General features: G+C 42.0%; 2 protein-coding genes across 4 annotated transcripts; one reads left to right on the forward strand and one right to left on the reverse strand.

Annotated features, from left to right (window-relative positions):
* The first annotated feature begins 18,936 nt into the window (after nucleotides 1-18,936).
* Nucleotides 18,937-88,836, forward strand: EFR3A (EFR3 homolog A). 3 transcript variants are annotated; one of them, XR_013997402.1, is made up of 24 exons: nucleotides 18,937-19,195; nucleotides 38,344-38,420; nucleotides 41,217-41,344; nucleotides 42,808-42,958; nucleotides 45,967-46,088; nucleotides 49,847-49,996; nucleotides 50,596-50,733; nucleotides 54,519-54,597; nucleotides 56,000-56,135; nucleotides 57,653-57,820; nucleotides 63,253-63,367; nucleotides 64,305-64,356; nucleotides 66,370-66,542; nucleotides 67,241-67,316; nucleotides 68,019-68,180; nucleotides 68,976-69,107; nucleotides 70,163-70,230; nucleotides 71,159-71,286; nucleotides 76,396-76,487; nucleotides 81,058-81,106; nucleotides 82,201-82,304; nucleotides 82,815-82,864; nucleotides 83,955-84,009; nucleotides 86,489-88,836. XR_013997402.1 is itself a non-coding variant. In XM_081116266.1 (23 exons), exons 1-23 carry the CDS (start codon nucleotides 19,186-19,188, stop codon nucleotides 86,592-86,594), a joined length of 2,466 nt encoding a protein of 821 aa, XP_080972392.1. In that variant the 5' UTR covers nucleotides 18,937-19,185; the 3' UTR covers nucleotides 86,595-88,836. The 3 variants fall into 3 exon arrangements, 2 of the variants coding, with proteins under 2 accessions (XP_080972392.1, XP_080972393.1); XM_081116266.1 differs by lacking the exon at nucleotides 83,955-84,009; XM_081116267.1 differs by lacking the exon at nucleotides 83,955-84,009 and having other exon boundaries at nucleotides 18,975-19,195; nucleotides 38,344-38,489.
* Nucleotides 88,837-91,682: 2,846 nt separating this feature from the next.
* OC90 (otoconin 90) lies at nucleotides 91,683-113,799 on the reverse strand (the record flags this gene model as incomplete). The annotated part of the gene is made up of 14 exons (XM_081116499.1): nucleotides 91,683-91,978; nucleotides 94,393-94,499; nucleotides 96,986-97,157; nucleotides 98,053-98,157; nucleotides 99,180-99,233; nucleotides 101,004-101,078; nucleotides 103,066-103,116; nucleotides 104,000-104,041; nucleotides 104,196-104,324; nucleotides 106,113-106,225; nucleotides 109,047-109,221; nucleotides 111,178-111,234; nucleotides 112,484-112,549; nucleotides 113,754-113,799. 14 exons carry the CDS (start codon nucleotides 113,797-113,799, stop codon nucleotides 91,683-91,685), a joined length of 1,488 nt encoding a protein of 495 aa, XP_080972625.1.
* Between the last annotated feature and the right edge of the window lie 5,174 nt (nucleotides 113,800-118,973).

Consider the following 118,973-nt stretch of genomic DNA (forward strand, 5'->3'; position numbering starts at 1 on the left):
ATGTCCAGGTTCTTTATATACATTACCTCACTGAAGTGGATAGTGAAATCCTTACTTTACAAATAAGAATACAGTATTACAGTGTTAGAGAGGCACCCCTTCTCTCTCTCTCTGCTATAGCACCCATCAGCATCTAAAAATGTCTTATTTATTTACATGGTTTATTTAATTTATCTTTATTGTTGAAAGTATCACACATGTCCCCTCTTTTCCCCCCATTGATCCCCTCCACCCAGGCCTTCACCACATTATTGCCTGTATCCATGGGTTATTCTTAGGTTAATTTCTCCCCACTCACCTCCCCACACCCCTGCCTTCCCTCTGAGATTCATCAGTCTGTTCCATGCTTCTATGTGTCTGGATCTATTTTGTTCATTGGTTTATTTTGTTCATGAGATTCCACATATGAGTGAGATCATGTGATACTTGTCTTCTGACTGGCTTATTTCGCTTAGCATAATACTCTCTAGGTTCCACCCTGCTGTCCCAAAGGGTAAGAGTTACAGCTGCATAGTATTCTGGGATGTAAATGTCCGAGAAGATGCTTGATATGATTTCACTCTTCTTGAACTTGTAGAGACTTGTTTTGTGTCCTAACATGTGTTCTATCTTTGAGAATGTCCCAGGTGCACTTGAGAAGAATGTATATTCTGCAGCTTTGGGGTGAAATGTTCTGTAAATGTCAGTGAAATTCTGCAAAGGAGCTCCCTATAACATCTGATATAGTGTGTTATTTAACAAAATCAGAGTCACTCTTTCCTTGTTGATTTTTTGTTTGGGAGAACTATCCAGTGAAGTCAGTGTGGTGTTAGTCCCCTACTATGACTGTATTGCTGCTGATCTCTTCCTTAAAGTCCTCCAGAAGCTTGTATATATATATGCTCCTATATTGGGTACATATATGTTTACCAGGGATACAGCCTCTTGCTGAATTGATTCCTTTAGTATTATATATAGTGACCTTTATTGTCTATTGTTATGGCCTTCATTTTGAAGTGTATTTTGTCAGATATGACTATTATTACCTAGCTTTTTTGTTTTTTTCCATTTGCATGAAAAAAAAATTTCCATCCCTTCACTCTCAGCCTGTGAGAGTCTATTGTTCTGAGGTGGGCATCTTGTAGGCAGCATATATTTGGGTCATGTTTTCTTTTCTTTTCTTTTCTTTTTAAATATATCTTTATTGATTTCAGAGAGAGAAAAGGAGAGGGGGAGAGAGAGAGAAACATCAATGATGAGTCATTGATCAAGCCAGCAACTGGGCATGTGCCCTGACCAGGAATCGAACCCCGATCGCCTGGATCCTAGGTCCATGCTCAACCACTGAGCCACGCCTGGCCGGGCTGGGTCATGTTTTCTTATCCATTCAGCTGTTTTATGTCTTTTGGTTGGAGCATTTAATCCATTTATATTTAATGTTATTATTGATAGGTACTTATCTATTGCTATTTTAATTCTTTATGCCTATGTCTCTCTCTCTATTTCTATTTCTTATTACAGCAGGCCCTTTAACATTTCTTGCAATGCTGGTTTGGTGCTGATAAACTCCTTTAGTCTTTTTTTTTGTCTGGGACACTCTTAATTTCACCATCTATTCTGAATGATAGCCTTGCTGGATAAAGTAGTCTTGGTTTCAGGTCCTTGCTTTTCATTACCTTGAACACTTCATGCCATTCCCTTCTGGCCTGTAGAGTTTCTGATGAGAGTTGGCTGACAGCCTTATTGGAGCTCCGTTGTAACTAACTGCTCTTCTCCTGCTGTCTTTAAGATTCTCTCTCTGTCTTCAATTCTTTGCATTTTAATTATGATGTGTCTGGGTGTGGGCCTCTTTGGGTTCTTCTTGCTTGGGACTCTCTGTGCCTCCTGAACTTGTGTGATTTTTTCCTTAACCAGGTTAGGCAAGTTTTCTGCCATTATTTCTTCAAACAGATTCTCTATCCCTTGGTCATTTTCTTCACCATCTGGTACTTCTATGATGTGAATCCTGTTCTGTTCCATGTTGTCCCACAGCTCCCTTAACCTGACCTCCTGTTTTTTAATTGTTTTTTCTTTTTGGTTCTCTGATTGAGTGATTTTTTTCTACTCTGTCATTTAATTCACTGATCTGATCCTCAGCTTCCTCTAATCTGCTGTTTATTCTTTCCAATTTTTTAAAATTATTTTTATTTCTGCTATGTCGTTCTTAATTTACTTCAGTTTCCATGTTTTTCTCATGCTGTTGAGCATCCTTACAATCAGTATTCTGAACTTTATAGCTGATATATTGCTTGTCTCCATTTCATTTAGCTCTTCCTCTGGAGACTTCTCTTATTCTTTCATTTGGGTCTTGTTTTTTGTCTTCCCCATTTTGGCTGCCTGTTTGGGTTTGTTTCTATGTATTAGGTAGATTTGCTATGACTCCTAGTCTTTTTGGATGGTCTCTGGTGCAGGCCAATGTCAAATGCAGTTTGTGGCTGGTTTTGAGTACCCTGTTTGAAGCTATCGGCGATCCACAGCTTGTGGCTCCCTCAGCTAGAGCTGGGTATGTTTAGAAAGGACCAAGATGTGCACTAAGTTCTGTTTTCCCAAGCCCTGGGTCAAGAAGCAAATCAGGCAAAGATTCAAAGCACCTAGAGATCCACCTTTGCCTACAGGCTGATTAATATCCTCAATCACTTAAAGAGCCTCAGGCTGTAGACCACAGCAAAGCATAAACTCCACAGGGTAAGGTGAGAGTTTTTCAACTGGTGGGGCAATTGTCCCCCCCCCCCCACCACCACCACCTCTCAGGCTAAAGCTGCTTAGATGATAAAAGTCTACCTGAGAAAGATGTCCTCTGTAGTCTGGGGGAATGACTCAACACAGGAATCCAGATGCCTGCCCTCTGAGCTCTATCTCAAGAGCCTACAACCTTGGATTCTCCTCACACTGCTCTAGCCCACTTTGCCCTCTTTCCATTGGAGCCCAAGGTGAGTGGCTGCTCACGAAACTTTGTGCTTTGGCCCTTTAAGAAGGTGCCTGCATTTGTAGCCATCTCTCCTTGGCAGACCAAAACGCTGCTGTTTTTCACAGCCAGATGTTACATAGGCACCTTTCTCAGTTCTGGTGCTCTGGGCTAGGAACCCAGCTTGGGGTTTAGATCCTAGAGTTCTCAGTAGGACCCCCCCACAGCTGAGATCTCACTCCAGACTTTCAGCTGCTGCCTGTGGGAGCCTGACCAGTCCTCTCACACCCCTACACTTCCTACCAGTCTCTATGTGGTCTCTACTTTAGGTACTTGGTTATAAGGGTTCTTTCCACTAGTCTTCAGTTGATTATTCAGGATGGTTTTTCTATATTTTAGTTGTAATTCCAGTTTGGTCCTAGGAGAGTGTCATGTAGCTTCCACTTACTCCACTGCCCATCTTTACATGTTTAATTAGTACCTTTCTCACACACTAAACTGATCTTCTTTAGAGCAAATAAGACATGTTTGTCTTTATTCTTGTATCTCTAGTACCTAGAACATTATCTAGAACATAACTGGTGTTTAATAAACACTTGTCAAGAGAGAAAGATAAAAAGAGATTATATATTTCTGAAAAAGTTTAACTAGTTTGATTCAAAGGGAGCCACCATGAGGCCTTGGTAATATGCTTTTCTAAAAAATTACTAGATTATTAGATATATATTAAAATCCTAAATATATGCTTTTCTGGAAAATTGTTTGACTACTAAGAATACACTAAATTGATGAGGACAATCTTCTTCTGTCAACTTCACCCCCATCACCAAGTCTCCTTCTAGAGAATGGAAGGAAACATTTTAATAGCATCCCTGAATCCCAACAGATGCAGCAAATTCTCTTTATTCTTGTACTGAATTATTGGAGATTTCCATTGTTGAACCATCGTCACATTTCATTTTTGTTGTACATAATACAATAACACTGTAGCAATATCTATGAATATGTAGGCAGTCTAAAAATATCTTTGTACGTGGTTTAGAGCAACATCGCCAAGAAAATCCTTTGGGATAGCCTTCAGAGTAAAAATGCTGTGGGGCTGTACTCACTATAGAAGTTTTATTCCTCATTCTTATTCACCCAAAGGTGAGAATATATTGATGACAAGATGTCCTTAGGCTTTTGTACTTCTACAAAGACGTTCCTATTGAGTTCAACAGCTCCTGGTGAATCATTATAAGACATTTTTGCTGTTTAACTTCCTGCAAGCACACTAGGCAATAAAGGATTTTCAACATCTTTTTAACATTCCAACTATCTCTCCTAACACATGCCAGCTGCCTTTTAAGAAATTCAGAAAACAATACCTATAATATACAAAAACTTTTAAGAAGAAAACCATAGTAAATGACAGGAGATACAAATTCCTAAAGACTCCCTATAAAGTTTTAATCAGACCCAATTTTGTTGAGAAGGGAATAATGAGCTTCTATTTTGAGGGTTATGATAATCAGAAATTCTGACACCACGGAATTAGTGCAAAGCACAAGAAAGGCATGGCCTCAGGTGGTGGGATGGGAGAGCAGCCAGTTCCAATGTAGGTGAAAACGGGATTAGTGCTTGACTAATACACTAAATCTTTGCATTCCAGAGCTCAGGATTGTCCAGTCTATGGAGACTCAGACACAGGTTACTATTCATTTTTCCCATATTCTTTGGTGTTTCAAAAAAAATCTGTTCATTGATGCAGTGGGAAAGGATCTCAGAGAACATGTCAACCATATCCTTCCTTCAACCACCAGGGATATTGTAGCAAAGAAAAGTTTTCCCAAGTTCAATAAACTGGATGGACCCACCAGATGGGAAGGAGTCTTTTTCATTTTTAATTGTTAAGACAATAGAATAAATTAATAAATTATAAAAAATAATTTAAAAATAAAATTTTACCACCCTACTCGGTAAACTAGTTTCATCCATATGGGCATAAAGATTTTTGCAATTAGCATGAGAAGGATGGTTATTTTCAATAGAATTGATATGACTTGATCATGAGATTAAATGTGAGGGCAGAGAAAGGTAGAAGTTGCAGATTTCCAGGAATCTGACTAGGTAAACACCCTATGAATTTCATCAACCCAAGAAGGAAGGCAAGATCTCATTGTCACAGCCTCCTTTTCAGCTAGTCTCAGTATGTGACCTGTGCTCCACCATCCAGATGCAGCAGCACAAGGTGTCTACTCAAAAGTGAGCAGTGGGAGGAGGACACCAGCACATGGGTTTTATTTTTCCAGAGAGATTTGGGAGTGAAGTAGAGGCGGTTCAAGCATATAGAGGCTAGCATCCTGCATCTGTGCTCAAACATGACATCCGTGGTTCTGCTATATAAGCTTTGCATTGTGGCTTGGCACTGTTCTGAATATATAGCTTCTGTCAATGTAAGAAATGCCCAAACCTGTAGAGTTTTTATGTGCTTATGTGAGTCAAACTGACAATTGCCAGAAAGCAAAAGATCAATAAATTGAGAAAATACTCTAGAGAATGGCAGTTTTGCAGCTTATTTTATACATTAGAACCAAAACAGGAGGAGGGTTACATGAAATCCATTGGTGGTAGATTAAGGAGGCTAGAGAAATCAAAGTGGGGGACTCTCTGGGATTGGCTAAAAAATAAAACAGAGAGACACATCCTTCTTTTACATAGGTAGGTACAGGAGAGTCAATAATTAACATTTTCAGGACAGAGAGATGGTATTTGGGGACCAAAGTAACAATGAGGGGTTGTGATCTTGTGATCCAGTGCAGTGGGTATGCTTTGAAGGGTCCGGAAAAGAAGATTACTCTGACATTCCAGGGGTGTGCTATCTTAGATACAAAAAGACAATAAACAAGCTCACTTGAAGTAAAGATTGACCCTTGTCAAGGAAGCTACAGGCCTAGGACGTGACTACCTGCCATGAGCTGCTTTTAGTTGGGAAGTTTTATGTTCAGACCTTCCTATGTGGTTACTTTTGGTCTTTGAGTTTACAAGGCCCACTATGCAGGCCTCCCCTGAGCTTGTCAGATTTAGTATACGGCCCATTTATTTGTCCACACTTCCAAGCCTGATTCTTTTTCTTTCCTGGGAGTCTAAATGTTATCTGTTCATTTAACACACCTTTCTCTTCAAACCTGCTCAAGGGGTACGGTAGGTGGTCTCCAAAGATGACCGCCCTGTGAACCCCACCTCCTGGTGTTGTCCCTCCCTTAAATCTGGGCTAGCTATGTGACTTGCTCATGACAGAATGTGATAGATTGATGCTGTGTGGCTTCCAAGGCTAAGCCATAAGAATCCTGGCAGCTTCTGTTTGTGCCTCTTGGAATGCTGGCTCTTGGGGAGCTTCCTGTTTGGAACCCAGCTGCCACCCTGTGAGAAGAGGCTATGTAAGGACAAATCAAATTAAAAAGAAGAGATTTTACATTGTGTGCCCACTACCCAAAGCCAAGTCTCTTTCCATCACCATACACTCAATCCCCTCTATTCTCCACAATCCGCCAAACCCCCTTTCCCTCCCTGGTCACCACCACACTGTGGCCTGTGTCTATGAATTTTTGTTTGTTTGTCTTGTTTGTTTATCTGTTGCTTTCAGTTTTATATCCCCCATACGAGTGAGGTCATATGGTACAGATGACTTTAGAAAACTTGTCATTACAAGTACCTCTCTTTGAAATGTATATAAACCCTTTTGAAAACTAGATAGGTCTCTCGCTAGCTTTATGATCCAGGAATCTCTTTCTCAAGGGGCCATCTGTTTGAAATGTAAAATCAAAATAAATTCCTCTCTCTCTCTCTCTCTCTCTCTCTCTCTCTCTCTCACACACACACACACACACACACACACACACACACACAGAATTTCTCTGAGAGGGTAAGAGCCTAACTTGAGGGGGTCCCTTGGCCCACATTGCAAAACAATCTCCTGTCAAAGGTAACAGAAGTTTGTTCTTCAGAGGAATAAAGCCAATTAGCTGGCACAGATGGTCACTATGTCAGAATGAACTCTTTGTGACAAATGGTGCCATCAAGTTTTCTTACCTGAGGACTAGTTATTGTTTATCTGGGGACCATGTATGTAATAGGTTGCATCTGCTTGGCTATAGAAAAGGGTAAGATTTCCTTCTATGCCATCTCTTAGCAGATTGCCACTGATGAGCATTATACGCTGATTTAATGTTCATGCAACAGTGAAACTTTTCTTTCTCCACGATCTTTGCAGACAGATTTTCTGGGTTGGGAGAAGATTTCATTTTTAATTATATTTTCCAAGAGTAGGCACTCTGGTTGTCAGCCCCAGCCTAGGTCACAGTTGACAGACAGCCCTGATTGCCAGCCACGGGAGTGAGCCATCCTGGACACCTAGCCCAGTAAGCCCTCAGATGACTGACTGCAGTCACGGCCAAAATCTGGCCACACCATATGAGAGGCTCCAAGCCAGAGCCTCCTGGCTGAGCCCAGGTAATCATAGAATCATGACAGCTAATGAATTATTGTTCTAAGCTACTAAGTTTTGGGGTAGTTGGTTGTGCCTCAACTACCTCAAGAGATAAACCAAGCAAATGACTTTTATTCTTGCAACTAAGAACTCTGACAGATACATAAAACCTCTCTCTCCTTCTGTATGGTGAGTGTCTTGGAAGATAGGGGTTCGTACCATCTCTGAAACTTGTGTTATTTTTTTTTGCACAAAGTAATTACTAATACATTTTCATGCTTAAATTGCTGTTAGGACAGATTGGAGTTTAAACAAAATAAAAACAACAAATTGGATACAAATTGGATGCAATTCACATCGGTCGAACTGAATTGGATATTTTTATCTAACAACTGCTTCCGAAAAGCATTTGCTTCTGTTTGTTTACACGCTCTACAGATAATTTCCCTACAGTTTAAAGCCAGTGCACACAAAATTATGTTTGGGGAGCACCAAAACGGTGTCATTATTCCAAAACCATTTCTAAGCTCTGCTCTCTGTTCATTGGGCATTTCGCTCTTACGTCCACTTCAGGTGACATCATTTTGAGTTCTGTGCCTGCTTTCTTTTGCATCTTAGTGGTGTAATTAAAACCTCTCTATTAGTTGACCATAGGGACATCTTTCAAAAACATCCACAGGATATTGTCAAGACTAAAATCGAATGATTAGGCACAAAAAATGCTGTCTGGAGGAATCCACCGTCCCATTTCTCCGGAGCATCAGCCTGCGCACGCAACAATGACTGGACTGTTTCTGCAGATACACTCTATCTCTTGCGATTTCACTTCCTCAAGCTCCTGACAGATTACCGACTCCCAGGTTTCAGGAGAAAAGCAATCCAGACATTGTCTTCATGCTTTTTCCAGGGTTAGTAAATGCCTTTTAGTTGCAATATAAATTGAACTTAGAAACTTAAAGCTGCCTCCCTTAGTTGACCTGGAGCTTTCCCGATGGGATTAGTTCTGGAAGGAGAAGCTCAAGACTCGTGGCCTGGCAGCATCAACTTGCTATTCCTCCCCCCCATTTTTAAAAGCCTCACATGGCAGGAATCAGCAGACCACCCATGTTCAGAAAAAAGAAAGAAAGAATTGTCTTAAAGATGTCACACGTGGAAACCAGACAACAAAGTCTGTCCCAGGCAATGTCTTCATGTCAGGACCTGGTGGGCTGAAGTCCATCTTCCCTCTGTTTTCCATAGATCCTGAGATAAAGAACTAAAGGCGGAGAGTAAGTACTTGAGTAATTTGGCAGAATACAGTGAGAGGGAGAGGCTGGGAGAATTCATTCAGTCTCAGCACCTTCAACTATAAAAAGACAAAATGCTGGTGTGCACCTCCCAGCTGCCTGGGAAGCCTACGAAGGTAAGTCAGCCTAAGAATGCACCTAATCCCCTACAGAGCACTGTGTCTGGCTCTTTGCAAAGGGCTCCGTCAATGTCCCCTTGGATCGTTGTCGCGTCCAGGGCAATACTGGGAGCAGCACATTCTGTTTGGGGCACCTGCTTTAAGAGGAACACAGCAAAATGTGGAACCACAAAGGGGAAGGAGAGAGAAGCAGCAGAAGAGATGGAAGGGGGAAGACAGAGGAGGGAGAGGAAGAGGCAGGATGATGGAGGGCAAAGGAGATTAGCGGCAAAGGAGATTCTGCAGGAAGCAAGATTTCAGGTCTGGAGAAAATAAAGCACAAAGGTCAGGAGAACCAAACTGCATCGTGGTTAAAAAACAGGCCTCGTTCAGTCAATAATTACACATGTGATGCTTATCTTGTCCTCAGCAGGCTGATTCCTGCCCTCAGAGATCTTACAGTATAGCAGAGGGGACAGCTAACTCCAAAGGTACTGTGGCAGCGGGTGTCCGGGGCACCGTGGTGGAACAGAGCAGGGACAGGTAAAGAGCTTTTGGTGGGGAAGAGGGAGGAAGGACTTAACCTTCCCCGTTGTTAAGCCTCAGGTGCTCGTCTGTCAAACGGGAATCAGAGCAGCGTGTGCCCCTGGGGCGCTGTGGGGCACGAACATGACAACCCTTTTCGCGGCCATCCCTTGGCCTCGCAAGGCACTCAGCCTGGTGGCCTGCGAGGCAAGTTAACCGCACAACATGTTTAGTCAGTGATTCAAGAGGAAGTAAGGTGGCCAATTTAAAAACTGAAAAATCTTACAGGAAATTTGTATTCCAGAGTCTCGCAAAAACAGGAAAATCTGGCAGCTCTGCTCTCACAGTTCCACATGGCAACAGTTGGCTGGAACCGAGGAACAGCCGCCTGTCTGCACGGGGCCTGCCCTTCCTTGGGCCAGGGCCCCAACAGCCCCCTTGCCTCAGGTGGGTTACCTGCCTGGCCTGCAGCTTTCAGAATTGGCCACTTTGGGGCTACTAGATCCATTTTGTTCCATTACCTTCCTTGTGCCCTTCCCTCCTCCGTCTTGATTGCAGCAATCCTGAAAAACTTACAATTCCCTGTTATCTCCATGCTTCTGCCTGGAAGTGAAGGAATGAAGCAAGTCTTCCTGAGGTAGATTTGAATCACCTCTTCAAGTGTGGAAGGATTTTGTACATCGCCCTCTGGGCAGTTTTAGTCGGTTCATTCACAAGAGAAGGAAGGGGCTTGGGGCTCTTGTTAAGGCGGGGGGACGACCTTTCTGCTCTACACCTATCGTTTCCTTCCAGGTGGAGGGAGCTCCATCATAGTCACACCCCTGGCTTCTCCCAGCTTCAGGCACTCTCCCCAAGGGAAGGGCACATTTCACATTTCGGTGAATTTAGGAAAAAGAGTTGGAAATGCACATCTTAGTCCTTTTGTCTACCCCTTTACTAGTTTGCCTATGGAAAGCATATATTTTGCTTTGCCTTTGTCATGGAGTGAAAGGAACCTGCCTCGGTAACCGAGAGTTGCAGGTTGCCAAATGCAACTGTGTCTAGATGGGTAAACCTGGTAGCTTATTTGCAAAATGGCCACGGTTGCTTCTCACCCTGAATCCAGCCATTAAGTAGTCCATACAGCTGCTTCTGGGGACAGAGAGGTGGGGGTTGGGGAGGGAGAGTAGGCTGAGGGAGCAGGCGAATCCTTCCTACGGTACCTGGGCATCACCTTTCAGTTCTAACCTCCTTCATTTCCCTGCTACTTTGCATGATTGAGGACAGTCTTTAGTCTTCGCCAATCTAGCATTTGACCTCTACACACAGGAGGCAGAATCCATCTCCCAGGCTGGAATCTAAAAGAAAGACCAGAAATTTGCTTCCCTCCCCTCCTCCACAGCAAGAGGGCCCTTCCCACTCCAGAAACGTTCCCTCTGAGGATTCACTACAGAATCTGAAAATGAGTTTTCCCTGACCACAAAGCTTCTGTCAGGAGATCCATGAAGTTTCTAAATGCCTTAGTCACCATCAGAGCATTACATTCAACTTTGCTCTGAACAAGAACCTAATTTTTCAGTGGAGAAAATTAAGAGCTTTAAGCCCGGGTACTCATTAATGTTGTCATGTACCCCATCACCAAGGACTCCTGGCCTTCTAGAACAATGGGGAGGCTTCTTGAAAACTTAGTTATGATGCCAGTTGGGCTGCTTTGCAAGGCTAAATTACAATTATGCATATAAGATGTAGTTTATTCTCCGAACCAGACAATAATATTTCTTCTATAGTCGAAATAGATTGCATTCCACCCCCACAACTCTAGACTTTAATGGGTTAGATAATTTAGTGTCCAAGAGAAGAATGCTTCCTTTGGGCTACATAGCACTCTTCAAATGGAGAGCTGAGCTCCCATTTGCCTCTTCAGTCTCCTCCATTGGAAGAACAGGCAAAATGAGAGCTAAGGTGTTGGTTGGGATGATGAATTCTGATCAGCTAGGAGATGTTGGGTTGCTTACCCCACAGTGGTGGGCTGGAAGGCTATGTCTGAATCCAGGAGATCTCCTGTGAGGGACTTTTAGTATTATTGCCTCGTCTAGTGGTAACAGTTAGTGGAAAATACCAGCAACCCCATGCAGGCAGAACACAAAGCACTTCTCCTCAGGAATGGAAATGTGGGTCACTCCACCAGGTAGACGACCTCAAACAGCTGAGAAGCTGGCTGAAGTCAAAGGCAAAGGGATAGGGTGGTAGAGAAGTCATAAATGCATAAATACCAACTGCAGCCTTAGCAACAATTACACAAATTAGTACTTGGCATCTATTGGCACTCTCTTCCTCATCTTGCATGCACACAAATGCATCGATTAATTTTCTTCTTTCTTCCCTGCCCTGCTATGTTTTATAAGGTATATTGGTGGCAGTCAACGTCACAATTTATTTCCATAGAGTACCGAATATTGAGATGGGATTGTGCTGGGACTAGAATAGAGTGGAAAACACCCAGACACCCCAGACCTGGAGCTGGATTTGGTAACTCAAATGGCTGTTTTGGATTCTTTGAGGGAAGAGATGAAAATATTTTTTATTTTATGAGGAATATTTGCATTTTATTTGGTGAAGTTTCCGTTGAGTGTGTGTTTTAATATTGTAAATGTGGGGAAAACAGTAAACATGTGGATGTTGAGCAGCCAAATAGTGAGCATTTGCCATGATTATTGTCTGCCCAACATCCAAACCTCCTTCCTGTGTGTGGAAAACCCCTGCTCCCCTCCCCGCACCCCTCAGTAAGGCAAAACCCTTCTTCCACTACAACCTGAAAATGCATGCCATCTATTTATTTTCCCACCCCTTCTTGGTACCTGACTCACTTTGCCTACCAGGCACCAAGCTCTGAATTGGAAGGTAGTGATGGAAAACGACAAGGGGCAGGACCTCACTGGATCTGTGTTTGGGATAGACGACAGCAACAGTGGCTGAGCTTCCAGAGGAAAATAGCAATGTCCAAAGCCAGTGAGTCATGCCAGGGACAATAGTGTATCAGTGTTGGGAGCAGTAGCCCAGTGACACTTTACTGGGCTGGTTTTGTGTGACTTGGGTGTTTTTCCTATCTGAAACCTCTGAGCTGAAACCTCAGGCTTTCTTGATTATCCTGTGAGTTACCCAATTATCTTTTGATGAGTTCATTTCTGCCTAAATCAGAGTTGGTTTCTGTTGGTTGACACTTTGAACACTGGCTGTTATATAGCATTAATTCGATGAATAATAATTGAACTCTTACTATGTAAAAGACAGTGAACTAATGCTATTAGATACCATGGATATAAGAGTGAAAAAATGGCCTGGTCAGGCATGGCTCAGGGGTTGAGCATCGACCTAGGATCCAGGAGATTGAGGTTTGATTCCTGGTCAGGGCTTGACCCCCAGCAGGGGGCGTGCAGGAGGCACTCGATCAATGACTCATCATTGATGTTTCTGTCTCTCTCTCTCTCTGAAATCAATAAAGATATATAAAAAAAAAAAAAAAAAGAGGGAGTAAATGCAGATATGGCTCCTGCCTATGTGGAGTTTACAGTCTACAGAGAGGGAGATATTAAATAATAATGGAAACATGCTTGATATCGATTCTGTTGTCCTTTCTACATTTATAATTCCTTGAAGTCCCTGATTTTCTCTAGATACTGAAGCAAAATATTATTTCTGAGTAAGAGTGAAGTGAATGAACCATAACTGATATTTTCTGCTTCAGGATTTTTAAGACTCTAATTGGTATGTATGTCTTTCAAAAATATATATTTTCCATTAGACAGATTATATTTTATTCTCCAACTGGAATCATTGGAGTCTGCAAAGATTTTTTTGTTAATGCAATAAAAATATTTTCCATTATTCTGCATCGTTATACCAGCATTCGGAAACTGTATTTTGTTTATGGGAGATTACGCCAAATTTATTAACATACTATGTTTTGATATGCGCTGGAAGATGTGCCTTGTTTTAGTCTCAGCATTTACAAAACAAGAAAAGCAAGGCAGGCTAAGAACAATTTCATTAAATATCAGAATAAATAACAATGGGTGGAAATTGTTCTTAAAGATTTTCAATTAAATTAGGCCATTTTACAATTCACTTATTAAATGTCTAACTCTGGCACTGCCTAATTATGTAAAATTGTATCACTTTACGTCGATGATGAATGAGCAGTCACATCAACAGAAAGCGATGACATTTTTCCCTCTCCTGTCTCCCCCGCAGCTCGTCCTCATGCTGTGTTTGTTTATCTGAGTCATCTGATGGTCCCTTATGTTCAGAATTCTATATCCCACCAAGCTTGCCTGTTCCAGTGCCATCTGAAAGGGGACAGACTTCACTGTGCTTCTGGACAATTAGTTTGAAACTAAGTTGAATGGCAAAATGGGGAACTCTATTTGCCATATTTCACGGATCATTGGGGTTTCCTCTGGCCAACCAGTCCCTTCTTTGGGAGACTAGATCCCTCCTCACTTTGCTGCTAAGTATCTTCTATTCCTGTAACCTTCTTTCCTGCCCAGTTGGTTTCTTCCACATTTATTTATAAACCACGTCTGGTCAAAGGCGCTCTCTTTGCTGTTCCTGCTTACCCTTTGCTACCAAACTGGGATCTGGCCCTTTCCCCACTGCAGACTTCTGTAAATTAGTAAGCTTGCCTTCTTCCTTAAAAAAGCAAATCCCAAATCCTCTGAGCTTGACAATTGGAGGGGAAAACTTCATAGGGAAAGGGAAGCTGGACCTGGAAGCCTCCACCTTTGTCCCCCTGAAGTTCACTATCCTCTGACAGATTCTTGTTCATGACTCCTTGTCGCAATCACCACAAAGCTTGCAGAATTGAGGGTGCGATAAAAGAGGGGGGGATGTAACTTGGCTCTAAGCTTTAATACACCATCTTTTCCTCACCTTCCCATAATACCTCACATAGCCTGTTAATTTCTGCTTCAAATTTTGGCTTTCTTTGTATCTCCAGCTCAAATTTTGGATGAAGATGTGCACTGATCTAGGACATGGTGTCCCTGGTGTCCCTTTCTAGAGGTGTTGGACTGCCCACACAGAGACCGGTGTGTGCTGACAATCCAGGCTGGTCTCAGCTAGGTTCTCTGCTGGTCTTGGCTAGACTCACTCTTGAATATTTGCAAAGCTGGTGGGTCGGCTGGGGCTGGGTGAGATCACTGGGGTGATTGAAGCTTCTCTCTAGGCTTTGTCACATTTCTATGTCTCTGCATGCATAGTGTTGTCACTGTCCCAGTAACCAAAGCAAGTTGCAATGCCAGCCCAAGTTAAGGAGTGGAGGGAGCTCCTTATATCTTTCGGGAGGCGTTCCAAAGTCAACTGCAAGTGTGTGCATATAGCCAGGAGGAGAGTTGAGGCCATTCTTCCAATACTCTGATTTACCTGTTTACTTCTAGTCTTTATGCCCTTTATTTTACCTCTCCCCTTCCTCTCTTCCTCCCTCCCTTCCTGTCTTCCTCTCTCCTTTAAATGTTTACTAAGTACCTTTTCCATGTACAAGGTATAAGCAATAAATACAATTTGATTCCATTCACCATGAAAGTCCTGTAGAGGCCCTCACTGCCTAGAATGCCACTATATTTAAAAGAGCTTCCCCCCCTCCTGTTAGCAGCTTTACTATATGCCCCGTGTTAAATGCTAAAGCTAGCTAGCATTTTAGTAAATAACAATGAGAGATAATACTTCCTTCTAACTGTTTAAAATGATAGTGTTTCTAAAGGAGAGTTTCCTGCTGTTTTGTCTGATTTAATCAAGAATGTATAACCTTATTATCTCAGGATTTGGGTCCCTACCCATTTGCAATTCTCTTTATAAAGCACAGATGCTTGTGGCATTTGGCTCCCGGGAAGACTAGGAATGTGTGCCTTGCACAGTGTCCTAGTTGGCACAGAAAGGGTTGGGCAATGGCCTTTTGGATTAAAGGTTTAGCCTTTTAATTTTTTTAAATGAGTGTTTGGCTAGCACGTGAGTGAAAGAAATTACTCTGTAATTCAGAGTCAGCGATGTTGAAACACATGAGCTTAACTGGCAACAGAAATGGTGTAATGGGGTGTGTGAGGCTGAACTAGAGTCTCCTCTCCCTTCGGTTCTTTCCTAAAGCAATGAAGCTTGACCTTGGCTGCACACAGACACACCTGAGGAGCTTTTAAATAAGTCCAAGTCCAGGCCGTGCTGCAGGCCAATTACATCAGAATCGGGGGTGGAATCCTGGTGGTTGTTTTTTTAAAGCTTCCCTGGTGATTCCAAAGGTCAGTCCAGTTTGAGAACTACTGCCTTGAACAGATCCCGAGAGCATCACAACACAAGGGATGTCTCTTGATTTTTAAATTGAGGAAAGTTAAGTTCAGAGAAGTCAAAGGCCAGGTATGGGGGAAAGCAGGATTCAAACTCAGGTTTTTTAAGTCCAAAGTGTGATTTTTATGCCTCATAAGAGCTGGAAAGCCCAGAGTCACTATTAAACAATGGCAGGAATAAAATGAAATATAATGAAACAAAAAAGGCATATTGCTGACATATTTAGTGAGAAGGGAAACTAAGCAATGAGAGCATCAAATTGCATCACTATTGCCTTTTGGGAATACACTTTTGGGAGAAGTAAATATTCTTACAGTTATTTCCTATCAACTGTTAATTTGCTGGCAATTATCTTTGAACAGTAAAATGTGTGCTAATTAAAAGTGAATCATCTCCGCGCCTGATTTAGAAATTGGAACAAATACTGGACTAAACTGGAAGCAGACCGATTTCAGACAATTTGGGCTAAAAGCTAATGCTGTAATAGGTTGTTGACAATGATCTAATGCCATTTTAATCGATATTTTCAGGCAGGCATCCTTTCTGGAAAAGGGATCTGGTGGCCCATCTCTGTGTAGCCACATACAATATGCAAGGATAAGGGCTGGGCAGTGTGAGGACTGACAGAGATGGATAAAGCCCAGCTCCTGCGTGGTCAAATTAAGCTTGACCAGAGGAGCACTGACACAGAAGGATGTGTTTGCAAGAGCAGACAGAAGTGGTCCAGGAGTGGTCTTCGATCACGTACTAACCAAGGTGCTGAACCAGTCCTCTCAGAAAGCAGAGGGGTGGGGGAGGCTCACAGACAGAACTTGATCCAGAGGTTTGGATCAAGGTGGTCTGTACAGTAACAGTGTTACCAACAGCCTGTGTGTCCAGACTAGGAAACCACTTAGGTGTGGTATGTATAATTCAGCAATTACGATGTTATTATTCCTGCCTTTCAGCTGTCCTTCCTCACAATCTCAGGCTGCTGATTTTATTTCTGGCAACAATGCAAAACCAAAAGACCAGGGGGATTTAAAAATAAGAAGAAGAAGAACCAAACCCATATGGGCTGGACTACCTCATGGCCTTTGGGATTCGTGTCTTTTTTGACTGATGTCCTATCCTCCCTTGGCTTCCAGGGCACTGTGCCCTCTGGATCTCCTCTATCTCTGTCTCTTTGGCTCTACACCCCCCCTCAGCTGGCTTTCTCTGACGTCTGGCTTCAGCTTCTGTCCCTGGGCCAAAGATTCCAAAATCTCCTACCTTGAGATTTTTCTGCCTGCCTTTAGCCTGGTATGCCCAGGTCTATTCACTCGGATGTCTAACCTTGGATGTCTAACCTTGGATGTCTCCTCAAGCTTAATATGTCAAGGAGAAACTCACGTCCTCTCCTCACGCCCCCTCCCTAAAACAGGGTTCCTTCCAAGTTGTCTGCTGTTCTCCCAGCACCCATGGATTTCCTTTTCCAACCTTGGAGTTACATAACCAACAGATGCCTTGCTTTTGCTCCCAAGTAGCAGCCAACAAATCTCAGGAATTCTTCTGCAGTAAGATTCAGCTCTTCCCTTTTCCACAGCCACCACCAAGAACAGACACCTAACTAACACTCCCCTTTGTGTCAGTATTGAGACCTTCCCTCCATGCTGTCCACTCTGTAGAGTCCTGCTTCTGATAATTTAATGCTGCTGTCCAGAAAAAGAACCTAGAATGGTTTCTTAAAGGACAAATTCCAAGCTTGCATGTAAAGTTGTTAACTATTTCTAGTTTACCTGTTTCGCTTTCCTATTCATGGAATAATTATGTACTATATTTATATCGTTATTAAATTACTATGCACTAGCCTGTTACTGTGGCCCAGGCAGAAATACATAAACAGAAAATGTTTTTTGCCACTTTCTGAAAAGTATTTAGTCCAATGGTGGAATATGAACACTTAGGACACACTAATTAGGATTCAAATGGAAAAGTGCTACAGTAGAGGCAAATCAGGACACTGCAACAGTCTTGAGGAGTGGTAAAGACTTCAGAGGTAATAAAAATATGCAACAGTATTTTTGCAGAGGATAAGTATTGGCCATGTACTTTGTAGTTTGGCCTTTACCTTTAGCAAGGCATTCCCCTCTGGCCAGCTTTTGTGACTCACTCTAACTTGCCCTCCACCCTCCCTCAGCCTCTTTAAGGCCTTCCCAGGTCTTTGCTAATTCAAATTCTGCTTTCTTCCCAAAAATTCAAGATGAATTTTGCCCAAGCCCCTCCCGGCTCTTTTCTTTTTTAAATTATTTATTTATTGATTTGAGGGGGGGGGGAGGAGTGACTGATTTGTTGTTCCACTCATTTGTACATTCATTGGTTGATTCTTGTATGTGCCCTGACCCAGGATCAACCCACAGCCTTGGCCTATGGGGAGGATGCTCTTACCAGCCGAGCGACCTGGCCAGGGCCTTCCTGGCTCTGTGTCTTCTTTCTCTTACCCTTTCAACACGGCACAGTATCATTTCTTAGCCAAAATGTGGGCACTGCCTTCTAGGGCAAAGGTTCTCAAATTTAAACATGTATTTGAATTATCCTCAAGTGTGATTCAGTAGGCTTAGCTCTGCACCTAGAAATGTGCTGTGGACAGGCTCCCAGGTGCCTCGGGCACAGGGGTGAAGCCGTTTGAGAAGCCCGGAGCCTGACCTCTGCGCTCCCTCCCTCCCACCCCCCGGGCAGGCCGCCGGGCCCACCGCGCCCAGCAAAGCGCTCGGGCATCGCCGCACGCGCCAGGCCCCCCGCGCCGCCCAGCTGGTGGCTGTTGGATACAGCGATTAGTCGAGACACTCGGAGAGGCAGGAAAAGGCTCGGCCGGGACGGCGGCCGTCTCTGGAGCAGACTAACCCCTGAGCCATAACGTCCCCCGAAAGGCGCCAGGGAGCAGGAGGAAATGACATTTTCAGTTCTCTCCAAAAACGCGCAGCCATCAGCCCGAATGACCTCAGCGCGTCTCAAAAGAAAAAAGAAGAAAACCATGCAGTCAGAGAGAGACGACGGACGCGGGCAAGTTCAAGGCTCAGAAGAGGGGCCCACAGGTAGCCGGGCTGCGAGCGCAGTCACGCCTGTCCTCACAGCATCCTGACGCGGCGCAGCCGTAAGACACAAACCCTGCGCATGCACCTCCGATAAGGATTCACGAAAACGAGTATTACTCAAAGCTCGAGGGCTCGACGATGAAACGAAGCGCGAGGTTGTTCCCTCCACCCCAAGCGCCCAGGCTGCAGCCTCTGAGCGCCGCCCGCCGCAGGCCCGGAGACTATCGCTGGTGGGCGGAGCTCGCCGACGGGAGGGGGCGGGGCCTGGGCCGGGGCGCCGGCGACGTGCTGACGTCAGGTCGTGCGGACGCCCTAGGCGTCGCCCGGCGCGGAGCGGGGCCGGCCCTGGCAGCCGTCGGCCGCTGAGTAGCGTGAGCCGCGGGGTCCGCGTCGGTTCCCGGCGCCCTTCGCCCTCTGCCTCGTCCCGGCGCCGGCGGTCATGGTGCGGTGGGCACGGCCTGCGCGGCCCCGCTGAGCCTCGGAGCGGCGGCGAGCGCGGCGAGCGCGCCTCGGGGTCACCATGCCTACCCGTGAGTGGCCCGCCGGGGTCGGGGGGCGGGCGGCCGGGCGGCCGGGGGCGCTGAGAGGCTGCGGCCCGCTGGGCGCGCCGTCGGGGGGCCCGGGAAGCGGGCGGGGCTGCGAGGGCGCGTGAGGCGACCGGGCCGGTTAGTTTCGCTTCGGCTTAGTCTCCCCGGGGAGGTGGCGGGGCGGGGCGGGGGAGGGCGAGGGCGGCGAGAGCCCGTTGCACAGACGGGAAACTGAGGCCGAGCGTTAGTCACCCAGCTAAGCTGGCTGCTAAGTGGCAGAACTCCTAGTGACCTAGACCTCGGGGACTTCGAAGCCCGAGCTCTTTCCCCGGCCCTCTCCGGAGCAAAGTGGGACTTTATGAAAAAGTGAAAGTTCCTGCGGCCCCGTCGCCTTCGCCTCCTCACTGCGTCGGGGGCCAGGCGTCGCCCGCCGGGGGCACCGGCCCGGGGCCCCGGTCCTTCCCCGCCGCGTCCCGAGCCCTCGCCACGGGTCCGGGTGGTCGAAGGAGGAGTTCTTTTGGGAACTTGTTGGGGTTGGATGCCCAGGGTGGCTGTTGGACCGCCGGCCTCAGACTCACCGGGCAGGTCATTAACAACGTCGGTTGAGGGCTCCTCCCTGGACAAGGTTCTGGAGCCTGGGTCCCGGAATCTGCGTGTGTAATATGTGCCCTGCCTGAGGGACCCTCAGGTTTGCAAATCACTGTTGGAGGCATTTTGGGCAACACTGCAAGTGACCCACTTCAAAGGGACTCAGAGAATCGCAGTGTGACTTGAAACTCACTGGCCCTTATGGATCCGCCCCGATCTTGAATGGAGAGAAAGAATGTAATTGATTTGATAATTTTTTTTCAAGAAGGGCTCCTTTAGGTCAGTGCTCTGTACTGTAGACCCTTTACATACCGCCAGTATGTGCCTAATTCGCGCTTGTTTCTTAGGATTCATAACTCCTAAATGCCCTTATTTTGGTAGACATGGGACGCTGGATTCCAGGTCAGCCTCAGATGTGTGATTTGTCTTGTGGTGGGTAAAGAGGAATTATTTCCTGATACTTGAAAGTTTTATGTAGTGTGGCAAATCTCTAAATACTCTTGACAAAGATTACTTTTAACTCTTCATGTATGTGTGGCTAAGGTGGATTTTGTTTTCTTAGTACAGTGTGTGTTCTTACCTCTTGTTCTTGGATTTTGTATCCAATAAATATGTCAGCAATTTATATTTTTATTCCTGTGGATTGGAGGATTATCATCATCGCGTCATCATTCTTGTCAGTTTATTTCTAAATTCACGTTGATCTTTTCCAGTGAACATTTGAGATTAGCACTGTTCTAACCTTTTTCTGAGAAAGCAAGCCTAAGAGGGTAAACACCTGCTCTTGAAAGTTAAGGCTTCAAGTGGAATTTATTGGTAAAATGGCAATATAAGAATCCTATGAAATTAAACGCACTGTCAGTTACGTTCTAAGGTTATGCAGCTTTATAGAGTGGATATAGAAAACTTGTTTCTTTTAAAATGTATGATTTGCCATGCAAAATGACATAAAGATGAGCCATGCTGTACTTCGTATAGTTAGGAATGCAGATTTCATGACATGACTGGAAGGCAAGAAAAATGTTTTTCATGTATCATTATTGTTAATACTTATTATGGTGTGGTTTCTGTAATTGCATAGAAGTGTGGTACCAATTGCTGTTACCCTGTGAAGTCAGTAATGTTCATTTTACCATTTTTCTTCTTTTTGTTGCTAGAGCTCCAAAATTTCTGGGATAGTGCAGTGGAAAGTAGTACTTGAAGAAATTCTGTGTGTAGACTAAATTTGCAGCATGTTAAGGCAAAGATAGCAAAATTATTACTTTCTTTAGGGATGTTTTTAGGAAGAAAACCCTCTCCAAAGCTAACCATTTTTTTTTTTTTTAATGTCAAATGAGTTAAGAGACTCACAAACCTAACCAGTTAATCCTTAAGGGTTTAGTGAAATAAAGGTAGTAAAGTGCAAGTGTTGGAGGTGATTACTAGGGTCTCTCACTTCTGAAAGTGACCCTTGCTCCAAGTGAGAGAATTATTCTACTATTGCTCTTTTGTTACTTATTTGGAATATTGATACTCCTAGTGATAAGTAGAATCCAAGGGAGCATGGAATACCCTTGATGGGTAAGCAGTTGCATATCTTATGAATGTTAACAGTAGCTTAATTGGAGGTAGTTTGGAGAGCTATAGACTCTTTTTCAGAAAGCAACTCCCTGGAACGATGTCTGACAGGAAGCTGCTGTGACACAAGAACAATTCTGTGGTCCTGTCGCTTATAGTCACACAGTGTTTTCAGTAATCCCTAAGCACAGATTTCAAGACTTTTACTAAATGACAGGTTTCTCAAACCTGTCATTTGACACATCATTTCTCTAAAACCCTTTATTTCATCTTCTTCCCTTCAAAGGATCATTAAGAAACATTTTGATCTTAAAGATTTTCAAAGTCTGAATCAGAATTTGGAAGAAATGTTAAAGCTTATTAATCCATTCATTTTATTTTATTTTGCATATCAGGGACTGAGCCTCAATAAGTTTCAGTAACTTGACTAAAGTCACATGTGCAGTAGAACCAGGACTTGAACACAAGCCTGGGTCCTGTAACCCCTAACCACAGGAGCACAGATTGCTGACAGTTGAGCCTTGTGTGTTTGTTCATCACCTCTCCCCTCCCGCCTTCTCTTCCCCTCCCACCTAGTCCCTATGTATGCTGCCAGTTATAGCTGAAGAATTTTCTTTCTCACAGTGACCTTTGGCTTGACACTGTTTTGGGTACTATCAGATCTCATTTTTTAATCTGTCCCCACTTAATGGGCACATAGGGCTGCATTTATGATGATGTAGTTGGTGGGAGATAAGGCTGGAGATGGAGATAGGAGCCAGAATATGAAGGAACTTATAGACTGTACGGTTAACTTGACTAGAGTTGTGTTTATGTTGTCACAATCACAGTGTGTCTATTTTATAGGCATACTAGCAGTTTCCTACTTACTCTGTATAAAAAACTTAAGATTTGCTATTGAATTAATTATTGAACACTGATTGTGTGCCAGGCAGTAAGTATGCTTTGTGCTTTACATGAATTATCCTTTTAAAATTATCTCTCACTTTGAGAGAGGCCCTATTTGACCTAGTATAGAAATGGAGAGATTGAATTTCAGGGAAGTAAAGTGATGTGTCTAATGACATTGGTAGAGCTGGGATTGGAACTAGATGGGTCTGACTTTAAAGTCTCACATCTTTTTTTCCATATTCACTGCTTTGAGCCAGGTAGGAGCTGCATCTGCAGTCGTCAGATACTATCAGTTTCTTTTAACACTGTCACTTTTGCTTAGCACTGTGCCTAATTATATAATAGGTGCTTGGTAAATGTTGAATAGATGATTGATTGAATCTTAACTAGAGTCAGAGAAGTTATTCTTTGGATACCAAAACTTGAAATAGCCTTTTTCCCCCCTGTAAAAACAGTGTTAGGAAATTTTTATAATTTAGGATTAGGTTCTTAGCAGATATGCCTGTTAACATTTGCAAGGCTGAGACAAGAATACACACGGAGGCCTGCAAATCATAATATAAATCAGGGTTTCTCAATCTTTGCCCTGTGGATGTCTTGAACCGGATCCTTTTTCGTTTAGGAGGTGGGGGCCTGTCCTCTGCATTGTAGGATGTTTAACAGCATCTCTGGCCTCTACCCCCTGGAAGGTAGTAGTAATCCTTCCTGTCCCCCAAAGTTGTGACAGTCAGACATATCTCCAGACATTGCCAGATGTTCCCTGGGGTGCAAAATTGTCCATCGATTGAGAACCGCTGGTCTGAATATTTAAATGTTATAGATGAAGCTGTACCCACAGCCTGGCCTGCTCTCCCACCCAGGGTCCCTGCAGCCTGCTCCCCAGAGATTGCTTTCTCAACCTGGAGGCCCAGGGAGCCTGCAGGCCTAATTCAGTCAGCAGTGATCTGTTGGGGGTGGGGGGGGAGGAGAGAGAGAGAAAGAAAGTAAGATCAATGTGAGAGAGACACATCGCTTGATTGCCTCTCCCACGTGGCCAACGGTGGACGGGAAGTGAACCCACAACCCAAGGACGTGCCCTTGACTGGGAATCCTGCCTGGGACCCTTTAGTGCTCTTAAGGCCAACACCAGCCAAGGCCATACTCCATTTTTATATGTCAGTTACCCACTCCTCTGGAAGAGCCCCGGTGCAGGAAGTGAGTACCTCTTTGTCCTGTAGGGACAGCAGAAAGGTTTTATTGATATCGAAGGAAACCAGTCCCTGACGTTCTCAGAAATGGAGAGGAGGCACAGGACCTCCCAGTGGGCCCCACCGCTCTGAGGAGGAAAGGGTTGTAGAGCAGTAGGTAAGTCCTGAGCTGCCTCTAAGTTACAGATTCCTACATATTTTTGCAGAATGAGCCCTGCTGAGAATCTGATGTAAGCCATGATTCTTCCCCAGAAAAATTCAGATTTCCACAGGAAGCTCTGCACAGAATTTCAAGAGATCCGAAGGCACACTGAAATGTATCCCCTGGAAAAATAGAGGTCACCTGGGTGACAGTTGTTCTTTGACCAAAGCATTGTGATTCAGGTTGTGGAAGAGTGTCACCCTTTGCCAAATATATCATGCCATTCTTAATATGTCTTGCTGCTGCTTTTAAATCCCCCCCTAATTTTTGACATGCCTTTCATTGTTGTTTTCTTCCGTCTCTGCTAGCCTATGAAATCTTGGAATTTTAATGTAGATGAGTATTCAGTAAGGCTTTTCTAAAATCATTGTCTATAAAGAGAGTTAATTTAAGAATCTTAGAGTCACCAGAGAAGGAACTTAGGAAAGGGAAAAATGAAATTGAATTTAATTTTGTAGCTAAAAAGAAATTTATATCAATCATTAAGAGGAAGGTGAAACCAAGTGGGTTCAGTGTGCCCTTCAGCAGGGTAATGGTGTAGTGCTTGAACCCAGTCATCTGTACACTGGGGCGGGGGTTCCCACCACTCCACACTCCATGCTGCCTCCAGGGGGAAGAGAAGAGAATAGGTTAGAACTATTATAAAAACTGTGGCTAAAGATTTGGAGGATTCAAAATTAATATCAAATACAAAAACTGTGTAGCGTTTATACAAATCAGAAAGCAAAACACCCATGCTGCATGGTTAAAATACCACCCACACCTTTAAAAGCCTAAGTACAAATGCTTGGTAAAGATTTAGGGGGGAAATGGTTCAGTTTTACTAACAATGAAACACTGATTAAAAGCTGAAATCATTTTTGGTTGTTAGATTCCTGAAAACATTTTTTAAACAACAACAGGCAAAGGCAGTGAGATGCTGTAGAAAAGGCAGAAGTTTAAATTGGTGCAGCTTGCCTGGCCGGGCGTGGCTCGGCGGTGGAGCATTGACCTGGGATCCAGACGATCAGGGTTCAATTCCTGGTCAGGGCACATGCCCCGGCTGCAGGCTCGATCAATGACTCTCTCATCATTGATGTTTCTATCTCTGTCTCTCCCTCTCCTTTCCTCTCTCTGAAATCAATAAGGATATATTAAAAAATAAAAATAAATAAATAAATTGGTGCAACTTTTTTGGAAAGTAATTTGGCAGTATTTTATCAGGTTCCCTGGGGATGATTCTACTCATTGACCCAGGAATTTCCCTTTGGGACTCTATCTTTTAGAAAACATAGACTACACCAAGATTTCTGCACTGAGTTGTGTAGCACAGTAATATTTATAAAGTTGTCTGAAACCCAGACAACTCAGTACCCAGTCATGGGGATGCACACGTTGAATATAGAGCACTGTGAAACAAAATACCATGGAGCCATTCAGAATTATACAGGTGAGGGTGCTGGGGCCGTGGGTTGTTCTTACTTCCTTTTCTGTCATTTGTGTTTTCCAGATTTTCTACAGTTAGCATGTATTCTACAACCACATGCTTAAGATTTCTTACAGCTTTAACATAATTTTTTTCAGAATTTTTATAATTCTTCCTGAAATGAGACATTAACCTATTACCCTTAACTGGTTCTTTGTTTATCCCATGGAAAAGAATTTTGAGTAACAGATCAAACAGCCTGGACCATATATGTGTGGCTTAGGAGAGCAGTGCATTTGCTGTCTGAGCTATGGCTGTCTTGCTGGCATGCCAGGAATTGCAAAATTCTGTGAATGACTGAGCGATGGATGGTGAATTATATTGTTCCTGAATAGGAAGTAAAATAATGGTTTTTTTCCCCGTATCACTGAACGGAGGAAGAAATAATTTCTGATTATTTCTGATTATTATTTCATGAAACCCTGAAAGGCTGAGATGAATCGTTATGTGTGGGGGCTGATGTTGGAAATTTCTTTTTCTTTTTCTCTCTTTTTTGGCGGAGGGGGGGAATCGTGTGCTGTAAGATGAACACAGTTCTGAAGAAGCATGATCACAAAGTGAATGTTAGCAGTTCCTCCTGTGATTAACATGTCAAACTTGTCACAATTCTTCTCATTTGTGGTTGCTGCTTCATTCAGTTCCTGAAATGAGCCAGCTCCCACTTAGGCTCGGAAGCAAACAGGAGCTGCTATTATCTTTATACGCTTTTTAGGTAGGCTGTCTTACCGTAACTTCCTTCTGCATTTTTATTAACTGCTCACTCACTTTTAAGTATTATTAAATAGCAGAATTCTAATTTTTATTAAAGAAGGAATCACTACTCAGGTTTTTTTTGTTGTACCTCTGAATCAAGAGTTTGCTGTACTCTAAAGTCAGGCATTAAACCTTCTGCTCTGTAGTCTTCAACAGGCCTTCTCCCCTCCTGAATGCCACTAATTTTTGTTGTTGTTTTCAGCTGGTGAGTTACTCACTGTGCCTTTTTCTTTTCATTACCTGAACTCTGGGGTGTTTCTGCTGCAGTAGTTTTCCTGGATAATGCTAAGTGTTCTTCACACCCCTGCTATTTAATTGGCTTTTTCAACACTGTCTTGGCAGTTTGCTACAAAGTTCTCTGTGCTGTGGTTACACTTAACTTTAAGTGGATCTCACTCCTGCTGGGCAGAGAAAATGAAATATAAAGTGTTCAAGTTTGCCATTGTCAATTCCTCGGGTCATGTAAGCTTTGCTAAAGGAGCTTTGCCAGCTGAAGGACTGGACTGGAGGTGGAAAGGAGTGGCTCATTTGTGACATCTGACTTCTGATTTATGAGCTTAGTTATAAGTAATTTTACTAGCTATTTGATTCATTAAATGAAAAATGATGATGTCTTTTAGGAATATTTAGGTGCAGTAGAGTTTATGTAATTGTGTTTTAGTGGAAGTTCTTTATGGACATGTTATTAGAATCAGCATATCAGGACAAGATAGTTGCTTCTTGGACTGTTGTGTCTGCTGCACCTGGTTCCAGAAGGGCATCTGCAGGGAGGAGGGCACTCCAAGTAAATGCAGAATAGCTGGGATTTGGGGTCTAAGTCCCTAAGGATTTCTCCCATTCTGTTAGCTGGCTGGACAGTGAACATCCAGAGGTCCACTTTCTTCTTCAGTTCACAGCCCAGATTAGAGAGAGGCTTAAGTGACTTGTCTGTCCAGGCTTATCTTACTGTACCAGCTTCATGAAATGGAACAGTTCAGGTCCACAAGTGATGGAGGAAACATGGATGTCTGCCTCAGGTCAGTTCTCTTACAAGAGCTCCATTTCCTGACATAGGCTTCTTGTTGTGGTTGCTGAGGATTCCATGTTGTTCTCAATCTACATCTCAGGATGACACAAGCGAATCTGGAATTACCTTTAGAGCCAGAGTTTTCAAAATGTCTTCCATGGAAGCACAGTTGGGATTTTGTGGGGAGAGGATGCTGAAGAGACCAAGAAGGTGGGCCTTTCTGACCCCTCTTCAGCTGGAAGCTCTGTTTTTATCTGTTTTATTGGTAGGATTCTGCATTCGATTTCAGTTGGGAAATAATGTTGGCTACTTATAAAAAGTCTGAAATTTATAGTCTTAGACACTAGAATATACCCTCTGACAACATAAGATGCTTTAGAATCAAAAGCTTAGGAACCTAGATGCAAAAACCAGAACCATTTAGCTGATGGTGTTTCACCTGCTTTGTTCTGTTGATCTCCAGGAATGGAGCTATATAATCTCTTTGTAGTCATTTCAGTCATAGGCACTGTCAATATGCTCTCGGAGCTACAAATGTTCTCGTTCAGCTTTTCCTGTTAGATTTCTCTTAGGGATTGACTCATTCAGCAAATATTTTAGTGCCTGCCTGTGCAAGGCACTGCTGGGTGGGGAATAAAGGTAAATAAAGCAGTCCCTAGCTTTGAAAAGTTTATTTAATTTATAGAACCTTGTATAGATGGCTACCACAAAGAGAAAGAAATGGCAGGCACCCTCAGAAGGATGTTGTGGAGTTCAGAGGAGAGACTGCAAGGGGAAGATGAGTGGAAGATGACATCATAAAGCTGAGTGATCTCAAATATATTAATTGATTGGAAATCATGATCATTGGAGAAGTGCGGATTTGGAGAAAATGTTGGAGGTGAGTCATGAGGTGGAAATAACCAGCAGCCAGTTGGTGCTGTGGAAGGTGAGACTTTTTACATATGGTAAATTTGTCTTTTAATCAACACATACTCATTCATACTGTGTCAGTTACTCCAGACACTGAGGACCCAGCAGTATCCTCATACTGGACGTAATAGGTATCATCATGGACATCGTACCTGTTCTCATGAAGCTTAGTCTGCTGGGGAGGACAGTTGCTGAGCTTATAATTACACTAACAAGACCGAGCTTTGTGAGCGCCTGTACCTGTTTTCTTTGCCACTGTATGTGTAGCTTTTGATACAGTACTTGGTCCATGGTACACAGTGAGTGTGCATTTGTAAAGTGACACATTACTAAAAGAGTGACACGGGTTGCTATGGAAAAATATGAGAGGTTAGAGGGAGAGCAGTTACAGTAGCCTGAGTGGTGGGCTTTGGACTTGGATGGTGGCAGTGGGATGGATTGTAGCTGAGACTGAATGCTGTTGAGGAAGTACAGCTGATGGGATTAATTGGATGAGTGGCTGAGGGAGAAGGCAGAGTCAGTACTCACTCCCAGGTTTCACGTTTGATCATTTGAGTGAACTGCTTTGGTTTGATACAGGAACTTCTGGAGGAAGAGCACTTTGGGGAAATTGAGATGGAAGGTGAGTCCATTCTAGGGTATGATAAGTGTGTAGTGCCTTAAGGACACTCAGGGTACATTTTTAAGAATAACAATGGGTGGAAGAAGTAAAAGGATAGCTTGCAAAGAGAGTAAAGAGGCTTAGGACAGATTCTAGAAGAACATATCCATTTAGGACTGAACAGGCAGAGGAACCAAAGAGGGAGCCGGCGGGGCATTATTGAAACCAACACCACTGCAATAGATGCTCGCATGGCAAGAACTTCGTGAGGTTCAAGTGGCAGTCCATTTATTACAGAAGTATTTGAAACATTCCAATACGAAAGTAAAAGAAAAAATAAGCTTGACAGTCTTAATATTTGATGCTATGTCAATGGTAATTTACAAAGTATTAGGAAAAAATTTTATTTTAAAACTTTGGCACTTTAAGATGATCATGTGTCTTAACCATGGTGTGTACTTACTGCCCTGTACTCATGTCCTTAACTATCTTGTCACTTCTCCCTAGCGGGAGGAAGAGATTGTCAAGTGATACTTGGTTGAGAGCATTCCTGTAGACTGTTCTATAACTCCCGGGTAACATGCTGAATCATGCAGTTTGCAGGTAAAAACTAGGATGGCTTCCCATATGTAATCTAAAATACAGAACTGAACTATTAGTAACTTGTCCCATTGCTGTCTTCTTTAAGTCTCATAATTATGTGTATCTCTGAAAGAACTCAATGATTTTCTGGTGCTAGATAAAATGCTTATGTAAACGTGCTGAGGAACTGCTTTATTTTAAACAAAGAAGTGAGGGATATTTGGGGACTTGACCTGTCATCTGAGAGCATCAGTTAGTTCTTTGAGTTTTCTTCCTTTACACAGCTCAGTGTCCCCCCCTCTCCACCCCCCAACCCATTGGTTTGTGTGTACTGACTCAGTGTAATGCAGTAAACAGGCTCTAGGTTGTCTTTTCAGCAACACAGAAATATTGCTGCTCTTTTTGTTGCCATCCTGATAGGTTCCAGTGACATGCTGGTTAAGGGTTGAACAACTTTAAAACTCTGTGTTCAGTGGTTCCAAGGACATTAGGGAAGGGTGAGTATGATGAAGTTGGGTTAAGCTGTTGAGTTTTTGCAGTTTTAGATTAACTTTTTAATCTAAAATTGCACTGCTAGCAATTTGAGTGTTTGCATAAGAGTGAGGTACTTTTTAAATCAATCCTTTAAAATTTTCAAGAGTAAGTAAGTTTTTTATAGTTGCTGTAATAAAATGAATGCTACAAATTTATACAGAGCTTCAGGTTGCTTGTGTGTAATCCTGCAGAAAGTTGCTGTGTTTGTTTTTTTTTCTTTTTCTTCCATGCGTTAGTAGTAAGTCTTAACTTTGAACTGGAGGAAAATTTAGTAATACATTGAAATCTTAGGGTAGCGTCACATTTTGGCTTATGATTAATTTAAGAATATTGATTAGAAAAGATTAGATTGCCTTTCTAGACTTTTGAGTAACATAAAAATCAGTTGTGCATATTGACTGTGATCAGTGTGTGTGAGTGTGTTTGTGTGTGTGTGTATTAAATTAAAAGAATACTTGAAAATTTCAAGAAGTTTTGGGCTCTTGGCTTTGTGTTACCAAAGTCTCGTGTGGAATGAGTACAAAATGTGTAGAGTTTCTCAGCTTTATTTGGAGGTTCCGTGAGACTGTATTCAACTTTGAACCTTGAAGGTTTAAATTAGAAGTTTAATATTTTTAAAATTAAGCCTTTTACTTAGCTAGGCTTATTCAACAAATGCTAGGTTATATTTTGCTATCTTCAGACTTTGAATAGAGAAGTAACTTAAAAATATGCATTCTGTTTAGATACATAATTAGAGTGCTACCTGCCTTTTCCTTTACTGTTTGATCAGGAAACTTAATCATCTCAATTCAAATGAAAATCGTTAACATATGGCATAGACACTGTGGGTGTTGTGAAATCTATAAGAAGAATCAGTGCTGTTGGTATATTAAATGTATTTGTTCTAAAAATAATTTTGGAAGTCACAAACACCCCCACAGACTTAACACTTTTGTTACTCTCTGACTAATGGGGAAATAAATTTTTTGAAACTTAAGTATTTGAGGAATTTTAAATATATTTTGAATTTTGCCTGAAATAACTCATATCCAACTTGTGAAATATTCAGAGGATTTTTTAAAAATTTTAATTTATTTATTTTTAATTTTGAAATCATTATCAGTTAACAGGAAGTTGCAAAAAAAAGTTTCAAGGTAGGCCCCATGTCTTCATTCTGTTTACCCCAGTAGTAATACCTTGTATAACTGTAGTGCAGTATCAGCAGACAGTTGACATTGTGACTATCCACAGAGCTTATTCAGATTTCATCAGCTTTATGTTGCTCACATACTTAAAAAAAAAATTATACATGGAAAGAATGTGATTCCTCTTATAATTCTTAATAGTGCTACTGACATCATAAAAGACATGGTTAATATTCTATATATTAAATTTAAAAAGGGAATCACATACTATTTCAGTTTTCATTTCTGCTTCATCTACTTACCTCTAGAGGTTGGGACACAGGCATACTCCCTCCAAGACTGCACCTGAGCACATCTGAAGAAGTCTGGGCACGCAGGGTCCGGGATGTGGTCCTCGAAGTAGGGGTGAACCACATGCTCCATCCTAATATTGGTGGGGACGAGGTAGGAGCACTTTTCTGTCCTGGTTGCAGCTCTGGTTTCTGCGTCATCCACTAGATCGTTTCTTTCTTGTTTTGCAAACTAAACCAACGGCAGATGAAATGAATAGAGAATTATTATTTTCTGATTTTAATATTTGTGGCAGTTGTTTTCATATGATGATTCCAAAAGGTTTTTCGCATGCAATCTCTCAGGAATATATTTTCTAAAGGATAGATTATTCTACATTTTATTGCTCTTGTCCTTGGGTAATTCTGAGTAATATTTACTTTTTTCAATTAAGTATGATATGTATAGTAAAGTCAAGTCTAGGTATAAAATCTATAAATAGACTTTGTAAGTAGGAGACTAATACACATTTTTGTATTAAAAATTGTAAGAGTGGGGAAAAAAACAGATTTTGAATACAGACCAAACACTAGGTGACTGAATAAAGCTGTTTTTTTCTACAGACAGTAACTCAGAGTAGTTTCAAAAAGTGTTAACAGTTTTCGTCTGTTTTATGCGTATTGTAGAGCCAGGTATTGCAATACAGTGGGAAGACCATCGTTTAAAACAGAACCGGAGCTTTTATTCCTTTTATTGCCTCTGTTGTCCTTCTCTTTTCCATGAGGTTATGTGCCTGGGAATAAAGAACAAGCAGTGAAATTGAGAATGAAAGGAGGGGAGGTATAGAATTCCGCGTGGAAAGAACTGGGTAATAAGACACTCCTCTAATGGATTAAAATCCTTTTAAAAGGAACACTTTCCTGAAGATAAGACTATTTTGTTCCTGTTTCTTTGACCCCCTCCCATCTAATTAGTTACCAGACACTTTTTAAAAAAAGATTTTTTTTTTTATCTTCACCTAAGGATATTTTTTCCATTGCTTTTCAGAGAGAGAGAGACAGAGAGAGAGAAAAAAACATCAATGTGAGAGAGACACTTCAATTGGACATCGATTGATTGCCTCCCTCACGTGCCCCTACTGAGCCAGGGATCGACCTTGCAACCAAGGTATATGCCCTTGACTGGGATCAAACCTGAGATCCTTCAGTCCCCTGGCTGATGCTCTAGCCACTGAGCCAGAACAACTAGGGCATCACAAAACCCTTTGGATGCTAAGTTTGTGCCACCTCCCCCTCCCTCCCTCCCTCCCTCCCTCCCTCCCTCCCTCCCTCCCTCCCTCCCTCCTTCCTTCCTTCCTTCCTTCCTTCCTTCCTTCCTTCCTTCCTTTTTCTAAGCTCTGGGTCATTAGAAAACGCATTTCGGCTTTTCCATGTGCCATCCTTTGTAGTGATTCCTGCGTTGTTCCCTCTGACTGTAATTGTCCTTCACTGTCCCCAGCTTATCCTTAGAGTTCACTCCACTCATTCCTCAGGGGAGCCCTCAGCTCAAGTCCCATTTCCCCCCTAAAACCTCTCTGCACTTGAGCCGGTGATGCTTTCTCTCCTCCCTGAACTGCTGTGGTCCTTGTGGCCATGTGGTCCATTTGACATTGGATATCCCTTGTCTTCAAACATTGTCCAAATATTATTTTAAAATTCAGTTTTTAAACCTTTGTCTTTTCAAATAGATAGCTCCTTTTTAATCCCCTATAGTTCTTAGCATAATGTATTAAAGTATATGTGTTAAAGTACAGAACTAACACCCATAGTACAGGCTTTATATATAACACGTGTATGTATGTGGTATGTATGCATATTGATATCTTCAGTATTTGGTACTTGGGAGGGCTGTGTGTGAGTGGGACTGTAATATTATTAAATCCTTTTAATTGTATGACAAGAATGTGTTGTTCTGGAACTAATTTTATGAGTAACTTGACTTTTAATTTTAACCTTAAAGGGAATATATGTGATGCAGACTCTTAAAGGGTTTTGGACCCCATAGAGCTAGAGTCTTGAAGTGATGAATTTTTAAAACCTAATAGAAAAAACAGTCTGTCTCTTTTTACCTTAATTACTGATGGCCTTCACCAGGCTTAAAAATAAGCCATTAATTGTTTAAAGCGACTCAGTTGACATTGTCATCTATACACCAGAGAAATCATATTGTTCTGGCATTTAGTGGATTATTTTGATTCTCATAGCACATATTAGAGCAGATTTTAAATTCATTTTATCAGTGAACTTTGGGTCTACATTCATTTAGTAAAGGAACGCTGTTTTTTGGAAGCATCTGCTATATGTCAGACGTGTACAACAGTGAATAAGATACAGGCCTTATGTGGAGTGACTTATGTTCTAGTGGTAGAAACAGGTATGTATATGAAAATGCAGCAAATTGTTACAGGTGCTGTGATAGAAATACATATATTTCTAAGGACTAAAACCCAGTAATCATAGCCATTCCTATTTAAAAGTATGAAATTTAGTGAGCCCTAAATATGCCAGCGAATTCCTAATACATTACAATTAAGAATTAATTGAGGTAATATAATTGGTATGTAGAAGGTATAGATACTATTATTTCAACTACAGTGACAGTGTTAGTAAGTTTCTTTTGTTTTAGAGGGTAGTTTTATCTCAAGTGCCCAGTGACATGGTGGTATTTAATAGAGACGTTAATAGATTAATAATAGTTTAATAATGGAGACAAAATTTCCAGTTAGATTTAAATTATCATTGAGTAATATAGTTAGTCAAAAGTATAAATAGCTTATTTTAAAAAGGGTCTTAATTCATTATCCAAACCCCCAGACTTACAGAGCCACATAGAAAAGCAAATGTCATCACAAACCAGAACTATGTGCTGGTGGACCAGCACTAAGAATTAAGCAGAATCCTTCCAGAACCCTTGTGTGCCCATGCACCTGATCCATACCGTGAGGATTTCTGTACTGCTCCTCAAGTGCTTCTATGAATAGGTTAGAATGGGTTAGAAATTAATTCTAAATCTCACCATCAAAAAGGGAGTACTAGAGGTAGATGCATCTCACTTCTGTGTGAGCTGAGGACTAGGGGAAATTGGTGAGTCCACATGAGAATGGTGTTAGGGGAGCTAGGAGAAGAACATGTCTTGGGTGTCTTTAAAGAAGAAATGGTTAACTTAGGAGTATGCAAATTTTACTAAAAAATATGTTACATATTTTTAAGTGACTTTACATTCCAGGCAATTTTTATATTAATTTAGAACTCTTAACCCTGAGTGGCAGATAGCAGGATTTTCCTGTTTATTGAACAGCTTGCCCCATGAGCCTAGCCCTTTTGGGGGGTCATAATTTTTCTCTTTCCAACCCTGCCCCAGTTCCATTTTCTCAGAGTTTAGTTATGCCACATGAGACTTTGTGTTTCTGCTCCTAAGTGTATCATTAGCGGGGTTCTGAATTCCACATGCTGCAGGAGAGTAGTAGATCATCTTCCTTATATGCTGGAACTAAATTGAAAGAAAAATATGAAGGAAAATTTTGACAAATTTGACTACTTTAAAATAAAACATCTTTCCAAAAATAAAGGACCATAAACACTGTAAGAATATAAGATATAGACATAGGTTGGGAGTGTAGAGGATTTACAACTTAATGTAAAAGTGAGGTCCGGACAATAAATGTTTTGGGGAATTGAGAAAAAATGAATGTTGATCAGCCTTGCCAGTTGCTTGAGGCTTTCAGTGATGTGCCTACTCCTTTTTCCTTTGGAAAAGAGAAAGTTGGGAAGAGGTCGCAAGGTGAGAAGTTTGTTGGAAAGGATCAGAAGCAGGCATGAGGAGGAATTAAAGGAATGCTTTAAAGAAAACAGGTCTAAGTGCGTTTATTTTCTTATTTGAACTTTGTGAAAATCTACTTTCATTAAACTAGCAGTACAAATACTTTAATGGTATCTTGTTGAAGCTATTTGGCCCTGCTAGCAGAATTTGATATGGATATTATCAAGTTCTTGGTAGCTTTATATTTGATGTCAACAAGTTGGATAAGTTACATTACATTAGTGCCCGCTGCTAATTAATTACAAGTAAAGTGAACTCAGCACTTCCTGAACAGTAGGTGAAAGGATCTGGAAGCAGGAAGATCGGCTGGTAAACAGTCTCTGACAACATGAGAGACTATGTCCAGGTGCCTGCGGCCGACCTCGAAAAGCCTTATGAACTGACTTCGACCAGGGAGTCGACCACATTTTTATGCCTGAGTAGGTCCAATGATTTCATTGTAGTTCTTGTGACTCTTTCTCTTATTTAAAATAGCTGGTTGTTATTTCTTTTGTGATTACTATTGCCACAGTCCTTTTATCCTTACGTTATCTTCAACATGGTTTCATTTTATAGAAACCTGAGTAAATTGAATGTTTTAAACCTGTTTTTATGTATTTTCTCTATAGTTGGTAGCTTTTCACTTACAGTAAATGATCAAGAAGGCGCTTTTATTTTGTTTGTTTGGGGCCTTGTAGAGGAACTCGATGTGATCATTTATTTTACTGCATGGAAGTACATTCCTCATCTTAGCCTCATTCCTGCGGTCATGCTCATGGGTCATGGCGTATGGAATGCTCAGATGTTTCAAGTAATTTAGAAATTGTTCAGTTTACCAGATATGGTTGGAATCTCAGCTCCTCTCCCTGCCAGCTGTGTGATGGGACAGTGGGGCCCCTCCCTTAGCCTCTGTTTCCTCATTTGTCAAACAGAGGATAGTGACCACCTCCATGTACGAGCAAATGAATAGCGCTGTCGGGTACGTAGTATAGCACCCACCGCACACCTCAGGTCCTGAAATGGCAGGTATCCCACTGGTGCTGACGTTGTTATTGAAAGATTTTGTGAACCACCTGTAAAATGTGTTGTGATTTTTAGATGATTAGTTTACAGCAAAGGTTTTCACATTGTTGGGAATGCTGTCTCAAGGGCCCTTGAACACCTGCTTGCCCCATTTCAGTACTCCTCTTACTGCATTACTAATAATAGCTCCCATTTTATTGAACGCTTTCTATATGTTACACCCTTAATAAGAACTTTGTATATAATTGTATTCAGTTTCCCAATAAATATGAAAAAAGCATGATTATACCTATTTAACTGTTGGGGAAACCTACGTGAAGTGAGAGAAAGTAGTATGCCCACCCAGCTGGACAGTGAGAGACCTTGGGTTCACACCAGGTCTGCCTGACTCCAGAGCCCATGCCCTTTAACCCCATGCTGCCTGTTTGGCATTTTGCCTCTTTACTCAGCTGTTTCCCCAGTAAGACCTAAGCTTTCTGAAAGTAGGAACTGGATATTCTGTGTATTCCAAGTTCTCATTTTTTAGGCCTCTTTAAACTAGAAGCAATATGTAGTATCAGAAACTGTCAATGTAAGTGAAACTTAATAGCTTATTAAGAATTCTTAACTACTGAAAATAGCATAATTTACCATCCTGATGGGAAACTGGAAGCACTGAGACTTGTGTTTTAGCCCTGTTACCAGCCTCTTTGCCATGACAGCAATTTGAACTTACTATTTGGCCTCGTATTAGTGTTAGCAAAGTATTCATTTCAGTCTTCTTAGCAGGTATAAGCGTCTGTCATCATAGCAGTACCTAGCTTAGTGCCCAGTATAAGTTAATCACTCAATATGAGTTTGGTCTTAACTTATTTCAGTGTATTAACATATATTTGTATTATGTACAGTGAATACAGAAATACGGCTTTTGCTTATTTGGCTATAACCCTTGTTTTTCTTTGTAATAATCAGATCTGTGTTTCAATTTGGAGCTCTAAAAATAGCTCAGGTATTTTAGTATTAGTTAATATGAAATAATCCCCTAATGGATTCTTTGGCATTTTTTTCTTCTATTAAAGTAAAAAACATCCTAAACAGTGGACAGCATTTTATATTATCAGCCTAAGTATAGACTGCTGAGTTGTTCACTGTTTTTTATAATAGTTTACAAACTCAGGGGCAAGGATCTTGTGTCTTTTATACTTTCTTGTATCTGTGGCATCTAGCATGATACCACATAGTAGGTGCAAATGAAATATTTGGCAGTTGATTTGACCACTAATATCTGTGATGTTGTGGAAAGACCATGGGGTTATAGAGTTAGACATTGGATTCTCACCTGCTGTTAAGTTACATGGTAAGTTGTGCTGCAATTATACCACCTCACTAGTTTGCTGGGAATGTTAAATAATGTGTCATTATTTATGTATGTTTATGTATAATATGGATGCATGTTTTAGGATCACTAAAGATACTGTATAAAACTTAACTGTCTCGTTTTCATCATTACTTTCATGGCTCTACTCTACTGCAAATCTGGATCAGTCTTACTTGCTTGGGCCTGTGCCGGGCACTCACTTGACATTTTTTATATGACTTCATGCGTGAATGATGCATACTTCATGAGCAAAGTGAGATCTGGAGAAGTCTCTTGCATAACGTTACTTGATAAGATAGTAGCAGATGTCTGCTTAGATCCAAGTTCTTTTAACTTCTAGCTAATGTGTTCTCTCATCCCATATTTTGGTTTTTAAATACATACCAGTGACACATATATATCCCAGTTTCATAAACCATGAGAATAATTTTATAATGGCTCAAGACCAATATTCCTAGTAAGTTACTGGTTTTCTGGACAAGAAAACTGATCCTTCCCACTTATACAGCTCTTTCCAGATAGCTGATGCGCCTTACCCAGGGTCATGTAGGAACTTAAGTTAAAGGCTTGGAATGAGCCCAGGTCTTCTGGATCCAAATCCATTGCTTTCCAAGACATCAACAACTGAAAATATGTAGAGCAGCGTTTGAGCATTTAGAAAATTGCTGGACTTTCCTTTGAGCTTGTTTGAGGTGATGTCCATCGCAGTTCTCGAAGTGATCATTATGTGGATACAAGTATTAACTGTTTTCACCATCACACTAGGAGTGAACTGTCATTTTAAGACCACGGTGGCTGGAGCTGAGTGGATTGGGTAGGCAGGGGAACTGGGAAGTGGGGAATGGGGGATTCAGAGGTGGAAGGGATGCAGATTAGAGGAGATCAGAAAGGAGATAAGGGGGGCCACTGATTATGTATTTGCTTTATAGGATGAACTTGGCAGGGGGGAGTGTGTGTGTGTGTTTGTGTGTGTGTGTGTGTACATTCACACACGTGCCCCAAAACAGTTTGGTCTGGAACTTTGGAATAACTCATTAGTATATTCATCTTGACCTGGTGTCCTTGGGGAGGGGAGGAGTAGTTTAACTTTTTCATTTCTTTATCAGTAATTGAATTTGCATGGCCTTTTCTGTTTGTGGCAGTTTGAATTTTCCCCATTTGTTTTAAATAACCCATTAAAATGTAGAAAGTTGAATTTCTGGGTCTGTTTACAATATGAACAACCCCTGTACTTTGTGCTTTTATTCTCTTTTGAGCAGGAGTGTGTTGCTGCTGTTCGGCTCTGCGTCCTCGCTACAAACGCCTGGTGGACAACATATTCCCCGAAGATCCAAAAGTAATTTGATCTACATCTCCTGATCCTTCTCTTTGCTGACCCATGCTTCCCCCCTGCTGACCTCCTAAGGTTTTCCGAATTTCATTTCTCAACTTTCACCCCCGAATCTCACCATGTACACTACTGTTTTATACTTGTCTTTCTTCTGCTTTTAAACGACCAGTGCTTGATAGTCTAATTTTCAGATCCTTTATGTAGATTAGGCATAAATTTGGAATGATGGACAGGTGATGTTCTTTTGTCTATATTGTTCCTAAATGTAAGTAATACTCATCAAAATTTTATGAACTAGTGCCAGATTATTTGTACAGAATGCTAAGAATGCAACTGTGAACACAGTCATGGCTTTCTGCTCTCACCACATTCACAGGCAGGTAAATTGGCAATTACAGTATTGTATGAAAGAATGTTGTGATAGAGAAATGAAGCACAGGGAGCTGCTGGAGTAGGTTGGAATGACATCTGATTTGGGTTTGGGAGAGGAAAGCCTGAAGGAAATGAAATCTAAGCAAAGATTCAAAGAATAAATAGGGTTGACCAACACAGTTTTTAGAAGAGAGTTGAGATGTAAAGTAAGAATCTCCCAGGCAGAGTTTCTTCTCTTTTTACTTAAATTCTTGTAAATTTTTTATAAAAGTCACTTGACTATGAAAGATTACTGGTTTCAAAGCAACTGGGTTTAGTTTAGAAGGTTTTGTTTGACAGTCTTTAATTTTCCAAAACTCCTTTAGTCTGGTATTAATGGATATGAATAAAATTGTTAACATGGATTTGATTTCTAGAATGTGCTTTATTTTAAATGTAGCCAACTATAGAAACTGTTGGCTATCTTAACATTAATTTATGTATCTCCTCAGCTATATCTCATTTTTAGTCAAATCAGATTTAAACATTCATCTACTTGGAGGCCAATCAATTAAATACTATTGGCCACCAGATATTCTACAAAATTTGTGGCATATAAAAAACCCTAAGGTCTGGTTCCTACCTTTAAGGAGCTTTCCATCCATTGACTGATTTAAAGCAAAAGCAGACTAAATATTAGATCACAGTGCATAAATCAGTAAGTGAAAATGTTAAGTGCAGCAGGTGGTAAAGTTTTTTCTTTTAAAGCACTGGGTTGGCAATCTCTGGGAAGTATTCTCAGAGAAATGAGATTTGCTGAGCTTTGAAGGATGTACACCATCTGGAGAAGCCAAGATCAGTCTGTTTGTTGTAGTGAAGGGCCAGGCGAGAGAAAAGACATGGGAAAGCAAGAGATACATTTGAGATCAAGAACCTGCAAATTTTAGAGTGTAGTGGTGGTAATCATGTTGAGCACAAGTTCTGATTTGAAATTTTAGGAGTATTATTTAATGGACAGAACATTCAAATCATTTCCCTCAGTATGGAACAAATGGTTACTGAAATAAGGTGGAGGTCAGATTATGGAGGAATGTGATTGACAGTCAGGATGTCTACTCTATCCACTTTGACTTGTGAGTGGTAAGGGAGCTTTGAAAACTTGACCATGAGAATGATGACAGGTAAATTAGGGAATGATTACAGAAAGAATATTTTTACCAAGTAGTTAGATAAGATTTATTTAAATATCGATCTGTACAATAAGATGAAAAAAGAGATTTACATGAACCTTGCATGCATAGTTCAGTTGACCACATTTCTTATTTTTAATTTATTAAACAAAAAGAAAATCTTCTCATCTATCTAAAATGTATCAGACTATAGATGCCTAGAGTGCTGAGGTCTTTAGTCATAGTCCTTGCCTTTAAAACGCACACTAGTGAGGTGACAGATAACCAAACCATTTCTTAGAATTACTAGCAATATGGTCTTGGGCCAGCCCCTCAGTGTCTCCGTGTGAAATAGAAATTATAAATAGTACTTATTTCATAAGGATCTCATGAGAATTAAATAAATTAACACAATCCTTTGCTCAGGTTGGTTTCTTGGTGTTCATCACAGGTTAGCACTTGATTAGCATTTAAGATTGAAAACACAGTGTTACAAAACATGATAGTAGAGATAAATGTAGGGATAAGTGCCATGAGCTAAAAGAACATGTAAAAGGAACATCTCACCCAAACTCAGGAGAGGTGTTGTGAGGTGGAATGAAAGCTTTTGTGGAGGACACTGAGACCTGAAGGACCAGTAGGAGTTACCCAGTTGAACTAGCAAAGAGCTCCGAGGCAAGGGGGTGAGCTTAGTAAAAGGAATCATGCACAGAAGAGTCAGACCTGTGATTGCATTGATGCATGCTGATTCAGAGTGAGGAAAGCAGAGCAGTGGTTGCCTGGAGAGGGAAGGTCATGAGGAATCTTTAGCAAATAATGGAAATACTATGTATCTTGTTCGTTACTGGTGGTTCCATGATGTATACAACTATCTCATTTCAAATTATATATACTTGGGTGTAGTTTATTGTATATAAATTATCCCTCATTAAAATTAGTAAGGGATAAAAAAAGTGGATGAGATGCAGCCATGTTTAAATGATGATATGTTACAGTAATTCATTGCTATGTGAAAGTATATTTCAATGCTTTGCCTAAGTGGGGGCTATGTGAAAGTATATTTCAATGTTTGCGTAAGTGGGGCATTTCTTTAACTTTTTCAAAATTCTCTGTGTCCAGAATGGTGAATATTAGCACTAAGGGGGCTATGTCCAGAAAGGTTCAGCATAAATATGGCTTAGTCACCAATCCAGAAAGGGGAAATAGGAAGCAAGCAGCATTTAGAAATACAAAAATAAACATGAAAATATAGATAACCTATTTATCTTGTTATTATTTTTAGGATGGCCTTGTTAAAGCTGATATGGAGAAACTGACATTTTATGCAGTGTCTGCGCCAGAGAAACTGGATCGAATTGGTTCTTACCTCGCAGAAAGGTTGAGCAGAGATGTTGTCAGACACCGTTCTGGGTGAGGAAAGTCATTGTTGCTAATACTGAGTCTTGGAAAATTCTCCCTAGGCCCAATCATCCTTTAAGTTACTTTGCCATTTAGTCAGACAAAAGTGGGATGTAAAAGATCAAACATTGTAATATGATAGAAGGAAATGTGTAATACCATACCGATGCTGCATTTTTTATTACTTTCCTGATGCTCAGATTTTTTTTTTTTTTTGATTTAAAAAAAATATATATATATCTTTATTGACTTCAGAGAGAGGAAAGGAGAGGGAGAGAGAGAGCGAGAAACATCAATGATGAGAGAGTCATTGATCGGCTGCAGCCCGAAACCCGGGCATGTGCCCCGACTGGGAATCGAACCCTGATCGACTGGATCCTAGGTCGATGCTCAACCACTGAGCCATGCCTGGCTGTGCCCTGATGCTCAGATTTTAAGAATAGACTCATGTTAGTTAACAGAGTTGCCTTTAGCTTAAGCATCAGTTAATTTCTGAGACGTCTCTAATGGAGATTGACTTCCTTACTCTGTTAGTCTGATACAGTAATTTAAAAACCAGTCTCTAAATTGAAAACAAAGAGAAAGATCCTGTTAGTCAACTGATTTTTAACACAGCTCTAGTTTTAACTGTCGGAAGAGTAATAAGAGAGAACTGTATTAGCTTGGATATTAAGGTTCAGAAGTTGTAAGCATGCTTATTTGAAATGTTGCTTGCTGCAAAACTGTCTGTAAATAAAGGTCTACCACTTTAATTCATTCTCTGTGCTTGAACAGTAATAACCTAGGTAATTTGGATGAACTACTTCTACATTTTGTCATTTTATGATCCTGGTTTCTTCGGGTACTCTATTTTCCAAGTGGTGATATATTGGCTTTCTCTACTTCCATATTGTTACCACATACAGCATTTTTGTGAGTCTTGATACAAGCAGTTTTATAGTTGATTGTTGAAGTAAAGTTCACCAAAGTCTGAATTTTAATTTTTAGTACAAGCTTTAAAATTTAGTGACTTGTAAGGTAACATCTATGAGACACTTACAATCTGTTGTTGCTAATAATGTTTTATATATTCATGTTTACAAATGTAACTAGATTATGTTGGAAATTTAGGCACATTGTTTATAATAATTATTTGGGGTCAGATATAAAGAAATATGGTTAAAAGTCTGGAAAACAAAATGTCCTTGTTTACAAAGACAAATATACACAAAGGTCATGTTGGAGAAGCTCTGAGCTCTGGTAGGAAAGAGGAAATGAGTGGGTACCGTCTAGTTTTCCTGTCCCTTAGTATGAGAACTGTTTCATAATCTAAGACTGTCAGTGCTCATGAGAACCAAGATTTCACTTAGGAACTACTGAATTTGCCCTTCTGTATTTTGTGCATTTAAATAAACTTATTTTAATTCTTCCAGTGAAAAGCACTTAGAATTAACTCAGCTAGAAATGCTTTGACATTATTTCTCTCTTATGAGTAGGTATGTTTTAATTGCTATGGAGGCATTGGACCAACTTCTCATGGCCTGTCATTCTCAAAGCATCAAGCCATTTGTAGAAAGCTTTCTTCATATGGTAGCAAAGCTGCTGGAATCAGGGGAACCAAAGCTTCAAGTTCTTGGAACAAACTCTGTGAGTAAAACTAATCACTTAACTAATTTTAAGTTTAATTCGCATATCCAGAATTAATCTCTTCTGAGAACGTCTTCACCCGGTGAAGGCAAATGCTCTAATCAGGGCATATGGACAACCAGTACGGATGTAGACGATTAGAGCTCTAGCTTCTCTGTTGCTGCTTATGAAATCTGTGATATCAACCCATCATAAGGCAACAGAAAGTTAGTTGACCATAAAAGTAAGGGTTTATTTCCCCATGTCTTACATGACTTCTGCACTATTTCTGCTTACCACCTTCATTTTCTTCTATTCTCAACCATAATTTGTTAAGCATATGCGGGGCTGGGGAAAGCATATCTGAAAAGGAAAATAAAATACAGTGATAACCTTTCTTCTCTTGTCTTTAGTTTTATTGTATAACATTCAGTCTTTCAGTTCCAGCTTCATCTCTGAGGAAGCTTTCAGGCATTCAATCTGTATGTTCCCATCCAGGTTTTTATTAACAACTAACGGATGAGGAATTGAACCTAATGAACTTGTCCAAAGACACAGTGAAGTAACGCTATATAACAGGGGTTCAGTGCCAGGTCTTTCTGCTCCAAAGCTCGTGTTTTGCATGTAAATACACTTTCATTATTGTGGCTTTAGATCTAGGGGAAGCATAGATTACTTTCCTGTTTTCTTTTTTGTGTATCCAGTTGATCCATCTCACTTTTTTCAAGCCTCATCATGGCTATTCTTAACCTTTTTTTTTAAATATTGTTGCCAGTGGTCCATAGGGACCAGTCATTGAAACTATTCACTTCACTAAAGCTATGATTCTTAACCATGGCAATTCTCCCCCTCCTGCCCCTCCCTGAGCATTTGATTTTCAGTGCAGGGTGGGGAGTGTTGGTGGTGTCAAGTATACTGCTGAACATTCTATATATAATACACAGGACATTCCCCCTACAAAGAATTTTTGGTGTCCAAATTTTAATATTGCTTAGCGTGAGAAACTCGACAGCTAAAGAATTTCATTGCTGCTGCCTTTTATTGTACCTTTTGAAACATAATCTAATTCTCCAATTAAATTTTTAAGTGGAAAAAAAATTAGGACTTATTTTTTATTAAGTATATACTATGTGCAAGGCAATTTACTAACTTTTGTTTGGTTCTCATTTGAATCTCTCAGCAGCTGTATAAGTAAACATTTCATTTTACAGGTCACACATTTTTTTAGTAAATCCAGTTTCCAAATCTAGAGCCATTTAAGTCTGTTCATAGTCTCTGCACTGTACTTGCCCCATTTTTCTCTAGTCCTACATCTGATAAGTACATAGGTTTCGAGTTTGTCCGACAGCTCCCAGAGCTGCAGGAATTAGACGACTTTTCCATGAAGTCAGAAGGAGGATGTGCTTCGTGTATTCCCGTGGAGTGTAGCTGCTGTGTCTCATCCTGCTCGCAATGCTTAAGGGCAGTAGGAGCTGCTTCTGGAAAGGATCGCTCAGATCATATTGTTATTTGGGGCTCTCAATAGATGAAAAGAGAATAAAGTTTTTCCTCCTCCTAAAATTTTTTGCAGAACTTTTAACATTTTAATGGCCAAATTTTTACTTCTGATTTTTTTCTAATTTAAAAAGCAGTAAGTTTATTGTAGCAAATTTTGAAAATGCTAGAAAATGTAAAAGAGTAAACAAGTTAAAGATACCTGTAATTGCAATATTTAGAAGTAATCCTTTAATATTTTTCTTAAAATATGTATTAGAAAATGGGGAACATATTGTATGTTTGTGTGTATGTTTTTTATTTATGTTTTTAAGCATTTCTCATCTCATTTAAGGTTTATTTTTATGAAAAGTATAAATATTTGGTTTAATATTTTCCAAAACTATTTATATGGGTAGCATGTAGTTTGGGAATCTTGAAATTAGAGTTCAACCCCAGAACTGGAATGCCAATTTTACTACTTACTGTGTTACTTTGGGCAGATTTACCTCTGAATTTCAGTGTTCCCATCTCTAAAATGGGGATAAACTGCACATTCTTTACAGGGTTATTGGAATAATTAAATAAGAACTCACGTGAAAACACCTTGCACAGTGTATGATACAGAATAGGTAATAAATTTCAGTTTAATCTCAAACAGCAGGTGTATTATTTGTGACTTTTTCCTAGATAATGTGAGTCACATAAAAGTATAATTTAAAACAGATGACATAATTTCATTTTTTAAAATTTATCTATGCTATTTCAGTTTTGTTTCCAGGAGAATATCAGTAAACTTGGTTGAATAATTCTTTTGGATGTAACCTTTTAAAGCCAGCAGTCTAGATCCTGGGAGCTATTTACATATATATTTAAATTTGCAAATAAGCCAACAGTTTATTACTTCAGGCTGTTTAGTATACAGAATAATCACCAAATGAGTAAGGAAGCTAATGAGAAAAAATTGTGCATATTAGGGAATCTTAGGACCAGATCTATGATTCATGTAGGATATTTAACATTTCCTAGACATATGGATATATATATATATATTTTTAAATTTTTAGAAAGGACACTGAATGCATTCTACCATCACAGTATTCTTCTCATTTACTGAACTTAGTTTCTTTCAGTTTATGTCCCCTTTTTCTTGTCCTATATTATTTGTGTAAATATTATTTATTCATGTGTTGTATAACAGCTGTTCAGAATTAAGACCCACAATTAAGAAATAAAATTCCCTTAGGTTTGGGCCTGAGAGGTCATCACTGAAGCCAGCACCCAGGAAATGGAGGCGAGCTTCAGAGTAAGACCTTTCCTTCGAGAGAGTGCACTCACTCAAGGGGAACTGGATTAGCAAGTTATACTTACTATTTACAATGCTATAGCCTTGATTTTCTAAAGTTCACTGTTAAAAAATTCTTTTTGTATGTATGGGGAATTTATGATACTTGTTTCTTATTTGGTTATTGTTTGTTGATATAACAAGTAATGAATGAAAGTAAATGTGTTGGTCCATACTTTCAGAAAGGTGATAACACATTTATTTTCTTTAGTTTGTCAAATTTGCAAATATTGAAGAAGACACACCATCCTATCACAGACGTTATGACTTCTTTGTGTCACGCTTCAGTGCCATGTGCCATTCCTGCCATAGTGATCCAGACACACGAACAGAGTATGTATTCTTTTACTTTATGATTTAAAGTCATAGAGCGATTCATTGATTAATACTGTGTTTATATATGATGATTACCAAAGGAAATGTGAAAATACAAGTTTTGCTCCTGAAATACAACTTCCCGTTGCTGTTAGAACTGACTGAAATAGCAAAACTGAGCATCGCTTCTCATTGAGAATCAAGTTTGAGGTCTTGCTTGGAATCGAGTGTCCCTTTTGCTCTCTCCCCCAGTGTTAGAGTCTATCACCCTGTCTTTGATCCTCCTTTTACTGTAATCCAGCCACTTCCAGAACACATCAGGCACACTTCTCCCCAGGACCTTTGGTCTAAGTGGTTTCTGCATAGAATATGTCCTGGACGCCCACATGGCTTCTTAACTCACTTCGTTTTGATTTCTGCCAGTGTCACCTTATCCTGAGAGTCCTGCCCTGGCCACCTTTATTTATTAAATAAAAATCCTCCCGTCCCATCCTAGTTACTCTGTCTTCTGCTCATACCTTTATCTAGTCTCGCTTATCTATGGAATATGAATTCTAGGAGGGCAGGGGCTTTATTTTGAGGACTGCTCTATTACTAGCACTTTGAATAGTGCTGGGCACATAGGCTCTCAGTAAGTGCTTTTTGAATGAATACATAGATTGAATGAATGTATATTACTAGTCATTTTCAGTCTCAGGTTCTCGTAACAATTTGAGCATTTTTAAACATTTTCTTCTAGGTGCAACCTAGTAATCTGGAATCAAGTAATTATCTGCTAACATGATCTATAGGTTGAAAGCTAAGAATTAAGATCCAAATGACCCTGGTAAATATAGAAAGTAACTTGAGCTTTATTATAATACACTAAAAAGAAACTAACCTGAATTCGAAGTTATTTGGGGGCAGTTTAGCAAGATTTAGCATGCTTTGTAGTTTTTATTTTTCTTTTAAAATAAATAAGGGAATCTGCATAAATATAACTAACTAGCTTTTAGTGTGTAAGCTACAGTGTTGGTTTACACAAACCAAATGTAAAAGTTATTTTAACTTGGAGAAAGAAAGCTGAGAGATTTCAGATGAAAGATTTGTATCTGTCTGAGATGTTGTTAGTGTAACTTTTCCATTTAGACTCCTGATGTTCTTCCTTTATTATGAGGGCAAAGCCTTAGAAACTATGTAAAGATAACTATCTTATAATAAATTTTCTGTTTCTCCCAGTTGCCACTAAAATCTCTTTTTTTATCCCTAAAGGACATTAAAAATGTTTTATAAAACTGTTTCCTGTTTTCTGGGGCTGACATTGAAATATTAACAGGGCAAAAAAGTATAAAAAGTAGCTAAAGAAAATTGCAATTTTTTTCAATGCTTTAACAATTTTGCTTTCTTTTAAAATATAGAAAATATCCAGAATGTAGTTTTTTGGGTTTTTTTGGTTTAGTATTATAAGGATTAATAAACTACATGTAGACATTTCTCAAATTTTGCTTGAGGTAAGTTTCACATATAAACCAATTCAGGCGAAAAGTTGATGATATCCATAAAATTAAGGAAAGGATGCATTTAAGAAATTAAAAAATTTATTACATAAGTTACCATATTTTTAAGTACTTAGCACCCCCTAGTGAAAGATCTTGTCTTTTAAACATATTTTCATGTAACATTTTTCATTAATGTTTACAAAAAGAAACCTGACATTTTCTGTACACAAATGAGAAGCCTTTTAGTACTTTTTTCTAACTCTAGGTCTTTCCAGTATTACATAATACTTGAAATTCCAAAATGACAGTGTTTCATTTGAATCACTGTAAAACAAACGAGCAAACTAAAATGATTTACCATACTTAGGGGACTAGATTTTTTCCTGCTTTGCCTGAGGTCAAAACCCTTTTGGTTTTCTTCAGGCATATTTATATTCCCCTTTAGATTCCAGCATACATACTTATTATCAATCCCTTTAATTTTAGCAAAACCCGATCAAATAGAGCTCAGGGGCCTGAGCAGTAGGAAATGGACAATGGGTTTGATCACTGTTAAGATTTTCTTAAAATATTTGCCCTACAGAAGCAATTTCCACATGTAAAGTCATGCATCACAGTCTTAATCTCTAATTTCCTGAGCAACCTTCAGGTGTGGTAGAAATAATGGTCATTATCAGCATCATCATAATGCTTAACAGCATGAGCAAACTAACACCTATTGAGCACTTATTCTGTGCCAGTTTGTTTAACCCTTTATTGGCTAAGTACTTTACATGAATTAACTCATTTAAACCTTACAGCATTCCTGTGCTTTAGGTAAGAGGTTTAGTTTACTGATAAGGAAACTATTAAATTTCTTTGAAGTCATGGCTAGAATATATTGGTTAGGCCAGATAGTAGATCTGAATTGGATGCCAGCTCTGTAGCTGGAGTAGCTATAGGCAGTCCCCAGCTCCCCCAAACAGGGGCAGCACCCTCTGCTGTACTCTGTTAGGCTATTGTGTAACAAAGCATGAATCATTGTTCTTGTGTCATCTTGTTCACTCCACCTTGTCATCACCTAAGGAGTAGCAACAGGTGCATAAAGCAGACCCCATTGTAGTAATGTTAGGCTTGCCCACTTTTGATAGCTGCAGCGTCTCTCACCCTTTATGTTTTAGGGAGCAGCATGAATAGACCCAACTTCGAAACAGGCAAAATTTGTCTCTGTCTCCCAGTTCACTTTCTCACCTGTTCAGCATAGTATTACTACCATTTCCCATTCTCCATCTGCTACCCCTAAATGCCTGTGTCCTTTCCCCATGAGTTTGGGAAGCAGTGCCACCCCCTTCCCCATAGCTGCCATTCTCTAAACCTCTTCATAGGTATTGGAAGACAGTGCTGGATAAGCTGAATAAACTTCAATGGTGAATATTTCCTGTAGTAGCAAAAAAAGAAGTAACAGTCACATTTGGCCAGAGGGACCATGTTTTAGGGCAAATGGGTTACCAATTAACTCTGCTTTTATGTGTTGTTTTCTAGTCACTTTTCATTCTCAAACCTACAGATTTTACATATATATATGTGTATATACATATATACACATATATATGTGTGTGTGTGAGTGAGGAAGAGCTTGAGGAAGCTGGGGTTGTGGATTGGGATGGGAGGATGGGCAGCATTGTCTCACTGTGTGATAACGTTTAAATCACAGGTACACATGATGATGTATATGTAAGTACACACAGATATGTGTGTACATATATATATGGCTGAGGTTGTCTGCACTCCATTTTGATAGTTCTCGTTTGTCAGACCTTTAAAGGAACCAGCGTGGTCTTCCACTCTTCCATCTAGGGGGACAAGTGGAGGGAAGAGCCTCTCGGGAAGAACCAGTGAGAGGTCTGAGGAAGCCCTGAAGGGTCTTCAGAAAGAGTGAAATTCTGTTTTTGCTCAGCATCTGAGATATCTAGGCGAGAAATGGAGAGAATCTAGCTCATTACTTTGAATTATTATCATCCTCTTAGGAAAACCTAATGCTTTTGATTTAGACTGGATGTTACTGTGCTTTACAGTCCTTTGAGACTCTAAATGCTGATTTAAAAAAAATAGTATTGAAAGTAAGCCTCTTTTAGAGCTGCCTCATCTCTTTGTCCACCTTAGATTACTGAGATTTTAATTTCTTAGATGTGTTATTGTGTTACTTTCATCTTACTGACTTGAGATAACAGTATATACTTGGGTTCATTCTCTTAAGGTAAACAAGCATACTTGTTTAAATAACTTTTCTCATGACTCAGTTTTTTTCATTTTTTATAGAATTCGAATCGCTGGAATCCGGGGTATTCAAGGCGTGGTTCGCAAAACAGTTAATGATGAACTTCGGGCTACCATTTGGGAACCCCAGCATATGGATAAAATTGTTCCATCCCTGCTGTTTAACATGCAGAAGATAGAAGAGGTCGACAGGTATTAAATAAGCACTTTAGGGTTGAGGCTGGGTTACCTTTGTATAATTGTATGTGTGCTGGCTCGCTAGGCTAACTTGTCTTTAGTTAAGTAAACAGTGGTCTTGTAAACTTGAGTGAGTTTAGATATGTGTCCTTTCTAAAAAATTATTCATCTGTTGTGATCACATTAGGCTTAGTAGACCACAGATTTGGACTCATACACTTAAGGTTTTATTTGTTTTAGAAAGATTTTATACTTCACTTGTTGCTTATTGATCATCCAAATTGTTATTTGAATTAATATTACTTAAAGTTGCAAGTGTAAGAAATAGAGATTATAGCTAAACTTCTGTTATTTTTTAGAGATCCAGCATGCTTTTTTATGAAGTTAGAAATAACCAAAACAATAATAATAATAATAACAATAGTTATTTACTTTATAATTTTTTCAACAAAAAGGTTAAATCGTGTTTATTCCTTGACTATTCTTCTAAGATTTTTTGGGATAAAAAGGAAATGTCATTATATGTTCCCGAGAAGTAAAATCTGTTCTGTTTAACTGTTAGAACTGGCGATAGAATTCGTATACTCATGTTTATTATTTCTCTTTCTTTCCAGTCGCATAGGCCCTCCTTCCTCTCCCTCCGCAGCTGACAAAGAGGAGAATCCCGCTATGCTGGCTGAAAACTGTTTCAGAGAGCTGCTGGGTCGAGCAACTTTTGGGAATATGAATAATGCTGTTAGACCAGTTTTTGCGTAAGTAGTTGGCATTTTCCTGGTTATTTGTGACTGAACTGTTAATTCTGCGTTAATTTACTTACAGAGGACCGTTACTAATGGACTGTTACTAATGGAACAGTGTAGCATTGTGGAAAGAGTGCAGGATTGAGTCAGATACCACACGTTGGAGCACTGGTTCAACCGCTTCACCAGCTTTTTCTTCTTAGAAATGAAGTGCAGTATTGTGCTTGATGCCATGTGCATCATTTATCTTGAATTTCTACCCACAGATGCACAGTAAGGTATTAAAACACACAGTGTCCAAGTACGATGTATCTTATTTTGTTAACTTCTATGGTTGGTTCCTCCTGATGGCTGGCTTTTGTTTCCTGGCCTTCTTTTTGCTGTGGTTGGACTGCCTTAGGGCACATTCCATGCGCTAAGTAAATTTCTTCTTACCCTTAGCGACTAGTAAATATCTCATTGGTATTGTACTCTCCCCTCTGGCAAAACACATTTGTGAGCTTTGAATTTCTCCACATACATGTTGTCTTTCAAGCTTTGTCAAGGGGTTGTGTTCTAACTCAGTCTTCAGATAACAGAGCCACTAATATTCTTTGTAATTTCTGCACATTTTTGCTAGTCTTTCTTTTGTTAATTATTTGCCTTATCCTTTCCCTTCATGACTGTAAGAATGTCTTTATAGCATGTATAAAGTTGTCTAGATGTAACACCCAGAATTCTTTATTTAGGGGAAATATTTGGATTTAAAGTTGAGCTTTACATTGCCTGACATTGGCCTGTGCCAGAGACCGTCCAAAAAGACTGAGTGTCCTAGCAGGCCTACCTAATACAGAGAAACAAACCCAAATAGGCAGCCAAAATGGGGAGACAAACAAGCCCCAAATGAAAGAACAAGAGAAGTTTCCAGAAAAAGAGCTAAATGAAACAGAGATAAGCAATCCATCTGATACAGAGTTCAGAATACTGATTGTATGGATGCTCAACAGCATGATAAAAAGATAAAGAAACTATGAAGGAAATTAAGAATGATCTAGCAGAAATAAAGAATACATAGGAAGGAATAAACAGCAGATTAGAGGAAGCTGAGGATCAGATCAATGAATTAGAAGACAGGGTAGAAAAAACTCACTCAATCAGAGATCCAAAAAGAAAAAACAATTAAAAAACAGGAGGACAGTCTAAGGGAGCCGTGGGACAACATGAAACATAACAGTATTTGCATTGTAAGAGTGCCAGAGGATGTCGAAAGTAAACGGGTTAGAGAACCTGTTTGAAGAAATAATGGCAGAAAACTTCCCTAACATGGTGAAAGAAAAAGTCACACAAGTTCAAGAGGCACAAAGAGTCCTAAGCAAGAAGAATCCAAAGAGGCCCACACCCAGATACATTATATTTAAAATGCTGAAAATTCAAGACAGAGAATATTAAAGGCAGCAAGAGAAAAGCAATCTGTTACCTACAAAGGAGCTCCCATGAGGCTGTCAGCTGACTTCTCATCAGAAACTCTACAGGCCAGAAGGGAATGGCATGAAGCATTTAAGGTAATGCAAAACAAGAATCTGAAACCAAGATTACTCTATCCAGCAAGGCTATCATTCAAAATAGATGGTGAAATAAAGAGCTTCCCAGACAAAAAAGGCTAAAGGAGTTTATCACTACCAAACCAGCATTGTAGGAAATGTTAAAGTGACTGCTATGATTAGAAGTAGAAATAGAGAAACATAGGCATAAAGAATTAAAATGGCAATAAATAAGGACCTATTAGTAATAGCCTTAAGGACTTTAAGGGAGAGATTAACAGCAATACAGTCATAGTCGTGGACTTTAACACCCCACTGACTTCACTGGATAGATCTTTCAGACAAAAAGTCAACACAGAAGCAGTGACTGAATGGCTCACTAGATCAGATGGATTTAATTGATATTTACAGAACATTTCACCCCAAAGCTGCAGAATATACATTCCTTTTAAGTGCACATGGGTCATGCTCAAAGACAGACCACATGTTAGGACACAAAACAAGTCTACAAGTTCAAGAAAATTGAAATTGTATCAAGCATCTCAGATCACAAGAGCATGAAATTAGAAATCAACTACAGTGAAAACACTCAGAAACATTCAAACACATGGAGGCTAAAGAACATGTTATTAAACAATGAGTGGGTTACCAATAAGATCAAGAAAGAAATCAAAAACTTCTGGAAACATGAAAATGAACACACCACATTCCCAAATCTATGGGACACAGCAAAAGCAGTCCTAAGAGGGAAGTTCATAGCACTGCAGGCCTACCTCAAAAAGCAAGAAAATTTTTTAGTAAACTATCTAACTCTACAACTTAAAGAATTAGAAAGCTCCCCTGTGAAGGCGTCAGGACCAGGGCTTTTGTTTGCTGGGAGTTTTTTTATTACTGCTTCAGTTTTATCAGTTGTTATTGGCCTATTTATCAGTTGTTATTGACCAGGTTTTCTGGTTCTTCCTGATTCAGTTTTACATGATATTACTCATATTTGGAATCTAATAAACAAAGTAGCCTGAGGAACAAAATAGATCCAGAGACATAGAAGCATGGAACAGACTGATGAATCTCAGTGGGAAGGCGGGGGTGGGGGAGTGGGTGGGGAGAGATTAATCAAAAACTTATGTGCATATTTGCATAACCCATGGACACAGACAGTAGTGTGGTGAAGGCCTTTGGGGGGGGCGGGGATGCAGGGTAGAGGGGATCAGTGGGGAAAAATGGGGGGATATCTGTAATACTTTCAACAATAAAGATAAAAAAAATAAAGTCAAGCTTTATAAGAATCTATAAAGCACAAAATTATATTAAAAATCTGAGAATCATTAGATTTTCAAAAGGATCTGTGATTTTCACCATCCTCCCCTCCAGAATTACCATTTAAAGACTCTATGGACTTATAAAAATTATACTAAGAAATAATCATGATTTCAGATATAACTAAAGGCAGATTTATATTTTAATATTCAGACATGCTGATTTAAGAATTTTAGTTTTATCTTAATACTTTTATTAAGTATTTTTTACCTAATAGTACTCTATAAAGCCTTAAAGATCTGCAGAGCTAGCCTGGGAGAAAGAAATTACCCAATTAACTGTACTTGAGTACTTACTTGAAAGTGGGCTGTATTCCATGTAGTGCTTAATGAAATAGTTAATTATGTATTAGCTGTTTATATAATTAATATTAAATATGCTTTGCAAGTAAGGTATCAGGTATTTTGGGGAATATAGACATGAATAAAACTGTCTTGGTCCTTAACAAACTTGATGGCTAATTGACATGCACTTATAGTGAAATACAATATATAGATTATGAGAACAGGCCAAAAAGTGCTATAAGCAGTTTAAAACACAGAATTCAAGTTGAATCTGGATATTAGGGGGTGGTTTCTTTGGAGGTAAGCTTAGTTGGATAATTAGGTTTTAGCAGGTTGAGATGCATGAACAGAGGCAGAAAATAGTGTGGCCCCAGTGTATATTTCCAGATTCTTGCCTTTTTGTGATGTTGGGAATGAATGACTTTTCTTTCTTGCCAGCTCATCTAGGTATTTAAAAATCTTATATATATTCTAGCCTTTTATTGCTGGTGTTTTGTGAAAGAATCTGGCTGTTGGGGGAAATATATGTCACATATCTGGAACTAGAACATTGACTTCCATTAACTTTCTTTTAGATACTCTTGATTGTGAAGCTTTGCATATTGTTGAGAGTTCTACAGGGAAAAAAGTATAAAAATAGGAATTATTAAAGTAATTTTCGTATTGTTAATTACAGACATTTAGATCATCACAAACTATGGGATCCCAATGAATTTGCAGTTCACTGCTTTAAAATTATAATGTACTCCATTCAGGTCAGTTATTTTGGTTCTATGTTGATAAGCATAGCATCAGAGATATAGAACACTGTAGGACAGCAATTTTCAACCAATGTGCCACAAGAATTTTTAAAATGTGCAATACCTGACTGTTAAGTCAGCGGCACTGACCTCTTCTTTCCTCTGAGATTGTCAGATAAAAAAATGACAACAGCCAGCATAGCAATAGCTGTTCGGTGTGAATGAATCAAAATTATGCCATTTTTTGTCAGATTGGCAAAAAATATATTTTTTGTTGTGCCACAGAATTTTAATAATTAGTTTATGTGTGCCATGAGATGAAAAAGGTTGAAAATTGCTGCTCTAAGAAATAAAGCATGTTCTTAATTTAGTTGTCTCACTTATTTTCATTTACCACTTAATCGTTTTTATTTGCCAGCATGGAAAGATATCTAATAAAAAGAATGAAATGATTTTATGATGGTGCTGTTGTGCATTTTATTTAACACAATTGTGTATTTATATTTCACTGATAAACTAGTATTGGAATTGGTATTTATTACAGCAACATATAGCTGATAATAATAATTACCATTTATTGAGTATTTACTATGCAAAAGTGCATGTGTTAAGTCCTCTCTTTATAGAACCCTGTGCTGAGACACTCCTATCTACTACAGAGGACCACCCTGCTTTACCTCGAAACCAGAACAGATCATGTCAGGATTTATATCCTACATGTGCTGTTTACCACATTTATGCTTTTATAGACTTATGTCCCAGTATCATTCACTGTGATTGATCAAATTTATTTATATGTGATAAAATTGCCCTTGTAAATTGCAAATCTCATATCTTCTTGATTTAAATTAAATTTCATCAGGTACACATTGATAAAATTTTCATTTGATAATGGCCCTAGATTAAATGAAAATTTTGACTGTTTAGCATTGTTAGGTGTTCACAATAAGAAGTAGTATTTATATAGTTTGGGTAGGAGAGAAGTACTGTAAATGTCATATCTGTTTGTTTTTTAACAACGTTTTATTCTGTTACCAAGTTGTAAGAGTATATAAATGTTTTTTATGAAATGACAAAAAAATGTAAAGAGAATAAAAATTTCTCGTGAATTCCCCTATCAGAAATGCTCAGCATTAATATTTGGGTATATATAATTCTAGTCTTTTATACTTCTAAAAATCCAGATTGAATTTTATTACACCTAATTTTTTGCAACTTTTTCCACTCATGGTATAAATATTTTCCAGTATCTCTATTTATTCTTAAATGGAATGATTTTTAATGACCGCATATTGTTCCACAACATAAGTATGGCTCCTGTAATTGGAAGTTTAAGTGTCACATGGTCTTTCATTCCTATGAATTCTGCTGGGGTGCATATAACTCATACATCTTTGTGTTATTTTGTTTCTTTTAGGCTCAGTATTCTCACCATGTGATCCAGGAGATTCTAGGGCACCTTGATGCTCGTAAAAAAGAATCTCCACGGGTTCGAGCAGGTATTATTCAGGTTCTGTTAGAGGCTGTCGCCATTGCTGCTAAAGGTTCAATAGGTGAGTGCTAGCAAAAAAATAAAAACCAATTACTGCCTTAATCTATTTCAGAATGTTTTTCAGTAGATATAGCAGTGTATGGAAAATTCTCAGAAAATATTTCTAACATTTTTAAATGTGCTGTAGTTTTTCTTGAAATTTTTGATTCACATGGTTATTCTCAGACTTCCTTAGTGTACAATTAATGAAGCAATTTCTTTCAAATTAATCTCTCCTTCCCTTTTTTCTAATAAAGATTTTTGGATACCAATTATATGATAAAAGATTTGGGAGGATACAGATAGAAGAAACTTACAGTTTACTTGGAGTTAAACAACTCTACCTAATACTGGAATAAAAGGCAAAATTTGATCACATACAAGAAAATCAGGGTCAGAGAAGGGGGAGGAAATGAATTAGCAAGAGAAAATATTTTGCAGCCTGTTCGGCTATAATGTGTGGTTGTGCAGAGGAAGTCAGAGAAGTGGCTTTCAAGTTCAAGTTGTGGCCAAATCGTGGGTGTAATTTTGCAGTTAATTGACACTCTTTAAAGATTTACTGTAATCTTTGTCAGAGATGTGTTTTAGGATAACACATCTGGCTGCAAAGTGTAGGACACATTAGATATAGCAGGTGGTTATCACTGTGGTAGGCATGAGGGAAGGAACTTGACGTTGGATGGCAGCAGTCAGAAGGTCAGGTCAGCAGAACTTCCTGACTGACTATAGGGATACGGAAAAGGGACAGGTGAAAGGTCATGATGTTTCTTACCTACCTGTGATTAGAAGAATGGAAGGGGCCTTCACAAAATTCCTGACATTAGAAGGAGAATCTGGTTATATTTTTTTGCTTCAAAATCAAAGTGGAAATATTCTACTGATACGTTCTGACATTCATCCAATGTCATATAAGTGTCGGCATTTTGTATATGGATTCTTTATTACTTATAACTTATCTCAAAGAGATGGAAGCAGGTTGTATCATTGGAAAGTTACTTAATTTGAAATATGAAATGAAATACAGATAAAAATGTGTGTTACATGTGGGGTACCATGTACTGGGCTTGGTACATTCCAAGGGCTGTTTGAATGTTTCTGTCTAGTTATTGAGACAAATCCTTCATTCTTCAGCCTCAGGAGATACAAAATAAATTTCTTATGCTACAATGAGGTATATTATCATAATTTTGTGGATTCTGATCCAACAGTCAAGTTAAATGTCCCCATACACATTTTGAGTGGACAAGATTAAATAGGAGGGAAGTTTTTTGAAATCTTCATATGTATATACACATTTTGCGTGGGTTAGACAGTGATTCAGACAGCTGCTTAGAGATGCCAGCAAATGCTTGTTGGAATAGCTGGGAGACTTTATTTAGGTATTTCTTATTTACTTTTTTAATGAACTAGTTAGTTCATAAATTAGTATTTCCAACTTCTTAGAACATATGCAGAACTCTCTTTTGAAGAATTTGAGAGTTGGTTTTGAGTAGACAGTCCTGGGAAGGTGTGCTTGCTCACCTCAGTGACCACTTACAGGACCCACGGTGCTGGAAGTCTTCAACACACTACTGAAACACCTGCGTCTCAGTGTGGAATTTGAAGCAAACGATGTACAGGTGGGATCTGCAGCCAGTGCCAGCTTAAATTCAAGTTCTAAAGACAATGATGAGAAGATTGTGCAGAATGCCATCATCCAAACAATAGGTGAGTGCATTTCCCTTTTCCAAACTATTATGTAAAACTGGTTACAAAAGCTGTCACAGAAGGTACTTGACTCCTATACTACATCTGTCAAAGGTCAATGACGTAAACATAAGAATAGGACAAAACACTGTATACCCTCCACCCAGATTCATCTATTAACATGTTATGCCATTTATGCGATTATTTACTTTCTCCCTCCATTTCTCTGTGTGTGCATGTATGTGTGTATATGTCTATATACATATATGTGCATATATAAATATGTACATACACACAGAGAAAGATAGATGCATGCATCATACATCTGTGTTTTTCTCCCTAAACCACTGAATTGTGAGTGCGTATACACCATGGCTCTTTACCACAGAGTACTTTTCCAAAAGATAAAGATATTTTCTGACATAACCAGAGTATAGCTTTCAACATCAGTGAATTTAACGTTGATACAGTTTTTATATTTCAGTTTTTTCATTTGACCTAATAATACCTTTATAGCATATTTTGCCTTAGGCCTCTGGTCCAGTCTAGGGTCATATATTGCATTAAGCTATAATAATTCTTTAGTGCGAACATTCTGTTATGATATGAGCATTATTTAAGAGTACACCCCCCTTTTTTAATTTCCTCATGTGGTTTAGTCTGGTGTTTCTTCATGGTTAAATTCAGGTTATATATTCCTGTCTGGATACTACATAAGTGAAAATGTTCTCAGAGTATCACAGAGAGGCACCCAGTGTACGTTTGCTTCTTATTAGTGATGTTAATTTTAATCACTCAAAGTGTTGTTCTGTTTCTCAGCTGTACAGTGTCCATTTTTCCTCTTGTAAATAATAAGCAGTCTCTGAAAAGATACTTTTAGACCAGGCAGGTATTCTGCTGTTCATCTGAACTTCCCCTAGATTTAGCAACCATTCATAATTCTTACCCACGATGGTTGCAGAATGATGGTTTTAACACTCAGCACTCCCTCCCAGCTCTCAATTGGCACTCAGTGTTCTGCTATAAGCAAGAGCCTGTGTACATACATGTAGGAACACATACATTCATCTATTATTGGTATGAACTCATGGATTTGTATTTTCATGCTTCATAATTCATTCTGTACTTAATATTTGTTATTCTTCTGGTGCCGAAATTTTCCCAGACTTGGCCAGTAGGAGCCCCTGCAAGCCGTCTTCTCTGTCTTTGTAACACCCCTCCCCACCTTTCTTTTGAGCAGAGCCTTACTTGTGTAAGCTGTTCCAGGCTCACTTTACAGTTCCTGCCCCAGCCCTGAGTCAGTCCTTTCTCCAGGAGCTGGGGTTCCTTTAGTGGGGAATGGTATTGGAGACTAAGATCTGGGGATTGATCCTTTGGACTTTAATATCATAGGGTTGGTTTTTTTTAAACACAGTTATCGAAGTATAAAGGATAAAAAGGTAAAGAGCTTCCTTTAAAAAAAGCCATGGGATGGATGTGGGGTGGAGGGGATCAGTGAGGTTAAAAGGGGGACATCTGTAATGGTCTCAACAATAAAGATAAAGAAACATTAAAAAAAAAAAAAAAGGCTTACAAGTATAGAGCTCACAGGATTTAGCTGAAATACCATCAAGAGCCCTTAGAGTGTAGGAATCAAGAACATAGTATCTAGATCCTTGATTTGAATCCAGATTCCATCTCTTGCTTACTAGGTAACTTTGTACAAAAGTCTGAATTCCCTGAGCATACATTCTCTTACCTATAAACTGAGTAAACAATAAGTTATAAAGTTATAAAGATTAATTGAGCTAATAAATGTAAAGTACTTAAAAAAATAACTGGAAGGGAATAATTGCCACATGGTATTTATTATCATTTTGCTAATCTGTATTACTTAAATTTTCTAGTCTAAGCATATATTTATTTTGTGAAAATAAAAATAAAACTATTACATATATATATATATTTTTAAATATATCTTTATTGATTTCAGAGAGAGGAGGGGAGAGGGAGAGAAAGATAGAAACATCAATGATGAGAGAGTCATCGATCGTCTGCCTCCTGTACACCCCCGACTGGGGATCGAGCCCGCAACCCGGGCATGTGCCCTGACCAGGAATCGAACCCCAGTTGCCTGGATCCTAGGTAGATGCTTAACTGCTGAGCCATGCCTGGCCGGGCATATATTTTTAAAACTTCTAAAATGTTTCTGATTACTTATAATGTAGAAAAACATAGCTTTCCAGAAGAACAGTGTTTAATGTAGAAGTCATATATAAATTTATTTTACAAATGCTGGAATGCCATAATTTTTAATAAGTTTAAAGCTCATTACTTTAAGTCTTCATTGGTCAAGTTTTTATTTATGAGTTAGAGTTTTCCCTAGAACAATTAGCCTCCATTCCCAAGACTTTATATCTAAGACTATGATCTTTCTTTTCCCATTGGGAAGATGGGTAAGGGTATTACTGCTTTCTTCTATCCACCATTCTTGTTAATCAATATGACCCTACAAAAGAATTACGTCTACAGTTAACAATACACAACTCACTGTATTAAACTCACCAAGCTTAACCTGTTATTTTTGGAAATAAATGTTTACAAGTTGGTTTATAAAGAACAAAAACAAAAACAAAATGGTAAAATAAAATAAAAAAGCCATGAGAATATTTTGGGAAATGACCTGACTGTATATAAACATAAAGCAAGCAAACTCTTTTTCTACCCTCCCCCCCCCCCAACAGTTTTTCAGAATGTGTAGATCATACTTGAATGCAACTACATGAAAATTATAATTTCGAAATTATGTTGTCTTTCTGAGGTTTGGTATCTAATTTCTAGTGGTTACTAACAGTTTCTCTCATAATAGAGTCAAATATCAATTTATTCTGGAGCTCAGTCTATGCCTTTTACCTGGGTAATTTTCCTGCCTGCAAGCTACTTGTTTATAATAGTCCTTTGGAATATTTAATACAGAGTTTCTCTTCGTCATCGTTCCTGAAGTTTCATGGATGTGCACACAGGCCTTGTGCATCCGCATCCTACACCTAATTACTGAATGTGAACGCACATCCTGCCCTGTGGCAGGGTTTCATATGCACATGGCTCTCGCCTTGTGGAAGCATTTGGTTGATCTGCTTGGTGCAGTACCTCTTTTTTACCTGGTTACATTCTCATCATGTGCATAGAAATTGCCCTTATGACAGCAGAGGCCCATGTACATCTTATTCAACACACATAGTAGGGGCTTAAGATTTTTGGGAATGCCTGAAAAGGAAAAACATGGTAAAGTTCAGTATTACCGTGGAATCTCAATAAAGCAAGACATTCTAGTTATTGCTTAAAACAATTAGTGTCCGTGTGTGGTAAACCTAGCTTTTATGGTGACTTTTAAATTTGTTTTCATTATTTATGGATTTTCAGTGATATTAAGATGGTGTATCAAATCAACTCAGCTCATTTTCAGAGTCAATATAAATTGCTTTTTTGACTTCTAGTTAATTCAGGGTTACTGATTCACTTTAGAATGTTTAATTTATTGTTTCTCAGGTATTTTATTATAAAACATACACAGCAGACTCAAGCAATATTTCTGTGACATAACACATTCAGAAATAACATGTGAAAATTAAAACATGACAGAGCCCAGCCGGGCGTGGCTCAGCGGTTGAGCGTTGACCTAGGATCCAGGCGATTGGGGTTCGATTCCTGGTCAGGGCACATGCCCGGGTTGCAGGCTGCAGCCGATCAGTGACTCTCTCATCATTGATGTTTCTATCTCTCTCTCTCCCCCTCCTTTCCTCTCTCTGAAATCAATAAAGATACATTTAAAAAAACAAAACAAAAACATGACAGAAAAGAAAATGCAATGTAGCACAGAGAGTAAGATATTTGTTAAACCACACTTCTGATTTCCTCAGTATTTCCTTGTCGAAGTTCTTAGATCTTGGTAGTGAGCAGGTGAGGTGGATATTCCTGGTGGTAGGCCATAGAACAGGGATGCTGTGGCTTTTGCACTTGAAGTTATGAAGCTGTTGGCCAAGTTCTTTCGTTTAAAATAACCAAGAACATAGCTAGCTCCCTGCTGTGTTTTTTTGGGGGGTCATTAGCATTTTTATTCAGCAGTTCCAGTACAAACAGTGGGTCTAGAGAATGAATTACTTCCAGGACTGTCCTCACAGTGGGTCATGTTGGAGACTTTATGTCCTGGTCATACCAACAGACTCACTTGGAACAGAAAAGCAGTGTCTAGTTTTGTATGCTAATTAGAAACACTTCTAATTGGGTTCTTGAAAAGTTAAAAGTACCTTATAAGGAGGAAGTAGAGAGTAACAATGGCATAAGACTTGGAAATGAGTAGAAGCCCTCATCTCAGGCCTTAATATTAGCTGTGTAGTTTCTTGTATGAGTTCTCAACCTCTCTTTTCCTCACTCTCACAAGAGGAAACTGAGGCTAATAATAATAGTACCTGGTCTCATAAAGTTGTTGTGAGGTCCAAATACAAAGTAGCTTATTTCCCTAGAAATATGTGCTCCTTAATTGTTAGCTAGAATAATACATTATATGCAGATTGAGTAATATTAAGATCATGAGATATTTTTATTGCTGAAGTATGTGATAACGGGCAATGATTTTTAACCTCATGCCCAATCAAAATCATGAGTAGAACAATTTGATTTTGTATAAGTAGATTATTATTAACTCCAATAATAGAAGCTGAAGAGCTAATTTATTCTTAGAGAAATACTACAAGTCAGAAAGTTTCTGTAATGATTATATTACATTTTAAGATATGAACAAAAACAGCCATGATTTGATATGTGTTCTAATCTTTCAAAGGAACAACAAAGTTTGAAGTTTGAGTGTTAATTAAATGTAAATACTTTATGACCAGGCAGTAAACCTTCAAAAGCTATAGCAGGTAAATTTAAAATATCACAAAACCCAAGAATGCATAAGAAAAATGACAAGTAAATAAGTTATTATTTTTTAACAACAGCTGAATTATGTATGTTGAATTAACTCACAGAGTTAAACTGTAACCTTGGCCCATTGTAATAACATTCTAATACATTTAATAGTCCTAGGAAGCCAAAGTAATGACCTAATAACTTCTTTACCCAAGTGTGTCCTCATTACTAACTTCCTTACCAGAATAAGAATGTAGGCTCACAGTATATGAACAAGAGTTTCATCAGAAATATTACCAAAAGGTGTTTTTTTCTTTTTCTAAAACTCTAATTCAAATTGATGATGGTTTGCCACTGTTAACTATATGCAAAAGACTTAGTCCATTATATAAATCTTATATTGTATATGATTAAATGATTTTGATTAAATGAAATTATAATATCATTAGAGTTTAAAGACATTGTTTTACCACATATTGAAAGATTTGGTTAAAAATATAATTTTTTATTATATGGAAAAATAAACTTTTTGATTTGTAAAATTTATCTTAATATTTTTATAGGGTTTTTTGGAAGTAACCTACCAGATTATCAGAGGTCGGAAATCATGATGTTCATTATGGGGAAAGTACCAGTTTTTGGAACGTCCACCCATACTTTGGATGTCAGTCAGCTAGGGTATGCATATGTAGTTTTCCTAAGTTTTCAAACTATAAATTTCAGTTTATTCTTGGTTTAATTTCATTTTAAAGAAATCTAGAAAATGTATTGTTTCTTTATTCACTAGTAATAAAAATCCTATGGAAATACTAAATCCTAGTATTTTTATGGTACTAGATTGCTAAACAATTGAATCAGTTTTGTGTGCTTTTAGAATCAGTTTTCAGTATATGATAAATTCTCTAATTTTCTGTGTCTTCTATTGACCAGGTGGAAGGTTTGTTTAGCCTGGGTATTGCCTATATAGTATTTAGGGTAAAGCTTCAAGTTTTGGTAAAAATTGAATATTTAATGTCGGTTAGCAGGAATGTTCACTTACTCCTAGAACTGAAAGTGGTTTTAAAGATCATATGTTTTGGTCCCTTCATTTTATAGATTTGATTTGATTTTACAACATGCTAAAGCTTTAAGTTTGTGAATATTTTTGTGTTTTTTGCTACTTTACTAAGGTAGTAATAGTCTTATTTTATTTCTATTCCTTTGACCATTAGATAACCCTTTTTCCACTTGTTATTTTTAGAATCATCTGTTTTTACCTCTTTAAATAGATATATTAGTCAGTTATATTTACAGTAAATATATTCCCCAACTTACAGTATCTTTTGTGTTTTGTTATGCATTCATATAATTTAATTTTCATGTCATTACATGCATAGGTCTGTTTCCTTTGAGAGCCAATAACTTTTTAACATTTTTGTTTGAATTTGATTCTTTAACATATAACTTTAATTTATATTAAATTTAGAGTATAAAGTGAGCCATGACTTAGCTATTATTAAAATGAAATCTATTTAGCCAATATGAATAGAGTTTTAAAATCAGTAATTAATGAAATGAAGTAATATAAATGTTAATTACTATTAATAAGATAATGCTAGTATGTTGTATGTTTTAGGGATTTGGGAACCAGGCGGATTCAGATAATGTTGCTGAGATCTTTACTTATGGTAAGACATTTAAGACAAGTGAACACACTTATCCTTAAATTACTGAGGTGAAAAGAACAGCTTCACATTTTGAGTCTCTTTTTCTTGTACAGTCAGGTACTGTTTATGGTTAGCTTTTTTCTGTGGTTTATATAATTAAGTATTATGCTTTTATTTTATTTTGTTATGTTTTTACTATTTATTCCTTTTCCTGTCATTTTATTTGACACACATAATGATGAAACATACAGAGGCCAGAAAGTATTGCCGTTTGATAGATGAAGATGCCTGGGCTCAGAGACTTTGTGGAAAAGGTTCACCAAGGTCACGGAGCTAAAGAATAGAACTTGGACTTGAAATCCAGTGTTCTGTTTACATATCATGCTATTCTTTCACTTACCAAATAATGACTTCTTGTTTGGAAAATAATTCAGTTATAAGTAGCTGAAAAGGAAAAGCATACCTAAAATGTGAGGTCCTGTTTTTATTTTATGGTAATTATATGCATCTTTGATTCAGCTACACCTAGCATAATGCCAAGCAAATAGGAGCTTATTGTTTGGAATGTGCCCTTTCCATGTCAGGACTTTCAAAATTTATTCTGAACATCTTTATTGTACATAATTTCATTTTTGAAAAGAAATGTTTCATACCTAGGGAGAAGTACAGAAATACCTTATGTGATTTATCCTGTTTATGGTGCTTGTCATAAAGAAATTTTAAATTCTAATATAGCCAGATTTATCACTTCATTCCTATGTGTTTTGTTCTTTTTTATTTGTATCATGTTTAAGAACTCCTTGCCTTTTTTGATTATATAAGCACATTTGTTTATATTTTCTTAAAAAAGTTTTTAAGATTTGACTTTCTACATCTAGAACTTTGATCTGAAGATTATTTTTGTATGCGGTGTGAGATATGGATATATTTTTAATTTTTAGGTGGGTAGCAATTGTCCTCTCAATTTCTTTGTTCACTTATAAGGCCATCTCCATCCTATAATATGTGCCCAAATATAAATATTAGATGTTCCAAATGTAAATATAAATTGAAGTTACCATCTGAAATTTCATCTGGTCGTGGTTTTTATTAGATTCCCTGAGTAAATCACCTTGACCTAATCCTGATTGTACCACATAGTCAACTGAAAGAAGGTCTGTGTGGTGTGGTTAAAATGTTTAGCAGCATTTAAGTATATGCTCTTTAGAAGCTTAAAATTTAGAATATAGAGATACACTCAGAAATGTCAAATCAGCCTGGCTGGGCATGGCTCAGCAGTTGAGTGTCAACCCAGGATCCAGGCAATCAGGATTCGATTCCTGGTCAGGGCACATGCCCGGGTTGTGGGCTAGACAGCTGATCAATGATTCTCTCATCATTGATGTTTCTCTCTCTCTCTCTCTCTCTCTCTCTCTCCCTCTCCCTCTCCTTTCCTGTCTCTGAAATCAATACAGATATATTTTTAAAAATAAAGTTTTTCTTTAAAAAAAAAAAATGTCAAATCAAGTACCTGATAAACTAGTTTTCCAAACTGAAAATGTATTCCTGTTAACCTAAACTGCTTAATTTAAAAGAAAATAATAATTTACAAATTTAAATTCACCATTTTCAGCTCTCCTTATACCATTTGCTACCTAAGCTCCTTATATCCATTTAGTACTGACTACCTATCCCGTATATTCTTAACCTCTCTGACCCTCAGTTTTCTCGTATAAAGTGGGGATGCACACACCTACCTCTCAGGGATGTGGGGAGGGTGCAGTTTGTGCACATGTAGTGCTTAGATCCCTGCCTGGCACATGGGAAATGTGAGCTGTCGTTAAGTTTATTCTCCTTGCAAATGATGTTTTTGTAAATTTAGTAAAATCTTCATCAACTTACAAAATGCTTTTTTGTTTTTTCTTCAGGCTTATGTCCATACTTGTTGTTCCCCTTAGTTTATGGCTTTCATAAAACAGTTTGAGAATTTTACCAAAGAAGGATTCACGAGAAAGGTTTTTTATTTGTTTCTTTGCTCTTCCTCCCCATAATTAGGTCACCTCTGGATACAAAGCCAAGACAATTGTTACTGCACTGCCTGGGTCTTTCCTGGATCCTCTGTTGTCACCGTCCCTCATGGAAGACTATGAACTGAGACAATTAGTCTTGGAAGTGATGCATAATCTTATGGATCGCCATGACAACAGGGCGAAGCTTCGAGGGATCAGGTAGTGCACCATCTTGAAATAGACTTGATGTTTTTCAGTTTCTTCATTCATGTATTTGAGTGTTGTGATTTCTTTTAATCTAGGATTTTCAGGTTTTATTAATCCAGAGTTTTATTTAATTGATATCGAGACTATTTAATTATTAATGTAGTTTAAATAACTTTTTAAAAAATATGTTTTTATTGATTTCAGAGAGAGGAAGGGAGAAGGAGAGAGAGAGAAACATCAGTTATGAGAGAGGGTCATTGATTGGCTGCCTCCTGCAGGCCCCCTACTGGGGATCGAGCCTGCAACCCAGGCATCTGCCCTGACCAGACTGGGAATCGAACTCTGACCTCTTGGTTCATAGGTTGACACTCAGCCACTAAGCTACACCAGCCGGGCTTAATATAATTTAAGATAGCAAATGTTTGGCAGTCTTTTCAAAGATCTCAGCCACTAGTGGTCACTAGGTCCATGAATTTTTTTTTGGTTTTGCTTTAAACGTAGAAATGGCATTAGGAGTCAAGATTACTTTATTAAATTCTTAATTAAATTTGCTAATTCAGTGGTATCATTACATATAGGCTTACTTAACATGCTTATTGATATGAGTATTATATAGTTCAAACTCCTAAGTATAGCTATTGATTTGCCACATAAGAAATGATATAACTAAATGTGCTGTTCATTAAGAATGATACATTGATTATCTCTAGAATAATACCTGATGTAGCTGACCTAAAGATCAAAAGAGAAAAAATTTGTAGACAAGACACAAGTTTCATGAAAAAGGTAAGATTTATCTTCTAAAAAATAATACATGATATAAGTTAAAGCCATTTGAATAGTTAGGTAGTTTTATATTTAAGACATATGATCTTGAAATGAAGCCATACTTTATTAATATACTTACGTCAGTTTGGTTTAAGGGGAAACTGTGCAATCCCTGGGAAGTTTCTGTAACCTCTCCCCGATATCTCAGCTTTAGACTTGCCTTTGGGGACTTCATGCCAGCTTTTAGCAGAACCTGCAGGAGCTCTTCCCTGGATGAGCCCTAACATGCCTCACAGGAGACTCTTAAGACAAAGAAGCCTTAGCACATTCTCCCTCGGCCAGGTTTCCCCCATCATTGCCAAGGCTCCCATGATTCTGCCATTCATTTTAGTTTTTTCTCCTATCAATCTACAATTTGCTTTTGTCTTTTCACATTATTACTAAAAACATTTTCATTGTTGACACTAGAACTACTTCTTGCTGTTTTTATTTAAGGCTTGTTCTTCAGCTCTAATGTTAGTTTGTAGTTTTATGCTGGTATATTTGTTGATGATAATGATGGCAATACAATTTGATCATTTGATTATCAGTTTAAATTTCTCTTCCATGGTAAGTTACGTACTAAGATAGCTATTTTGTAGGGGGTTATATGCCTGTGAAATCTGCCTTTACTACAGTTTAAGCAAACTTATCTTTTTCTTCTGTCATTACCCTTTTCAGAATGGGCAGCAACTATATCGGCACATATATTTGGGCTGTAAAGAGGAAGACAATGTTCAGAAAAACTATGAGTTACTTTATACTTCTCTTGCTCTTATGACAATTGAATTGGCCAATGAAGAAGTGGTTATTGATCTCATTCGCTTAGCCATTGCTTTACAGGTATGCTTTCATAGCCTTTCCTTGAAGAAAACATTTTTATATGAAATAGACACCGTCTTTTTTAAAAATATATCTTTATTGATTTCAGAGAGAGGAAGGGAGAGGTGAGAGAGATAGAAACATCAATGATCAGAGTCATTGGTCAGCTGACTCCCACACGCCCCCTACTGGGGATTGAGCCCACAACCCAGGCATGTGCACTGACCAGGAATTGAACCTCGATCTCCTGGATCCTAGGGAAATAGACACCATCTTTAAAGTGTTGTTGCCTTTATCCCAGGACATGAATTTTAAAGGGGAGATAACTGGCTTTAAATCTAAAATACTCAAGACAATGACTGTAGTCATTTATTTTTTTTAATAAATGTTGAATGAGCATTTGACTGTTTGCTAAATATTGTTCAAGGCCCTAGGAAAATACTGTGACAGCGTGGTCTCTGTGCTCATACTTGGAGTTTAGTGGAAGATAGTCATTAAACAATATAGTTGTTTGGTTGGGGTTTAAGTGTTACATAATGAAAGGACAGTATGTAGTGAGAATATGTATATATCATGTGTATATCAGAGAGAGATATATATTTAATATATATGTACTTTTTTTCCCTTAGGAAAGGCTATTTAATTGAGAGCTTTTACTCTCCTGTAAATGGCATTTACTCTCAGAATTTTTAAAAAATAACTTCTTATGAGGTGACATTTTGTTAGCATTCCAAACTGCCTGCAGTTTTTCAGTGCAATCGTGGGGGAAACATGACTGGAGCCTAAGACCTTGTGCTGTGCTTGCTTGTGTTCAAGGATAGTGCTATTATCAACGAGGACAACTTGCCCATGTTCCATCGCTGTGGAATCATGGCACTGGTGGCTGCATACCTCAACTTCGTCAGCCAGATGATAGCTGTCCCTGCATTTTGCCAGCATGTTACCAAGGTAAGGGATTTATAAAAGTTCCTCAATTTGATTTGTATACAAAATGCCTAATTTTCTTTCAGTGATGGTTTGTTTCACTTGTGATGTTTATGTATCAAATTAAGTTAATTCTATAAAAGTATGCAGTGACTAAATTGAAACTACAGCTAAAACTACAGCTAGTATTTATATTTTCTTTGAGGCCTATTGTTTGGTTAGAATTTTTTTATGTAGTGGTTGAATAGAATACTTGATTTTTTTTCTAGAATACTTTGTGTGATTTCTTACATAATTTTTTCCTTTAAACAATTATGAATCTTAGTATCTAAATTTCCTTAAATTATACTATTTTTGTTATTGTTAGTTTTCAACCAATCTACTTGAGTTGAAAAATGAATGTGCCTCTCAGAGATTTGTTCTGAGTCATTCAACTGTATTAGGTTTTTCAGCAGTAACTCATTAAATAATTAATTGAATGGTTTAATAACATTTCAGGGAAACCTTATTTTATGGAATTGAGAGCACATTTCTCAGTCCTTGTTGAAATGTTGGATTTTAGTGCATTCTAAGAAATAAAACTCCTTCGTTTACTAAGCAAGTGTTTGAGTGAACATTTGATGCCTGCCATTAGAGACAAAGATGAGGAAAACAGAGTACTCCATTAGGTTGCTCACAGTTGAATGGAGGAGCCAGACCACGTGTGCATTGAGACTTCACCCACAGGATGCAGCAGGAGCTCAGGAGGGGCATGCTGAGGGCCTGTGCATCTGAAAAATACTGTTCTTACCCCTGTGTAATGGGCTTAATTAGATGTATCTTTATTTTTTACTACATATATTACTATATTGTCATCATGTTGTTAACTAATGAATTTTGAAAGCAACCAATATAAAAACAGAACGAACTCTCTCCGTGTGGGCTATAAACATAGTTTAAATTCCAAAATAAAGCTATGGTTGTTCTTATAAATGTTTAGTTATTTTTTCTGTTTTTTTAGTTTCCCACATTTTCATAGCAAGGTCCTGAGAAGTGAGGTTGTTGATCTTTGTTTTGTATTGTTTTTGGATATTTTTCAGGTTATTGAAATTCGGACGATGGAAGCCCCTTATTTTCTGCCAGAGCATATTTTCAGAGATAAGTGCACGTATGTCAGTCCTTCACATTTTAAGGATGGGCACCGATGAGAAACCAATCAGTAATGATTCTAAAGGAATAAGCCATCAGTAGAATGATTTTCTGGTGTTTTATAATGATCATGTTTTGTGTTTCTGTTGTTTAATTCATCTTCTTTCTCTCGCTGTAGAAGTTCTTATATGTGATAAGTATAGGCTTATCCCTTTTTATCAGATCAATCTGATAAAAAAAATATCTTTTTAATATGGAGATATCTCTCTTAAATATAGCATGTTCTCATATAAATGAACAGTCCTTTAGGAGAATATAATATCCTGTTCAAGACTTTCGGTAAATAGATAACAATACTCATAAAATTGTGAGAGAAAGAATGTATTAGGGAAATTAATAATTTATACCCTGCATTCTTTCTTGCTACCCAAACAACAACAAAAAAAAATGAACAATGTATTCCTGCCATTTTTGGGCTCTGAAAGTGGTTTACTATTGAAAGCATCAGCATAAGATAAAATCAAGCAGTTTGAAAGTGAAACTTCGATTGGGCAGCTGCTTCCTGTCACTTAGCTGGCTGGTGCGATTTTTCATTAACTAGCATAAACTGCATTTGTATTTTCTTCTCTCAGTAGATTTTTAATTAGTATGAAAGTGAAAGCTGAATGTAGTCCTCTTTATCATTTAACGTGAATACCAACAGAATAATATGATGCTTACCTCACCACTCACCATCTGAATGCTACTCACAGCGGAATGGTTAATAGAGGGACCACATACTTTGTGCTTGTAAAGAGCCCAAATTAGTCCTCTAAAATTACTATGTCCATTACTAATTACAGTTTATTTATAATAGTTAGGCTTTGACCTAGAATGTTTGCATGTTTACTTATTTTTCTTGGTAATTTAAATAGCATTGAATGACTTTTGTTTGATCAACCTGACAGGCTTCCAAAATCTTTGGAGAAGCATGACAAAAATTTGTACTTTTTGACCAACAAGATTGCTGAGTCACTAGGTGGAAGTGGCTATAGTGTTGAGAAACTGTCAGTGCCATATGTACCACAAGTCACAGGTAAGAGGAGGGTGATTAGACTCTTGTTCTAATGATATGTTTCAATAATTTTTCCATGCTCAGTTAGCAATGACAATTAATTGCTTGTGTACTTACTATACCACAGCTTTTTCAGATGTTTAAGGGTGTTTACTTATATTTTTAAATTTCCCTTTTGCAAATTGTTAGTAAATCTCTAAAGGTATATAGAGGGGTGAGCAAAAGTAGGTTTATAGTTGTGAGTATGCTAAATAATTTATTCTTGTATTATTATTTATTATTGTATTTATTATTATTAACCTACTTTTGCCCATTCCTGTATATGATTTTATTATGAACAAATTGAGTCTTCAAGTGATTATCATTGTCATACTAAATAATAATACACTTCAAACAAGGAAAATGCAATCTTTCCTTATTAACCAATATTTAACTTACGGAAATCGGTGAACATTGTTTTATTGGTTGATTGTGTTTATTGAGCTTAATGAATTAGGCAACTTTTGTCACTCGAAGGAGTGCAGATCATTTGCTGTGCAAAGAAATCTTCAAACTTTTGAAGTTAAGAATATGTTTTCCTGTATGCACTATATATTTCCTTCTGTGCTTTTCATGGACCGCAGTAATTCTGTTGTGTTTCAAGGTAAAACTGCTGGTGTCTTACATTCAGTTTTTACTTTAGAAACTAAAACAATGTCTTCTGCCTTCATTTTCACTCTGCGATTGTGTAAATATAAAATTTGGTAGAACTAGTTCTTCCTTTGGGGATATCTCTGTTGTATGAGAGAACTGTTTGATTTCAGTTAGGTGGTTTATGTAATAATCACTGAAAGCAGCGCAATCTTTGTAAATACCTATCTTTTTTATAATGTGGATCTAAAATATATACTTTTTTTACAGTGATAGTTGTTTATAATAGTCTGAGATGTTAATGAATTCTTTTGCATTTTATTTTAAATTCTGTACTATAAAAGATTTTATTCATGAATTCCTAGGGGAAATAAAAATGTTAAGAGTAAAACTTTAGTAAAGGATTATAATTCTAAAGACTTTTAAAATATTTCATTCTTATAATTTGGATTTAGCTCTTTTTCCTTCAGGCAAAAAACCTCATAAGCCCAGGCACAAGTCCAAAGGTAAATCCAATGTCAACCTGGCTGGCCCTTTCCCTCCCTGTCCTCTAGGAAAATAGCTTAATAAAATGTGCCTTTTAGTAAATGGAGCCAGTGCCTGTATATTTTATATACTTACAAGTTCAGTTATTATTTTGCTCTGCCTTCCTCATAGCTATAGTTTATTTCCACTGCTTATTTCCTTTGACCCTGATCCTTTAACTCTTAACAATTTTTAGTAAACATTCTGATGCTTTTTTAACAGGAGGTTTGCTCTTTCCCATTTTTTCCACTCCTGAAAAAGATGTATTCCCTTTCTTATGCCTCTTTATCACTGACTGGAAGAATCTGGATATTTCCATATTTGAATATATAACTGCAGAGAAATCTCTTAGTCAGAGTAAGATTTCTCTGACTTATTAAGACTGGGGTGTTTAGAGCAGTTCATGTGCATGTGCCCTGATGCAGTGATAGATACTTCATGGGATCATCAGCCAGGCATTATGTTTTTCTTTGGCTGTGTAACATCCGATACTCATTTTGAAAATTAAGAGATATAAGAACATTAAGCTGAAAGAAAAAAGCAAAACACATTGAAGTCATTGTGTGTTGTGCATACGTAGAGATTAGATGTATGTACAGAAGTCGATCTAGGTGTATACACCATGATCAAGATAGCACTGCTGTTTGCTGGACACGGGCCTTGTGCCGGGCACCGCCCTTTCTGGTCACTTTCTCCTCTAACCTTTTACCTTTGTTTCCAAATGAGGGTAGTGAGGCTGAAACGAAATAAATAATTTGGTTATTTTTATTTCATGATTTTTGGCTTGTTTTTATTCTGTAAATACAGAGGTTGGCAGAAGTAGGTTTACAGTTTATTCTTTTATAATTTACTAATTGTTGTATAATTTATTTGTATTATAACTATAAACCTACTTTTGGCCACCCCTGTATGCATTAGTTCTATGGAATTTTGTGTTTTTCTGTAGGACCAAAAAAGTTACCTGTGTGAGTAGTATCAGCATTAAACTAAGACATTCTGAATTTTGTGTAGATAAGTTATTTGTGAAATTCCATTTTTCCTCAGTTAGCTTTTAAATGGATCTCAGGGGTATTGCAGCCCTGGTTACATTTATGATTTATTATTTCCAGTTAAGTCAGTTTCTGTATCTTATTTTTAAATAGCTGTAGAAAGTTATATTGAGTAATCTGTAGTCTGTGCCACGCCTGCACTCAGACTATTTTCTCTATTCCTTTGCCATCTGAATGCAGTTGTTTGCATTACATGTCGTACACCAGGTGGCAACAGAGTATCTCTGGAGGAAGTGAGGCTCAGCTCTCAGTATTGCTTCTGAAATCCAGGCTCCTGTTAACCAGAAGCACTGAGGAGTCCCACTGTACACAGCAGACACAGGAAGGAGGAGGGAGGGGTTGGAAAATGGAAAGGATACAGTAAGCAGTGTCTGGGACTACCCCAGCCCCACTTAGGGAAGGGAAGCAAGGGTTGCCCCAGGGGTGTATAGTGAGATACTGAGGTGGCGACAGGGGCAGAGGCAGGGCAGTCACAGAGGGGCGGTGCTGCTGCATTTCAGCAGGCTTGGCAGCGCAGCTCAGGAGCAGACGGAGCCGGCCTGTGGGAATGAGCATTATCTCCCATGAGCTCTATTTTAGAAACCTTGTGTTTGTGTAAATGTGCAAGGTATATAGCTGTACCTGGGCTTTTCTTCTGTCACCTGTAAGATGGCGATTATATAGGTCAAAAGAAAAGGTGTTCTGAGAATGTAGGGTTTCCTGTTTAAGTTTATTTTCTTCCCTTTTAAAATTTTGAGGCTTTTTATATGTCTCTCCTCTGTACTTCCCTTCTGTTCTCATTAATTCTTGCCTCCCAGTGATTGCTTTCCTGCCCCATAAGTGTTTTCCTTTTTATCTTAGGTTTCAAGTTGACTCTTTTCTGCAACTCATCAACCTTTGTATGTTAAGCTGGGCATTCTTTTATCCTGGTCTTTGTAAAGCAGGCTATTTATCACTCATTTTGAGTTCTGGGGAGACCTTGGAAGTTGGCCTGCTTAGAGCATACAAGCAAGTCAACAGTGATGACCACATACTCCTTGGTAGCAGTTCCATTAATGTCATTATGTTTGCTAATTTATATCAAAGCACATGATCATGGAGGAGAAACAAAGAATGCAGTGTCTTAGGTGAACTCAGTAGTAGCCACATGCAGTAAAAGAGTAACCTGAAAACTATAGCAGAGCACTGTGTAGTAGCAGTTTATCACATGGAGCATGTGCCTGTTCTGTACCTCCAGCCGTCACAGAGCAGAACCTGAGGGACTCCTGTGTGACAGACACAAAGTACATCAGTCACTGAATTTCTGGTATGGTTGGGGTTTAGTAGAAGGTAGAAAGGTGATAATGACTGAAGGGAAGATCCATCATAACTGGTAGTGAACTTCTGTAGCCAGAAGAAAGAGGGATAAGTAGAAATAACTGGAGCGATAGTTAAGATTTTTAAGGAAGGGATATGCTCTGGCCTTGAAAGAGTTTCCAGTAGGCTTGATGTCTGTAGGAAGGTGTGGGAGGCAGGGGTGCTGCAGCAGCTCACACATGGGAGAAAGGTACACGGGCTTGACCACCACATCACGTGAGGGCAGTTGAAGTTACTGTTGTAAGATCCTATTTGAGAGGCCAGAACGTCCGCCTTTTTAATTTCATCAAGCAGTGGGTAGAATTGCTTGGGGAGTGATGGGGCCCGTGTTTAAAGCAGCTTATAACATGATGGTGGCATATAGGGAAAATTGTAGAAAGGTCTGTCATCGGTCAGATGGACTGGGTAGCTGGCTCTCAACCAAGGGTGATTTTGCCCGTCCCAGGGGACACTTACCAGTCCTGGAGACATGTTTAGTTATCACCACTGGGACAGGCCTACTGGCATCTGGTAGGTGGAAGCTAGGGATGCTGCTAAACATCCTTCAATACGCAGAACAGCTCCTACAACAACAGTTACCTGGCCTAAAATGCCAGTAGTGCCAAGGTTAAGAAAGCTATCTAAGTTAGGCTGTGATGACAAACAGTCGCAGGTTCTTCTTGGTTTAAAACAGTGAAGATTTACTTGGTGGTCAGACCGTGCATGCCTTCGCATCATCCACATCTGGAGTCCAAGCTGATGGAGCAGCCACACTCAGGAACATTGCTCATACTTTATTGTCCAGAACTAGTTACATGCCCCTCCTAACCACAGGCAGGCCAGGAATTGCAATCCTATTGTGTGCCCAGAAAAAGGGTAAACTACCAAATCCCATTAATAGCATTAATTACTAGTATGGAAGGCAACCTGGGAGAAGGGGGTAGCCAGTCAGAGAGCTGGTTTCTTTATCCTTGCCACCTTTTGGTTCTCCATTCTTTTTTTTTAGGTTTTTATTTTTTTCCAATTTTCTTTAATTTTATTTAATTTATCTTTATTTTTTAAAGTATTACAGGTGTCCCTTTTTTTTCCCCTTTGACCCCTCTACCCTGCAACCACAACCTGGAGAAGATTATGCTAAGCGAAGTAAGCCAGGCAGAGAAAGACAAATACCATATGATCTCACTTGTATGTGGAATCGAAAGAATGTAATAAACTGATGAACGGAATAGATTTCAGTGACAGAGAAGCATGGAAGACTGACGAATCTCAGAGGGATGGCTGGGGTGGGGAGAGATTAAACAAGAATTTCTGCTCATCTATGGATAGCCCATGGACACAGACAGTAGTGTGGTTCTTCGTTCTTTACTCTTTCAGTAGAATGAAATCACAGTGTATACAAAATGGGATTAGAAAGATAGAGTGGTGCCAGATTATTAAATAACTACGTCACGAAATTTGTAGGCCTGAGGACACAGTGCTTTTGTATATTTAGAAAAAGCAAAAATGACACACTGTCTTAATTTTATGAAAGTTTTTGAAACCTGAAATACGTAGTTTATAAATGACATGCCATTTCTAACTGGCATATAACAGGGAAATTTTTTTATTTTAGATGAAGATCGACTTTCTAGAAGAAAAAGTATTGTGGACACCGTATCCATCCAGGTGGATATTTTACCCAACAGCATCCATTCTGACGATGTGGTAAGTTGCTGAAACTTTAGGGCACAGTACTGTCTTGAGAGCCACATCAATTTAAAAGAACTTTTGCTCCTCCATGCTTTCAAATAGGAGCAAATGCAACTTTAAATTATCCCCAAATCAACAATTTCTATTTAGTAGAGATTACTCTGATTTAGCCTTGACTTGTAATTTATTTTACTAAACTCATTTCAACTATTTATAAAGATACATAAGTGTAATATGTGTATATCATTGTAATTTAGTGTAATAAGAACTGTGAAACAGAACCAAGTAAGATTTTTTTATAAGTAAGAAATGTCACATATGGCCTGTTACTAAATTAAGAGGCCTCTAGATACTATTAAAGATTTATGAAACAAATTACGAGAATAAATGGAATTAGACATTTCACGTGAAGGCAGATGCTCACAACTTTTAGAAAGTTTCAAAACTTCATCTACGAGGGATATTTCTTTATCATTTTAGATAGTAAGTATATGAATGTAATGTAGGTGAAGCTGTCTCAATGACCTGTAAGACTGTGTGACTTACCTGAAACCTCAAAGATTTAATGCTCTCCTCCTGTTTCAATAGAGCACAAGAGTGTACCCTCCTGAGTTATAGGAAGAAAAGCAGCCAGCACTCTCTGGACTTGTTCCACACAATCACCAGAGACTTTTTTGATAGTCGAGTAAAAATGCCGCAAAACCAGCATGTCAAGTCAGCCTCCTCCTTGTGGTCTTTCATTGTTTGCCTTCCTAGGTATCTCATTCTCATTTGGTACAGTATAAATAATTAAAAGAATATCCATCTAAGAAAAGGGGAAGGAAGTTGTCTGAATTCATGCTTTCTCAGCCTCCTCTCTCCTCCCCATCCCAATCATCGCCAGTGAATTTGTCTTTAGGAATTAAAATGATTTGATGGCCAGGGCACAGTCGACTAACTTACATCTTCTGTGCTGTTCATCTTTCCATTATGTAGAACTAATCAGTTTTATTAAGAAATGGTCGGCAGAGCATCAAGTGGCAGTCAGTGTTCATCGTGGAACTTAGGGCATTGAGATTGGTTGAAAGTTTCTTGCCAATCTAAGGATCCAGAAAAATCATCTTTCCAAAATTCACCTCTTCCAAGCCATTCTAATTTCTGTGCTCCTTACTAGTAAGGAGGGTATCTTGCTAGCTCTGTTTTTGAATTGTTTTCATTTCGGCTCTATTACGTTTAGAGGGAAGAAAATCATCTACATCCTTAATTTATACACTTTACTTTGTCAAGAGTACAGCATATTTTATTGACTGGTATTATTCTACTTTACTTTTGTTAACCATACTTATTTGTTTTAAAGATACATATAAAGCACTTCAAACTGTTGTAAACAGTCCTTCTTCAGAAAATGAACTGAAAAGACATTTGCATACAGACTTAATGTAGGAGGAAGATTCTCCAACATGAACTTCACATTAAAAGTCCATTAATACATTTGTTAACTTGTTAAAGATTCTTTCTCTTTTCTATAAGTCCAAAGTCAAGTATACCTCCCGCTGAGCTTTTGAAAAGTTAAGTAAACAGTTTACTGTGAGATTTCCTTGGGCACATTGGAGTGTCAAACCTATTTACCATTATGGACTCTGGTTTTGCATATTAGGAATGATTGTTCAAATGCCAGAAGACAAAATAAATTACCTTTTAGGCTAGAACTAATCCATTTCATGGTATGGACAGGAGAAACTTGGATCAGTTAGGTAGTCACCAGTTAATGGTCTAACAGAATATCAAACCATGAATAAGTACATTAGTTAATGGTGGATTAGGTAAAATTGCTCATTTCAAAAACGTTATTCCTATATTTGATCAAAATTTGAAATTTTCCATACATAATCCCAGTTAGTCTTCAGAATATCTGATATCTGCTTTTTGGGTTTATAACTTAAAGTCAGAAGATTGTTTAGATGGAGATCATAGCATACATGTGTTTTCTCTATATACAACTCAAATTGTTACTATAATCTGTTGCAATACCTGGTCCACTTGAGGTATGTCAGTTCCAACACTTGCTATTCAAACTTTAGCTTACTATGAATCACTTAGTGAGTTTTTTCTAAAAATTGCCATTTACATATACATATATATATTTATACTTTTATATATATATGAGCTTTTTCTAAAAATCTTTATATATGTTTAATTAATTCAAGAACATAAATGGCTAAAATGTAATGGAGGCATCTCTGCTTCCTGAAATAAAATTACCAGTTGAGTAACAGACTCAAGCACTGTAGATATGACTTGATCTCTGGTGCTCTCTCTCAGCACTGTTGGCATGATTGCTGTGCATAATGGATGTGAGATTTGAAATCACCACTCAGTTCTTCTCTCTAAAAGGTGTAGTAGTCAGTGCTTAATTATTTGGGAGATTGGATGGGAGGTTATGTATATTCAGTTTTTCTTTTTACAAAATTAAGCAATGGTTGACTGAAAAGGATTGTTGTTTATCCTAGGAAGAGTAACAAATCTATTTTATACATACAGACTCCTGCCTTTTCCCCAAATATAACTGAAGATTACCTGCATGTGTGCTAATAAAACAATAATTCTAACGTCAAGTCAGTATTAGTCAGAACCTGCTGTGCTTGGTGCTGTAAAATTACTGAGGTGTCAGTGGAAGTGACATAAGAACTAGTCTGATTGGAAAAGATGAATAGCAGATTTTACGCAGGCCAAGGGTGTTGTACAGTCGAGGTCCGAGTTATAGATTGCAAACAAGGCAAGTGTCATCAAGTAAAAGGAACGTGGAGACTCCTGGGATGGTGCCTTTGCCCCATTTTCCAGTAGCTCCAGCATACCAGGTGCAGAATGGGAGCAGATTCTAGTTCAGTTGAGCACCAGATGAAGTAGGTGGCTTGTATGTAGCTGCTACCTTGTATGAAAAATGTGAATCACTAAACACTATTACAAAGCTATTGTGTGGTTTTTTAAAAATAGGATCCACAAAACAGAATCTTGGGAAACAAGATTGAAGACAAATTATAGGGCTTTGTATGTAATTAGATAAGAAGGAGTGGAACACTGACATTCGGGCAGTGTCGTTTCAGAGCTAGGCTTTCATACAGTGAATGCGAGAAGCGTGACGAGGCAGAGAGGCCACCTAGGAGTTCCTTGTAACAGCTTGGACTGGGGCTCGTGAGGACCTGTTGGATCCAGGCTGGAGAAGAGGAAGAGGCAGAGGAGCAGGAGTGCCCATCTGCAGGCAGGTGGAAGGACCAGCAAGTGACTGGAAGCGAGTTAGAGAAAAGAGGTTACAAACAGGACACGGGCAAAGTGACTGGTGTAGGTGCTAAGAGACTGCGTCATAGTTACCAGAATTGAGAACAGGAAGAAGCGTGTCTAAGTGAAGTACATAGTGTTTCACTTACCAGACTGAACAGGTAATAAGTAAAAATCTCCAGCATTCTTTCTTCTGGGCGATATGGTTGTTTGTCAGAAGTCTAAGGCTCCTAACCAGTTGCAAGAACAACAGTTGTTTGGTTTCTTTTTTTTCAGTGAGACTAGATTGCTTCTAGGTACAAATAATTGACCAGCCACAGCCTAATCTTATATATCTGCTCCAAATATCTAGAACAAAGCAACGGAAGATTCCCAAGTTTAATCTGACTTCAACTAGAAATGTGAACCCTCAGTAGAAAAACTGAGGCAGTGGATCTGTTGCAGCTAAAGCCTTTGTATTGCAGAGAAGCTCAGGTGCAAAGCATGAAGCCTTTCACTTTCATTAGTCTTGCTGCCTTAGACTTAGCAAACGAAGCTCATGAGCTAAAATTAGGGATGACCAGAGCCCCAGGCAAGTACTCGCGTACCATTTCTTAATTTTTATTCAGAGATAATGTAGTAGCTGGATATATATGCCTCCTGATAATGTGCTGGTATCTTACAAAGAACATTACTGACTTTTTTTATCATAAAGCAGTTGATTTCATACCTTTTACATATCTCAGAGCAAGAGAGAGATTTGCAAACCCCAAGGTAAAGGGTATTTTTGGAGGGTAAGACTTGGTGGTTGACCTTAGAAGATCCAGAATGTGATTATTTTAAGCTGTTAATTAACTATACTCATCGAACACTTCCCAAAGTAGTGATTCTTGCTTTTCAACCATTTAACATTTTACATGATTTCATTTTTTATTTGTAAACTGTATGAGGTGCCAAGATTATACAGCCTACGGAGTACTTAGTTTTCATTTGTTACTTGGCTGAAACTTTGTGTATAATCTCAGCCTTGCATGTTTGCAAGCACTGTTGCCCCACGAAGCAGTGCAGTCGGGGCTCAGGTCTGGTTGCCGTCCACCACTGCAGGTTGGTTCCACTTCCGCACTGTCGGGTTGCCTCGAGGATGTGAATTCCGCCAGCCTAATGCTAGTCTGTAGACTTGTTTGGGAACTGCTGTGGTACACCATTGTCACGTTTGTGGAGTATAATCATAAATCAAGCCAACACGAAAAAGAAAAAAATTTGTAAAATTCTTATATGACTTGTAACTAGGTGAAAGTATTATTTATGTTGACCTTTCTTAACTATTTTATTTAAAATCACCTTTCTCTAGGTTAGTAATACTGAAGAAATTACCTTTGAAGCATTGAAGAAAGCAATTGGTGAGATTTTTTTGTATTTATTAACTATTCCTAGTATTTTGATAGCTTATCTTTATCTTAGTACATGTTTATATGCCCGAATAAATAGAGGCAGCATGAAAAATATACTGTTGATTTCTATATAAATATATCATTGGTTTATTTAGCTACATTCTTTAGGCTTTTACAACTGTAAAAAATCAGAGTAATATTTTATACAAAGATAAGTGAAGACTACAGTCAGTTCAGCCTGGGTATGAAGTTTGGCTGCAGCATTTCTAGCTGTGTAATCTCGGGAGAATGTGTTATTTTTGCTGCCTCAGTGTTTTCATTGATAAAATAGCAAGGACTGACATGGCACTCGATTGTGCCTGCTGACATTCAGCCAGCTCCTCTCTTTCACCCCATTACAGACACACTTCTTACTAGTCTCTGTGCCTGTTAAAAAACACTCTGTTATTTTTCCCAGTGGTTCTGAGTTTTCATCCTGTTTCTCATATGTTCGTGCAGCCTGCATGCTGGCCACCAAATAAGGGTGGCACTAAAATGCACTGTGATATGCTTGCATAACTCTAGAAAAGTCTGTCCAGATGAAGGAAAATAATTATCTGTGATGAGGTAGACATTTATTATTTTACTGTATTACAAACTTTGGCCAGACCACACATCATCTCAAGATAAAAACTCACTTTTCTGATTGTGGTACGTGGAAAAGGCTAATGCAGTTGGTTCTGTACTATGCCACTCGATACCAAGGTGAGCAGATTTTCACGGCAGCGCCTCAGCTGTGCAAGCGTGTCACCGGTGGTCAGGGACTCACCCTTCAGGAAAGAAGTGTCGTGCTCTGCCACTTTGGTGGAGAGACAGAGCTAGTCTATGAAAAGGGGTCTTGTGTAGTTTTAACCCTTAGATTTTTTAAAAAATTGTATACGTGTTGCTTTCTAGTCGTAACTAAGACACTTCAAGCATGGATATCTTTTGCTTTTTTCCGTATAAAAGGAGTTCTGTGACTTATGTCTCATTTGGGTTTTGAGGTCATTTTCTCTCATGGTCATTGGCGAGGTTCTGTGAGATTCTGTCTTGCTCTTAACGGGTCTTTATAAACATGCACATAGATACCAACGGGATGGAAGAACAGGAGAAGGAAAAGAGGCGCCTCGTGATAGAGAAATTCCAGAAAGCACCTTTTGAAGAAATAGCAGCACAGTGTGAATCCAAAGTGAGTGACTAAATGCCAAAGGGGAGGGGGTGGAGTGTGGTTTTGGGGAAACTTTCTTGCTAATTGGTTGGTGGATTTTGTCTTTAGGCAAATCAGCAGAATACAACATGATGCATCCCATAGGGACTGAGACACTGAGAACATAGATAGCTATGAGTAAAATAATTTCTTTGTGTTATATAAACTGATGCAAATGAGAGATCCCAAACTACATGTTAGTGATTGATGTTGCTTTCATACTTTCTTTGCAGTGGTTTCCAATGCTTTTGCTGTGGGTATTTAATTTTGTGTGTCTATTGGTTTGTTTTTACAAGTGAGACTAGGAAAGGAATAAAAGAGAAATTTTACGTTATATGAGACAGAAAAGTCAAAACATTAAAGCATTCTGTACCATCAGCTTAATAGTTATGGTGATGCTTTGTCTTTTAAATTGCATTTTTAAATTGTATTATTACATACGAGTATTTGGAAAACAGTAAGTTCATTCTTAACATTTTTTCTCTTTTGTAGGCGAATTTGCTTCATGATAGACTTGCTCAAATACTGGAACTCACCATACGGTAAGGGTTTTGTTATTTGTTACTACAACAGCAATAAAACAACAAAATACAAACTGTTAGCCCCATATAGGCTTGTGGCTGATTATGTTTAAATAATTAATGTTTTTCATTTAGAGTAAACACGAGATCGTGCAGGTACCTTTGTCTTGTTAGGCATTGTCTTCACTAGACAGAGTCTTTGACCATTTCTTGTCCAGGGGTCTCCTGGCTTTTCTAGCTGTCCTTTAGAATGTTCCTAAAAGGATAGCTGGGTAATTTGGAAGACTCACACCCTAATGATATGCTGAACTAGGCAAATTTCTCCTATTTTACTATTTTGACCTGCAAAAGCTACAGTGTTTAATGGTTCGACCTCATAGTTCTTTCCAGGGCAGTAACAAACTTTGAGATTTTCTAAATCATAACCCATTATAAGTTGTTTTATGCTCTAAAACATATGGTATCTAACATACTTTGGTTACTGTGTGTCCGTCTGTTATTAAGTAATGAAGCACATGACAGAGGGAGAGGCAGACTCCAGGTTTCATCCAAGGAAAGCTCTTCTGCCTGTTCTTTATTGCTTAGTGTGGAAGCTGCCTTGGTAGGAAATGGGCCGTAGAGGATCCGTAGATAGGAGCCATGATTCTGTACCTCGTTTCTACATCAGCCTTAGATTTTGTAATTTCTAGCTTGATTAACAAAGACTGTTTTGCTTCAGTCCCAATATCCTGTAAATAGAAGAGGCAGATACAGGCTGTAGTCTGCTTGTTTTTTTATTTCAGCCTTTCTTCCTCCCTCATAGGCAAAGCATGTTTTCATCAGTGTCACATCTTACCCTAGCATTTCCCCACCATTCCTGCCAACCCCCAGCAAGCTGTGAATCACTCATTTACACAGTTTCAGAACAGAGAATGGGAATGAGAATGGGACTGAGATATGCAATATGTGATATACTTTAGATTCAGAGAAAATTGCCTTTCTTTGATGCCTATTAGTTGTAATAGTGAACGTCTATTATGTACTTGATCTTGTGCTGTGTACTTTGTTATTTCTGCTAATCCTCACCCCAGCCCTGCAAAGTTAGGTAGATGCTATTTTTTTCATTTTCCAGGTAAAGACACTGAGGCTTAGAGAAGTAAAGTAACTTGCTGCAGTTCATCCAGCTAGTGAGTGGAAAATTCAAAATTCAAATTCATAATCCATGTTCTTAAAAAGAGCATTGCTAGAGACCACCACCATGTTACATTTAACCACACTGTCATAACCATGTAGATTTCGTATTTTAGAATAAGTGTTATGACTAATTGTTTCGTTGATACTGAAACTATTACTAATAATTATCATCAGTTTATAACTTACTACTAATTGTTAACATTTATTGAATACTTACTACTAATTGTTAACATTTACTGAACACTTACTACTCATTGTTAACACTGAACACTTACAGTGTCTTAGGCACTGTACTAAGTGCATTAATCATTTAATATTTACAGCAGACCTAAAAAATAGGTAGTGATTATTTTTACTTTACAGGTGTAGCAACAGAGGCATGTAGAAGTTGGACCACTTATCCAAGGTCACCTAGTTAGGAAGTAGCAGTTCTGAATAGCTTACATGATACAGGGAAATTAAACGGACTTCTTAGTACGCCTTCAGAGTTCCTGTCTAACATACTTCCTCTTGCTAATGTGTCTGCCCCTAACCGCCAGGCAGAGGAAAGAGTGTGTGTTCTATAGAGAAGTAACCAAATAGTCTTATACTTCAGTCCCCATTGTTCTTGCATCCACCTTGACCTTGGCACAATAAAGAAGTTTTAAGAAATGCAATGAGCAGGAAAATACAGCATGAGTCAGCAGCCCATGGATGACCCAAGTATTGGAATTAGTAGACAAGGATCTAAACACACACACACGCACACACACGCCTCCAAAGAATTTAAAGAGAAAAATACACATATTTTAGGAAAGAAATGGAAACTGAAAAGGAACAAAATTATAGTTCAAGAACTGAATGCCATACAACCTGAAAGAAGATTTCACTGAATGAACTTACAGTGTGTGGGCATCATCGAAGAGCTCTCCTGCATTGCTCATGGGATGTGAAATGGTACAGACTCTTAGCAGACTTGAGCAGTTCCTTTTAACGTTAAACATGTACCTGCTCTTCAATTTGTAACCCCACTTCTCAGAGAAATGAAAACATATGTTTACAAAAAGACATGTACATGAATGTTTTAGCAGCTTTTATTATAATTACCAAATGTTCATCAATAGGAGAATGGATAAACGGTAGACCAAGAGTGGTAGTCTTTCTGTGGTAAAATACTACTCAGAGATAAAAAGAAATGCATTTTTGGGGTAAACCTGAAAAAAAAATATTGAGCAAAAGAAATCAGACATAATAGAGTATAGGTTGTATGGACCATTCCTGTAGACTGTGAAATTCAAGAACAAGTGCCACTAATCTGCAGATTACTCTCTAGCTATAGTCAAAATCTTTGCAATTCTTTTTATATCTGAACAAAGGATGCTAAAGACCACGTGGGAGAATTCACATATAAAGCAGTCAGGGAAATGCTGTGGAAGGAAAAACCAGGGAGCATTTGCCTTGCTAGGTAGGAAAACGTGATAGATGCTTGGAACTTAGAACAGATTGGCCTTGGGTACAGGTAAATAGACTAGAGGAGATTTCATATTTGGCGGGAGAAGAGGAGATGTTCAGCAATCTTGTTTGGACAGCTGCTAATGACTATTGACCAGCAAAGGAGGGGAAGAGAGGGGGATTCTCTATTTCTTTTACCAAAATAGAACATTTTAACTAGAAAAATACATAGAAATACTAGAATTTATACAGGAATTATTTTTTAAATGTTGGTCTGGAGAAAGTTTTCCTTAGCATTACATCATACAAGGATACTAAATCTACAAGGATATTTACATTTAGCATTAGTGGTAGCCCGAAATTGAAGATAGAAATAAGAATGAATTCCCTTTTGCTTGTCAGATTGGCAAAGATTTAAAGACAAAAAGTTGATTACATGTAAGATTTATAATGGTATGAGAGAATAGGTATGCTCAGATGTTGAAAGTATAAATCACTGGTATTCTGGGAGTATATACCAAAGTTAAAATGTGAGTACACTTTAATTCAGAATTCTATTTGTAAAATCAAGGATGTAGGCAGGCAGGATAAAATTATGTATGTGTAAGAATAGACGTATGAGCATTATTTATACTAATGAACAGTGGAAATCAGGCTGCATTTTATCCACTGGATTAAATCAGTTATAATATACCATGTAATGAAATACCATGCTATCATCAAAAATGAGTAATATATGTGTATTTGAATTTGAAAGACTTTTTACTAGTGAAACAGCAAACTTACAAGGATGTGTATATTGTAATCCCATTATAAAAATTATGTATTCATATTCAAAGGAAAATGTCTGGTTTAGACTTAAAAACATCTTGATACCACCATGATCTGTTTTCTGTGTAGCGTTCCAGCTGGCCAGCAAGCACAGCACAGTGACCCCTGCAGTGCAGGAGTCCTACCTGCTGGGACAGTAGTAATTAGGATGCTCTGTGAAACAAAGTTCTTTTGTGTACACTGTTGACAATGCCTGTCCTTCTTTTCCAGTCCTCCTCCCAGTCCATCGGGAACACTGACCATTACTTCTGGGCACGCCCAGTACCAGTCTGTCCCCGTCTATGAGATGAAGTTTCCAGATCTGTGTGTGTACTGAGTGGCTCAGGAAGACCTCAGTATAGGATTTTAAAGCCTAAAAATTAAGGCCAGGCTGTTTACTTAATGCATATTAACATACTTCTTGAAAATAACGCTGGAAGGTATCTTCGACCAAATGCTTGACATACCGTATTAGAAATTTTGAAACTATGTATGATTTAGAGTACTTTTGAAGATAGATTCATGCCATGTTAATTTCTTTTGAGGTTCCTATTCGCTTTTAAAGTTGAACATGTATTAGTCTCAACATTATTTCATAGTTAAACAATATATTTTAAACTTTTCACAAACGTAATTTTTTAAAAATTAGACCTTTGAGGGTTGAAAGATATATGAAGTGTCTACTGTATTTCTTAACATCTGCACAACTGCTTAGAAGTAGAATTTTTGCTCTTGTTTCTGGTTATCTGTGAAAGTAAAAACATACAAATATGTTTGTCCTGGGGCTGCAAAACAGCTCTGTGGCTTTTGTCCCTCTGTTTCAGATGTGCGATAGGCTCCCTTTATTCACTTACCGTGATATATGTAATAGGCTTTCCTCCACCGTTTATGGTAGTGACGTGTTGAATAATATTTCTAGAATATGACCCTGAAGTCGCCATACTTTAAAGTGTCTAGTTCTCGTAATACTGTACTTCCTGCCGAGAGTGGATCATTCTACTTGAGAAGCTTAGAGCTTGCTCTCGGAATACCAAACTGTGCAATATTTTTTACATCATAAGATGTATTAGTTTACAGGCTATGCTTTGAAATTATAGTAGTATTTTGCTGTGGCTCCATTAATTAAATGAGATCTATATTTAGTATAAAGACATTTAAAGCAACTACTAGTTCACCTGTGAAGAGCATTTTGATTTTTATTAAGAGCACATTAATTTACATTTTTATATTGTGCATTGTTTTAAATCCTCAGTCAGAAAATTACTGAAGTGGACTTTTGATTTGTAGGATTTGAACTGTAGCTTGTATGCATTTGTGTTTAGGGTTTGTTATATTACTTTTAAAGGGTGCCTATGGTGTTAGCAATCAAATGTGCTAAGGATTGTCAGTGTAGACTTCTGTGACCTAAGCCGCGAAGATGACATGCACTGACACTCGACCTGTGCTGAAAGACCGATGGTGTTTTCTTACAATAGGTACATTTTAGTGAGTCTATCACATGGCAAAATGAACAACTGTCTTTGCAAGTGTTATAACATTCTCTTAGGACATTTTAATAAAATAACCTGTTTATAGTTCTACCCTTTCTGATTTTATTTATTTTTACATAAAAAATATACATATCTAGAATTGTAGCGCAAAAAACAGTTTAGTTTTCAGCTTTTGTTTTTGTTGGGAATTGCAGTGAGGAATGGCATGTCACACCTTTGTGTTTGTGATGGTTTAGATGCCTATAGTAGAGACAGAAAAAGTAAAGACGCACACTCGAAATGTTTTCAGTATGTAAACCACAGTACAGCTTCTTCAAACACCTTGCAAAAGACTGCAGTCCTTATAAAATGCCACTCTCACATCCTGGACTCCTTAGTACACATCGTTGAAGAAGCCCTGGTTTTCTGCGTAACAGTGTGGGCACCACTGGGGCTCACGGCCATACAGCAGCTGTCACTGTATTTGCCTCTTGATCGGCCAAAATGTTTCGCCATTTAATAGGCCAAATTTTATATCTTTTTTATTTCCCTTTTTTTCTTCTGTATTTTTAAAGAAGGATATTAATTTTTGACAGTGCATTTGAAAATCAGAGCAGGGGGACATGCAAAAACAATCACCATCCACTTGGATGTTACTTTATAGATGAACACTGTGTGCTTCTGTAGGGAAATGTGTACCTTAATAGTCTGAGAACGCACTCTGCTCACCACAGGCTTCCACATCTCTGCTCCATCCAATGCATGTGTTGCATGGAAAAGGCAACCACTTCAGTCCAGGTGTATCACATTTTTCTCCTGTCTGTGTGTAAACTATTGATTTGGGTTTTGTGGGTTTTTTTATATTGTGTTTAAATCACAGTAGACTTCTATGTACCCTAGGCTATTGAGCTGGTCTTGTTAACAATGATTCCCAAGAAGTGGGTCTGCCCTTTGGCGTGTCCTTCCAAGAGGTTCTGCAGGGCGTAGGTGAGCATACTGTATTGTGGCCAGCTCTGAGGCTGAGTGTAGGATTGGTTGAAGTTCACTGTATTGCTATATTTTTGTAGATATTTAAAATTCTTAATAAACTGTTAATCACTTTCTGCTGTATATAGTTGCTTATACCACTCATTTTTCTCTTGACATTGAATCATTACACTTAAATGTTCCTCCTACACTGTGTTGTCTTTGACTGCTCATAGAGTTTGGTTGTCATTGGCGTTAGCCTGAGTACGCGCGCGCACACACACACACACTCATACACACACTTTCACACTCACCCTTAATACTTCTGAACTCATTATCTTTTAGAATAATGCAACATTTTCCTATAATGCAACTAACTTTCCTTCCTCAAAATATCTCTTTCTCCTGTCTGAAAATGGAACGCATTAGTCTTACTGCGATATACGTAATAAATGGAATGAAGCGAGTTTTTTTGAAATATAAAAATTCACTGTGTAATTCATATGTAAGCAATAAAAGGAAATCAAAATACTTGTGCTAAGTACATTTTTATAATAGCCATTATTACATTTATTAAATAAATTTATTCAATATTTTGCCATAGTTAAAAGTGAAGATTTTTAGTGAAAACCAGGTTGTCCAATGGATTCACCCTCACAGCCACCAGAAGTATCAGAGCCCTGGTGGCTGGTCATGAGGAGGCGTGGCCCAGGTAAAGGGCATGGTGAGCGTGGGAAAGCGCCGCTGACATCTGCATCCGTCTTCATGCTCGTTCTCAGCCCCACCTCCTTGCCGTATAAATTATAGGAAGCCTCCCTCTAAAATAACAGCTCCCTGGGACCCTCTGCCACCCTGGTGTGCTTTTACCACTCGGAGGGCTGCAAACATAGCCTGAGGGCCCCAGGGACTTCCTTCAGGCCTCCTGGCAAGGCCATAGGGAGCAGGGCACCTGGCTGAAATCCGCTCCTACCACTTCCTTTCTGAAGGCCTTAGGCACGTGACTAAACTTGAAGCTTTGAAGTCCTCACTTGTAAGGTCTGGGGAGTGAGTCCCACCCTCAGGTTCTCTGTGCCAGGCCTGTGTCCGCATGCTCCTCGCTGTTCCTGCAGCTCGGATGGGCCTGAGTGGCTTGGCCCTGCCTCTGTTCTGTGGACTTGGGCCAGTTGCTCCGCGTTCAGAACCCATTTCTTTAGGTGCAAGATGAGCAGTCTATATGGTTTGCTGTCTCATGGGATCTCAAGATCCAGCTCTAACTCACTGGATCTTGTTCCGTAGTCTCTTATTTGATAAATTACTGATCTTAAGTTCAAGTGAGTGAAAACGCAGAAAAACGAGCACCAAGCTTTACCTCGTTGTTTTGCGGTTTCCTTTCACTTACACTTTGTGTCAGAGGTGGACTGCAGGGGGGCACTGTCCTAGTCTGGGTTCTCCTAAGGAGAGCTGAAGACAGGCTCACATGCAAGGTTACTCGGGGACCTGACCCCAGGAACCTCTGAAATGGAAGGAGAAAGGCTCATTAAGAAGATTCATTTCTGGCCTGGCCAGCGTGGCTCAGTGGCTGAGCGCTGACCCATGAACCTGGAGATCATGGTCCAATTCCAAGGTCAGGGCACCTGCCCAGGTCGCAGGCACAATCCCTAGTAGGGGGTGTACAGGAGGCAGCTGATCGATGACTCCCACATCATTGATGTTCCTCTCTCCCTCTCCCTCTATCTGAAATCAATAAAAACTTTTTTTTAAAAAAAGGATTCATTCATGTGTTGGCCATCACTGGGTGGCTGCAGATCCAGCCTCCTCAACAGTCTAAGGCTTCTCATGAGGAAATCAGAACCGTCCACCCAGGCGACGGAAGTCAGGGGAGCACGTGTCCTGTGGCTTCTATTCATGGTCAAGACCCCGTTGGCATGAACACCCCCACATTTCTGGATTGTGTGGCTTGAGTGCAGAGCCCTTTCCAAGGGGCCCCACGCCCCATCAGAGAAGACCTGTGTCAGGTAGGAAGTGTGGGACTACAGAGGCAGGCCTCGCCAGACCCACCTCCGGGGATGCAGCGCGTCAGCCTGTGTGGAGCTGGGTGTCACAGCAGTGCCTGCAGTAAGATGTGGGACCAGGAGACGTGGAGCTGGAAAAAGATGTCCGACAAAGCACCACCTAGTCTGACATTTAAGGACAAGACTTAATCTAGAAGCATTAGATAATATCATTTCAAATTTCCCCCGTCTTGTGTAATGAGTCAGGGGAGGGATTTTTAAAGATGGGATGCCTTTTGCTTGGTACAGAATAAATCTCAACTGGTGGGTGAGTGGGTGAGTGGATATAGTTCATTTTTTTCAATTACTATAACACAAATCTGTGTGTCAGAGCAGCATCTGCATTCCCTGACCTTCCACTCGCTGGCATAAAACCTCACTTTTAAAAAACAAGTCCAGGACCCAAGACAGGCTGAGCAGCAATTCTTCATCAAGGTGGGGTGGCACATGGCCACTCTCCTAGTAACTAGAATGACAGGTGTATTTTTAGGGCACAAACCAATAGCTACCCCTCAGCCCTTGGCACATCTTTGGTGGGTTATGGGTGACTCAGGTGATCTCAAAAGACTGACTACATATTCTCCCTTCTATTTTTAATAGAAGAAAATTAGCTTCCGGTGATTAAGGAGTAGAGACATTTTTCCCTTCATCATTTCTACATCTCACCTTTGTACCAGTATCTACATTTCACAAAAGCACACAAAACCAAGGGGGAAACAAACCGATTAGCATATTTATTGAGCCTCCGCAGTGCACCGCAGGAAGCTTGGAACCACACCTGGTCCGCCTTCTCCAGACGCACATTCAGAGGTGAGCTGACAAGCGTGACAGTGCCCGGGCCTCGCTGCCTCTTCCCCTTTGAGACTCTGCTCAGAGGACGGAGGGGAAGACAGAGGCCCAAAGAGGTTACCCTAACGGGAGAAACAGAGCAGCAGGGTGTGCCTGTCATTCTCTTGGGCTCTATCTGGGGCCACGTTGTGGCCTGGCCCCCATGCGACCAAGTGACCTCCCGAGAAATCTCCTGGTTCTCAGGTGTACGGTGTGGGGCACGGCCTCCTCGCTGTTCTCCTCGGAGCTGGAGCCGAGGGAGGGCTCCCAAGGCCCTGGCATGCCGTCCTCGCAGGGGCGCCGGCTGCCCTCGCACTCCTGTCCGCCCGACGACTTGAGGCTCTGGTTAAAGAAGGCCGAGGCCATACACTCGGCCACCGTCTGCTCACAGGCACAGAGCAGCTTCGCGCACAGGCTCTGCCCCACACCTTCGAGGGGAGAACATAGTAGCAGCTGTGAGACACGGTCCCATGAACGTGGAGCCCTCCAGGGGGCCTGACCGCCCCTTCAGCCCTGGCCTCCCACCCCCATCTGGAACCTCTGGGTGTCCAGCATACACTGGTTCCACTACTGGAAATATCCTCAGCTTTCTTCTGATTAACTCATATTTGGTCAAGACTCCCCTTGACATCCCCTCCCCAGAAGCTTCCTCCAGTCGCCAAGCTAAATGCAGTACCTTCCCTGCAGGCTTACCTCAAATGAATCCCACCTTACGGCTCTATCACAACAGATTGTTTTTTCTTTTTTTTTTCTGCTTGTATTTTTATTTGCTAGGCCTGGCAACCCTACTGTATTTCTTGCATGTTTTAGTTGCATGCTGTGGGTGTGGTTGGATAGCACCTGTGCGACATGAGGTCACGTGTTTCCACGTGCTTAGACAGAGAGAAGCATTCTGCAAATGTTACTGTGGCTTTCAAAGACGTATCTGGTCTGTTGCATTCGTTCGTCTGATCCTACCATGAAGTAGTCACCACCAGGTCAACCAGGTTTTTTCTCACTACACCAACCCTCCGGATCCCAGACTCTGGCCTTCACATCAGCCCGGCACACATGTCTCTCAGCAGCAGGAGAAGAGCAGAGTGGACACACACAAGCCTGCTTCCCGGAGCAACTCGGACCCTCAGCCCGAGCCCAGTGTCAGAAAGCACAGAGCAGGCTCTGGGATGCCCTCCTCTCATCACCTGTCACCTGCACCAGGTACAGGACATTGAGCTCAACCTCTAATGCAGTGTTCCTAGATCCTGTGAGACCAGAGGGGCGGGGGAGACCTCACAGCGTGATTCCATCACACGACAACAATAATCTGGTCCTGTCACTCATGGGCTCTCAACCCACCCCTGGCCCCCTGGTCTCCCACAGGACAAAGTGTCAGTGTGTCAGTCTTGGGTTCATGATCTGGTACTGGTCTGTCTCCCGGCCTCACCTTGCACTTCAGCAGTCTCCCCCCCCCCCCCCCCCCACTGTCCCTGCTGGCCATACAGGACCATATGTTGACCCTACACTGCCAGGTGTCCCCAAAATGCCGCAGTTTTCCTCTTTTTCCTTTTCTTGGGAAATCCGGAAACCCGTTCAGGTCTCACCTCGCTGCCTCTGCTGACTGCCCCCAAGTCCTCCCATCCTCACCGCCATACTCTGCAGGCCCCACCCCCTTTACCCACGTCCCAGACTCCAGGCAACCTGTTAGCATTTAGGACACAAGATTATGAAAGTCGCTGGCTTGTGCCCTCCCTCCAGGCTCGGGTTTGAGGCAGGGTTCATGCATGCTCACTGTTTTTCTAGTTCCTGATGAAGGTTTGGTGGATAAGTAGAAAGTTGAAGGAATGAGTGGATGGATGGATGGATGGATGGATGGATGGATGGATGGATGGAGGGATGATCAGCGACACGTAAGCACGGAGCTCTCGGGAAGTGAGGGCCACGCATGATCCACCAAGGCAGCACGGCATGGAGGTGCGTGCAACGTGCAGAGGAAGGAAGGGGGAGGGGACTGCCTGCGCCAGTGGTTTCCCCAGAGGAGAACACAGAGGAGAGCAACCTTCCCTGGGCTCTTGGGAAATGCTACCAGGAGCACTTCCTTTAAGCCGCAAAGCATCTGGGAAATGCATCCACTGATGTGGGTGAGGAAATGGAGCCAGAGAATGTCCATATCTCGAGTGCTAAAGCAAGTTTATTTGCTCTGGGTGATGATGTCCAGGGGTGGGGCAGTTTCCAGCCGTCCTGCCTGAGGCCCTGAAGGGCCACAGAGGAGCCTCCAGCCTCCAGGACAGAGAGAGATGGAGCTGCGGGCCCACCCAGCCCTTCAGCCAGGGCCACTGTCTTCCTTATGGGGCCCCTCAGAATCTCACTGGGGAAAAGGGGTCTACTTCTTAGGAGAAGAGGCCCACCCGCATGGTGAAGGCTCAGTTCGAGGTCTGAGGCAGTGGGGTTTTGCGGTCCTGATCCCAGCCCTGTCACTGCCTTCTGCCTGTGTGACCTTGGACCTGCGCCCCGCCTCTAACCTGGGGAGACCCCAGTGCTCTGTCCTTGATGGTTGTGAGGATGAGCTGCGCTAACACAGCAAGAGCTTAGCACAAACAGCACGTGGTGAGCGCGCCACACACACGGGCTTCTGTAACTCCCCGGTCTGCCCTGCCCTGCCCTGTGCCCTCCGGCAGCTGGCAGCCTCTCCGACTGGCATCTCCTCCTGAGTGGAACAGGGGGTCTAACGTGCACCTCAAAGTGAAGAGGCTTGTTAGGTCACATGACCGACGAAGAGGGGCTGGGGAAAGTGTCTACACCCGGGAGCTGTGGACGCGACACTCACCCGAATGAAAGCATAACACTGGGAGGCCCACACACTTACACTGGGGAGTCCCGTCCGTGCACACGACGGGCGACCGAGGAAGCCTCCCGAGCAGGCAGCCCAGCCGCCTCGCCTGCTGCAGGCAGCAGTGGTGGGACCAGCAGCACCTGCGACCAAGGCAACGCCTTCACTCCAGGGCTCCCAGCTGCCCAGGAACTCCCTCGGCTGCTTCCCCTGCACCCCGCGCCCCCTGGCCAGCGTGCAGGGCCTGATTCATGCGCATGCCAAGCCCCCCGTGCATGGCTGTCCAGGCTGTGCCCTGCACAGGGACGCCACATCTAGAGTGGCGTCACACTGTACACATCTCACTTTAAAAATTCTTGTTCTGTGGTTTATGATTCTGTTGACTGCAAAGATGAATGATTCGCATGTTTATTACGATAATTTTCCAACAGATGGAAACAAAGGGTCTTGAGGATGGGCACTGTTTTTAGTGGGGACTACAGTGACCTTGCTCCCTCCAACCTTTTACATAATAGAACAGTTACTCCCACATCCACAGAGCACCCCACTTGCTCCCCAGCCTTGAGCATAAAGAACTATATCTGGAAAAGTGACTGGCATAGAGTGAGACCTCAGTAAACATGGGAATGAGTCAGTCAGTGTCTTGCTTCGGAGACCCACCCATCTGGCCTGATAAAGCTTCAATCTCCAGTGTCCCCTCAGCCAGAGGGACATCCGAGGACTCCTGATGGCCCTGCCCAACAAGGGGCTACAACTGCTCCCTACAGCCTCCCTTCTCAGCCCTTCCCCTCCTTTATGTCTCACTCCATCCTGGAGACCCAGCGGAGCAGGGGTCACTCAGAGATTGCAGCTTTTTGACAGCAGGTGTGCTCAGCCAAGTGTCAGCTTCACGAGCCTTTCCGTGCTGCTGGCAAGGGGAGGCAGCCCCCACCTCACGCGTCACATCAGCCAGTGGCCGCAGGTGGGCGTCAGCTCAGCTGTTACTCCCACAGAGCCTCGCTGTCTCGTGTGCGCATCTGGCTGGGGCGGGTGCCCATGGAGAGTTAGTACAATAGTTAAAATCTAAAGTCAGTGAGTGAACCCGAAATCACGTATGATCAGAAATATCCTTGAAAATCATTCAAGTTGCCCAGAAAGTAAAGGATGCATGGTTTTGAAGAGACACCCTTGCAGAAAATGGTACCCGTTTGGCCAGCTCTTCCTCGGCCAAGGCTGTGGCTCTCAGTTTTTCCGTTGCTTCCCCATGGGCGTCAAGGAAGCCCCATCGTAACTTACCTGCCTGCCTGGTCAAAGCTCATATTTTTGTGCAGTAGGCTCAGTGGTCAGGGAACATCTTCAAAAACATCCCCGCTTTCTGTCCGTGGGATTCCACAGGGCTCGGCACGGCTGCTGCCCAGCTTTCTGTCCCCTGCCTAATCTCAGAGGTGCTAGGGACGCAGGACGATACAGTGTTCTCTGTCGTGGAGAGTAAAGGGCTTATTTCCAAATTTCATGTGTAGACATGCTTATGATTCCACAGAGTGCTGTACACTTTGCTAGAATCAAAAATTCCTTAGTGTCACCCGGCGGGAGGGACGTTTTGAAGGGTCAGGATGACTGTGCAGTAGAAATGGGAGAAAAGCCAGGGTGGAGGCGGGGGTGGGGTGGGTGAGCGATGCACCCATCACACCCCCTCTGACCTCGGTAACGCCCCGGCTGCCTGCCCTAACCCTGCCCTTCGTGTTAACTGTATTAACCACAGCAAGACTCGTCTTTTCTTTCTTTCTAAGTTCAGCTCTAGCTGTTGATTTCTTTGGGAAACACAGCATCCGAGGCGGTCACAGGCCTTTTCAACGCGGAGCTCTCAACCGGCTGTGGACGGGCCGTGTCCACCTGCGACCCGTCTTCCAGCCTCACTGCTGATCTCAGAATATTCCTCAAACTCATCTGCAGGTTGAGTTCTCCGCTTCCTGCGTCTCTCCTGACGCACTGATGACACCCGGTGGGGTTTCTGTAAAATTGCCCGTCTCTTTCACTGCGCGGGTCCCCTTGGACACGGGTGGTCTGATCTGCTCGTCCGGTTGAACTGCCGCCACCGAGCGCAGTGGCTGGCGCAGAGCGAAAGCTCAAGAAGTGTGGGCCGAACGCACGCACCCCTGAGCGAATCAACTCATGGGTGCCTGAGGCCAGTGCAATTCCTCCCAGGTGGTAAACATGAAATTCAGATATAAAATTTACCGGTGACACTTAAAAGTTGTTGGGAAGCTAATTTCAAAGTGGTCTCTGGCAGAGCAGAGCAGCGGAGAACCCAATCGTCTGTGTCGCTCACTGCAAACGGGCAGGTCTGGGGTCCCTCTGAGTGACCCTCTTAGGGCGCTGGGAAGTGTTTGTGGTGGGGCTCCAGGCTCCCACACCCAATGGTCTAGATCTATGGGCTCTGCCCTTCACACATGAATGGCCTCAGACAAGGCTGAGCCTCAGCTGCCCACCTGAGAAATGGGCCTGCGATGGCGATGAGCCTCCTGAGTGAGGTGATGCAGGCAACAAGCTCTTTGTGAACCTAGAGTGACGGCCCAGGTAGAGGAGGGTTGTCACCTCTCACTGCAGGCAGCATTGGTGCCACCGGCCTGCCACCCTTGCGCATCCCTACCTGTCCAGGGTGTCCCTTGGTTCCCCTCGTCCTTCTTGCCCACAGTAGCAGCCGTAGGACTCAAACTCCTCCGGGCACCGGGATGTCAGACAGAAGAGCATCTCTCCCAGCTGTGGCATCACCTGTGTGTTGTCCCCACTTCCCAGGTGCAGGAAGGTGAACCTGTCACAAGCTGATGGGAAACGAGGACCCAGGAGAGCCAGGCATGTCAGGACTGCGCTCCCAGGAGGGCAGGGTCCAAATGTCCACGGGTCATACCAGGAGCCCATGTCCTCTGCCTCCCACCCCCACTCTGGGGTACTGTTCTGTGACCAGTCCCCTTCTGGGCTGAGCTGTCTTTCTCTCTGAGCTGTCTGCTCGCCCAGGCTCCTTGTTACATCCCGCTCAGGCGCCAGGACTCGTCAGGACAGAAGATGCTCTTTGGGCCACATTTTACTACTGAGTAGAGGGACGGGCAGGACCCGGCTGTCCCCTTAGCTGACTGGCTCCAGCAGGTCAGCGCACCTGGGGGCCTGTCTTTCAGAACCTTGATTCTCTCCCCCCCCCGCCCCCATCTTCACCCTATCCCCCCTCCTGCGCTGGGCAGACCCTGCCTTCGTAGGTTTGGTGAGCACTAGGAGGCCAGGGTTCCCGGGAGCCCCCGCCCGCCTCCCTCTCACGCGGCTGCGTGCGCAGCTCTGCTTCCCGCGTGGTGGGCGGCTGCCCGGTAGCACCAGCGTCCCCCTCCGAGTCCCCTGCCTGCGGCTCCCTGCAGGTGCAGGGCTTTGGTCAGGCACCCAAAGGAGGAGAGCCAAGGAGAGGATTATAAGGCCCACGAGTTTCATTCTTTCCTTCTGGCCAGTGGGAGCGGCAAGAGCATGGGCCAGGGGTTCCCCTCCCTGCCCCCCAGCGCTGGGTGCCTGCAGGACAGTCCATCCTCTGTGAGTCTCTCATCTGCAAGGGGACAGCACCTTCCCGTCGCAGCTACATGACAAGGTCTCAGTGGGATACAGTGGCTTTTTAACCACCTAACCAAAGGATCTCAAGGCCGGGAGGAGACAGACACCTGGCTGCCTGCTTCTGCTCACCTTTTCCAGTCGTCTCCTCGGGACTGCTTTTGACAGGTGACACAGCCAACCCCAAAGATTTCATGCCGGGAACTCCTCCAGCTGTGGCAGCAATCTCTGCAGATCCTGAAAATGCACAACTTTTCAGTCCATACTCAAAAAGGGATCTGAGGAGAGAGTGCAGGCAATACAAGGTCAAGGCCAAAGGCAGGCAGGCATTTCAGAGCAGGACAGTGTCCCCAGACTGGGATTGCAGACGTCAGAGCGGAGTCTCAGGGATCCAGGAATGGCACGTGGATCCCCAGTTTTCTATGATAACCTTGAAACTGTCAGGAGCCTGGCTAGACGCTCGGATGACGTCCCGTGGGTGAGAACTGTCACCGCTCAGGCCTGCCTTTGCGTCCTGGTCACTCTCATATGCCTGCCAAGTGGGGCCCCATCGCAGCGTTAACAAGTGAAGAGACAAGAATGACGGGAAATTAAACTGATGCGTGGCCCACAATCCTGTAGGCAAGCAAACGGTTCAAACCCCTCAAAACACCACAGCAGCTTCTCCTCATGCTCAGAATTAAGCGGGGGGTTCCCACCGTGGCCAGCAAGGCTGCGTGGCCTGGCCCTGCTCCCTCACACAGGCTCCCCTGTGCTCTCGCTGTCAGTCAGCCCCACCTGCCGTCTGAGCTGGAGGCAGCCCCGTCCGCAGCCCACAGGCTGCACCTCCAGCCCAGGCTGGTCCGGTGGCTGGGCCCCACCCACCTGCTGCCCCAGCTCCGTTCTGAGGGCTGGGTGACTCTTGGGTGTCGTCGTAGATATGCATGGGGAGACTGGAAGAAAGCATCTTCAAGTATTAAAAGTGGCTACTTTATAATGTGAAATTGCAGGTGATGTAAACAGAAAACAAAATAGAACTTTCTATATTTTTTAAAAAAGCATCTCCTTAACAGCTAAGCTTCCATTTCTTTCTGTGAATGGATCAACATTTAATTTCATTTGTCCACTTTTCGGGGGCTCTAAAAGTAAACTGGCTTCCTGATTTCTTCCATTTTGAGTTTGGTGTCTCTTCTCCCAGGCTTCTTTGTAACACGCCCGAGTTAATAAATGTATAGGGGGCAACGACATAGTCAAAGGCAGGAGAAGCCAAGGGTGCTCACCTGGAGGGGTTGTGGTCCTCACGGTTTCTGTGCCTTCCTGGTCTTGCAGTTCTGCTCCCAAGAAAGAGAGACAGGGTGAGTGTCAACCCCAGCCTGCCACACCTTGTTCTCGAGGCAGCTCCATCCACCGGGCACAGGGGAGCCATGTGGTCTCTGCTCGGCCCCTGCTGGCTTCCCAGGAGACCTGGTGTTGGGCAGTTACCACTGAGTCAAAAAGAGACCCTGACACCGCCCCCCTCCTCAGGCTTGCTGGAAAATCAGCTGCAGGTGAACCTGTTGAAACCATATTATTTAAAGAGGGAAGAATGTGGCAGAAGAACTGTGAGTCCCTTTGCTCGCCATGTGGTTCCAGGAAGGCTGCTGAGCCTCTGCTTCTCTGTGAAATGAGTTTGTTAGTTTTTAACAGTAGTGAAGCTCGTACTATGCTACAGACCAAGTGTTTGCGTCTTCCCAGGTTCACATGTTGGAATCTTAGCCCCCAATGGGGTGGTGTTAGGAGGTGGGGCCTTTGGAAGGTGACTAGGTCATGAGGGTGGAGCCCTCATGAATGGAATGAGTGCCCTATAAAGAGCTCCCTGGTCCCTTCCACCATGTGAGGACACAGCAGGAAGACAGCTGGCTGTCTATGAGTCAGGAAGAGGCCCTCACCAGACACAGGATCTGCCAGTGCCTCGATCTCAGACTTCCAGCCTCCACCACTGTGAGAAATCAATTTCTGCTGTTTATACACCACTCAGTCTGTGGCACTTTGTTACAGCAGCCTGAACAGACTAAGGCTTACCACATGCCAGGTACAGCACCAAGTGCTTTGCTCAGATTAACTTCGTAACAACCCCATGAGTTACTATAATGCCCACCCTCATTCAGTGATGAGAAAGGTGACACACAGAAAAGTGAGGTCCCCCCTTTAAGGTCACAGGGCTAGAAAGTGGCAGAATGCAAACCCAGGTCACCTGCTAAAGCTGACCCTTGAACCACTGTGCTAGGCTACGATTTCACTGCTGGCTGAACCACAAAGAGCCAGAGATTGTCACTCCAAAATGCTTTAGAAAGGAAGGAACTGCCTGAAATTCTGTGTCAGAGATCAAGATCATGGTGGTTTGATGTGAACATTAGGCTTAGACAGTCAGTCTTGGAGACACAAATGCTCCAGCAAAGAGACTCTTAATAGTTCTACGGTGGGGCAGATGGTTCTCTTCAAAGACAGAAATGTATAGATTCAGAAGTAAAGGAACCTACACTGAACTACCCCAGGCAAGTGACTCTACCTCTTGGAGCTTCTCCTTCACCAGTAAAGTGGGGGCAATAGTGGGCTCCCAGCACCAGGGGAGAATCAGGAAGGGGCTTAGAAACCTGCTAGCCCATCGAGGTCCTCAACAATGTCACCGCCCTTTAACCTTTCTTAGTAATGCGTAAATAACAGTCATTATCAGTGATTTATACTTATTAATAAAGCATCCATGGTCATTAATCACCACAAGCAAAGTAAATGGTTAGGCTAATTCTTCCTATGACTTCTTGGCTTAGGTATTTTTAGGTAAGGGTTGCTCTATGTCAGTCACTGTCATATAATAGAAAGAAAGGCCTTACAGCCTCAAACCTGGGGTTAGCGACCAGTCCAACTAATCACTTGCTGAGTAATTTGGAACTTTTAAACCACCCACCCCCTCAGAGCCTCAGTTTCCTACACTATCTGCAAAATGTTATAATAATATTTCCTCTGGGCCCCATCAAAAAGTGGTCACCGAACTGAACGCAAATATTTATATAGATGGAATTTCTCTACTGGACTCCATGCTGGCCTCTGAAGGCCCCTCTGCTTACTTGTCTTGGAGAGAGTGGTCAGTTGACTTGTCCTGGAGAGAGTGGTCAGCTGGTCAGCTCTGGTATCAGCAGACACTGTGAAGAAAAATCACCCAATTATCAATCAATGATCAATTATCAGTCCAGCTCAGCACCTTAGCTGGGCCAGATCACCTGTAAATAAAATGGGTTTGGGAGCTGAGGCTACTGAGTGAAGGGTCGTGGCAATCTGATTGTGCAGTGGGTGTGTCTGCACATTGGTGCTCAAGTCAGTTACAATTCAGTGGACGAGGGGCCAGATTAGTGTCAGTCCTGTGTTCAGGCAAAGACACCAGCAAAAAGCAGAAAGAGCCAGTATTGACCCTGATTGGATCAGGTCCTTGTGGGAAGGCAGCTTAAGTGGGAGTTCATTCTAGAAGTAAGGAAGGACACATCAGAGGCCTCAATCCCAGCCTTACCACTCAGCTTGGGCAACTTCTTTCTCCATCTCAACATACCATCTCAGTATGAAGGTTACAGCAATTACTTCATGAGGTTATGTGAGCATTAAATGAGGTTATTTATTTTAAGCTAGTTGTCTAGTGTCCTGCATGTGATTCAATGGTATGTGCTGTTTTGTACAGTCCCTCTAGAATTTCTGGAAGAAGATGCTGGCCCAGAATCTTTCCACACTCTCTCTCATTGAATCCTCTGCCACCCTGAAAGGCAGATATAATCATCCCTTTCCAGGGGTTGGTAAACTGGGGTCTGGCCCTCGGCCTATTTTTGTAAATAAAGTTTTATTGGCACAGAGCCGCAGCCATGGACAATACGTCACCTCAACCACGAGGTGACCTATTGTCCATGGCTGCTTTCCCCTGCAATGGCAGAGTTGAGCAGCTGTGGCAGAGATCCTATGTCTAAAACATTTACTATCTTGCTCTTTACAGAAAGTTTTTTGACCCCTGCTTTATGCTAATAAAGACATTGGAGCTTGGAGAGGTTAAACCATTCTCCCAAAGTCACAGATGAAAATGGGAGAGGCAGGATTCTATCCCAAATCTGCTCAACTCCAACACATAAATGCTTCATCACATGATGGTGACAACACTTACAAGCCCTACAGCTTTTCCTCCTGAGCTGCGCCTGCACCTGTGTGGTTGAGCCCTGACAGGCCTCCCTGGAGGGCACTGGTGTGCACTGTCCTGGTCATGGGTGTGAGTGCGCGTGAGTTGCAGGGGCGAAGGTGTGTGTATCCGTTTTCTCCAGTTAAACTCTAGACTCCTTGAGGAACCTTGTTTCCTTTGCATGTTTCCCAGGTTCACTCCACAAGGTGATGGTGGTTTGGGCTAAAGACAATGGAAAATGTACGGGTTGGGGATTATTTTGGGATTGTGGGATGGGGCCTCGAAATCTGCAGCATTTCCTTTAGAATGGAAGTCACTGGGTGTGGTTAGTGCCTGGGCTGGGCAGATGGTGAAGCTTTCTGTGGCCTGGCTGCCATTTCCTCTCTTCTCTAGGCCTGGGGCCCCCAAGGCACAGGCTGTCTGGGAGCCGTGTAGGATGAGATGCCCTTGGACGTGGAATGGCTGGGGGAGGGGACCACACCACAAGTCTCTGCTTCTATCCTTCCTGTAGCAGCAGCAGCAGCAGCAGAGGAGAGAGACAGACAAACTCTTAGGGAGATGGTTGTGTGTGGTGATCTCTCTGAGGTGTAGGGTTGCCCAGGATGCCCAGCTGAATTTGGATTTCAGATGAGTAACAAACACTTTTTTAGTATAAGTATGTCCCAGAATTTGCATGGGACACACTTATGCTCAAAAGTTATTTGCTGTTCATCCGAAGTTCAACTTCAGATGGTGAAGGGTGAGAGTTCTGCATTTTACCTGACAACCCTACTGAGGTTGCAAGGAGCCTGGGAGAAAGCTGAGCAAGTAGAGATTTATAGTCAGGAGGCACTGGGATTTGTTTTTGAACGGACTTGAAGCTGATCCATTGCAGGCCAAGGCAGGGGGCATTTGAGGGGAAGTAATTCCAGCAAGGAGACTAATGCTACAATCAAAATGTGGGCATTTGGGTGGCACGTCTATCCCTCTGAGCTCACCTTCTCCTGAGAGGGCCACCAGGCTGGCGTCCGTGGGCTCCACAGGTTCCACTGAAAAAGAGGGAGTCCCCAACAGCAATGAGTGATGGCCACAGTGTGAACACCAAGTCTTAAGGGTCTCAACCAAGATCAGGCTGGGTGGGGACTGTGGGACGAAGGGAAGAGGGACTGTGCAAGGTGCTGCCAGAGAAGGGCAGTTCCTCCTGGCTTAGGATTCCCTGCCTCTAGTGCACCTCCCAGAATGCAGGGGTCCCCAACCAGGCCCAGCTCAGGAGGGATTCCAGGTTGTCCTGGATTCTGGTGGAGAAGGTGACACTATTGAACACAGGCTGTGACAATGAAAACGCTGTAAACCCTGAAGGATTGTGGCTGTGGAGTGTTGTATCCTTACTTGAGAAGGCCTCTCTTCTAAGGAGAGGCAGGATGGCAGAGAAGAAAGAATGCTGGACCCAGAGGATACCTGGAGATGCAACACACGCATCCTGCACACACTCCCCCATGCACACACACACACCACACTCATTCCCCCATGCACATGCACACACCCATGCACATGCATACACACACACACCCACATGCACACCCCACACGCACTCCCTCATGCACACACTATATCACACCCGCATACACTCGGAAATCCACCACACACACACACACACACACACACACACACACACACACACACACACCAACTCCCTCTTTACCAAACACTGCAAGATTACTTCTGAGAGAGACCCAGCTCAGGAGACGGGATGCTCTGCGGAGGTACACCTTGAACTTCCCACCCCCAGGTAGCCATGGTGTTGGGCCCGAGAGGTCGTGGGAACTTTGGTGAACAGGGAATAACAGGCATCAGTTGCATGTGTGTCCCCCAGCTCCCATCGTAGTCTGGCCCCTCAGGTCCGAGTAAGAGCAGCTTCCCTAGGGGGCCTACCTTTGGGCAGAAGGGCCGTCAGCTCCTCCCTGCTGGTTGTCTCTGCAAAGAAAACCCATGTAGAGCAGTAAGTGTGTGGAATGAGAGAAGGTGCTGGATTTGGCATCTGAAGATACAGGCACCCACACCAGGGTCCCACACTAGCTCTCGCCCCAACCATCAGCCCACCAAGGATGCAGGGCCAGGTTCCTCCTACCTGGAGGCAGAGCCAGGCAGAAGGAGGTGTCCAGCAGGTTCAGGGAGGAGTTGATGGTGGACTGGGCCAGGCACTCTATGGCAGCCTTGTCGCAGGTGCATAGCAGGTGCTCGCAAGGGTCCCTGGACTCTGTGCACACAGCAAGGGCAGAGCCGGCTGGAAGAGCTCACTGGGAATCCCAAGAGGTAACGCAAATGCCAAAGCTGAGCTCGTGACTTGCCTCGCCAAGCCCCACGCCTCTTACAAGTGACCTCATCTCTTGTTCCATCTGTTCAGCTGTGTGGGTCCAGTCTGGGCCCATGCACCCTCCTTTACTGTCACATCAGCACGATTTTATGGGCTCTGCTTTCAATGAAACTATTTAGGGTCTGCCCAGGTGTCCCCATCTCCGCTTCACTCTCCTGGGCCACCCCATCACCTGTGGCATGGGTTACATCAGTGGCTCGTAACTACTCTCCCTGCCTCCGCCCCTGCTGATCAGTCTGTTCTCACAGGAGCCAGAACAGCTCTCTGAAAACTCAGGTCCCACCCCATCACACCACGTGCTTTCTGTGTTCAGAGCCTCCCAACTCAAAGTAAACGCCGCGGGTCCCGCTCCTCAGACCTCATCCTCTCCCTCACCAACCCCTCCGGCCTCACCGGCCTCCTGTTTCTCACACCCCAGGCACCTGGAGCCTCGGGTCCACATGCCCACACTTGCTGTTTCGTCCACCTACTCGGCTCTTCTCCCGGATATGCCTCTTCTCTGTCTTTGCTCAACTGTCACCTTCTCTGGGAGGCTTCTCTTGACCTTCCTATTTAAATAGGTGCCCCACCCCAGCCTCCCTGTGCCTCTCCCTGATTTATTGTCCTCCACAGCTCCTTTGACTATCTAATAGACCGTATCATTTGTTTTTGGTATTTTCAGAGTCTGACAACCATGACAAAATTCCAGAATGTCAGGATGTCCCTAACACCTGGACACTTGTCTTGGACTTGGTGTAGGTGCTCGGTCATATCTGTTGAATGAGTGAATGAGTGAGTGAATGAATGAGTAGTGCTTTCAGTGTTCACCGTGTGCCTCGCCTGGTGGTTCACTCCCATGCCTCTGCTCGCCGCTTTCTGGAAGCTCCTTACTCCAGCTGATCCTTGTCACCTGGACTGTGGAGTCGGTCTCACCTGGAGTCAAACCCTGGCTCTGCCACTTAGTGGCTACGTAACTCTGAACAAGTCATTTAATTTCTCTGGGAATAATGACCTCCATCTGACAGGTTCTTTAAAGATCTGAGTTGCTGTGTATAAAGCATACGGTACACAGTAGGCACTTATAAAGGGCGGCTCCAAGGTGGCACCGCCAATGTGCCTGCTCTTCTTCTCTCTATGCCTTTGCCTAGTCTGCTCCTTCTGCCCAGAGACATGAAATAAAATTCCTGGAGTTGCACAGCGCGCAAGGTGGACAGCTGATTCTTACAATGAACACCACAGCCTTCATCCAGTGCGGCTTCTCCCTCCACTGTGTTCTTAGCGTACACCAGTCTCCAGGCTAATTGCCCTGTGAGCATTATTTAATTTTCATAACAACTCTCTGAGGCAGATTTTCTCCCCATTTTGAGGTTCAGAGGAGGTAATAATTGCCCCAATGTCTCATGATACACAAATAGCAAATTACTTCCCCTTCCCAAGTTCCCAGGGTTGCTACACATATAAAAACTATAAATTAGATAATCTGCTGATTGACTATTGTGTCAAAAAGCATTTATTGTGCATCTACTGTGTGAGGTATAGATGCCATAGAACTGGCCCTCGTGGGGCTCTAAGTATAGATGCCAATGATGCCAATGGTGATAACGATGAACATGAACCCTGGGAGCCCTTGGTCTGGTCCAGCCTGGGGCCTCTGAGCCCCCCGCTGCCCCGGGGACACCTGGAGATGCTCACCACACGTGATCTTCTTGCTGGAGCAGTTGACATCTGTGCTAATCTTTGTGGAGTCTTGGAGACAGTCCATCTCAGCAGCCTCCTCATAGCACCTTCGGTGCTGGAAGCAGCAGCTGGGGCGGATGGAGGGGGTCAGGATGAGAGTGTGGGGGAAGGTTAGGGTAAGAGTGTGGGGGAGGTTAGGGTAAGAGTGTGGGGGAGGGTGAGGATAAGAGTGTGGGGGAGGGTCAGGGTAAGAGTGTGTGTGGGGGAGGGTCAGGGTAAGAGTGTGGGGGAGGGGGAGGGTAAGAGTGTGGGGGAGGGTCAGGGTAAGAGTGTGGGGGGGGAGGGTCAAGAGGGAGGCAGGCAGCCTGCGATTGCCCCATGTCTCCAGATGCTTCCTGGCGGTGGTCAGTTTCAGATGCTCAGCACACTTACACACATACATACACACACCCACACAATATTTGAATTATATTGCTTATGCAGCAAGTGCTGTTATTATTATGAGCCTTTACATTTGCGGGGACTGAGACACAGGGGCCTCTGTAACTTGCCAAAGCCCAGGTTGACCTCAGAGCGTGGCTGACACCGGCACGCAGGAGGTCAGCAGAGACCAATGGCAAGAAGAAAGAATGTACAGGGAGCTGATGACCTCGTCTCACACAACATAGCTCATAAGGATTTGGAGGGTTCGAGAAATCATCTATACGGATCCTGCCGTGTGGTAGGCACTCAGTAAATGGTAGCGATTATTTTTGCAGTCTGGAGCTCAAGTTCAAGGGGGCCATCACCTGTCCTCCAGGAGCTTGGAAATCCCCGACCCATCAGCTGATCTGTGTAACATAATTGAAGTTGAGCGTGACCCCAAATTCTGCCAGTTTCTTGCCACCTGTGCTTTGAACATTCTTTGGGGATCAGAGACAGTGATGAATTATAGCTTCGTTTCTTTGACCTCTAAGTCTGCAAGGTGTTTTAATAATTAAAGGAAGTGACAAGGGAGGACCCAAAAGGAAAGCGTCCCCAGAAGTGGCCCTGGCACGATGCCTTGTACAGAAGCAGCCTCCCCTTTTCTGAATGTCAATGAGCTGGCTCCAGGACATTGCTCATGGTCGCAGAAGCGGGAAACCGCCCCTTTGGTCCAGAGGTGACCTGCGCCCTCTCTTAGAGATTTGGAGATGTATTTTCATTCCAAAGTCATTAGTTCTTGTCAATCAAGGACACATCACTTTCTAATCAGTGCACTTATTTATTTTTCATCTCTGAAAAGCAATTGGAAGTTGGCCACCTAGTCAATCCTTTAATTTATTGAGCTCTATGTGCCAGGTGCTGTGGTCCGTGCTGGGCCTACAGAGATACTACTGAGCAGATGGTCCTTAGAGGACCTTGAGCAGAGTGGGAAACAGGCTGTGTCCACGTAGCCTCCCACGTGGGAGGTGCAAGAAAGGGAAGCCCAGAGGTTTGGGGAGCCCAGAGGTCGCCCTGGTGCCTGGGAGGCGAGACATTCACAGAGGGTGTCCTGGAGGAGACATGCCAGGGGAGACGGAAGGCTGCCCCATGATTCCGAAGGGGGGTCCTTGCCACTTCCGTGAGTCTGTAGATGAGAGCACACAGCCCTCACACTGCGCTGGGTGCCAGTGGGGTGGGGCACGGTTCTTGGAGCAGAGTCCAGACCTGGGTTCAATTTTTTGCTTCCACACTGCTGCTGCTGCTGCTGCTGTGGTTACAACTAGCAGTCCTACTGCTGCTACTAGTACTGCTGCTGTGTTATTACTGCTATTACTACTGCTGGCACTATTAGTACTACTACAGCTACTGTGCCTACGGTTACTACTAGCACTGTTACTACCCCCCCGCCCCCTGCAGCCCCACAGTGGCTGTTCCTGCCGCTGCTACTAGGAATACTAACGTCATTAGTCACTGTCACTACTCCTGCTCCTGCTCCAGCCCAACCACACCCTTACTATCGCTTAATCACTAATACTCTTGAATACGTAGTAAGCCAGGCAGCGTCCCAAACTCTTTAACTTGTATTTGGCCATTTAATCCTAAATAATAACTATAAGGTAGGCATTATTATTAGGGCCATTTTATAGATGAAGAAACTAGAGCACAAGAAGTTAAATAACTTGCCTCAGGTCACAGAGCCCTCAGGAACAGGACTGGAATTACTGGCTCGTAGGCGATACGTCTTAAAACTCTTAACAGATTCCGTAGAATTTTCCTCATAGACCCTCCTGCTACCAGCGTCTGCTCGGCTATCCTTGCTAACAGTTGCTGCTTCTAAGACTTTAAATTTGATTGCCAATCTGATGGGTAGAAGTTGCTATCTGGCTTGAATTCGCTCCCCTTGCATGCAGGGAGGGGGCATCTTGATCGGGCACTTATGTTTTCTCTATATTTCCCACTAGGCACTTACCTCTCTGAGGCAAGGGTAGTGTCCTGTTTATATAAGCACAACATTCACATCTTACTGGTATTTGGTACATGCTTGTTCAAAATTTCTCAGAAACCTTCATAGTTGCTTTACCCCTGGTGTCCAGGACTATCCTGAATTACAAATAGTTCTCAGGTTTTGTTATGCTTCAGAGCCCCCTGGACAGCTTGTGTAAAATTCAGACTCCCTGGTTCTACCTAAAGGTGAGTCGATAGGTATCTGGATGGGTCTCTGGACTCTGCCTGTGAGCGAGCATCCAGGTGGTTCTGCCACAGGTGGACCCAAACTTCGAGAAACGAAAGTAAAGATTTGTATATCGGACATAACCCAGGATCCTGATAACTTCCCAGGACATGAGTAGATCACAGAGTAGCTGCGATGTAAAGATGAGGAAAGCAGTCTCCCAGCGGGTAAGTGACAGAACTGAGACACCGCCTGAGTCCCCTGGGGAGCTTTCTGCGCCCGCGCTCTGCCAAGCTCCAGCCAGGCTGCCCCGGCTCGCCCGGGGTCCTGCTCACCTGTCAGACTCGTCCACGGGCAGCCCTTCCATCTCAAACCTGCAGGCGCAGCCGTAGTCTTCCAGGTCCCGGGGACAGAGACCGGCCACACACCGCATGCCACTCACGAACTGGAGCAGCGCGGGGAAGTTGGTGAAGACGGCCTGCAGCCAGGTGAAGTGGGAGCCCAGGCAGTCTGCGGGGGACAGCAGGGCGGCGCTGGGAGCCAGCGTGGAGGAGGGGGCCCGTTCCCAGCTTCCCACAGCGTGTGCTGATGGTGCCTCTCAGCCTACTAAGCACCTGCTGTGTACTCAGGACTGTGCTGGACTATGAAAGTGAAGGGGGCTTATAAGCTGGGGTCCCTGCTGGCTGCTCGCCTAATAGTCATCCTCCCTTCTTCCTTGCCATCAAAGCTGCACAGTACTCAAGGATGTGAGCCTTCTCCGCAAGTACCTGGGATGTCACATGATCACTCTCAGCTGGTCGTGCCCATCTCATGCTCCCATGATGGTCTAGGGCTGAGCATGGAGCCCAGACCTGGCCAAAACAACTTAAGGGAAAGTCTGTTGGAGGCTTTGGAAAAGTATTTGTTTCCTAATAAACAATAAAGGCATGGAAGAAGATCCATTTGATCAACACCATTCTCCTTCCTTGAATGTGGGTGAGGAAATGCTGGCTGGAACTGCAGCAACCAGTTTGCAACCATGAGGTCCCAAGTATAAAGCTGAAAAACCAATGTGCCCAGGGTAGCAGTGGGGTGAGACAGAATGAGCCTGCTGGTCTCGGAAACCTGCAATGAGCTACTGCACCAGTCCCAGTGCCTTCAGATGGCTTATGTGGGATAATTAAATATATTATTTAAGTCACTGTTAGCTTGCTGAATGGATCCCCAATGATATAATACTGGCACTAGAGAACTGAAAGTCAGTGCAGAAAGAGAAGGGGTACAGACATAATTTGGGGTCACCTGCTATGTTCCAGGGACTGTGCTTGAAATAGCACTTAGACTGACATGCTTTAGAGAGCATTCACTTTGTCTCTTATCCCAAAAACCTCGTATTAACCTCACGAGGCAGGTGTTGTTCTATCACCTCCATTTCACAGGTAAGGAAACTGAAGTCAGAGCCACACCTGAGGCATCCACCAGCGATGGTAACTTGCCCTAAACAAAAATGTTCTGGCAGACAAAACTGGCAGGAAAACAGTATCCAGTGTTTTGTCTCTAAACCTCATGCGCACCCGTCTCCACTCTCTGCCTCTCTGACCTCAGGGCCATTAAGGGCTAAGTGAGATGAGCCCACCACACCGAAGTGCAGGGGTTGTGAGAGGGAGCTGGGGGAGCTAGAGTTGCTGGTGAGGACCAGCTCCACCTGACTGTTCTGGTTGCTTCCTACCTGGCCGAAATTTCTCCCCATTGTTCATTTCCATACCCTAATCAAAACAATGAAGAAATGATTCTACGCTGATGGGGAAAGCCACTCTAAGGTGTGTGTGTATTTACGTAAACACACATTTTTATTCAAAACTTACAGGACACCTGCACTTCATCATATGTACAAAATCAGGTGCAATCTTATGCCCAGCAGTGTCTAATCCAATAGCAGTTCAGAATCTCCCGGCTCATGTCCATCAGGTTATAATCATATTTTTTGAGTAATTTTAGCAATCAAATTATAGGAACCACTGTGATGATTGATAGTTGCTTGATAGATATGTTATTGATAAATAGAATACTAGATGCCCTTTGAAATTCTTAGGCCTAATGTATAGTTATTAGTTGGGGAAAGAAAATAAAAAAATTTGGGTGGAGGGGGCCTAAGCTCTGGATTTAGAAGAGAACTTTTCCCTTCTAGCCATGTGGCCTTGGGCAAGTCACTTAACTTCCTTAGACTCAGTTTTCTTGCCTGTAAAATGGGGCTACCATTCCTCTCCTGGCCAGGGTGCGGTCAGGACTAACCTATGAAGTTACTCGGAGGCGCCTGCAATAAAGGAGCCACCTCTCTGCTCAGAGCCAGGATCACAATTGTGGGGAGCTTTCTGGGGAGGCCGTGGGAGCCCAGAGGGCAGAGACCAAGGTCATTTCCTTAGGTTTCCCCCACAGGCACCATGCTCTGACACCTGGGAGGTAAAAGCAATTTCAGATCTAACTTACCAAAAATTTCGGTTGCACTTTCCACATTTTTAAACATCCCGTTGAAGAATGTGACATCTAAGTGGAAGCAAGAGAAAGCAAATTACAGAGCAGTAGTTTCTCCCCTTCCCGGTCCACCCTCTGGAGAGGAAGGAAAACCCTTCCTCTTTCTCTAAGGAGAGATTTGACCTTGGGCTAACTTCCTAGTAGCACAGGTTGCCATGGAGACCTGATCAGATGAAACAGGGCCTGCGTTACCAGGCAACACTGCTCAATGATAAAAAAGTCCCCAGGATGGTAAAGTGGACCTGGGCTGGCAGGAACTATGGATGAACTGTAAATTCTGGGGGGGATGACTCCTGCAATTAGGCATGTCCCTCTGGGCATCCTAGAAACTGAAGCTATGAAGTTGTTCCCAGGGATACTGATTCTTATGGCGAATGAAGCTTCTAGGCCAGCAAGGGTCTGGGGCTGCTCCACCTGAGCCCATTCCCTGCACCTGAGCTGGTACCTGGGGCTCCTGGACTCTGTGTGGTCGCTGCCAGGTCTACTGCCACTGAAGAGGGACAGCGGCCATGGCCTGCTGACACAGTTTCTTGGACCAGACCCTTCTATGTGCCAAGTGTGGCCTGGGAGTTTAAAGGTCTACCCAAGGCCTCCTGGTGGGCATTGCACTTCTCATGGGGGTTATAACATTTGGAGGGAGGCCACTTGTCATGGGATCTGGGTGGGACTCAGCTCTTTGATTGCAGGGGCTCACGCACAAATAATCCAGTTGACTCACCTCCCTGAAAGGTCGAAAGTGACCCTTGAATTCAGGCTAGCCTCCAGCTAGTTCACTATGGGCTTTGTTCTTCCCCGATGGCCATAAAAGAACCTACCTGAGAAATCTGTATAATCTGCCACCAGGAAAATGTCCCCTCCCCCAAGGAATGTAGCGCTCCTCTAATAGCTATGAGATGCCATCTACCTATTGCTCTGCCTGAGGGAGTCCAGAGCCCAATTTGAAGCTGAAATACAGTTAGTTGCCCTATAACCCTCATGAGAAGACCATTGACTTCCTTCTCCTGGCTCCCCTCCCAGCTGACCTTTGTCTTTTGATGGGAATTTTTAGTACTTTGTCTCAAAGGAGAGACCGATGTGGGTCCAACACCAAGGCTGACCGTCGAGGGAGAGGTTTTTTAATCTCACTTGACTCCCTTTACCTACAAATGTCACAGCAGTGAGTGGCTCTCGGGTATATTCAGGAGGGGTCATTTTCTCTGCCCATGTCCTAGACAACTTTCTACCCGCTAGGTCCCCTAAGGAAAGTTCAAAGAACACTTACTGATATTTTTTGAGAGTCCTAGAGGCAGCTCATGTGGACGGTGGGGCGTGTCCAGAGGGTGGCTCCCTGATAAGGAGGAGAGAGAATGGGATTGGTACAAACATGTCACAGCCGGCTCGCTGGGCTGAGGCTGGGCGGTGGCAGCCAGGACCACAACCGGGACACACGTCCATTCAACCCGTGCATTTTTTCCCAGCACCTGCCGTGTGCTAGGTGCTAGTCTGTGGTAGCCCGTGAAGAAAATAATGCAGGCTTTCTGAGCAGGAGGGGCGCTGGGGACCCCAGTTCCACTTGGGATCTCATCCCGGAGCCCACGGAGTTGCTGGGGCGCATCTGGCCTGACTGCCTCAGAAACTTCGATAGCGGATCAGCCAACGGCTAAGGTTACTCCAGCAGCAGGGAAACCCTGCCGGCTCCTGGGCAATTCTCAGGCGCCCCTTGGTGCAGCTGGTCACTGAGCTCCTGTTCCGGAGGGTGGGGGCGAGCCTTACTGCCATGTGCTAATCGGGGATGCTGGCCCCCCGCAGGCTCCTCCTACTCTCAGGATATCATTTTCATTAGCAACGCAAAAAGTCACCCTGGACTGTAAATTGTTTATCCCCGAGGACGGGACCCGTTCCCTCACAGTGCTGGCCAGCGGTCAGCTGAATATGAGAAGGAAAGAAGAATGCGGGAGAGCGTGGCCTCAGTTACCGCCCAACCCGCTGCAGGATGGAGGGAGGGCGTGCGGGCGTGTGCGAGCTGCACAACTGTGCAAACGAGGAAGGAGATCGACGGCGCCGAAGACTCACATTCGAAAGCAAGGCACTAAGTGAACTTGAAGTTATTATCCCAGGCCGCCAAGAAGTTTGCTCAGCGACCAGGTTTGGGTGGCATGGGACCCAGGTTTAGAATGTGGGGTGCAAGTGTTTACACTGGTCATACTTACAAAAGGAGGAAAGGAGGGGCTGCATGTCAGGAAGGTCACTCCAAGGACATCAACAAAACAAGGTGGGGGATGCTATCAGGTGAAGGGGAGATTGCTCACTGGCCACCTTGCCTTTGCTTTCCCCGAATCTCACCTCATCTCCCATGCATTATGCAGCGTGCTCAGAAAGATCAGTTGATTTAAACCTATGGCTCCTCATTAATGTTTCGTTTCCATCATTCATTAGGCGAGGGGATAAAGTAGTCATGAGCAGAGCCGATGGAATTTGACAATACGTGCCCGTGTTCAGGTTAAGCAATTGTACACTAAGCCAGAAATACAGTGTCAAATACCAATACTCACCCACACCCAGGGCCATCAGCATACCCATGAGGACAAGCGCGGCCATAGCAGGAGAGCACGGGACGGGACTGAGGCGTCAACAGGCACAGCTCCTGGGAGAGAAGCCAGTACAATATGATGAGTGAGCTTTCAGAAACGTCACGGAATAAGAACCCGCAGGAGCCCCCGTCCCTTGAGGCAGTGAGGTCAAAGGAGAAAGCCTGACGGCCTTTCTGTCCCAGCTTTTCCCCTAACTAATAATATGCCATCAAAGAGACTCAGTTTTTCCATCTGTAAAATGGAAACCTAGCTGGGTGCTCCTTGAGGACCTTCCTCCCTCCCTCCCTCCCTCCCTCCCTCCCTCCCTCCCTCCCTCCCTCCCTCCCTCCCTCCCTCTCTCCCTCCCTCCCTCCCTTTCTTTCTCCCTCCCTCATTCCCTTCCACGTCCTTTCATTCACTTCATTCACTCATCCCACGGTCATTCACTGTGTGCCAGGCATGGTGCAGGGATCCAGGAATGCAAGGTGAGGAAAACACACCCCTCCCCTGTGACTTGTTCACAGGCTAATGGGGGAGGAGGCAGTTTAGCGGGTGCTCTATTTTGACTTTGGCCAGTTGGATTTTAAATAACCCATGCATGAGGATGCAGCAACATTCTGAATATCTACTTAGCAGGCTGACTGAGCCTTCATGCCAACATCGCCTGACCTGAATAAATTTGTCCATGGCGTGGCGGTGCTGCCTGTTGGCAAAGGACACTCCACCTTGCTTCCTTGCCTTTGGTTTTTGAGCAATTTTAACACTTTGCTGCTGTCCCAGGGGTTAGAGAGCTGAGCCTTGGGGGGCTGCCACGGGGAGAGGGGGCAAGGTGGGCAGGGTCCAGGAACCCATCACATGTCAATCATAGCTGCCCTGTGCTCAGATCAGCAGAGTTAACTGCAGTAGGCACTGCCTGCGCTCAAGCAGGTCAATTATGTGTTTCACAGGGAAGGAAAAAACTTAAAGACCAGAGGGGTTTGGGAATGATTTTAGCTCCCTGGGAACGCTACTCCTTAAAGAATGTCAGGTGGATGGTCGACTGTGACTATTCTGCTTTAGAGCGTGTTTTTAGGATCAAGCGTGATGATAATACACTATGATGGTGTTACCCAGGGGCACACTCAGGGCTGCAGGGTGAGGTTGTACGTGTCGTGCACTGTGCAAAAGGGGTGCCCTGAGCCAACAAGCAGGAGCTGAAATGCAGCCAGTGCTCCACTCCCACGCTTGCCCTCTGCAGGACTGCACAGCTTGAAAGAAGGAGCACTTTCTGCAACTTGTCTTCCCAACTGCAAAGGCTGCCCCTGTCCTCAGGGTCCTGCATATGCACCCAGGGCTGTGGTGGGCCGCCCTGCCTGGTGTGTGGGGCTTGGTACCAAGGAAGGTGTTTCAGAGGAGAAGACAGCTCTGGGCTGTGGGATTGCTACTCTACGAACCTACCCCAGGGCCTAGCACAGCCTCTGGTGGCTGTGAAACAACTGTTTGTTGCATGAATGCAGAGGGGTAAGGTGTGAGTTCTTTGGGATTCTCGCTTAGCTCAAGCATTCTCTAATATTCTGGTTATGATCTGATCTTGCTCATTCATAATGCTCAGCTTATAACCTTGTTAGCTACACAAATTCTCAGAGCAGGTTAACTCTCAAGGTCAGACAGGCTCTCTGATCTGCGGAGACTCAGATCTGAACGACTCCTCATCACGGCCATGAACCCAGACTGGAAATTAAGGGCCAGGCCTGGGACGTTGCCAGATGGACAGTGACATGCCCTGGAAAGCTTGAGGGCCAGTGGCTGGTGGCATTTTAGAGGACCCCAGTGAAGTCACAGCCACGCGACTGAGGCTGAGGCCACTACCTGGCACGTTCTCGGTCACACGATGAGAGAGCTGGAATGTCCGAGCTTGGAAGAGGCACTGGAATCATCTAGCTCAAACTCTCATTTCACAGACGGGACCACTGGGCTCAGAGACTGGCAATTTGTGGTAAAAATGCCCCACATCCCAGGTACCTGCTCATTACAATAATGGTACCCGCCTAACACGTTGTGAGGACCGAATGAGTTAATCAAAGCAGGACATTTACACAGAGCCTGAAGGAGAGAAATGGCTGGAAGACATGAGAAATCACAGCCACTGTGTCCAGCAACAGTCAAGGCTCAGTAAATAGTGGCTCTTACAAGACAGCCCCCAGCTCCTGTTCGAGTAGAAGCTCCTGAGTGAGTGGTCAGTTTAGTGCAGTGGATGTTGTTTTTCTCTCAGGTGTTTTCAGGGAACGTTCCCCTGGGTTGTCCCGATGCTCAGAGCAGACAGGCTGGGGTGATGTTCATTGGAATTGCAAATATACTTATTGGATTTTCAAGCATATATTTATTAGAATGCAAATGACCGAAAGGGACTTTATTACAGACATAACCTTGACTCAGCTCTATTATGCTTTTTAAAAATAGGTCACAGGAAGGGAGAGGGGGAGTCAGAGTTTAATGGTGTGAAGTTTCAGAAGCTGAGAATGTTCTGGAGACGATGGTGGTGATGGTTGCACATCAGTGTGAATGTACTTACTGCCACTGAGCTGTACACTTAAAAAGGGTGAAAATGCTAAATTGCACGTTATGTATTTTACCACAATTAGAAACAGAGTAAGTTCAGAATTTATTTCTTTAAGCACCCCCCTGCATGGGGTTATTTTTCCGGGCAAGTGGTATAGAAACTCCAGGACTCTGACTAGCACACGCCTCACTCTTTAGGTGGGGAACTGAGGCTCAGGCAGGTGTGGTGACTGGCCATGGCCACCTTGCCAAGAGGCTCCACTGCAGGGGCACCATGATGCCCCAGATGCAGGATGGAAACTACGGTCAGCCAGTCCCTGTGAATTACAGTCACCTGCCATGCTGATGTCAAATCCAACACAAGCAGCCCACTCATTATTCACTGTATAACTATCACCATTTTTGTGATACTTGCTTGGAATTCCCCTCAGCACTATCCCCAGCTAAGAGCTAAGAAAAGGGAAATCAGGATGCAGTCCTGAGCATGGGGAGGGAGCCCCCGATTGGGCACAGGGACACTGGGGTCTGGGCTACTGCACCATCTATTGGCCAAGTCAGGTGCCCTTGGGTGCGGGGCTGTGTCCACCTGGAGGAGGGACCGCCTTTTTCTCATTTGCCCAAGGAAGCTGCTGGGCTGTCAGGGGCCCTGGGGGGCAGTGCTGTCTTGTGGGACTGAGAGGTCTTACCTGGTCTGCATACCCTGGAGTCCTGGTTCACCAAGCTACCTCCTGATGACCGATTCCATGCAGTATGGGAACTGCCTGAGAGCAAGGCCTTTCTAGCTGGGCAGGCCTGGGGTGGGTGGGGGCTCAGGCTCTGCCTTTCACTCAAGTGCCCTGAGCTAGGCGCTGAAGCTGTCTGGAACTAGTCTTATAGGCAGTAAAATGCCCATATGGCGGCTCTTCATTGGGGTGTCAGGAGGGTTAAGTGGATAATATCGTAAACGTGGGTCACCTATCGAGCCTGGCGTGTGGTAGGTGCTCAGTAAGGCCGGTCATAACCGATGACTTACATTCCACACAGGTGCCCTGGGGAGAGCGATTGGCCCACACAGGTTTGCAGGACCCTCAGCAGTGGATTTTCCCAGGAAATTCACCAGCTGTTGTTTCTCTGGCATTGCATCTCCTCCTATGAGAACTCGGAGTACCTTGGCTTTCTAGCTACACCCTGGAGCAGCCAGGTCTCAGACACCCCCTGAGAGCTTCCCTCCTCCCTCCCCCTTCCGCTATCCATTCCTCCTTCCTTCCCTTCCTCTCCCTTTCCTTCCCTTTCTCCTGACCCCTCTCTTTCATTCAGTTCCACTTTTATTCTCCCTCCCAACCCTCCCTCTCTTCCTCCACCCTTGCTCCCCTCCCTCCCTCCCTCCCTCCTTGGCTCCCCACCCATCAGGAGAAGAGGTGCCTACCGTGCAGGTCCCAAGGAAAGAAGTCCGATGAACGATCCCCGGTTTCAAACAAGATGGGGACAGGTCCTTTATACCCCGCGGAAAGCCCCTTGGTCCTGTGGCCCCTCCCCTCTCTCATCAAGGGGCCAGCCTTTCGTGAACCTGGGCAGGTGGGCTGCCTGAGGGGGGGGGCTTCAGAAAGCCAGGGCTCGAGCAGCTGCAGGCTCCCGAGTCAGAGGCCCCATCTTGAGCCTCAGGGAGGCCCAGGCTCTAATTAGCGAACAAAGGCTCCCTTGTTCCACACCCCCCACCGCACCTCAGAGGCTTGGAGGCCAGGGATTATGTCTCAGGGTCATCAGGGGAACCCGGGGGGGATGAAAGATGGATGAAAGTCACCCTGGCTCCCCTGCAAGGAAGAGGGCTGGCTTTGTCCATTCCAGTTAATTCTTCAACAAGATCTCAGGGACGATTCTTATATGTTCCTGGCCTCAGGCCTGGGAATCTGATGCCTCTCTTCTTCAGGGATTTTCGGCCCAGGCTGTGGGGTTAGGAGGGATGGGGCTTCATAATCAGACATCCAGGGTCCCCATTCTAGGCTTGGTTACGGATCACCTGTGGGACATTGAGCGTCACTGCTCAGCCTCAGCTCCCGAATCCATTCAGTGGGGGGGGGGGGGCGATCCTGCTAAGATGGACAGAAGGAGGTGAGCCAGGTAAAGTGTGAGGGGAACAGTGGGGCTCATTAAATCTTAATTCCTCCTCTCCTCTTCCTGGCCCCTTGAGAATTGTGTTCTTTCCAGATTTTCACAACTAACATGTATTGAGTGCGTATCACAGACCACAGATGTTTTTACAGGAATTCGTTCTTACCATCCCCACAACCCCAGATGGAATATTAGCTCCATTTTACAGAGAGGACAAATGGTGTCATCGAGGTTGAGGTGTCTGTTCCAACCCACGGGATGGAACCATTCTTGGCTTACGGGTCAGCCTGGCAGCAAACCCTATGTGAGGTTCAGTCTACGGGCCTCCTGGAGAAACAGGGCTCATCCAGCGATGAAATCAGGGAAGAGTTGAGCATTTACAGAGTCCACTGAGGGTTTCTTTGACTAATTCATTGTCCTTGTGCGTTGAAGCTTTTGTTCACAGATCATGAATTATTGTTCAGCATTTCAAGTGCCTTGAAGAGTGGAGCTATGCTGCCCCGTCCTTTCTCACCAGCACAGGCGACGCGCCATCTCTTTCACTATGAAACCAATGGGGATATACGGCCCCATGAG

Source organism: Miniopterus schreibersii (assembly GCF_964146895.1).
Source record: "Miniopterus schreibersii genome assembly, chromosome: 17".
Classification (NCBI taxonomy): domain Eukaryota; kingdom Metazoa; phylum Chordata; class Mammalia; order Chiroptera; family Miniopteridae; genus Miniopterus; species Miniopterus schreibersii.

Excerpts from the sequence above, each read along its gene's own strand:
- EFR3A (XM_081116266.1), top strand. Across the intron at positions 50,734-54,518 it reads GCTGTTAGACCAGTTTTTGC|ACATTTAGATCATCACAAAC; the intron begins GTAAGTAGTTGG and ends TGTTAATTACAG. Across the intron at positions 76,488-81,057 it reads GCATCCATTCTGACGATGTG|GTTAGTAATACTGAAGAAAT; the intron begins GTAAGTTGCTGA and ends ACCTTTCTCTAG.